We start from the raw sequence: 144179 nt of genomic DNA, 5'->3' as shown, positions 1-144179 counted from the left end.
CAAAACAATATCCATGTGCATTAGTGTGCTAGGACTGCTGTAACAAAGTGTCACAAACTGGGTGGCTAAAAGACCAGAAATTTATTGTCTCACGATTCTGGAAGCTAGAAGTCTAAGATCAAAGTGTTGGCTGGGTTTGTTCCTCCTGATGACTATGAGGGAGAATCTGGTCCATGCCTCTCCCCAGCTTCTGGTGGTGTTCTGGTCATTTTTGGCACTCCTTGCCTTGTAGATGAATCATTCCAATCCCTGCCTTCATGTTCCCATTACATTCTCTGGGTGCGTCAGTGTCCAAATCTCCCCTTTTTATCAGGACACCAATCAAAGTGGTTTCGAGACCAACCCCACTCTAGTTTGACTTCATCTTAACTAATTACATCTGCAACCACCCTATTTCCAAATAAGTTTACGTTTTGAGGTACCAAGGCTAAGGGCTTTAACATAGGAATTTGGGGGAATACAATTCAACCCATAACACAATGGTTCAATTCTTACATCAAAAACTACCACTTCATTTAAAAATGCTCCCCCTCAAAAAAACAAATCCTCAAGTTCCAAGGCAAGATGTAAGTTCCTCTCCTCTGAATTTACAAGGTTGATTCACACTGAATGACTTTCAAATGTCTTATGGTACATCATACACTTCTGTGTTTCCTAGTTGTTCACCATGTATGTTTTTCTCCTGAAGGTAAGATGGATGTCTTGTTGATCTTCATATTCTCTTCATGAATAATACCTCATCCGTGTTTGCAGTATAGAATTTTAATCTCCTCTTCATTCTTGTGTAGTCACTTTTTCATTCCTGTTTTTCTACCAAGAAGCCACACCCCAGGGGGGGTTCATTCCCTGGCAACATACATCACCACAGAGCTGAGCTGGTGACATACATGAAGTAACCACATTCCTTAACATTTTAGCTGATGTTTGAGAAGCCTTACCATAGCAGCACAGACATTTCTCACAAATAAAGCCACTTGGTCCAGAACACCAGGCTAGTGTCTTACACAGGTAATTATACACGTGTTTAAATTCTTGCTCTACTAGCAGAATGCCACTAGACTTATCATAAAGAATTTGACATATTTAACCTGCTAAACCTGCAGCTGAAGACAAGAGCCTCTTCAGATTCCAAGGAGCCTGTGTTGTGTGGCTTTTTCTAGTTGACACTAGTAGCATCTCAGACAACTAGGGGGTTTATAGGTAAGGATTGCAGAGGATTCCAGAGACTACTACTTCTAACGTTATTTCCGTTCCCTGAAAAAAATACACATTTAATCACAGCATGTACATAAATATTAATAAGTTTATGCTCATGCAAATGATGTAATACCTTAAAAGCAGCATTTAAATGCCTGCACCTAAAGCCAGTATATAAAAGACAAGAAAGACTGATCTATTTGAGATTCCTCACCTTATACTCTTTATTTCTTGCATATCTGTTGTCTTTTATCTTATCTAAGGTTGCCAGCCTGTTTTACTCTCTCCTCTCTACCCATTCCTTTCATAGATTTCCAAGAGCCAGCATGGAGAGGATGGGATGTCTTTCTGCTACCCCATCTGTCTCTGGCTTCACTCTTTGTACAAGAAGCTTGTTAATCAGGAGAATCTTCAATATAAGTCAGTGATTCTCATCCCTGACTGCATATTAGAATCACCTTGGGAGATTTAAATGATTCTGATCTCTCAACCCCAAATTTTCTGATTTAATTAGTCGTGAAAAGGGTCCATGCACAAGCATTGCTTGGATATTTCTGAAGAGCTTCCCAGTGATTCTACCATTCAGCCAGTTTAAGAATCGCTGAATTAACTTTAGCCTGTCTCTCAAAACCACTCTTTCTGAATGTGTGATCCACAGACTTCCTGCATCAGAGTCATCTGGGAAGATTATTAAAAAGGTAAATTTCTAGGTCTTATCCCAAACCTACTGAATCAGAATCCGTGGGACTGAGGCCCAGAAATCTGCTTTCAACAAGTTTTAAATGATTTGGAAAACTTGAAAATGACTGTTCTAAAACAGTAGTTTCCCAATTCCTTTTTCTGGGGCTTGTTTTTGGTCAATTTTTGTCACTCAAAGGTAAGACCTATGACATGCCATGATACACACTGCTGGCTGGCTGACCCAGTAGCCAATCCTAGCCTGGTTCTCCCACTTGCCTTCCAATGTAGATGCCAGAAAAGCTGAATATTCACTTTTGTAGGATCTCTCTCAGCTACTAGAAATATGATGTCACCATGACCCAGTATGGCAAATAACTCACAAGGGGAGACCTGCTAGCGTGACTGGGAAACTCTTGTTTCTTTATAAGAAGGACTTGTATAAGCTACATAGTCCTGGCTTCACCTCTTCCCTGTTCTTTCTGCACCTTTGAAACTGGATGTGACGCCATCTTCTGACCACGGAGGAGCAAGAGAAAAGACAAAAGACCAGCACACTATGGCTGAAGAAGTAAAACAATGGAATGACGCTGGCTTGTTGATATCATTAAGAAGTCCACAAATGATTCCAGCATTCCTAACTGATAAAGGACTTTCCTCCATAATCCATTCCACAGAAGAACCACATTCAAAGAAGCATGATGCATTAGAAGTCTCAATTTTTATTCCTTTTCAAGCATTTAATATTGTCCAAGAATTAGTCTACAAAACCTAATATATAAACCCTTGTACCACAGTCTCCACCTCCACTTCCACCCTGTCTAATCTTGGAGGTCTTTCATTCTACTGCCCCCCATCTCAAAAACAGAACTATCTTACCCAAGTCATCTTGCTTCACCTTGAGGTCCCTTGAGTCCTTCTTTCCTCCTCATAATGCTCTGTCCTCTCTCGGAGGACAGAGTACATTCACTGGTTATTTTCTTACTCCCCTAAGAGAATGGGAGGAGCAAGAAGAATTCAAGAAGGGTACAGAGGGCTTCCCTGGTGGCGCAGTGGTTGAGAGTCCGCCTGCCGATGCAGGGGACGCAGGTTCGTGCACCGGTCCGGGAAGATCCCACATGCCACGGAGCGGCTGGGCCCGTGAGCCATGGCCGCTGAGCCTGCGCGTCCAGAGCCTGTGCTCCGCAACGGGAGAGGCCACAACAGTGAGAGGCCCGTGTACCGCAGGAAAAAAAAAAAAAAGAAGGATGAAGGATACAGAGAGTGGAGAAGCTATGGACACTTCATTTTAATGATTTTTAACCCCTCACACAAAGAAACCTAAAATGTAAAAACGGCATAGGCGTAGAATTTTTAAGACTGAAGACACACACCAGTCAGAATGGCCATCATCAAAAACTCTACAAACAATAAAGACCCAGCTCCACTCAATGACTAGCAAGCGACAGTGCTGGACACCCTATGCCAAACAACTACCAAGACAGGAACACAACCCCACCCATTAGCATAGAGGCTGCCTAAAATAATAATAGGGTCACAAACACCCCAAAACACACCACTGGACATGATCCTGTGCACCAGAAAGACAAGAGCCAGCCTCATCCACCAGAACACAGGCACCAGTCCCCTCCACCAGGAAGTCTACAAAACCCACTGAACCAACCTTACCGACTGGGAGCAGATACCAAAAACATTGGGAACTACAAACCTGCAGCCTACAAAAAGCAGACCCCAAACACAGTAAGTTAAGCAAAATGAGAAGACAGAGAAACACACAGTAGAGGAAGGAGCAAGGCAAAAACCCGCCAGACCTAACAAATGAAGAGTAAATAGGCAGTCTACCTGAAAAAGAATTCAGAGTAATGATAGTAAAGATGATCCAAAATCTTGGAAATAGAATGGAGAAAATACAAGAAATGTTTAACAAGGACCTAGAAGAACTAAAGAACAAACAAATAGAGATGAACAACACAATAAATGAAATTTAAAACTCTCTAGAAGGGGCTTCCCTGGTGGCGCAGTGGTTGAGAGTCCGCCTGCCAATGCAGGGGACACGGGTTCATGCCCTGGTCCAGGAAGACCCCACATGCCGTGGAGCGGCTGGGCCCGTGAGCCATGGCCGCTGAGCCTGCGCGTCCGGAGCCTGTGCTCCACAATGGGAGAGGCCACAACAGTGAGAGGCCCGTGAACCGCAAAAAAAAAAAAAAAAATTTTCTAGAAGGAATCAATAGCAGAATCACTGAGGCAGAAGAATGGATAAGTGACCTGGAAGATAAAATAGTGGAAACAACTACCACAGAGCACAATAAACAAAAAAGAATGAAAAGAATTGAGGACAATCTCAGAAACCTCTGGGACAACATTAAACACAACAACATTTGAATCATAGGGGTCCCAGAAGATGAAGAGGAAAAAAAACGGGCTGAGAAGATACTTGAAGAGATTATAGTTGAAAGCTTATGTAATATGGGTAAGGAAATAGTCAATCAAGTCCAGGAAGCACAGAAAGTCCCATAGAGGATAAATCCAAAGAGAAACACGTCAAGACATATATTAATCAAACTATCAAAACTTAAATATGAAGAAAAAATATTAAAAGCAGCCAGGGAAAACAACAAATAACATACAAGGGAATCCCCATAAAGTTAACAGCTGATCTTTCAGCAGAAATTCTGCAAGCCAGAAGGGAGTGGCAGGACATATTTAAAGTGATGAAAGGGAAAAAAATAAAACCAAGATTACTCTACCCAGCAAGGATCGCATTCAGATTCGACCGAGAAATTAAAAGCTTTACAGACAAGCAAAAGCTAAGAGAATTCAGCACCACCAAACCAGCTTTACAACAAATGCTAAAGGACCTTCTCTAGGCAGGAAACACGAGAGAAGGAAAAGAATTACAATAACAAACCCAAAACAATTCAGAAAATGGTAATAAAAACATACATATCGATAATTACCTTAAGTAAGAATGGATTAAATGATTCAACCAAAAGACATAGACTGGCTGAATGGATACAAAAACAAGACCTGTATATATGCTGTCTACAAGAGACCCACTTCAGACCTAGGGACACATACAGACTGAAAGTGAGGGGCTGGAAAAAGATATTCCATGCAAATGGAAGTCAAAGAAAAGCTGTAGTAGCAATTCTCATATCAGACAAAACAGACTTTAAAATAAAGACTGTTACAAGAGACAAAGAAAGACACTACATAATGATCAAGGGATCGATCCAAGAAGAAGATATAACAATTGTAAACATTTATGCACCCAACATAGGAGCACCTCAATAAATAAGGCAAATGCTAGCAGCCATAAAAGGGGAAACTGACAGTAACACAATCATAGTAGGGGACTTTAACACCCCACTTTCACCAATGGACAGATCATCCAAAATGAAAATAAATAAGAAAAAACAACCTTTAAATGATACATTAAACAAGAGGGACTTAATTGATATTTATAGGACATTCCATCCAAACACAATGGAATGCACTTTCTTCTCAAGTGCTCATAGAACATTCTCCAGGATAGATCATATCTTGGGTCACAAATCAAGCCTTGGTAAATTTAAGAAAATTGAAATCATATCAAGTATCTTTTCTGACCACAATGCTGTGAGACTAGGTATCAATTACAGGAAAAAATCTGTAAAAAATACAAATACGTGGAGGCTAAACAATACACTACTAAATAACAAAGAGATCACTGAAGAAATCAAAGAGGATATCAAAAAATTCCTAGAAACAAATAACAATGAAAACACAACAACCCAAAACCTATGGGATGCAACAAAAGCAGTTCTAAGAGGGAAGTTTATAGCAACAAAATTCTACCTAGAAACAAGAAACATCTCAAATAAACAACTTAATTTTACACCTAAAGCAATTACAGAAAGACGAACAAAAAACCCCAACGTTGGCAGAAGGAAAGAAATCATAAAGATAGGATAAGAAATAAATGAAAAAGAAATGAAGGAAATGATAGCAAAAATCAGGAAAACAAAAGCTGGTTCCTTGAGAAGTTAAACAAAATTGATAAACAATTAGTCAGACTCATCAAGAAAAAAAGGAAGAAGACTAAAATCAATAGAAATAGAAATGAAAAAGGAGAAGTAACAACTGACACTGCAGAACTACAAAGGATCATGAGAGATTACTACAAGAAACTATATGCCAATAAAATGGACAACCTGGAAGAAATGGACAAATTTTTAGAAAAACACAACCTTCCGATACTGAACCAGGAAGAAATAGAAAATACAAACAGACCAATCACAAGCACTAAAATTGAAACTGTGATTAAAAATCTTCCAACAGGGCTTCACTGGTGACTCAGTGGTTGAGAGTCCGACTGCTGATGCAGGGGACATGGGTCTGTGCCCCGGTCCGGGAGGATCCCACATGCCGCGAAGCGGCTGGGCCCGTGAGCCATGGCCACTGAGCCTGTGCGTCCGGAGCAAAACTTTCCAACAAACAAATATCCAGGACAAGATGGCTTCAAAGGAGAATTCTATCAAACATTTAGAGAAGAGCTAACACCTATACTTCTCAAATTCTTTCAAAATACAGCTGACGGAGGAACACTCCAAAACTCATTCTACAAGGCCACCATCACCCTGATACCAAAACCAGACAAAGATATCACAAAAGAAGAAAACTACAGACCAATATCACTGATGAACATAGATGTAAATATCCTCAACAAAATACTAGCAAACAGAATCCAACAGTCCATTCAAAGGATCATACACCATGATGAAGTGGGGTTTATCCCAGGAATGCAAAGATTCTTCAATATACACAAATGAATCAACATGATAAATCATATTAATGAATTGAAGGACAAAAACCATATGATCATATCAATAGATGCAGAAAAAGCTTTCGACAAATTTCAACACTGATTTATAATACAAACCCTCCAGAAAGTAGGCATAGATGGAACTTACCTCTACATAGTAAAGGTCATATATGACAAACCCACAGCCAACATCGTTCTCAACGGTGGAAAACTGAAACCATTTACACTAAGATCAGGAGCACGACAAGGTTGCCCACTCTCACTACTATTATTCAACATAGTTCTGGGAGTTTTAGCCACAACAATCAGAGAAGAAAATGAAATAAAAGGAATCCAAATTGGAAAAGAAGAAGTAAAGCTGTCACTGTTTGCAGATGACATGATACCATACGTAGAGAATCCTAAAGATGTTACCAGAAAACTACTAGAGCTAATCAATGAATTTGGTAAAGTAGCAGGATACAAAATTAATGTACAGAAATCTCTTGCATTCCTATACACTAATGATGAAAAATCTGAAAGAGAAATTAAGGAAACATTCTCATTTACCATTGCAATAAAAAAAATATGATACCTAGGAATAAACCAACCTTAGGAGACAAAAGACCTGTATGCAGAAAATTATAAGACACTGATGAAAGAAATTAAAGATGATACAAACAGATGGAGAGATATACCATGTTCTTGGATTGGAAAAATCAACATTGTGAAAATGACTCTACTACCCAAAGCAATCTACAGATTCAATGCAATCCCTATCAAACTACCACTGGCATTTTTCACAGAACAAGAACAAAAAAATTCACAATTTGTATGGAAACACAAAAGACCCTGAATAGCCAAAGCAATCTTGAGAACGAAAAATGGAGCTGGAGGAATCAGTCTCCCTGACTTCAGACTATACTACAAAGCTACAGTAATCAAGACAGTATGGTACTGGCACAAAAAAAGAAATATAGATCAATGGAACAGGATAGAAAGCCCAGAGATAAACCCACGCACATACAGTCACCTTATTTTTTGATAAAGGAGGCAAGAATATACAATGGAGAAAGGACAGCCTCTTCAATAAGTGGTGCTGGGAAAACTGGACAGCTACATGTAAAAGAATGAAATTAGAACACTCCCTAACACCGTACACAAAAATAAACTCAAAATGGATTAAAGACCTAAATGTAAGGCCAGACAGTATAAAAACTCTTAGAGGAAAACATAGGCAGAACACTCTATGACATAAATCACAGCAAGATCCTTTTTGACCCACTTACTAGAGAAATGGATATAAAAACAAAAATAAACAAATGGGACCTAATGAAACTTAAAATATTTTGCACAGCAAAGGAAACCATAAATAAGATGAAAAAACAACCCTCAGAATGGGAGAAAATATTTGCAAACAAAGCAACTGACAGAGGATTAATCTCCAAAATTTACAAGCAGCTCATGCAGCTTAACATCAAAAAAACAAACAACCCAATCCAAAAATGGGCAGAAGACCTAAATAGACATTTCTCCAAAGAAGACAGACTCATTTCCAAGAAACACATGAAAGGATGCTCAACATCACTAATCATTAGAGAAATGCAAATCAAAACTACAATGAGGTATCACCTCACACAAGTCGGAATGGCCATCATCAAAACAATCTACAAAAGATAAATGCTGGAGAGGGTGTGGAGAAAAGGGAACCCTCTTGCACTGTTGGTGGGAATGTAAATTGATACAGCCACTATGGAGAACAGTATGAAGGCTCCTTAAAAAACTAAAAATAGAACTACCATACGACCCAGCAATCCCATTACTGGGCATATACCCTGAGAAAACCATAATTCAAAAAGGCTCATGTACCACAATGTTCATTGCAGCTCTCTTTATAATAGCCAGCACATGGAAACAACCTAAGTGTCCAACAATAAATGAATGGATAAAGAAGATGTGGCACATATATAAAATGGAATATTACTCAGCCATGAAACGAAATGAAATTGAGTTATTTGTAGTGAGGTGGATGGACCTAGAGACTGTCATACAGAGTGAAGTAAGTCATAAAGAGAAAAACAAATACCGTATGCTAACAAATATATATGGAATGTAAAAAAAAAAAATTTGTTCTGAAGAACCTAGGGGCAGGACAGGACTACAGACGCAGATATCGAGAATGGACTTGAGGACATGGGGAGGGGGAAGGGTAAACTGGGACGAAGTGAGAGAATGGCATGGACATATATACTACCAAATGTAAAGTAGATAGCTAGTGGGAAGTAGCTGCATAGCACACGGAGATCAGCTCGGTGCTTTGTGTCCACCTAGAGTGGTGGAATAGGGAGGGTGGGAGGAAGACGCAAGAGGGAGGAGATATGGGGATATATGTATACGTATAGCTGATTTACTTGGTTATACAGCAGAAACTAACACACCATTTTAAAGCAATTATACTCCAATAAAGATGTTAAAAATAAATAAAGAAAAATTAAAAGTACTAAATGCAGAGCATAATTTCCATAGCTAAAAAATGTCATTAGTACCAGTTATTAGTTCATCTATTTTAGTAAAATGATTCTCCTTAGAAACTGATTTTCCTTCGTTAAACATGCTGAACCCAAATAAAATTGAGGGATTATAATTACCAGGAGAAGGAAAGATCAACTGCTTGATAGTGTTCCATAGGCTGTCCTTTTCATTTCTTCCTTGTGAATCATATGAACTTTAGTGAGATCTCACACCCATGTTTTTCATTAAGGAACAGGTAATACATTTAGCTTTCTTTTTATGACTCAGTCTAGAGAACACTATGATCTGGCCCCTGGGGTTTTGAAATAAATAAACTACTCCCTCATCAATATTGAGATAACCTCAGAGAAGCTGAGAGATATGTTTTACTCAGCATAGGAAAAAACCAGTACATTTCACAAATACATATATATATATACATACATACATACATATACAGCACGGTGACAGAAGTTGTCTGCCAAGGTGTGTGACACAACACCCACCTGGGCTTGCAGGTCAGGAGGGTAATTCTCTCTGACACAGCAGCTTCCAGGGTCAACTCTGAGAGGGAGGCTAAGGACTGATTTATCACCTGCATTGGGAGTACTGATTCCCACTGCTCTCCCGATTCAGGCAGTAAATCACCTATACGTTTTGTACCCACATTATCATCTGAGGCACAATTTGATTCTAACTACAAAGGGAGCAATACTTGGGACTCGGTGGGGGTGAGGGGCCGGGATCTGTCTCCTTCATTGGTGGGGCAACATATGTATAGTCCCCCATCCCCATAACCAACTATATACCTTCCTTTTATTTCACAGTCTTGCTTTTCCTAAAATATTCTCAGCATAGCCTTCCCTGTTGAGTTAACACATTACTCTTTTTTTTAATAGCTTTACTGAGGTACAATTGATATACAAAAAAACTGCATATATTTAATGTATACAACTTGATGCGTTTAAACATATGCATATACCTGTGAGACCATCACTACGATTAAGGTAATAAACATATCCCTCAACTTCAAAAGACTCCTCCTGCCCCTCTGTGGTTTTTTTCTTTGTTATTTTGTGTGTATGTGGTAAATACACTTAACATGAGATCTACCCTCTTAACAAAAGTTTTAAGTGCACAATACAGTGTTGTTAACTTTAGGCAACATACTATTCTAAAAATATTGTTGAAAAGGAGCTACATTTGCAGAGTGTGCTCAAGGAGAAAGACTGTTTATCCTGCTCTTCCCCTAGCAGTGCTTCTTCTTGTCATTAACAGATTTTAAATGGTCACTAAATACTGTCATCACTGTCCTAAAGAAGGAGAAACTATAGGATGTATTCTTTAAAATGACTTTGTATGGACTCTTGGAACAAACTGAGATCTAAGCTATATGGACCCAAAGTCTTATCCTTTCCCAGATGTTATTTCTTACCTCCAAATGACATTCATTCAGATGAAGAAGGCAGGGTTTTTTGTTCATTACAAACAAGTACAAATACTGTTAGAAAACGTCCCAATCTATTCTTAGCACCTTTTGAAGTCTCTCAATTTCATAAAATCGAGCACACATTGTTTCTACTCTTTCCTGGTCATTCAACCAAATTTTCTCTAAGGTCTCTTCCTCTCCAGCACAGGAAATGGAGATTGACTCAGTCTGCACATACATACAAAGCTAATGTCTTTATCATCCTGACTACAATACAAGAACCAATTTAAGTTATCTACGTCTCAGACTCCTGTCTCTGTGTTTTGAATCCAGCCACCTTGTCCTCTTAGGAATGGCTTTATTATCCCACCTCAGCAACTAGCCCTTCTCCCTGGTAGAGGGGCATTAAGATGTGACAGAGGAGGAAATTACTGTTTTGGTGCAGAAGCTAAATCCAGGAAAGAGTGGGGTAATTGTCAGGTAACTTGAGGTGGGTAACAATTGAAAGGGAGTGGATTTTTGACTCAGTTGTAAAACTTGACCTCAATTATGGGAAAATTTCAAATCAATTCCAAGCACAAAGTTAGTTTACTTGGATTGTGTTAGAGGCAGAAAAGGGCATGTGAAAGTTAGAGAAAGTTTAAAGGAGGACAAGTATGTAAGAAAGGAAAATGAGGAGAAAGAGGCTGAACCATCCAATTAATGTTTAATGATAACTCATGGTGCTGCCCATGAGTCACTTAATATATTGTTGACAGAAAATGAAGATGTATTTAGATACCTCCCTACCTATTTAAAAAGAACATAAGGTACTTTGGAGCTCATCATAAGACGTTTTGCGTGGATATGATGAACAAAGATGAGTTATGACTCAGTGACTAACTAGAGGAAATGAGTCATAGGATGGAGTATGTAGCTGTTTGAGCTTCTGCACCAAAATCAGCCAATATGACATTCAGTTTGTAAACTTACTGAACACTATTACTATGGTTAATATATTCATTTATCAACATAACATGCATTTCTTGATCCTGTAACTTGAGATCCAACTTTATAATTGTTTTCTCTCAAGAGTCAAGAGATTTTTACTTTCTTTTGTTCTTTTTTTTCCAAGTAAACATCTGCATTGATCATGGAATTTATTCAAATTACAGGAAACTCATAAATACAATGAAATAATCTATGCTCTCTTCCTGTGGGGCATAACAATTCATATGTATTAAAAAGAAGCCCATCATGGCAGCTATGTCACAACCGCATCATAAAATATACAACCTCAGGGGCTAGAAAATGATTCATAATTTATCCAATGAAATACAAAATACCAAATTTTTCATGTTAAAGGAAAAGATGGTCTTAAATTTCTGTTGCATTTGGTTCTCTTATATTCATCCAAACACTTGGATTCATATTCATAATGAATAAACATCTCTTTTTAAAGCAAAGTGAGACCCTGAAGATAGAACATATTTTCTTTTTTTCTAGCATTACTGAAGTATAATTGACAAATAGAATTGTACATAAAGTGTACAACTTGAGGAATTGATAAATGTGTATTATGTATCGATAGTCATAATCAAGTTAACATAACCACCCCTGCACAAAGCTATGCTGTGTGTGCGTGTGTGTGTGTGTATGTGTATGGTGAGAATGTTTAAGATCTACTCTCTTAGCAAATTTCAGTACAGTATTATTAACAACAGTAACTGTGCTGTACATTAGATCTCCAGAACTTATTCATAACTGGAAGTCTGTACCCTTTGACCAACATCTCCCCACTTCCCCTCCCCCACCTCTGACAACCACCATTCTACTCTGATTTATGAGCTTGACCTTTTTTTAAGATTCCATATATGAATATGATCATATAGTATTTTTCTTTCTCCGTCTGGTTGATTTCACTTATAATGTCCTCCAGGTTTATACATGTTGTCACAAATGGCAGATTTGCTTTTTTTCTGGCTAAATAATATTTCATTGTATATAATCATACCACATTTTCTTTATCCATTCATCTGTCAAGACAATGAGGTTACTTCCATATCTTGGCTATGTGAATAATGCTGCAACAAGCACAGAAGTGCATGTTTTCTTCAGATATAAACTCAGAAGTGAGTTTGCTGGATCTTATGGTTGTTAAATTTTTTATATTTTGAGGAACCTCTGTACTGTTTTCCATTATTGTTGCACCAGTTTACATTCCCACCAACAGTGCACAAGGGTTCCCTTGTCTCTACATCCTCGACAACACTTGCTTATTTCTTGGTTTTTTGATAACAGCCATCCTAGCAGGTGTGAGGTGATGTCTCATTGTGGTTTTGATTTGTACTTCCCTAACGATTAGTGATGTTGAGCACATTGTTATGTATGTGTTGGCCATTTTTATGTCTTCTTTTGAGCAATGTCTATTCAGGTTATTTGCTAATTTGGATTACTTGGGGGTTTTGTTTGTTTGTTTTGCTATTGAGTTTGAGTGCCTTATACATTTTGGATATTAACCCCTTAACAGATGTATGGTTTGCAAATATTTTCTGCTATTCTATAGGTTGTCTTTGAATTTTGTTGATTGTTTCCTTTGCTGTGCGGAAGATTTTAAGTTTGATATAGCCTCACTTTATTTTTGCTTTTGCTGCATATGTCAAGGAGATTTATCCCTATGTTTTCTTCTGGGATTTTTATGGTTTTAGCCTTACATTTAAGTCTTTAATTCATTATGAGTTAATTTTTGTGAGTGGTGTAAGATAGGGGTCCAGTTTCATTCTTCAGCATATGGCTGTCCAGTTTTCCTAACACCATTTATTGCAGAGACTGTCCTTTTCCCATTGTGTGTTCTTGGAGCTCTTGTCAAAGATTAGTTGACCATGTATGGGGTTTTATTTCCGGGCTCTCTATTCTGTTCCATTGACCTATGTGTCTGTTTTTAATCCTGGTACCATACTATTTTAATTACTATAGCTTTGTAATATAGTTTGAAATCAGGAAGTGTGATGCCTCCAGCTTTGTTCCTCTTTCTCAAGATTGCTTTGGCTATCCAGGGTCTTTGTGGTTCCATATGAGTTTTAGAACTATTTTTTCTATTTCTGTGAAACATGCCATTGGGATTTTGATAGGGATTTCATGAAATCTCTAGATTGCTTTGGGTAGTATGGATATTTTAACAATATTAATTCTTCCAACCATGAACGCAGGAAATTTTTCCCCTTATTTTTGTCTTTTCCAATTTCTTTTATCCATGTTATACTTTCCAGTGTACAGGTTTTTCACTTCCTTTGTTAAATTTATTCCTAAGTATTTCATTCTTTTTGGTGATATTAAGGAGGTTGTTTTCTTAATTTCTCTTTCAGATAACTCATTGTTAGTATATAGAAACACAACTGGTTTTATATATTTACTTTGTACCCTGCAACTTTACTGAATTTGTTTATTAGTTCTAACAGTTTTTTGGTGGACTCTTTGGGGTTTTCTATATATAAGATCATGTCATCTGCAAACAGAGACAGTTTCACTTCTTCCTTTCCTATTTGGAAGCTTTTTATTTCTTTGCCTTGCCTAATTGCTCTAGCTAGGACTTACAACACTGTGTGAGTAAATGTGGTGAGAGTGGGCACCTTTGTCTTGTTCCTGATCTTAGAGGAAATGTTTCCAACTTTTCACTGTTGAGTGAGCTTTTCATATGTGGACTTTATTATGTTGAGGTACATTTCTTCTATACCTAATTTGTTGAATTTCTATCATGAAAGGATGTTGAATTTTGTCAAATGCTTTTTCTGCATCTATTGAAATGATCATATGATTTTTGCCTTTTATACTGTTAATATGATATATTATCAAATTTATTGATTTGTTTATATAGAATCATCCCTGTATCCCAAGCCCAAATCCCACTTGAATCCTTTCAACATGCTATTGAATCTGTTTTCTAATATTTTGTAAAGTGTTTTGAATGTATGTTCATCAAAGATATTGCCTGTAATTTTCTCTGCTTGTAACGTCCTTATCTGGCTTTGTTATGATGTTAATGCCAGCCTCATAAAATGAGTTAGGAAGTTTTCCCTCCCCTTCAGTTTTGGGAAGTTCAAGAAGGATTGGTGTTACTTCTTTAAATTTTTAGCAAAATTCACCCAGGAAGCCATCTGATCCTGGGCTTTTCTTTGTTTGGAGACCTTTAATTACTGATTCAATCTTACTAGTGATTGGTCTTTTCAGATTTTCTATTTCTTATGGTTCACTCTTGGTAGGTTGTATGTTTCTAGGAATTTTTCCATTTCTTCTAGGTTATCCAATTTGTTGGTGTGTAATTGTTCATAGCAGTCTCTTATGATCCTTTGTATTTCTGTGATATCAGTTGTAATATCTCCTCTTTCACTTCTAATTTTATTTGAGTCATCTCTCCTTTTTTCTTAGTCAGTTTAGCTACAGGTTCGTCAACTTTATTTTCTTAAAAAAACAGCACTTAGGGCTTCCCTGGTGGCGCAGTGGTTGAGAGTCCGCCTGCCAATGCAGGGGACACTGGTTCACGCCCCAGTCCGGGAAGATCCCACATGCCGCAAAGCGGCTGGGCCTGTGAGCCATGGCCGCTGAGCCTGCGCGTCCGGAGCCTGTGCTCCGCAACGGGAGAGGCCACAACAGTGAGAGGCCGCGTACCACAGAAAAAAAATAAATAAATAAATAAAATAAAATAAAATAAAATAAAAACAGCACTTAGTTTCACTGATCTTTTCTGCTGTTTTTCTAGTCTGTATTTCATTTATTTCTGCTCTGATCTTTATTATTTCCTTCCTTCTGTTAATTTTGGGCTTAGTGTATTCTTCTTTTTCTAGTTCCTCAAGATGTAAATGTAGGTTGTTTATCTGAGATCTTTATTTTCTCTTAATGTAAGCCTTTTTCACTATAAACTTCCCTCTTATAACTGCTTTTGCTGTGTTTCATAAGTTTTGGTATGTTGTGTTTCCATTTTTCTTTTTTTTAAGATACTTTTTGATTTTCCTTTTGATTTCTTCTTGACTCTTTGTTCAGAAGGGTGCTATTTTATTCCACATATCTGTGAATTTTCCAGTTTTCCTCCTGATTTCTAGTTTTATGCAATTGTGATCAGAAAACATACTTGATATTTCAATCTTCTTAAATTTGTTAAGTCTTGTTTTGTGACCTAAAATATGGTCTATCCTGGAGAATGTTCTCTGTGTGTTCAAGAAGAATGTATATCAATGTTACTGTTGAATGGAATGTTCTTTAATGTCTGCTAGGTCCATTTGGTCTAAGTGTCATTTAAGACCAGTGTTTCCTTACTAAATGTCTGTCTAGATGATCTATCCATTGTTGACAGTAGGGTATTTAAGTTCCCTACTATTACTGCATCACCGTCTATTTTTATCTTCAGATTTGTTAGCATTTGTTTAATACATTTGGGTACTCTAATGTTTGGTGCATATGTATTTACAATTTTTATATCCTGTTGTGGAATTGACGCCTCTGTCATTATGTAATAACCTGTTTTCTCTTTTGTTACAACTTTTTATTTAAAGGCTATTTTTCCAATGTAAGTATAGCTACCCCTACTCTCTTTTAGTTTCCATTTACATGGAATATATTTTTCCATCCCTTCACTTTCACCCAATGTCTGTTCTTAAAGGTGAAGTGAGTCTTGTAGGAAACATATAGTTGGGTCCTTTTTAAATCCATTCAGCCATTCTCTGTGTTTTGACTGGATAAATAATTTATTTACATTTAAAGTAATTATTGATAGGTAAGGACTTACTATAGTCATCTTATTATTATCCTTGTCTTGTTATTTGTCTTCTTGGCTTCAATATGCAACATCATATATTGAATATATACACATTTATTTAAAATATTTGATCAATCATCATTACCTAAAGGTGTTGGCAGGATGTACAAATTACTTTTGATAGGTAGAAAATCAAATAGCTGCTCAAGATTTTTATTTTCCATTCCTGATCTCCATGGCTTGACATCTCCTGAGAAATGTAACCTCATCTGGTGTAGAAAAAAAAATGATAATGACCCAAAGATTCACTAATTTAAATCAGGAATTGGCAAATTGGCATTTTCTATAAGTGATCAGATAGTAAATATCTTAAGTTTAGTGGGTTTTACAGCCTCTGTCACAGCCTCTGTCACAACTTCTCTGCTGTTGTAACACAAAAGTAGCTATAGACTGTATTTAAAAGAATGGACCTTGCTGTGTTCCAATAAAACTTTATCTACAAAAACATGTGGTAAGTCAAATATGGCCATAGACGTAGTTTTTCTGACCCTTATCTAAATTATCACAGGTGATTTTACATGTCCTACTCTTCCTTAATCAGGTAGTAATGAGAAAATGAAAAATATAAAACAGTAAAATTTAGTCATGAGAATAATCCATAGGACTTTAGTTCTCAGAGAATAACATGACAAACATCGTTTCCTCCATATTTAACTGATAGTAACGTCTTGAACTAGTGGATGGGTTCAAAGTATACTTTGGCAAGATAACCAACAGCAAATAGGACTCGCTAATGTAAGAGAGGAATCAATGATGACTCCAAACTTCTCAGCATAAGTAAATGGTGATGCCATTTATTAAAATAAGAAAGACTAGGTAGGAATATACTTGTGGCTGGGGTTAGAATTAAAATTCTAGATTGGAATGTTGATTTTGAAATGTCTATAAAACATCAAAGTAGAACTGCCAGGTAGGCTGTTGAATGTACTCAGAAAAGAGGTTTTTGACTAAAAAGATAAATTTGGGAGTCATCAACTCATAGATGGCATTTAAAGCCATAGAAATGGATGAAATTAGGCAGAGGATGTAAAAAGAGAAAGTAAGACAAGGAAAGATCTTGATGTACTTTCTGAATCATCCAAGAAAGAACTAATCACATTCAGCATAGTTAACTAGTGCTAAGAGGATTTTATTGTACTCCCAATCTTGGTGAATCTATAATATGTGAGTGGCAAAAAACCCACTTTTCTATTCCCCAAATAATTTTTTTTCAAATGTATTGGATCACATAACCTTTCTCCAAGAACTGTCTTGGCGTACATGCTCATCTAAACAAAATTTGAGAAATGCTTATAATTGTGATTAGTGTAATATATTTAATATAGCTTTTTTTTGTTTTTTAGTCACACAGTGTGGTATGCAGGATCTTAGTTCCCCGACCAGGGATTGAACCCATGCCCCTGCAGTATAAATGCAGAGCCCTAACCACTGGATCACCAGGGAATTCCCATAATATAACATTTTTTAATAAATTGATTTTCTTATACACATCACCTATTTTTTTCTAGTCAAAGGGATAATACTAGCCTTCACAGCATGAAGAAAAGCTGCTGATTTCAAATAATCTCTGCAATTCAGACTTGCACTGCATTTTTATTTCTATCTATATAACATACTAAATGCACTCCCTCTTGTGGTGTTACCTGCCCAGAGAGATAGGTAAATTCCCTGCAGTTTAATAATGTGAAGAGAACAAAAAAGAGTGGATACTTTCTGTCATCTGCTCAAACATTTTATCCTTCACACGTACAAGACCACTCCCAATTTTTAGGAAGGTAATAGGAAAAGGAAAAGGGAATAATAGGTGAGAGAAGAACAAGAGTGCTCAAGACAATGAATTTATTGCAAACAGCCATTCCATTTTCTGGAGAATGGGGAAAGAGGTGGAGTAGTTCTACTTTCAGTATGGTTGAGTGGCTCCTATCAGACGAACCCTCCAGTAAATAACAACTACAAACTCTGGACAAGGTATAAAACAATTAACTGAAGGTACTGAAGGGTGAACAGAAGCAGGCAGAAAATGGAGTCAATATTTGTAAAAAGAGAATGGCACTAGGTAAAATTTTAGTTTTATAACTTTCTGATGGATGGGAGTCTTTTTTTTTTTTTTTTTTTTTTGATGGATGGGAGTCTTAAGGATAAAAGAACTGAATTGAAGTTTGAGCTGCCACCTACTGCAGGAGAGACAAAAATTTTCTATTTCAGTACAGCCAAGTGACCAGCCTGATTTTTTTTTAAAAAAATCAATATTCTTCAAAGGAACATAATAGAATCAAGAGTTTCTACAACACATTCTTCACAATGTCCAGGATATAATACAAAATTTCTCAACATATAAATAAATAGAAAAACATGGCCCATTCTCAAGAGAAAAGACAATATAATATAGACCAGTCCTGAGATGACTCTGATGTTGACATTAGCAGATTAGGATTTTAAAGCAGCTACTATAATTATGCCCAAGGATGTAAAGGAAAATATTCTCATAGTGTGTGAAAATTAGGACATCTCAGCAGAAAAATAAAAACTATAAAGGAATCAAATATAATTTCTTCACCTAGAACATGCTATATATGAAATTAAAGTGTTACCAGATGGACTTAACATCAGAGTGGAGACGATAGAGGAAAGATCAGCCAACTGGAAACTAGATCAGTGGACGTGATCCCATCTAAAGACAAGTAGAGGGACTTCCCTGATGGTCCAGTGGTAAGGAATCTGCCTTCCAATGCAGGAGATGCGGGTTCAATCCCTGGTCAGGGAACTAAGATCCCACATGCTGTGGGGCAACTACTGAGTTCGCACACCTCAATGAGAGAGCCCACTTGCCACAAACTACAGAGCCCACTCACATTGTAGCCTGCGTGCCACAACAAAGAGACCATGTGCCACAACTAAGACCCAACACAGCCAAAAAAATAAATTAAATAATAAAATAAATATTTTTAAAAAATAAAGACAAGTAGAAAAGAAGATTGAAAATATGAAAGGAACAGAGCCTCAGGGACTTGTGGGACAATATCAAAAGGCCTACTATATGTGTAATTGGAGTCCCAGAATGAGTGAAGAGAAAGTATGGGGTAGAAAAAATTTTTGAAAAAATTTTCAATTTCAATAGGTGAATTGTTTTCAAATTTGGTTAAAGTAATAAATTTACAGTGAACACCAAGCAGAATTAATGCAAAAAGAACTACTCCTATACCCATCATAATCAATCTGGTGAAAACCAAAGAGAAAATCTTAACAGTAGACAAAGAAAAATAACACATTACACACAAAGGAAAAAGAATCACTGACTTCTCATCAGAAACAATGATTTTTAAAGTGCTGAAATGTTTTTTTAAATAGTGAATGCAAAATTGTATCTCCAGCAAAATTATCCCTCAAAAATCAAGATCAAATACGGACATTTTCAAATAAGAGAAAACTAAGATTTCATGGCCTGCAGACCTACACTGCCAAAAATGGTAAAGTTCTTCAGGCTGAAGGGAATGGAAACCTAAATCTTCAGGAAGAAATGAAGAGTATTAAAATTGAAAAATATATGCAAATATGTAAGAGATTATTTTTCTCTTAAATTTAAAAATACATATTGACTATTTAAAGAACCACATTGATCCAAATATTTGAAGATAGACAGGATTTTTCACTTTTCATCTAAATGTTATCGAGCTTAGATCTTACAAGGTCATCAAATTTGTCCTGGCATGAAACTGACATTTGAACATAATAGTTATTATTTTCTGAAATTAAATATATGTTTTCTATCAACATTTACTTGTCACATTCATTCTATTTGCATTTTTTTCTCCCCTTTATAGAGAAATGTGTCTGGAGTTAATAAGCTTAGCAAGCTTCTAGCCTAATAGGATTATTCTCAGAACATCTCTTTTGAAAGGGAGACATTTCCTAATGGACTTTCTTTTAAAGAGATTTCTGAGTTGTGAATCAATGATAAATAATGAACACACTCCTGTGTAGTTAGAACTCCTAGGTCCCAGAATATGTACTTTATACATTGACTCTGCTGACATTAAAGTTAAAATAAAGATCGAAACATGTTCAGATAAGAGTAAAATTCTTAGAGGAAAACAATAAAATTTATACCCCCTGGAAAAGAATTATAATGTACAATTCCTCCAAAAAACAAAGTGTAATTAAAAAATTAAGTTAAAAATGCATTCAAATGCTGGTGGACAGAAGAAGGAAATTATGTACTATTTAAAATCTTGAGCAAAACTATCCAAAATAAAGTCATCAAAATCATATTATATTCAGAATCTTTTCCTAGTTTCTAGAGGTAAACAAAAAAAATATATTTTCCCAGTTCTTGCATTTGCCTGCTGGACATTTGTTCTCAGTGCGCTGACAATGCCTCAGTATCTATGTATCAGCAGTTAAAGTCATCTTCTGTCTTGAAACGTTTTCTCTCCTAACTTCTCACTCCCTAGTATCACCATTGTCATTGTCTCTGAAGTTCCAAACTTAAAAAGGAGGCTGGTTTCCTCTTACCTCTCATAAAAGGATTGACCATGTCCTGACTATTTTTTAATTGCAAAGTATCTCTAAACTAACCTTTTATTTCCCTTGCCCCTGCCTCCAATCTAATTCAGGATACAGAATATGTCACTTTTCACCAAGAAACCTGGATTTGGGGATAAAGAATACAGAGGTGAAAAAGATATTGTCCAGGCCTTAAATTAACTGGTATGTATTGAGCATTTAAATTAATTCATCTAATCTTACTACAACTCTATGAGGGAAACATTATTATTACCCTAACTTTAGAGAAGACTAATATAGAGAGAAATTAAGTAACTTGTCCAGGTAACGCATCTATGTACAGTAGGCCTAGACTGAAGCCAAGTCAAAGTATAAGTCTTAACCAATACAAGTGTTGCCTTCCAGGGTCAGGTACTCAGGTCATAAGGTAACCTGACGGCATCACCATGCCTTTACTCCAGGACAAGTCCTCTCCAATCAATTAAGTTCAACGTGCCAAAACACGTTAGTCATAGAAATTTGTTCCATGGATCAATACCTGTTTTCTTCTGTTATATTCACCCTCAGCTTTAGAGGAAAGATAAAGATGGAATCTATCTAGCTAATTGGCAATATTTTCTTGTGTTAGGGGACCAATCTATCCTATATCCCAGTGGGTTCAGCTTCTGCTGGGTTGGCCCTAATTATTTATCGCTTCCCTGCTCTCAGTCGCTAAGGTCACTCCTATCCAGAAGAAGAAGCATAAGATACAAACAAATTTTTTTAACTTTTTATGTTATATTGGAATATAGTTGATTAACAATGTTGTGATAGTTTCAGGTGTACAGCAAAGTGATTCAGTTATACGTATACATGTATCTATTCTTTTTCCATTTAGGTTGTTACATAATATTGAGCAGAGTACAGTATAGGTCCTTGTTGGTTATCCATTTTAAATAAGATGCAAAAATTTTAAAGCAGCTGGAGTTTAAAAGTGTCCCTGCCAGACCTGGAAGAAGATAAAAGAACCGTTGCTGCTGAAAACGCCAGTACCGCCAATAGAAAGCTATTCTTCCATGATCCTGAAGATACAGAAAGAGAAGAGCTGGAGAGGGAGAGGAGAATTTATGGGGCTGCCAAGGCTGCCAACATAACTGGAAATTTTTCCATTGCATTTTGGGATGCACTTTCTGAGTATGAAATCCATCTTCAATTGTGCAGGAGGCCTGTGGTGGAGGAACTCTCTTCCCCTCTAAATCTGTTTATCCTATTAGCACAGATTAGGAAGAGGGTCCCAGAGACTGGGCTAGGATAGGCTGGAGGTCAAGGGGGACTTGCTCCATATGGGATCCCAGGAGCAGAACATTTCGTCCAACCATCTATTCATCAGCTCCACAACCAGTGTCTGCAAGCAGCTTTCGGCCAGAGCCACGGCTTAAGGGGCCATACTCTTGGGAGAAACTGGCAGGATCTGAGCTTTTAGCCTGTCAAAATCCATACTGGCTGGCACAAGAACAGAGATTCCTTTTAAAATTGAACATGTCAGCCAAATTAATCCTATTAAACTCTAAATGACCCTCCATTGAGGAAAGCACCTTAAGAAGATTGTTGCTATGTTACAATTCCTTCTCTACCGTAGAAATCTTCTTAGGAAAAGAGAATTTTTTGAAATGTCATAGAATGTCAGAGGTAGAGGTAATCTTGAAAGACTATAGACTGCCTTAGTAATCATCCCATACAACCATTTTATTTTACAAATGCTTGGCATAAGGAGAAAGAAAATTCATCAAAGTATGTGAATCACCTAAGGTTTTTTCCTTAATTGAAACATAAAATACATATAATATATTATATCTATAATTTGGTGTATGAAATAAAATAATAAATTCTGATGATTTTTAGTCCCTTAAAATAAATCTCAGTATAATCTAATCCAAAGCCTCTTCTAAGGATAACTTGAAATACCACTCGTTGATGCAAATGTCTACTCTGGCCAGACTGATCTTCTCTCCACCATTAGAATAAGCCTTACAAAGCATTTCTTTCTGAGCTCTAACCCACTCTTGATATATTTTCACAGATTGAGTCCACTGTCTTTGCCCCTGTATTACTATACATATCTTGACTTCCTTCTTCCCTGTGGACTTAATTCTAGGTTGAACTTTTAACATGGTAGAAAGTTCTCAAACTGCAGGTTTGGGGCTTCCAGTGTCAATCAGACTTTAGGAAAAACAAGCAAAGTCCAGCATGAGATAGACTATTGCCAACCATCACTAATAGTAACATTACGGCTAATAGGTAGAGAGTGCTTAGTAAGTGTGAGACAACTTAGTAAGAGAATTACCTCATTATCATGGCACCTGATTTTATCTGGAGGTTGGTGATATTAAACTCTCCATATTTCCTACAAAGAAAGAGGCTCAGGGACTTCCCTGGTGGCACAGTGGTTAAGAATCTGCCTGCCAATGCAGGGGACAAGGGTTCGAGCCCTGGTCCAGGAAGATCCCACACGCCGTGGAGCAACTTAGTGCATGTGCCACAACTACTGAGCCTGTGCTCTAGAGCCCACGAGCCACAACTACTGAGCCCACACGCCACAACTACTGAAGCCCGCACACCTAGAGCCTTTGCTCCGCAGTAAGAGAAGTCACCGCAATGAGAAGCCTGGGCACCGCAATGAAGAGTAGCCCCTGCTCGTCTCAACTAGAGAAAGCCTACGTGCAGCAACAAAGACCCAACACAGTCAAAAATTACTAATTAATTATTAATTAATTAATTTTTTAAAAAGAAAGAGACTCAGAATTAGGAAATTCTCCCAAGGTCACATAATTAGAAATAGTAGAACCAGAATTTTAATCCTAGCAGTCTGATATCAGAGTCCTCTCTCTTAACCACTATGCAAACCTGCCTATAAACCTATGATGGACCATAGTGAGAGACAAAGCTGGGAATTAATTTGTGATTAGATTTATTGGGAGGTTTCAAATTTTGTGCTACAGGGCTGAATATAAGAGGGACACCTAACCCAGCTTGGGGGGAGTTCCAGGAAAATTTCATAAATGAGTTTCCTTCAGAGCTGAGTTTTGAACAAAAAGTAGGAGTCACACACTATGGCAGAGGTGTTCTCTAATCAGTGGGAAGACCATTGAGGAAAGAATGGAGGTATAAAAGGGTGGGGGGCACTTTTTTTAAACAATTTTTTATGATTTACGTGTCATTTTAAAAATATCAGTCCATTAAACTATGTAGAAATAAGTATGCAAAAAGTTGACAAGACAAAGTATAATTTAGATATGTTTAAGTAGATAGATTGTCTGAAATTCTGGATTTTTCAGTCACTTTATTATTATGCTAGGGCAGCTAAGTAATCCTTAACTTCAGCTGGAGTAAGACTTGTAAACCTGGCTTCACTGAAGATTCCAACTTCTATGTAATCTTCTGTCCTTTGCCCTTCCAAACTTTCCTTTAGGATTAATTTGACTGTATGAGTGGCATCTTCAAGTTCCAGATCTTGGTTATGTCTTTTCTCAAGGAAAGATTTCCTATTCACATAGTTCTTTCCCATTGATGTGACTTTCCAGGCAAAGTAAGGTCCAGATGGATCTGACTGAAATAAATATGGTCATCCCTCATTCCAACCACAAATAGTTAAAAAAAAAAAAACCTCCAAGTGGAGGCACACCACCTGACTGGGTGTATTCTTGCATCACAGAAGTTAAGCTCTGTACTAGCAGAGTTGTGAGAATGGGTTCTCGGTAAACAAGATAGATTGCTGAAGTAGTTTTCCAGCTCTGTGCACCGGCACTCTGAGATCTGGACTTATGCCACCGTACACCAAACCTCTACGCTTGGTCATCACTTCCACTTTGTGCACGCTTCACTCATCTTACAGAATGGATTTCTGTTTCTTCTCAGTTGCTGATACCACACCATTTGCATCTATAATTCCCACTGAAGCGGCTCCTCCAGCTACAGCAGACAAAGCATATTCAATCTGGACAAGTTTTAGATACAGGCTGAATGCGGTCAGCGAAAAGCTATAAATGTGCCCCACCATCTTTACCTGGAGATCCCTTTTTTGTCGTTTATAGCAGCTTTATTCATAATTGCCAAAAACTAGAAACAACTCACATGCCCACTCATCAGTGAGGAAAGCAGAGTGAGTTCACTGATTGTTGAGTAGGCAGTTGGTGGGTATCAAAGGATAACATTAAAAACTCCCAAACCAGATAGTGAAGATTAAATAATAAAACAGAGGAATGGAGGCCTTTCAAAAAGATAACAGTGCAAAAGTAACTACTAGAAAAGTAAAACCTTCCTAAATATCAAAAGGAAAATAAAATTAAAGAAAAAAAACACATCACATAAAGAAACATGGAAAACAGTACAGTATATAGAAAATAATTTGAAAAAGTTAAGACCAAACACAAAAACCCATCAATAAGTGGACTTAACTCACCTATTAAAAGAAATAAATCTCAATTATATTCACAGAGCAAGATCTAACTTTATGCTGTATTCAAGGGACACATGTAAAACAAAGCGATTCAGAGGTTTAAATGAAATGAGCAAAAATATACTAGGAAAATATAAATAATAAGAAAGCAAGTTTTCAGATTCTGATGTCTCAAATAAATAGAATTCAAGCCAAAATTCATTAAAGATAACTAAGGTCCATATAAATACTGTTTTAAAATTCACAAAAAAGATCAAACATCTCTGAGCATCAAAGCACTAAGTAAGGTCGAAGCTAGTTTTATTAAGCAAAACCACAGGAGATGCAAAGAGAAAAGGAAACATACTAATAATAGATTTCCACTCTCAGTACAAGATAAATCAATAGACAATAAATAAATATATAGAAGACCTAAATAACATATTTAATAAGATAGCTCTTACAGACCTCTACTGAACTGTAACCCTGGTAATAGAAAGCATATTTTCTTCTCAGGAACACATAGTCTATTTACAAAAGTGATCAAATATTAGGTCACAGGGGAAACAATAGTAAGTTGCATAAGACAGAAAAATAACTCTCTGATGACAATGCAATAAAACCAGTAATTATTAATAAAGTATTTTTTAAAAAGCTGAAAGACCCTTCCTCCTGGAAATTTGAAAGCTGCTATTTAACTGGCACAGGCCAGAGGAGACTAAGGAGATATGACAACTAAATGTAATGTGATCCCCTGGATTGGATCTTGGAACAGAAAGAACATTAATGGAAAATTGAAAAATCCAAATACAGTCTGGAGTATAGTTCACAGTACAGTGTACCAATATTGGTTCTCAGTTTTGACAGATGTACCATGATAACCTAAGATATTAACAACAGAGGAAATTGGTTGAAGACTATGTGGGAACTCTGTATTATCTTTGCAACAGTTCTGTAAATATGAAATCATTCCAAAACAAAAAGTTTGTTTTAAAATTTTTCAATTGAAAAACACTGCTATCAAATAGCTATTAAGTACAAAGAGCTTTATAACCGAAATAACAGAACTTCTAAAAATTATTATATTATTTTTGACTCAGATATTTATTATTCTCTAAGACATGACCAATGAGCCTACTTATCATTCATAAAACCTCCAAAAATCTATTAAACTTTCTAATGTCTGTACACTGAAATCAGTATTACAAGCCATATTATTAAAGAATTATGATAGCAAAACTGAGTGCTTGAGAGATTTTGACATAGAGCCTAATATATAGGTAAGAGAAGCCAAAGACTCACCATTCCTCATTAATCTTTATAATTGGTTGAAACACTAGAATTCAGAATCTGTGGGATAAATTTAAATCTGTTAAGAGAGGAAAATTCGAAGCCTTAAATACTTTATCAATACAAGAAAATATTTTTTTAAAGCTAAACTCCCAACTCATAAAAGCCAAAAAAACCCACCACCACTACAACAAAAAATAAACCATGGGCTTCCCTGGTGGTGCAGTGGTTAAGAATCCGCCTGCCAATGCAGGGAATACAGGTTCAAGCCCTGCTCTGGGAAGATCCCACATGCCACAGAGTGACTAAGCCCATGCACCACAACTACTGAGCCCGTGAGCCACAACTACTGAAGCCTGCACATCTAGAGTCTGTGCTCTGCAACAAGAGAAGCCACTGCAATGAGAAGCCTGCGCACCGCAACAAAGAGTAGCCCTTGCTCGCCACAACTAGAGAGAACCTACGCACTGCAACAAAGTTCCAACACAGCCAAAAATAAATTAAATAAAATAAATAAATTTTTTAAAAGCTTTAAAATAAATAAATAAACCAAAATATAAGATAAGGAAATAAATAATAACTATAAAAACAGAAATAATGAGGGAGATGACAGAAAAGCAGCATATCTAATTAGTAAGACAAAATATTAATTTTTAAACAGTAACAAAATGAATAGAACACTAACTTAATTGTAGGAGAAAGCACAAATACACAAAATTAATGCATTGGGGGAAATAATCACTGAAATAGAAGACTTTTAAAATAAGATTAATTTGCAGACCTCTATACAAATACATTTGAAAAATTAGAGGAAATGGATAATTATGTAGGAAAATAGTTTTCCAAAACTGACTCATTAGATAGAGAGTTCAAAGAGATATATTGCTGTAGAAGAAATATAGAAAGTTTATAAATTGCTTGTATAAATTAAAATAAAAAGAACAAAAAAAAAACTTTTGAAAAATTAAAAAGGTGAATTCTAGACTCCCCACCTATTCTGAAGTTCTTCATTTTGATTCATTTTATTTTTTTCCTGGTACTCTCTTCTGCCATTTCCCTCCATATTTTTCAGCTTGGACACTGGTTCAGAAAGAATTTTCTCATCTAAATTTCTCTTTTTTGGCTTCAATTCATATTAGAAGATCTTCCAGTAACTTCATCAATAATGTAATTTCAGTTTATTGGTCTTACATCTAATCCCAAATGGCAAATATAACTTTCATATGCCCTTCTGAAAATCTTATTGTTGCTTAAAATATTAATTTGTTAAAGGCTAGAAAAAATTCAAATTCCAAACAAGAGACTTGGCTTTACATTTGAAATAGGTCTCTTCCCAATTGGACTTGATCAATGTCTTACGAACTGTCTTTGAATTCAAACCTGTCATGTTTCCCTCTGAACTCCTCCTAGAGGTACCATCTGATCTCTCCCCTCAGAAGCATTTCTCCTTCTCATAAACTGTCACTTGAGTGAGTAAACAAGTTTCTTTTTGGCATTTCCTCACTTTTGCCATCATTGTGATATTGGGTGTTTTTCTCTGAATTCCATCAGCCCTAGTGGAAATCACTGGCATGAACGATCAAAACCATTTATGTGGTACACAATGAATTAAAGTAATTCTTATTTTAATGGGAATAATAAAGTACTGAATGACCTTTGTTATCAAATGATAAAAAATATTGTTATTGATTATTCTTTGATTATTTGATTATTCTTTCTTTTGAGTTTGAGTATTTTTTTGTTGAGCCAGACTCTTAAGAAATAATGTTGGGGCTTCCCTGGTGACGCAGTGGTTGAGAGTCCGCCTGCCGATGTAGGGGACACAGGTTCGTGCCCCGGTCCGGGAAGATCCCACATGCCGCGGAGCGGCTGGGCCCGTGAGCCATGGCCGCTAAGCCTGCGCATCCGGAGCCTGTGCTCCGCAACGGGAGAGGCCACAACAGTGAGAGGCCCGCGTACCGTAAACAAAAAACAAAATAAAACAAAACAAAACAAGAAATAATGTTAATTGGACCGGTGCTATTTTTTCATTTATATGTTTCATGCTGTCAGCAGAACTTAAAATTTTAAAGAAAATCAAGCTTTTCTTCTAGAGGAGTTATAATGAATGCACAGGTAACTCTGTATAAGATTCAGTTGAGACTGTGTCTTTTTAGCTGCAAAGAGGAAAATACAATTATTTATCATTTTTTCTTAAATATTCTCAATAGAATAAAAAATTAAAGATGCTAGAAAGTGTCCTGGTTTCATCTTTCACTCCCCTCTGCTATCTCTCTTCAATTTCCTTCTTTCTGTGACTTCTCTTTTCTTTTAGAGCTTAAGACAAATTTTGTTTTTCATCATTATCTTGGGTTAAGTTCTGTTGGGAAAGAAATGAGAAGCATAGGAGTTGATAAGCATAAAAATTCAATTCAAATAAAACTGGCTTTTGCATTTTTCAGTCTTCAAATAAGGGTCACAGTTAGGTTTGAGAGGGGCGTTCATTCTGCTGCAGTACTGATACCCACTTCTTATTCAGTAAGTATATCCTGTGTGCCAACCACTGGGAAGGGGTGTTGCTGGACTCTGGGGATAAAATGGTGAGAAAAACAAGACAGAAACCTGACCTCACAAAGTATAGAATCAAGTCAGAAGGTTAATTAAATAATCATGTAAATTAATGTAAGTTTGGAGTATGCTAGAAAGGAAAGGTAGGTGTCGTGATGAGCACATATTACAGGGAGATCTGGAGCATTCCATCAAGGTCAGATGAGGCTTCCCTGAGGAAATGGCATTGTGCTTGAGAGTTGAAGATGGCTGGTAACTAGGCATGGGGTAGAGGATGAGCAGAGTATTTGGGTAGGGGAATGGACTGTATGAACCTTCTGCAGAAGGTTGGTGTAATAGGAGCCGTAAGAAGTGCTTCATAATATAACGTCACAGTGATGCATCCGTCATTTTGAGGGAAAAAATAGAAAAATGGGTCACAGTACTTAGCACAGAATAAGTACTAAATAAACTTGGGCTTCTATTATTATCATTTTCCATTTCAACATGCCAACTCCCACCTCTCTCCACAGCTGCAGCTCTCCCAGCCTGCTTCCAAACAGCTTCCGAGGATGACAGAACTGTACTCTCAGCCCCCAGGCGAGAACCCCTTGCGATGCGTATTTTAAATTCTGTGACATAGCAGAAGTCTTCCTTGAATACATAAAGTTAATGTATTGTTCATTTAGCAAATACGTGTTAAGCAAGTATGTGATTAACAATAAAGACAGCTAACATTTGCTGAGGATGTACTCTTGGACCAGGGATATCTTATGAGTTGTGAGCTCTTCAGAACAATTTTATGAGGCAGGAACTTTTGTGGCCACCATTTAGCAATGGAGGACAGAGAGGTTAAATAATTTCTCCAGGGCCACATACCTAGAAAGTGGCAAGGCTGGACTTGGAATGCAAGAAATCTGTCTCCAGGATGTGAGAGCTCCATACTGCCTCTTTGAAGACAGACAAGTCATCTGCTCACCTAGAGCTTACAACCTACTTGGAAAGAGGCAGGGAGGTGGTGGAAATTCAATAAACAAGTAAATGAATAAGCTGGATAATTGCCATTTGTGATTAGTTTTACAAAGCAATTAAACTGAGTGATGTGATGAATAGGGATTAAGGGTGGGCAGGGGAACACTGATTTAGAAAGAGTATTCAGAGATGACTTCTTGAGGAAGGGGCCTTAGAACTGATACTTAAAACATGGAAAAGAGACAGCTCTGTGAAAAGGGGAAAGATTCCCAGCAGAGGAAATAGCAGGTGCAAAGATCTTAAGGTAGGTCAAGATTGGTGCATGGGAGGACTAAAGGAAGCCAGAGCAAGAAGACGAAAGAGGAGGGAGATAAACCAGATCATGTAAGACCCTGCTGCCATGATGGGAGGTTTGAATGTCACCTGAAAAACAATGGGAAGCCAGTGGACATTTTAAAACAAGAACCGGGGTAAAAAGATCTGGTTAATATTTTTAGAGTTTCACATTAACTTTCGCAGTGGAGAATAGATTATAGGAGTCAAGAATGAAAGAAGAGGGCTTCCCTGGTGGTGCAGTTGTTAAGAATCTGCCTGCCAATGCAGGGGACATGGGTTTGAGCCCTGGTCCGGGAAGATCCCACATGCCTCGGAGCAACTAAGCCCGTGCACCACAACTACTAAGCTTGAGCTCTAGAGCCCATGAGCCACAACTACTGAGCCCACGTGACACAACTACTGAAGCCCGCGTGCCTAGAGCCCGTGCTCTGCAACAAGAGAAGACACCACAATGAAAAGCCCGTGCACTGCAATGAAGAGTGGCCCCCGCTCATGGCAAGTAGAGAAGGCTGCACGCAGCAATGAAGACCCAACGTAGCCAAAAATAAATAATAAATAAATTTTTTTTAAAAAATGAAAGAAGAGAGACCAATTCAGAGCTACTGCTGTCAATCCATTGAGAAGTGGCGATGGTTTACATTAGAGTATTGACATTGGACATGGAGAGATGGAAATAAAGATATAAATTTAAAGTCTTACTCATGAATTGGATGTAGAGAATGAGGCCAGGGAAACCAAAGATGACTCTTAGACATTGGCTTAAATAACTACAAATGGTGGTCCCTCCTAAGGGAGACAAGCAAAGAGCAATTTGGGAACAAAAGTCATGAGCTCCACTTTGAATATGAAGACTCAAATACCAATCAGATCTTCAAGTAAAGGTGTAAAGCACAAAGTTGTATATGCAGTTGGACCCTAGGGCTAGAGAAAGAAATGTAAGAGTCATCGACATGTATGGTCTACAAAGCCATAGAGATCCCCCAAGAGGGTAAAGAAGAGAAGAAGGCTTAGACCATAGTTCCTCGGTACACTGGCTAGTTCACCATCCCTTTCTGGGTCTCAGATTCCCCACCAGTTCAATGGAAGCAAAGCAATAATGATACATTCTGTCTCAGGCTGAAGGAATTCCTTTTATTCATTCTTGATCATTCCTCTACATTGCTGGCGAGTAAGGAGATATTTTTATTCTTTTCCCTAACAGGTTCTCAAATAGGTTGAAAGATTGATGAGGGCTTTGGAGCAAAACAAAGAATGATTCTTAGAACACAGTTCAATTTTCCTTCCACTGAATGTGGCCTGCAGATAAAGCTCCAGAAAAGTCCTTATTCATTTTCCTTTCAGAATGTTTATGATAATGGAGCCAGGGATGTTATTAACTTCTTTATATAAACCTGATGAACCTGAATGACATTCCATGGCTCTAAGGAGTAAAGAGGCACAAACCTCTGTATTTAAACCACATAATCATACCTGAAAACTCAGTTTCAGCACCAAGATTTACAAGGACCAAGCAGATGCTTTTGTCAGTCAATCAACAAGTATTTACTGTGTGCCCTTAGGGTGCCTGGTAGTGGGTGAGACTGTTTTTGTGAGCGAGCAAGTGGGTTCTCTGCTTTGAAAACAGAAATTTAATCTCTTTTTCATCCAAGCATTTCCCTTCAGCTTTTCCAATATGCCCTTTTTTGTGAATGACTAACAGAATAGCTCCTGCAAAGGCAGCCTGCAAATCCCAGGCAGAGGCCCCGAGTGGAAAGATGACTCATCTGCACCTGACATCAAAGCCTCTGCTCCTTTCAGAGGAGTAGGAAGAGAATGGTAATGGCCTGGGTAAAATGACCCAGATGCCCTCATGAGTCTGTGTGGGTCGTGACGGCTTACTCCTCCCCCGCCTGATGATGATTTCAACCCAAAGAAAGTTTAAGCTGTGAAAGCACCAACTTCATTGTCAAGTTGACTGGAAAATTAAAAACAGGAGTTTTTCTTCCTGTCGAGTAAGAGCCAATCTTTGTTGTTAGTTTTTTTCTCTTTGGAAAATGCTGAAGGAATGCAGTCCCTTTTCATAGTGTGTTTTGTATTGATTTGTGTCTTAGCTCAGGCTACTATATCAAATACCACCAACTGGATGGCTTAAACAACAGACGTTTATTTCTGGGATATCCAAGGTCAAAGTGCCAGGAGATTCGCTGTCTGACCAAGACCGCCTTTCTGGTTTGCAGATGGCTGCCTTCTTGCTATATCCTCATGTGATGGAAAGAGAGAGAGCTCTGGTCTCTTCCTCGTTTTATAAGGACACTAATCCCACCTGGGGTTTCACCATCATGACTTCATCTAAGCCTGATGAAGGTCCAAAGGCCTCACCTCCGAACACCATCACACTGGGGGTTAGGGCATCAACGTATGAATTTGGGAGGGACACAAACATGCAGTAAATAATAATTTACTTACAACATATTAAAAGTGATCATTTCCAGTTTGCCTTTTACTTCCTGATTTCCAAGGACTTTACCAGGTTATGCACAGAGCCATTCCACTATTTAATCACACTTATTCAAACAGAGGTTCAAGTGCACCAAGTAACCCCTGGGTCACAGTTCAACAAAGCTCTGACAGTCGTCAAAAAAGTCAAACAAATGTGCCCCTGGAAACTTTCTGGCCATGTCACAGTTCAGCCCCCTTTGATATTGGTCCTGGGGGCTCCCACCCAGGCTCTGTCATTGTTTAGTCCCCTGGGTCATCTGATCTATTCTAAATCCTTCTCTTCTTTCCAGGGAAACTAGATATCTAATTAACAGATCAAGCCTAAATTGATGATTGTTAATGGGTTACTTGGTCTTCCTCTGAAATCTCCATTCAAGTAACCGTCCACTCCAGCACCCACAGATCACTTGATTCTCTGAATTTCTATTTCATAAAGGTCTTTGCCACGCCTTTCAGCCTTTTTTGATACACTACTAAGTTTTCATTGTACCTTATAGTTTGTTTTGTGGCTCTTGAGAGAGGTAAACTTACTTTATCGTCATCCTAATTTTTCTTTTGTTCTTTTACTCAGAGCACCCATCACAATGCTTTGCACTAAAAGTTCACCCAATAAGAGTTTTTGAGGTTAAATATAATTTACATGATGGTGGCCTCTGGAACTACAGTCTAATGGCATAAATCTAACAGCAGCATTTCAGATATTATAGTAAGTGGGTAAGAAAGATAATTCAGGGTAAGAAGGACTTTTGGGACCTCTTAACATATCCACATATACACTATGGATGTGGGAAACTAATTAATTTGATGCTAGTCCTGCCCCAGTTTAGGCCTCAGTGTAACATCGTCACCCAAATTCACACAGGACTGATTAGTAACGGAAAACCAGTTGTTAACATCATGAGAGAAGGACCTAGCCTATGCACGACAACACTAGCAGAGGACATTTCCTAGAGTACAAGTTTGCTAAGGAAAGCAAATTACAACAAAAAGTAGATGCCTGATGAATATCGGAAAAGAGTTAAACAGATATTCTCAACAAGCTTTGGAAAGCTGATGAAGTGCCCTGTCCTTCTTTAGATGGATAAAATTTTGGTCTCTTGAAATTGGAACCCCAATCTCTGGGAAATGCCTAGAGTCACCAAGACCAATTCTTGTTCTCTGACTCCTTTTTCTAAAGTTTATGTAAATCTGTATCTTCTGAACTCTATATCTGCATTTTATTTCAAAACTCTCTTCCTTTCCCCCTGTCTTTAGGGGGGTCATTGCTGTGCTGGTTGTTACTATTATCACTCTCATGGAGACCCTGACTAATAGACCCCTGAGGAACATCTGCCTGGTAGCCTCTAACCCTTTGTATTCAATGTTCAATCTGGAATGTCCCAAGTTTGGGTGTGTGTCTAGAAAGTGAATCAGTTATAGGAGTTCATCCTAAAGAGATCCAAACTCTTGGCATCTACTGGGGAAAAAAGGAAGAATCATAAATAATTACTAGAGTATATACATAACTGATTCACTTTGCTGTACAGTAGAAACTAACAACATTGTAAAGCAACTACACTCTAACAAAAATTTTTAAAAATAATAATAATAAATAAAACCACATATCATAATATCATTAAAAATACTGCAATTTTTCAATTCACATTCAAAAAACAATAGTATTCTAGCTATATTCATATATCATCCACGTAAGTATCTTCATCATAAAAAAAATATTATTAGAGATCAGAAAAAGACAGGTGGTTCATGGTTATTATACGGGAAATCTTTAGGGAAAGAGCAGGCTCAGAATGAAGCATGCGATAAGTGCAGGAGGAATAAAGGCACTTATATTTTAACTCTATAAAATCAATGTGTGATGGTGTAATAATAATCTCAAGGTTTAATAATGTGAGTAATGTCACAGCTTGTGATAAAGCTGAGATTTGAACTAAGTTCTTGTCTGGCTCAGATGCTTCTCTATATTTCCCACCATGTGCTGGGCCCGTGGGTTGCTGCCTCTCACCTCCAGGAATCAGTCACTATATTTCTATTGACTTTCTACTTGTTTTCTGTAGGCATTTCATCTCTGCCAACATCGATGCTAAAGTGGAATAAAAATGAGCTATATCTGCATGAAATATATCCTACATTTTCTTGAATATTACCTCATCTTATATATTTATTTCTTCATCCCATTCCTGAAATACATCAAGTCGAATAAATTTCCCAATATGGTAAGTATAAACTGATGTTCCAACAGCCTTGAATGAACCTTCATTTTCTGTCCAACAATAGTTCCTACTGTTATTTCTCTCGTTCTTCCATTGGTGGAAGATTTGAATGTCAGTAACTCCGCAGGGCCACCACTTCCCCAACCCCCAAGTTCTGAAACTCATCAGAGGCCCAGGCCCAGCTCTGGAATATTCCTCGTCCAAGATTCTAGGTTCCAATAACTCCAACCTCTTTCCTCTTTTCCGTAAGACTGTGAACTACCTCTGTGACACATGATGATTCCCTTTTAGCCTTTTCAACCTTCCATCCTGTCCAACAAATTCTTTATATTAAATTCTTTCTGCTAAAATGATGGATATCTGTTTTCATGACTGAATCCTAACGGATACAATTATTGATACCAGAAATTGAAGTTCTTTCCCACTCACTGACTCACATTTGCTTTAGTAAGGTACCTAAAGTAACTGGTATTTCCTGTTCACCTAAGTCCAATGGGCACAATGTCATTGATGTTGTAGACTAGTGTATTATTTTTTGGACTATCAAGATGATCAACATCTCTACATACTACATTGTGGCAGACAGTAAGAGAGTGAACACAACCCTGAGCCTATACTAAGAAGATATACTTTTGGGCCTGTCAGGTAAAAGCAAACTACGTCTGGTAGTCCTTGCAAATTGGCATAGGGACAAAAGCAGTTGTGAGGTCAGTCACTGCATACCAAGCACCAGGGGCTTTCTGATTTGCTTCAGTAAAGATACTACATCTGGAACAGAGGCTACAATTGGAGTCACCATCTGATTAAGTTTATAATAATCCACAGGCATTCTCTCACACCTCTCTTCCTTCTGCATAAGCCAAATAGGCAAGAAAAATGTGGATATAATAGACTTTACCACCCCTGTGTTTACAAGTCTTTGAGGTCATTTTGTGAAAGGCTTAGGGAAAGACTTAGAGTATATAGCTGTGATTCTGTGTGTGTGTGTGTGTGTGTGAGTGTGTGTGTGTGTTTAAACCAATCAGTAATGATATTTTCTCAGCACTACTATGTATCAGGCACTGAGCAAAGGATGAAAAGATAATGAGACAAGAGGGCTGCCCTCAAGGAGTGTTTTTTTCTGGAAGAGGCAGTCCAGTAGAAGTACATGTACACAGATAAACTGTAATACAATCATTAAGAGGGTATGATGATGTACAAAATTAAGTGATGCGGGACTACTTTATATAAGAAGAAAGCTACCATTTATAGAAAAGATCCTTGAGAAGGCTGTAGATACATTATTTTGGAATTGTCTTGAAGCCAGTGTTAGTAGTATAATCCAGGTCTTCTTGATACAGTAGGATAGTGAGCAGGATTCATTTTCTTTTTTTAAATTAAAAATTTTTTAATTTTCTGAACTCTGTCTAATGAACTTACACTTGTTTTATAATTTGAATAAATCTTGTTTAAAAATCCTCTCAGGGAATTCCCTGGTGGTCCAGTGGTTAGGACTCCACACTTCCATTGCAGGGGGCATGGGTTTTGATCCCAGGTCAGGGAGCTAAGATCCCACAAACCATGCAGCATGGCCAAAAAATAAAATAAAATAAAGTAAGATTTAAAAAATAAAGAAATAAGATCCTCTCAAAAGAAAGCCCTATCCTATTTAATAGCTACACAATAATCCTCCTTCATATGTAGTCCCCAAAGCCAGACATAAGTAATGGTGGTAATAATGTGATGATGATAATCCAGTTTCACTACTTACTTACCAGCTGTGTGATCTTGTACTCTCTGATTGTTTCCTCACATGTTAAATGGAAATGATAAGAATATCTACTTAATAAGACTGTTGTAAGAATTAAATGCACAAAGAAATACAAAGCCCCTAGAAAAGTGTGTTCCACATAGTAAGAGCTCAGTAAATAGTAGCAATAATAACAACAGCAACAAAATAATTGCAACTAGCATCTACTGATCACTCACTGTATACCAGGCACTGTGCTAACCATCTCAGTGGATAATGTCATTTGCTCTCCCAGCCAGATGTAACTAATGAAGATGAGATTTTAATTTCAACTGCCTTAGTGACCCACATTCACAGTCTTGAATTAGAAAATTGTGCACAGGTATGAATAATTCATTACTCCATTAGCTACTCATGTCTATAATTCTTTTCAGTCTTTCTACTTAGAAAACAATAGGACAGATCACATCGTCACACCATGACCTTGGACGTTTTCCCAAAACTGAACAAAAGCTTTGGACTCTTTCAAGGCAACACAGACTTGCTTTTACAACTTGCCCTTTGGAATAGGGACTGACTTCAGCATGGCCCTTGGTTAGCAATCTCACTGCCAAGTGATCTAATTACTGTTGTGGTTGTATTTACACTCGTTTAATGAGGCTTCAGTGACCCAAGAAGGAGGAGGAGGGGGAAAGGGGGGAAAGGGAGGAAAGAGAGAAAAGAGAGGGAGGAAGGAAGGAAGGAAGGAAGGAAAGAAAGAAGGAAGGGAGGGAGGGAGGGAAAAAAAGAAGGAAGGAGGGAAGAAGGAAGGGAGAAAGGAAGAATGAAAGAAAGAAAGAGAAAGAAGAGAGAGAGAGAAGGAAGGGAGAAAGGAAGAAAAGGAGGGAGAAAAATGACAAAAACAAACAAACGAAATCAGCTTTGAATATGTTCTGCACTGCAAGTCACAGGTGGAGGTATTTTTTAACCTTAAATAAGGATATCTTTAATAAAATGCTTCTTGCTCCCAGTTTATCCAGATAAAACCAGATTAAAAGAGACAGGCTCAAATGGGAGCTAGATGGAAACCCTGAGATAAACTTTTGGCAATCTCTCTTAAAAAATTGCCTGGGGCTTTTGAAGCTATATTTAGTCTTCTGAATTCAAGTCCACATCATAAATACAGTAACTAAGAGGAGCCTGATGTACCTGATACGCAGGCTGCTGAGTGTCTTTGAGGGGTATAATTCTCACATCAACACCAGTTATTCTTATTTTTCTTATTTTTCTGTGTCATTCCCTCTTCAGGGACAATTTTAAGTCATCTGTGGGTAGACAGTTCAGCCAACTAAAAGTAACTTTTTCAATTTTTATAAAATAGATCCTATACAATAAAACAAATGAACATAAGGGCACCTTATTCTCCTTTTGGGGGGTATTTTTCTCTCTATTTGCATCCTCCCTTAGCATAATAGACAAACTCACTCATCCCGGAAAAGACTGTGTGCTGAGTACATACTCATCCCTTCAGAAAATATTTAGCATCCATTGCCATATACGAAGCCTTGGTGCTAAACTCTAGGGGTAAAAGGACAACCAACACAGAGCCCATGGTCTCCAGGAACTTATTGTCTAGAGATGAATACAGATAAACAGACAAGCAGCATGAAAGTGCTAAGCCAGGGATGTACTAGAGAGTAAAGAAGTACCAAGCCTGAGTATATGAGTGCATTACTACTGAGTAGGGGGAATCAGAGGAGGCCTCCTGAGGGTAACATACAGGCTGAGGTAGAAGGAATTTAGTATCAGTCCTTTATTCAACAAATATTTATTGAGCCACTTATCTGCACAACCTTAGGGATACAGTAATGAATAAGACAGAACCCCTGCCCTCAGGCAGTTTATTGAGAGAGACTGACAATAAATAAGTAGATAATAAATATATACTATCACTTTAGGTACTGATAACTGCTAAAAGAAACTAAAGCAAGGTAAGGAAATAGAAAGAATTTCTGAAGAGATATAAGTAAGGTAATAATATAAATAAATAAATTTATTTTATTAAAAAATAATAATTAAAATAATAAAGAAATAGAAAATGATGAAACAGTCAGGAACAACCACTTTGAGTAGGAGACATTCAAATATAAATGAGTAAAGTGAGGAAGTCAGACAGTTGGCGCTTTTTTTTAACATTCTTTTTTTTGTGTTTTTTTTTTGCGTTACTCGGGCCTCTCACTGCTGTGGCCTCTCCCGTTGCGGAGCACAGGCTGCGGACGCACAGGCTCAGCGGCCATGGCTCACGGGCCCAGCCGCTCCGCAGCATGTGCGATCCTCCCGGACCGGGGCACAAACCCGTGTCCCCTGCATCGGCAGGCAGAGTCTCAACCACTGTGCCACCAGGGAAGCCCCTTTTTTTTTAATTGAAGTACAGATGATGTACAATATTATATAAGTTACAGGTAAACAATATAGTGATTCACAATTTTTAAAAGTTATACTCCATTTATAGTTCTTATAAAATGTTGGCTATATTCCCTGTGTTGTACAATAACAGATAATTGGCTCTTTATTGACAAATGGTGCCTATAACAAACAAGCATGGAACCTCTGTGGAATATGGCACTGAGCTTGTGTTGCCCACATGTCCAGGGGGCTTAGCGGGGTGTCTGCTGATCTTGGCTGGGCTCCATCACAAATCAGGGGTGAAAGCCAATATGGTCACAGTAAACCAAAGGGGAGAGCAACCTGAAGGTAGAGATGTTGGGTTGAGCCAGGTTCATGCAGATGATGATAAAGAATTTGAACTTGATATATGTGTGATGGGAAGCTTCTGGAGGCTTTTGAAAAAAGAAGTGCCATGATGTGATTATTATTTCAGAAAGCTCACTTATTGTTACAGGATGAACTGTAGTAAAGCAAGAATGGAAATGGCCAGCTTAAGGACCTTTATGATCTCCAGGCAATAAATTTTGGTGGCTTGACAGACTCAGATATAGAGAACAAACTAGTGGTTACCAGTGGGGAACGGAGGGAAGGGCTATATAGGGGTGGGGGAGGGGGGTACAAAATATTGGGTGTAAGATGGGCTCAAGGATGTATTGTACAACCCAGGGAATATAGCCAATATTTTGTAATAATTTGTAAATGGAAAGTAACCTTTAAAAGTTGTATAAAATTTTTTTAAAAATTTGGTGGCTTGAGCTAGGGTAATAAAGGCAGAGGTGACAAAAATAGTCTGAATTTTTAAAAGCTTCTGAAGAGACAATTGACAGGTCTCAGAGGTAAGCTGGAGGTGAGGGAGAGGGATAAGCAAAGTCTAGAAGCAGATTCTGCAGGCTGGACTCACCAGTCAGCCCCACAGCAACATAGATTGGGTTCCCTTCTTAGCCCCTCTGACAGTTGTCCAGAGAGGTGACATTGCCCCTCTCCTCCACTCTGACAGGGGGCATCAGCAGATTAGACATAAAGCAGAGTGGCCCTCACCCCTGATTGCCAGTGGGAACACTGAATCCACACCCAGCAGGCTCAGGGTCAGCAGTCTTGGGATTAAACCCTGTCTCTACAGTCTCTGCAAAACTACTTCACTTCTTGAGTCTCAACTTCCTCTTTACAACGGAAGTAATGACTGACAGCAGCAAGTGCTGGCAAAGATGTGGAGCAACAGGAACTCTCATTCATTGCTGGTGGGAACGCAAAATGGTGCAGACAGTTTGGAAGACAATCTGGCAGTTTCATAAAAAGCTAACATACTCTTACTATACAATCTAGCAATCACACTCCTTGGCGTTTACCCAAAGGAGATGAAAATATAAGTCCACATAAAAACCTGCACATGGATATTTATAGCAGCTTTACTCATAATTGCCAGAACTTGGAAGCAACCAAAATGTCCTTCAGTCAATAAATGGATAAATAAATTCCAGACAATGGAATATCATTCAGCATTAAAAAGAAATGAGCTATCAAGCCATGAAGTCATGGAGGAAACTTAAATACAAATTACTAAGTGAAAGGAGCCAATCTGAAAAAGCTATATACTGTATGAGTATGTAGACAAAACTACAGAGAAAGTAAAAAGATCGGTGGTTGCCAGGACTGGGGTAGAAGCAGAGCACAGAGGACCTTCACGGCAATGAAAATATTCTGCATGGTATTCTAATGATGGATGGATGTCTTTATAAATTTGTCCAGGACCACAGAATGTATAACACCAAGAGTGAAGCCTTAAGTAAATCATGGACTTTGAGTAATTATGATGTGTTGATGTAGGTTCATCCTTGGTTAAAAAAAGAAAAAGGTACCATTCTGGTGAGTGATGTTGATAATGGGGGAGGCCATGCATGTGCTGGGGTAGGGAGTATATGGAAAACATCTATACCTCCTTTGATATTTTATTGTAAACCTAAAAATGCCTAAAACGTAAGAAAATTAAATGGGGGTAATAATGTCCACTTTGTAGTGTTCTTGAACACTAAGAGGGAAGACTGTGTGGACAAGCACCTACCATGGTGTGACCCTCTCCCCATTGGAGCATCAACTTTACATGAAGCAAAGGCAGCGTCCTCCATGAAGCATTAGTTCTCTGGGTTGTGAATAAGTACTTTCTGGAAAAAATGTTTCTATCACTCAAATACAATTAGGAAACACCAAATTAAAAGGTCTCTTTGCAGTAGGAGTTTCCCAAGCCTCCAATGGGCTCAGATGTACTGTGACTCTCCATGAGGGAGGAGAGACTGCAAAATTTCTGAATGTTTCTAAAGCATTTTTCATCACAGGACCTTATTTTCTTGAGTATCTCCTGCAGAGACTTGGATGTTTCACACCTAGGGGAGGAGCGGGGTAAAAGCAGAGTAGTCCAAGGACCCCCTAGTAAATACTCAGGAGAAAAAACCATTAACCCACTCACCTTCTCTGCAGGGAAGTGGGTATGATGAGGTCCAGTCTCAGACTTCAAGCTGCTGGGAAGGGTGGTTCGGAGGAGTGGACTCTGAGGCCAATTCCAAGAGGTCAAATACCAGGGAAGGTTCTGGAGCCATACGGAACTGGGAAGAGAATGCAAGCAAGGAACCTGTGGTCAGAGGTCAGAGATCAGAGTTGGAAAACCCCACCTCTACGGGCCCCAAAGCTGGGGGTAACAAAAGAAAAGAGGGAATACGGAGCCAGGGATGAGCACAGGTCGACAGAGAGGGAGCGATGTTCTGTCTTGGCTCAAGGCAAACCTTGTGACTATGGAATTGTGACCCTGTGATCCCCTGATCTCTGGCTTAGCCTGTTCTATTTGAGCTGCGGCAGGGCCTCTCAGAGGCAAGGGCTGCTTAGATGATTGGGATGTTTGCATGGATTTGCCAACGGGACAGAAATGGGTCACTTTGCACCAAGGTGGGGTACCTCTGCTGGAGCAGCAAACATGGAGAGGCCCCTTGGAGAAGGTTGCAGGCAGGGAGGGACTCCAAGCAGGAGTCTGCAGAGAAGAGCCAGGGATGGGCCGCATGGTGAATGGCTTCTCAGTGTTGCACAGGCTTAGCTTGAGTCCACAGCGATTTCTCTCACTCTAGGTCAGAAGTCCACGGAGGACCCTGTGCAGGATCCTGTGTATCTCCAAGGACATCCAGAACTTGGAAGCACCCGAAAGACACAACCACATTCCTCTCTTGCCCTCCTCCTTCTGGTCAAACTCCCATTCTTCCATTTTGAGCACATTCTTGGCCAATCTAGGAAAAGGCAGGAGTCCATTTTTAAAAACACTGCGAGCCAGGAATCTGACCTTTCACTCAGCTGTTTCTTTGGCGAAGTTCCTCAACACATTTATCATCTACCCACTCACCAGCATCCTGGACCAATTTACTTTCTGACTGCAGTGTGGCTGTCTCAGAAGAATGTCTGTCACTGCAACAGCTGAATTCCACTCATTCAAGTACCCATAACTGGGTTTAGCTGACATTTATTGAGGACTTTCTGATTGTTAGGCATTGAACCAAGATCTTACAAGCTTTACTTCATTTAATTCCCACAACAACCTTCAACAAAAAGGGGATTTTTTTTCCCCTCAGTTTCACTGATGAAAAAATTGAGAAGTTAGGCAAAACACAAGGTCCCACAGAGAATAAGTGGCAGAGCTGGGATTCAAACCCAGCTCCAGCTTGAATATTAAATATGTTAACTATGACATCGAATAAGGAATTCTAGTCTAAACATGGCACTGAATAAGGAATTCTGGTCTAACTTCAGCACTAAACAAAATATCTGGAGATGTGGGTTCCAGCTCCAACTCTGCAATTCGCTATCCAATAGGAAAGTCACTTGCTGAAAATAAATTTATTTTAAACTTATTCAAAAGCTTTTCAGTTATAATAAAGACATGGGGTATGGGAAAGTGTTATGGGTGAGAGAGCTAGATTGCAACTTAACTGGAGTGATCAACAAAGAACTCTCTGAGGAGGTGACATGTAGGTAGTAAGTTCCAAACATGCAACATTTCAGAAGAAAGCAAGAGCTTATCACAGGTTGGAGGTGCAGTTACATGGGGCGTACTGTGATCACTGAGGTAGAGAGACTGGGACAAGACCTCGTTCCACTCCAAGGAGTTTGGACATTATCTTACTGGCACCAGGGGACCACGGCAGGGTTTAGAGTAACAAAGGGAAAAGTATCTTAGCTGTGCTTTGCTCAGTCCCAAAGAAATCACTGGCACAGGACCTGAGTTAGAAAATTCCTCTCAAATTCTTCATTGGAAAGACTAAAACAATCAATGTCTCTTTCCCTGAAAAACGGCAAACATTGGGAACTATATCTGATGTTTTTCAACAGAACAAAAATGTGACCATGATTATATTCCTGGTCAAGGCTGTGAAGACAGACTTTTACAGAAATAACCACAAAAGCCACAGGAAATGAGATACATGTAACAAACCTTACAGTATCTGGTTTCAGAAAGACATACATCAATTAAAGAGCATAAGAATCCCACGCACCCACAGCATACTCTGTGGAAACGTGGAGGAAGGGGTCCTGAGAGATGCTGGGAAAAGGAGAAGCTTCTTTAAGAGAAAATGAAGAATAGAGTGTCCTGAGCTTGAACACCTCTCCAAGTAAACTGTGCAACCCTGGTCACCTCCTTGTTACAAGGGTCCTAAAAGCCAGAGCACAGGTATCAGGAGCTGTCAGGTCTATTCCTTAAGTTCAAGGCAGAACATCCTCAAATTTTTAAATGTGCAGTTTATCCGACATCTGCGTTGAGCACTTAGGAGTGAGAAGACGCGGGTGAGCCATGGCAATCCATCGAGCCTTCCTGAGACAGACAAAATTCACAATCCCAGACCCGTGGCCCTCACTAGCCATCACTTAATTGGTGGTAAAACACCCTCACGTGAATTACTTAATCGTCACATAACTATCCCTCTATCCTAGGACCAAAAGATCTAAATCTATCCATTTAGATTGGTCCTAATCTTTTCAACTATTGCAAAACTATTGCACAGATCATCCTTGTTCAAGTACATGCTCCGTATTTTGGATGATTCCTTAAGTAAGATCTGGAATAGGCAAATTTACGGTGGAAAGGGCCAGACAGCAAAAATGTTAGGCTTTGTGGGGCATGCAGTCTTCCTCCTCCTTTTTTTTCTCTTTCCTCTTTTAATATTTCTTTAAAACTGCACATCCCTCCTTACCTGGCTGGTCATACAAAAAGAGTCCTTGGGTTGGATTTGGCCCATGGACCAGTTTGCCAACCCCTGCATTACATTCTCAAAATTCCTGGGTTAAAAGATATGATCAGGGCTTCCCTGGTGGCACAGTGGTTGAGAGTCCGCCTGCCGATGCAGGGGACACGGGTTCGTGCCCCGGTCCGGGAAGATCCCACATGCCGCGGAGCGGTTGGGCCCGTGAGCCATGGCCGCTGAGCCTGCGCGTCCAGAGCCTGTGCTCCGCAACGGGAGAGGCCACAACAGTGAGAGGCCCACGTACCACAAAAAAAAAAAAAAAAGATATGATCATTAAAATGTTATTTACATGCATTAACATTGCTTCTTCAGCAACGTATGCTGTTCACCTGCGGCATCCAACGTTGGGTGTCATGTTTAATTTTCATTCTTTTTTTGCTAAATATCACTTGAATTTTCATTAAAGAAATTTTGCCAGAAATTCTTATCATTTCAATTTTACTAAAACTTTTTTAAGAGTTTGGAAATGGAGCCCACGGCCCCAGAAAAATAAAATGCCTCCTTATACCTTTCTTTTAACTGTACCGTGGGGAGGCAGCCTAACCATATCATAGAAGGTACCGTTTCACATCAGGCCCTCAACACACTGAGGATATTATGCTCCAAGGCTAGCCTGTGGCCTTTCCAAGCTATGTAAAAATTAGCTTTTCATTTGGGAATTATCCTGAATATGTCAAAGGAAGAGACTATTTTAAACCTAGAGTTTGCCTATGATTAAAGCTCGTCTTGTGTCAAATTTGTCCTCTTGGCCTCAGGGGTGATATTAGTCTCACACTTGCTTTGTCCAGTGAAACAAGAAATTCGTCCTGGCCCCCATCACAGCTGCAGACAGGAGCCCAGGAAGGACCCCACGGGGAGAGGGGGAGAAGGAAGACCACCATGTTTGCCTTAAAGGAATCCTCTTCTTTGAATTCAATATGTAAGAACTGGTATTCAAGTGCAATTTCTGTAATCTCTAATTTCTGTAAACTCACAGGATGCTCTAGTTTTCTTCCATGAAGCTATTTTAGGCAAAACAAACCATCTCCCCAACATCAGAGTTGGGATAGCTCTTCTGCCGCTTATCAGATTGATCTCAGATGGCCTGGACTGGCAGTAGCTTGAAGCAGCATCTCAGTTCCCTGACCAGAGATTGAAGCCAGGCCACAGCAGTGAGAGCACTGAATCCTAACCACTAGACCATGAGGGCCAGTGGCTAGTGACAAGGCCCTGGCTTGTCTGCTTTGTAGAAATGAATTTCAACAGAGATGGGAAGTAGTGAAGCAAGTAATGTGCTTCATAGGAGGAAAAAGAGTATAGTACTTGTGGATAGACACACAGGCGGGTTCAGAGAGAGAGTCACACCTCCATAGTAGTTTGTATCACTTCCGGGTTTCCTCTGGCCAATTATCTTGCTTTGCCTGGCTCTGAGTCCGCATTTGGTTTATCTCAAGGTCCTCCCCGTGTGCGTGTGCATCTCTTAGCCAAGATGGATTCCAGCCCAGAGAGAGGCCTGTGGGAAGGTTGACCCCACCTATTATAGGGTGGTTCCCCCTCCCTTTTTGGCCCCCCGAGGAACCTTTCTGCACAAGTATAGTCAGGAAGTTCTCCTTGACCTCAAGAATGAGAAATATATGCTCTGTTTATCTCTTATCCGGGCAGGACTCAGCTCCTCCTTCCCCCCACCCCACCATTGTCTTTATCTTGGAGTGTCTGTCTACAGAGGACAGACTTCACTACTCAGCCTGGGGCCTATCTATCTCCTGCCTCGAGATGATCCAGAAGAGAAACCAACACCAGCATTGACTAAGCACTTTCGAAGTCACACAGCTGGTGTGTGCCTGAATCCTGAAGTTCTAGGTCCAAAACCCACCTTACTAATCAATTCAGAGGTTCTAGGTACTGATTTCAAGAGTTTATGAAATGCAATACGTAAAGAGATTCCCCGGTCTTAGAAGCTGAGACAGACCCACCTCTCCCCTTGCTCCCATGCAGGTCTGCCTTTCCTGATCCTCAGAAGGACCAGTCCCAGCAAGGCTGATGGACAACCTTCCCCGGGCAGAGTTAGAACCCCAAGTCTGCAAAATTGTCAGTTCTACATATTACCTTTTCTTCACCTCATCTTTTTCCCTTGGCAACATGGAGATGCATCCAATGTCAGAAGAAATAGAGCTAAGAGTCTTTCCCCAGCCAGTTCAACTCTGGCTCTAACTATGTAATCCCGGTAAAGAGGAGAGACCCAAACTCCTCACGGGACCCACTACACTCTGCCCCCAAAACACCTTCCCTGGCTTTCCCCTTATTGGTCTCCATAATTATTTGTTTTCAATACCATACTTCTAAGTAATAGCATCTGACTAAGGTTGTTGTCGGGGGTCCGCAAGACCAACCTCAGGCTCGATAATTCGCTAGGACTCACGAGTCTCACAAGCTATGAGGCACAGTTACAGTTTATGGCAGTAAAATTATAGAAAATAGAATCAGCAAAGGGAAAAGGGATGTGGGGCAAAGTCCAAGAGAAACCAGGCACAAGCTTCCATGTGTCCCCTCTTGGTGGTGTTGAAACAGGAGGGAAAGGGGCAGGGCACAACTTTTAAAAGAATGACTTGGCCCAAGGACACGACATAAACTGATTAGAACAAAACAGGTCCAAGATGGCAGACGAGTCGATTTCCACTAGACCTTGAACCTCAGTATATGCTCACTGTAACACATCAAGAAGCTAAATGACACACCCACCCACTCCATGACAGTTCCAAGGCTGGCCATAAAGGTCAAAAAGTGGGCAGTGGGGCTTCCGGGAAGATGGCGGAAGAGTAAGATGCTGAGATCAACTTCCTCCCCACAGATACACCAGAAATACATCTACACGTGGAACAACTCCTACAGAACACCTACTGAACGCTGGCAAAAGACCTCAGACCTCCCAAAAGGCAAGAAACTCCCCACGTACCTGGGTAGGGCAAAAGAAAAAAGAATAAACAGAGACAAAAGGATAGGGACGGGACCTGCACCAGGGGCATGGAGCCGTGAAGGGGGAAAAGTTTCCACACACTAGAAGCCCTTTCGCGGGCGGAGACTGGGGTGGCGGAGGGGGAAAGCTTCGGAGCCGCGGAGGAGAGCGCAGCCACACGGGTGCGGAGGGCAAAACGGAGAGATTCCCGCACAGAGGATCAGGGCCACCGGCACTCACCAGGCCGAGAGGCTTGTCTGCTCACCCGCCGGGGCGGGCGGGGCTGGGAGCTGAGGCTCGGGCTTCGGTAGGAGCGCCGGGAGAGGACTGGGGTTGGCGGCGTGAACACAGCCTGCAGGGGGTTAGTGCGCCACGGCTAGCCGGGAGGGAGTCCGGGGAAAAGTCTGGAACGGCCTACGAGGCAAGAGACTTTTTCTTCCCTCTTTGTTTCCCGGTGCGCGAGGAGAGGGGATTAAGAGCGCTGCTTAAAGGAGCTCCAGAGACGGGCGCGAGCCGCGGCTAAAAGCGCGGACCCCAGGGACGGGCGGGAGACGCTAAGGCTGCTGCTGCCGCCACCAAGAAGCCTGTGTGCGAGCACAGGTCACTCTCCACACCCCCCTTCCGGGGAGCCTGTGCAGCCCGCCACTGCCAGGGTCCTGGGATCCAGGAACAACTTCCCCGGAAGAACGCACGGCGCGCCTCAGGCTGGTGCAGCGTCACGCCGGCCTCTGCCGCCCCAGGCCCGCCCCGCACTCCGTGCCCCTCCTCCCCCGGCCTGAGTGAGCCAGAGCCCCCGAATCAGCGGCTCCTTTAACCCCATCCTGTCTGAGCGAAGAACAGACGCTCTCCGGCAACCTACACGCAGAGGCGGGGCCAAATCCAAAGCTGAGCCCCGGGAGCGGTGAGAACAAAGAAGAGAAAGGGAAATCTCTCCCAGCAGCCTCAGAAGCAGCGGATTAAAGATCCACAATCAACTTGATGTACCTGCATCTGTGGAATACATGAATAGAAAACGAGTCATCCCAAATTAAGGAGGTGGGCTTTGAGAGCAAGATTTATGATTTTTTCCCCTTTTCCTCTTTTTGTGAGTGTGTATGTGTATGCTTCTGTGTGAGATTTTGTCTGCATAGCGTTGCTTCCACCATTTGTCCTAAGGGTCTATCCGTCCGTTTTTTTGTTTTTAATTTTTTTCTCTTAATATTTTTTTAATTTTATTAACTTTATTACATCTTATCTTACTTTAATTTATTTTACTTTATCTTCTTTCTTTCTTTCTTTTTTTCCTTCCTTCCCTCCTTCCTTCCTTCCTTCCTCCCTCCCTCCCTCCCTCTCTCCTTTCTTTCTTACTTTCTACTTCTACTAAATCTTTCTTTCTACTTTTTCTCCCTTTTATTCTGAGCCGTGTGGATGAAAGGCTCTTGGTGCTGCAGCCAGGAGTCAGTGATGTGCCTCTGAGGTGGGAGAGCCAACGTCAGGACACTGGTCCACAAGAGACCTCCCAGCTCCACTTAATATCAAATGGTGAAAATCTCCCAGAGATCTCCATCTCAACACTAACACCCAGCTTCATGCAACGACCAGCAAGCTATAGTGCTGGACATCCTATGCCAAACAACTAGCAAGACAGGAACACAACCCCACGCATTAGCAGAGAGGCTGCCTAAAATCATAATAAGTCCACAGGCACCCCAAAACACACCACCAGAAGTGGACCTACCCACCAGAAAGACAAGATCCAGCCTCATCCACCAGAACACAGGCACTAGTCCCCTCCACCAGGAAGCCTACACAACCCACTGAACCAACCTTAGCCACTGGGGACAGACACCAAAAACAACGGGAACTGCGGACCTGCAGCCTGAAAAAAGGAGACCCCAAACACAGTAAGATAAGCAAAATGAGAAGACAGAAAAACACACAGCAGATGAAGGAGCAAGATAACAACCCACCAGACCTAACAAATGAAGAGGAAATAGGCAGTCTACCTGAAAAAGAATTCAGAATAATGATAGTAAAGTTGATCCAAAATCTTGGAAATAGAATAGACAAAATGCAAGAAACATTTAACATGGACCTAGAAGAACTAAAGATGAAACCAACAATGATGAACAACACAATAAATAAAATGAAAAATACTCTAGATGGGATCAATAGCAGAATAACTGAGGCAGAAGAACGGATAAGTGACCTGAAAGATAAAATAGTGGAAATAAATACTGCAGAGCAGAATAAAGAAAAAAGAATGAAAAGAACTGAGGACAGTCTCAGAGACCTCTGGGATAACATTGAATGCACCAACATTCGAATTATAGGGGTTCCAGAAGAAGAAGAGAAAAAGAAAGGGACTGAGAAAATATTTGAAGAGATTATAGTTGAAAACTTCCCTAATATGGGAAAGGAAAGAGTTAAGTCCAGGAAGCACAGAGTCCCATACAGGATAAATACAAGGAGAAATACGCCAAGACACATATTAATCAAACTGTCAAAAATTAAATACAAAGAAAACATATTAAAAGCAGCAAGGGAAAAATAACACACAAGGGAATCCCCATAAGGTTAACAGCTGATCTTTCAGCAGAAACTCTGCAAGCCAGAAGGGAGTGACAGGACATATTTAAAGTGATGAAGGGGAAAAACCTGCAACCAAGATTGCTCTACCCAGCAAGGATCTCATTCAGATTTGATGGAGAAATTAAAAGCTTTACAGACAAGGAGAAGCTGAAAGAGTTCAGCACCACCAAACCAGCATTACAACAACTGCTAAAGGAACTTCTCTAGGCAAGAAACACCAGAGAAGGAAAAGACCTACAATAATGAACCCAAAACAATTAAGAAAATGGGAATAGGAACATACATATCGATAATTACCTTAAATGTAAATGGACTAAATGCTCCCACCAAAAGACACAGATTGGCTGAATGGATACAAAAACAAGACCCATATATTTGCTGTCTACAAGAGACCCACTTCAGACCTAGAGACACATACAGACTGAAAGTAAGGGGATGAAAAAAGATATTCCATGCAAATGGAAACCAAAAGAAAGCTGGAGTAGCAATTCTCATATCAGACAAAATAGACTTTAAAATAAAGACTACTAGAAGAGACAAAGAAGGACACTACATAATGATCAAGGGATCAATCCAAGAAGAAGATATAAAAATTGTAAATGTTTATGCAGCCAACATAGGAACACCTCAATACATAAGGCAAATACTAACAGCCATAAAAGGGGAAATCGACAGTAACACATTCATAGTAAGGGATTTTAACACCCCACTTTCACCAATGGACAGATCATCCAAAACGAAAATAAATAAGGAAACACAAGCTTTAAATGATACATTAAACAAGATGGACTTAATTGATATTTATAGGACATTCCATCCAAAAACAACAGAATACACATTTTTCTCAAGTGCCCATGGAACATTCTCCAGGATAGATCATACCTTGGGTCACAAATCAAGCCTTGGTAAATTTAAGAAAATTGAAATTGTATCAAGTATCTTTTCCGGCCACAACGCTATGAGACTAGATATCAATTACAGGAAAAGATCTGTAAAAAATACAAACACATGGAGGCTAAACAATACACTGCTTAATAACGAAGTGATCACTGAAGAAATCAAAGAGGAAATTAAAAAATACCTAGAAACAAATGACAATGGAGACACGACAACCCAAAACCTATGGGATGCAGCAAGAGCAGTTCTAAGAGGGAAGTTTATAGCAATACAATCCTACCTTAAGAAACAGGAGACATCTCGAATAAACAACCTAACCTTGCACCTAAAGCAATTAGAGAAAGAAGAACAAAAAAACCCCAAAGTTAGCAGAAGGAACGAAGTCATAAAAATCAGATCAGAAATAAATGAAAAAGAAATGAAGGAAACGATAGCAAATCAATAAAACTAAAAGCTGGTTCTTTGAGAAGATAAACAAAATTGATAAACCATTAGCCAGACTCATCAAGAGAAAAAGGGAGAAGACTCAAATCAATAGAATTAGAAATGAAAAAGGAGAAATAACAAATGACACTGCAGAAATACAAAAGATCATCAGAGATTACTACAAGCAACTCTATGCCAATAAAATGGACAACCTGGAAGAAATGGACAAATTCTTATAAATGCACAACCTGCCAAGCCCGAATCAGGGAGTAATAGAAAATATGAACAGACCAATCACAAGCACTGAAATTGAAACTGTGATTAAAAATCTTCCAATAAAAAAAGCCCAGGACCAGATGACTTCACAGGTGAATTCTATCAAACATTTAGAGAAGAGCTAACACCTATACTTCTCAAACTCTTCCAAAATATAGCACAGGGAGGAACATTCTCAAACTCATTCTATGAGGCCACCATCACCCTGATACCAAAACCAGACAAGGATGTCACAAAGAAAGAAAACTACAGGCCAATATCACTGATGAACATAGATGCAAAAATCCTCAACAAAATACTAGCAAACAGAATCCAATAGCACATTAAACAGATCATACACCATGATCAAGTGGGGTTTATTCCAAGAATGCAAGGTTTCTTCAATATATGCAAATCAATCAATGTGATACACCATATTAACAAATTGAAGGAGAAAAACCGTATGATCATCTCAATAGATGCAGAGAAAGCTTTCGACAAAATTCAACATCCATTTATGATAAAAACCCTGCAAAACATAGGCATAGAGGGAACTTTCTCCAACATAATAAAGGCCATATATGACAAACCCACAGCCAACATCGTCCTCAATGGTGAAAAACTGAAAGCATTTCCACTAAGATCAGGAACAAGACAAGGTTGCCCACTCTCACCACTCTTATTCAAAATAGTTTTGGAAGTTTTAGCCACAGCAATCAGAGAAGAAAAGGAAATAAAAGGAATCCAAATTGGAAAAGAAGAAGTAAAGCTGTCACTGTTTGCAGATGACATGATACTATACGTAGAGAATCCTAAAGATGCTACCAGAAAACTACTAGAGCTAATCAATGAATTTGGTAAAGTAGCAGGATACAAAATTAATGCACAGAAATCTCTTGCATTCCTATACACTAATGATGAAAAATCTGAAAGTGAAATCAAGAAAACACTCCCATTTACCATTGCAACAAAAAGAATAAAATATCTAGGAATAAACCTACCTAAGGAGACAAAAGACCTGTATGCAGAAAATTATAAGACACTGATGAAAGAAATTAAAGATGATACAAATAGATGGAGAGATATACCATGTTCTTGGATTGGAAGAATCAACATTGTGAAAATGACTCTACTACCCAAAGCAATCTTCAGATTCAAGGCAATCCCTATCAAGCTACCAATGGCATTTTTCACAGAACTAGAACAAAAATTTTCACAATTTGTATGGAAACACAAAAGACCCCGAATAGCCAAAGCAATCTTGAGAACGAAAAATGGAGCTGGAGGAATCAGGCTCCCTGACTTCAGACTATACTACAAAGCTACAGTAATCAAGACAGTATGGTACTGGCACAAAAACAGAAAGATCAATGGAACAGGATAGAAAGCCCAGAGATAAACCCATGCACATATGGTCACCTTATCTTTGATAAAGGATGCAGGAATGTACAGTGGAGAAAAGACAGCCTCTTCAATAATTGGTGCTGGGAAAACTGGACAGGTACATGTATAAGTATGAGATTACATCACTCCCTAACACCACACACAAAAATAAGCTCAAAATGGATTAAAGACCTAAATGTAAGGCCAGAAACTATCAAACTCTTAGAGGAAAACATAGGCAGAACACTCTATGACATAAATCACAGCAAGATCCTTTCTGACCCACCTCCAAGAGAAATGGAAATAAAAGCAAAAATAAACAAATGGGACCTAATGAAACTTCAAAGCTTTTGCACAGCAAAGGAAACCATAAACAAGACCAAAAGACAACCCTCAGAATGGGAGAAAATATTTGCAAATGAAGCAACTGACAAAGGATTAATCTCCAAAATTTATAAGCAGCTCATGCAGCTCAATAACAAAAAAACAAACAACCCAATCCAAAAATGGGCAGAAGATGTGAATAGACATTTCTCCAAAGAAGATATACAGACTGCTAACAAACACATGAAAGAATGCTCAACATCATTAATCATTAGAGAAATGCAAATCAAAACTACAATGAGATATCATCTCACACTATTCAGAATGGCCATCATCAAAAAGTCTGGAAACAATAAATGCTGGAGAGGGTGTGGAGAAAAGGGAACACTCTTGCAGTGCTGGTGGGAATGTAAATTGATACAGCCACTGTGGAGAACAGTATGGAGGTTCATTAAAATATTACAAATAGAACTACCATATGACCCCGCAATCCCACTATTGGGCATATACCCTGAGAAAACCATAATTCAAAAAGAGTCATGTACCAAAATGTTCATTGCAGCTCTATTTACAATAGCCCGGAGATGGAAACAACCTAAGTGTCCATCATCGGATGAATGGATAAAGAAGATGTGGGACATATATACAATGGAATATTACTCAGCCATAAAAAGAAATGAAATTGAGCTATTTGTAATGAGGTGGATAGACCTAGAGTCTGTCATACAGAGTGAAGTAAGTCAGAAATAGAAAGACAAATACCATATTCTAACACATATATATGGAATTTAAGAAAAAAAATGTCATGAAGAACCTAGGGGTTAGACAGGAATAAAGACACAGACCTACTAGAGAATGGACTTGAGGATATGGGGAGGGGGAAGGGTAAGCTGTGACAAAGTGAGAGAGAGGCATGGACATATATACACTACCAAATGTAAGGTAGATAGCTAGTGGGAAGCAGCCCCATAGCACAGGGAGATCAGCTCGGTGCTTTGTAACCACCTAGAGGGGCGGGATAGGGAGGGTGAGAGAGAGGGAGATGCAAGAGGGAAGAGACATGGGAACATATGTATGTGTATAACTGATTCACTTTGTTATAAAGCAGAAACTAACACACCATTTTAAAGCAATTATACTCCAATAAAGATGTAAAAAAAAAAAAAAGTGGGCAGTGGCCCAATTCCTGGAAATCCCCACCCCTTCCCCAAAATAGCTGGAATACTCCTCCCACTCATTAGCCTATGAAATGACCCACCCCTATAAAATCTGACTACCCCATACCCTGGTGCCACTCTCACCTTCTGAGATGGCCCACACTCTGTCTGCGGAGTGTGTTTCTCTCTAAATAAATCCACTTCTTACCTATCACTTTGTCTCTCACTGAATTCTTTTTCTTCAATATGTAGTGTAATATTTTATTGAGGTATAATTGATATATAACATTATATTAGTTTTGGATACAACATATTGATTCAATATTTGTATGTATTGCACAATGATTATCACGATAACTCTAGTTAATATCCCTCTCACTGAATTCTTTCCGTGATGAGACATCAAGAACTTGAGCTTCATTAAGTCCTGTTACCAGGTGTGTGATCTCAGTTAGAGAACCATGGGTTCAAGACCCAATCTGAGTTGCACAGTTACAGTGTCACATGGGAATATGCTTAATTCTCCCAGCAGCCATGTGCACAAAACATGCTAAGTGCTGCCAACTGGGGATGCTCACCGGGCCTTGGTATCCAGGAGTTCTACCGCGGATCAGTCCTGAAGGTGGGTAGAGCCCATGTGACTGATCTCAGGTACTCAGACTTCAGCCCCAACCCAGAGTTAAAAAAAAAAAAAATAGGTGTTTACCATCAATCACATTGTCAGGATAAACTGTCACACTGCAGTAGCATGGCCCATCCCTCAGGCATAAAAAACACTCTTATCAGGCAGAATATTCCAAGGGCTCAGAGGTTACCTCCCTAGAGCCAGCCAGCTGGAGGCAGGTTTTTATTTAGAATGTGCCGGGTCTGAGCAACGCAGACCTGCTGAATTAACCCTTTCCTGTACTAGTTGTGATCTGAGAAAAAGATGGATCCCCTCAAATGCTTTTTTTGGAATAAAACAGGACAATGGAACCAATCCAATCCTCATGGATTCAGTGGAAACCCCATGACCAAGGTTTTAACTTTAACTTCCACCTGAAGTTCAAAAGTATTTATTTATGTAACAAACATTAAGTAGATATCTTGATAGCAATATGAAGCTCACAGCTTCTGCCCTGAAGACACTCGCAATCTTGAGGGAGAGGCACCCTGTTGTCAACATATTATCATGTATCTCTGAGCCACAATGTTCTCTGCTCCTGTAGCATCTGATGTCATCCATTAATGCTGGGGAAGAGGCAATGGGGGAAGTTTCACAGGAGCTGACACCTGAACTGAGGCCCAGGTGGTGGCCAAGAATTGCCAGGTCAACAGTGAGCAGGGTACCCTCAAGGCAGGAAAGGAAAAGGTAGGATTTCCAAACCAAGGGTACAGCACTTGTATTAGAGACAGAGAGCTCAGTGTATTGGGGGTTTCTGGACTATCATATAAATAATGAGGACTTTTCTAAGTCCTCTCTCTAAGGTCAACTTTGTAAGGCTAGTTTTTACTGGGTAGTTTATGGCAGTTTGCCAACATTTTTTACATCATAGCACTCATAAAAAATAATCCAACTTGGCTCTCAGGCCTCCTTGACAATTTTTGCTCATTCTAAATTCTTATGCTACTATTTTTCATCTATTAACAGGAGCATGAGATGAGAGAATCAATACATGGAGAACCTTTACATTTACCAACACAAAATAACTTATTCTCTTTTATGCTGCCTGTCCTTCCTTACCTGCTCATCTGTTCTAAATTTTTAAAAGAAACTACCTTTCTTGTCCCTTATAAGTAATATCTTAGCTAGGTCTAGTGTGAATTGTAATTTATTGGTGGTTCCCATTCCCATGGCAAATACCACCTTCTGCTATAGTAAGCTTCTTTGAAAGCTGTTTTTCCATTTCTGTTTACCAATGTGCCTTCATACCTTTGTTTTCACATCACTTGCATCTGTACAGATCTCACATGGTATCTAAAAAGCAATTCAACTCATTTTTGGAGCAGAGGGCAAAGGAAGGCTGAAGAGACAGAGAGGAATTAGCACATCACTACTTTCTACTCCATGAGTTAGAAAAAAAATAATCAGAAAGGGAAGTTGCATTCTAACAAAAAGCCAACCCCTGTAATAATCACGTAGAAGAGTCATACAGTGTCCATGTGACACAGTTAAAAACACAAAAGAGTGTACACCTTTGGGTAGAAGCGAACCATATATGTGTATTTTTAGGAGGCTGTTCTTCTTTGTACAACCACATCAACAAAACCCTCGGGTTCTCTCACCTTGCTGGTAAGAGCTGATGATGGGTTTGCCACCCAGATGAATGGCTTCAACATAAAAGCTCAGTGTCACTCACATAAAAGATATTGAATTAAGGCTGACCTGGAAATGTGATAGCTTAACTGCTAGTCCCAACTCACTTGTGTTCTTTTCTTGTTTCTTCTTTCTCAAGAAAATAAATATATCTTTATGGTACCACCACTAAGTGCTCAGTTTTAAACTTGGTCACTTTACTATCACAGGAACAACTGCAGCCAATTAGGTGCCATATTGAATTTAGTTTTTTGTCATCCAGTTTCATGTAGCAAACATTTATTGATATTTTACTGAGTGTCAGGCACTGATACGATTTCTGGGGACCCAGCTGCAGACAGAAGTGCAGCAGTGTCACCTGAAGTTTTGGGAGCCTGTCGTGCTTAAGAAATACAAGATTTTTATGCTATTTCTTATTTATTTGTTTGTTTGTTTGTTTAGGCTGCGCTGGGTCTTAGTTGAGGCACGTGGGATCTTCGTTGTGGCATGTGGGCTCTTAGTTGCCGCAAGCACATGGGATCTAGTTCCCTGTTGGACCACCAGGGAAGTCCCTAATTTCTGAACTCAAGACAAGAGATAGTATATCTTGATCAAAAATAAACTATACTGGTGATCCTCTAGAAATGAGCAGACTGCTTGCTGGTCTAATGAATTTCTTTCTTTTTTTTTTTTTTTTAATGAATTTCTTAAAGTACTTCAAAAACATTCCAATCCGGGAGTGTTAAGGAAAATATACCTTTTTTATTTTTTTTTTTTTTTAGCCACACCATGCGGGTTGTGGGATCTTAGTTCCCCGACCAGGGTTTGAACCCAGGCCCACGGCAGTGAAAGCCCCGAGTCCTAACCACTGGACCACCAGGGAATCGCCAAAAAACATACCTTTTTTTGGGGGGGGGTGTTTCAGATTCTGGTTTGATATCTATAGGTTTCCTCCATTATCCGAAAGCAGGGTGTCCTATGAAACATTTCGTAAGCCAAAATGGTATGAAAGCAGATAAAGCACAGAGGCTTATAGACACAGTTCAAAGCTATGGCGGCTTGAGGCTGAGATGCTGACTGTAGCTCCTGGGGAAGGAGCTTGGTAGCGCCAGTCTCCTGTTCAGGGTGCCCGCTGCCTTTATAATGGCTCCCCGCAAAACACAAACTGAACCCTATTTCATTTTCTGCTTTTTTGTAAAATCAAAAATCCTCTTCAGATTTCTTTTGGTTATCGAAAACAGGTACTAATACAGGTCTTTTGTAAAAGCCAAGGGGCGTAAAGCGAACTTCCGAAAAGTAAGGAATAACTATAAGAGAAATTGTGTCAGTGAATATAAGACTTTAACAGGTCCTTTAGGAGATTCAGAAAAGCAATCTTTCTCTCTCTGTCTCTCACTCACACACATACACACATAAACACATACACACACACACACACACCTGGCTCTCAAGGATTGTTCATGTCAGCAAGAGATAGGGCATGTATATAAATATTTATAATACTAAAAATAATAAGTACCCTGGGAGGTACTAATGTAAAACAAAGGGGTTTTAGAGGGGGAAGGAAGGCTGGAATAAGAGAGGAGTCATGAAAGTGACACTTGAGCTGGGTATTAAAGAATCTGGACATAGGGAGGGGGTAAATAACATTTCAGGTAAAAGGAAAAAGTAGAACAAGCAACAGCCAAGAAGAGTAATACATCGACCTGTGAAAGGATGGGATATGTGACTTAGAATTCAGATGATGGAAGGTCTCAAAAGCCAGACTAAGAAGCTGCATCAGCAACCACAAAAGCAAGGTAAACATTTAGTACAGGGTAACAAGTGTGCAAATCTGTGAGGTGGGCAGGTATAGTGGTGGAGACTGCAGAAGTCAGCAGTGCACACCCTCCAGCTTCAGTTGATTATTGCATGCAGATGTGCAGGCCCTAAGTGGCCAATTCTTACAATTTTTCAAGAGAAGGGGGAAAAAATCTAAGTTTTATATAAAATCACAAAATTGATTCCATTTTTCATACAGTGAGGGCCAAACAAAATTTGTATGCAGGCTCAGGGTAGCTTGTGGTACCCAATTTGTACCTCTACAAAACTGACTTCTTGTGTGGATAGTAACATTATCTTTCTACTTCTCAGGAGCCTCAATTCTTTTTTTTTTTTAAATAAATTTATTTAGTTGTTTGTTTTTTTTTTTTTTTTGCGGTACGCGGGCCTCTCACCGTCGCGGCCTCTCCCGTTGCGGAGCACAGACTCCGGACGCGCAGGCTCAGCGGCCATGGCCCACGGGCCCAGCCGCTCCGCGGCACGTGGGATCTTCCCGGACCGGGGCACGAACCCGCATCCCCTGCATCGGCAGGCGGACTCTCAACCACTGCGCCACCAGGGAAGCCCGGTTGTTGTTTTTTTTTTAATTTTAATTTTTGGCTGTTTTGGGTCTTCGTTGCTGTGAATGGGCTTTCTCTAGTTGCAGCGACTGGGGTCTACTCTTCATTGCAGTGCACAAGCTTCTCATTGCGGTGGCTTCTCTTGCTGTGGAGAACGAGCTTTAGGCATGCGGGCTTCAGTAGTTGTGGCATGTGGGCTCAGTAGTTGTGGCATGTGGGCTCAGTAGTTGTGGCATGTGGGCTCAGTAGTTGTGGCTCGTGGGCCCTAGAGCACAGGCTCATTAATTGTGGCGCACGAGCTTAGTTGCTCTGCAGCATGTGGGATCTTCCCAGACCAGGACTTGAACCCGTGTCCCCTGCATTGGCAGGTGGATTCTTAACTGCTGTGCCACCAGGGAAGTCCCTCAGCATCCTCAATTCTCTCAATCAGATTTATTATCTGATTACCTCTTCTACATAATTAGTGTGTATTAACGCTAAAGGGTGCTATGTTTTTCCATTCTCTGAAGAAAATCTTGATTAAACATATCCTGATCCCACTGATGTTAGCCCATGATTGTTTCACGTGTCAGGGTAGGTTCACTGCTGTAACCAACAAATCCAGGAGTTCAGGGTCTTAACATCATAGTTTACTTCTGTCACACGTTTACTTCTGTCCAGTGTGACTATTCCTGCTTGGTTGGCTTTCCTGACAGCCGTTTTTAGGTTCCTTCCATCTCATGGCTCTCTGCCTTCTCTGGATCCTAGAGTATTTTCCTTTGGCTATAAACCAGGAAAGACAGAATGGAGGGTCACACGTGGGAGTGCTTTAAGAGTCAGACCTGCAGTTGGGCATATGTTACTTGGACCCACATGCCACTGGTTATGATTCCATTATGGATAAACCAAACTTCAAGAAGGGTGGGAAGTTAAGTCTAGCTGTAAACCCAGCAGGAAACAGGAAATGGCCTGGTAAGCAAACATCTGGTCTCTATCATATTTTCCAAGCAGTGCTCTGGTTTCATCCAGCACTGGCTCCTTGACTCAGAACTACATGTGAAGGTCTTACTTCATAGTTACGTATAAACAAGGTTGAAATGACAAGCTTTAGCTGAATGCAAGAAATGTCACATAATTCAATGACTTTTCTAGATCATTAGTCCCTTTTATTCACATTAGCCAAAAAATGTATTGCCCTTCTGTTCTCTCCTTTCACCTAAAACACGTAAGATATTCTACCTCCAAAAATCAACAATGCAACCTTGGTGATTCACTCTTTATCTGTATTCCAAGAGCAGCTCTTCTTTCTACTCCTATAATGGCACCTTTCATCTAAAGTGCACTCAATATACTTCACTTGTATCATTTAAAAGGGTGAAAAATATGCTTGAATGTCATTAGGCTTTTATTTCATACCAGGAAACAAGCTCATCAAATACTTTCATGAGGTAACACCTTTGATCAAGGCAAGATTTAATTAAGCAAATGATCAGCACTGGGACCTGATTAAAACATAAATGTCAATGTAATGATTATTCTTTCCTCTTCTGTATAATGAGTGGTTCAGGCTAGCTCACTTCCATGATCCCATCTGATTCTGACATTCCATCCATTCCAAAGAGCAAGTTCATGAACCTTGTCAGTGGTACATTCAGGACAAGCATGAAGGCTCCCAATCCCTAGTCCATTTTGATGCTCTAAACATCATCATGACACTTAGTCTTATGCCTCAGAACATCCCTACCAGAGAGAAAACCCACTTGCTTGCTCTGAGACTGATGGATGAAAATCATATACAGAAGTTTAAAAAATGATAAGCAATTATTTCTCATCGATTCAAAAGTTCACAAGAGTTGAACTTATATTTGAATAGCATTTGGATAGCTGCCTCAGAAAAATTCCTAAATTCAGTAATTATGCTCATACGATTTTGAATAAAGAAAGCACAGAGAACTGATAGGACGTAAATAAAATATACACACATGTAACACTTCCAGATGAGTTAGTCTGATTTTTACTTTATGATTTATCATTCTTGAACTTCTTTGTGTGTAGGTAAAAAATTTTAATTTTCTTCCAACTTAATTTGTTCTCTGCTCTTACATTTTTAACGAAGTGTTCAACTAATAGCGGAAGTATGTACACATCATTTTCTTTACAACTATTACTATCATAACATTAGACATTTTAAGTAGAACATAATTGATTTTGTCCATTTTTCTTATTATGTGCCTTGGTTTATTCACTCATCCATCCATCGTTTCAGTTTTAGCTTTTAATATAATTAGCCAAATTCTGACCCAATAAAAGGGCATTAAAATTTGGCTTCAAGAAATAAAAAGGCTTATTTCTAAAAACAGGAAAATATAATCAATCCTTTAAATACAGATTCTCCAAAATTATTTAATCCTACATAAATGAAAGTAATGTTTATAATTTAAGACATTTTTAGACGTTTATTAAAGGGAAATTAATATTTTAATACTTCCAACACTGACTGCATTCATTTTCAAAATTATATTTTTATAATTTAAAAATTTTTTTGTACCATTCTTAAAAACAAATTATTTTTTAAACAATTTTCGACCATAAACCCCTTACAAGTCCGTTAGTTTTTTTTCTTCACATTTATATAGTCTCAAATTTTAGATATTTTTCCACTGTAGAGGAAAAATTTTATTAAAACTGGAGCCTTCACAAATTCAACAGATTTCTCTCCCTACAAAAATCAGTATAAAAGAGAGTTTGAAATCACTATTAAAGCAGTATGAGGATTATCTCACATTTGGAACCAAGTGTTCTCATAATTTTTCCTCTTCTTCAGTCTAAATGTCTTATTTACTTCAAAATATTATCAAGTAAACTATGCTGGCGTCTTTCTACTAAACAACCACTTTACACAAGATTAACATTTTAAACATGCACAAGTGTAAAATAAGAAGCAGAGTTCTCTTATAAATTATAGCAATATCAGGTGTAGCTCAGTTATAAGATCATGCTAACAACGGCAAAAGCCCACATTAACTCACACAATTGCATAAATGCTCTCTTTACCACCCTCCATGGAAACACTCACTATTTTCCAAAGGAATGAGTAAAAATTACCACTTTGGAATAATACTATTAGTTAAACAAAGGACATGTCAACCACATGAAAACAACTCTATCTAATCTAGAAGACGGTTAAGTCTACCCTTGTTAGGAACTATGCTGTTAAGCCCTGAAGGGAAATGCTTAGAACATTCAATAAGGATTAAAAAAAAAAAAATTTAATGACCCTCCCTTCACAAATTATTGAAAGAGTCATTGGCTTGCTTACTCACATTCCAGAGCATCTACTGAACTTAATTTAAAATTGCAGGAACCATGTGAAAAAAATATATTAACACTTACCAATAAAGTTTATTGATTAAAACTTAGAAAAGTAAAGTTAAAGACAGTTCTGAGTGATATTGCATGGGTATTATAATACAAATCCTAAAGAAGAATTACTAGCTGTAGAAGAACATCTGTTGTATGTTTGATGAAAATACTTTATACTATTTCAGAAGACTTGATATGGGAAAAAGTTTGAATTAACAATTCACTTGGGCTTCGCTGGTAGTGCAGTGGTTAAGAATCCTCCCGCCAGTGCAGGAGACACAGGTTCGAGCCCTGGTCCGGGAAGATCCCACATGCCGCGGAGCAACTAAGCCCGTGTGCCACAATTAATGAGCCTGCACTCTACAGCCTGCAAACCACAATTATTGAGCCTGCATGCCACAGCTACTTAAGCCCACACGCCTAGAGCCTGTGCTCAGAAACAAGAGCAGCCACCGCAATGAGAAGCCCACACACCGCAACAAAGAGTAGCCCCCACTCTCCACAACTAGAGAAAGCCTGAGCGCAGCAACGAAGATCCAATGCAGCCAAAAATAAATAAAATAAATAAATTTTTAAAAAATTCACTTGAGTTATCATAAGAAATGTCAACTTTACATTTGTTAATGAACGAAAAGGAGTTAGTAGATTTAAAGGGTGGTTGAGTCATTAACTACATGTAAAGAGATCAGATTATCAAAATGTGGGTGAATGGTGAGAAAAAAGCCAATAGGAGCAGAACAATAAATTCTCTTCTCTCATTTGCTGTCACCTGCTTATGAAGTTCCACCTTGATAGGTAATTGTCTAGAAAATGAACAGGTTATATTAGAAGGACTTCACCAAGAATTATGGGTAGCAATTTCAAGCATAAAATCTGATTTAAAAAATATATATATATATTCATAAAAACATGCTCAAGTTCCTCAATAAAAAACTAAAAAAATGAAGAGGTTATATTAGAAGGACGTCAACAAGAATTATGGATAGCAATTTCAAGCATAAAATCTGATTTAAAAAAATTATATTCATAAAAACACGCTGAAGTTCCTCAATAAAAAACTTTAAAAAATTTTATTTGCAAGTTTTTATACAAGTTTAATATTTATTATCTTTCCTTTCCCTTGGTGGTTTTATTACAATTATATGATATAAAGAAAACATAATGACAATTACATGACATAAAGAAAACATAATGATTATTTTCACCAAAGTCCATGTAAGATGTCCCCCAAATCCCTCAAATTTACCCCAGAGTGCCATATCATTATGTTCACACCATGTGTGCTGCTGACATAAAGTCTGAGGAGCCCCCGCTATAACTAGACAGTGTCTAATATGGAATTCCCCAGAATATGTGGAGTACATTTGAATGAGATTCAATCAATACCTTCATCCAAAAATGGTGGAGAGCTTCAAAAGAACCAGAAAAACTTACATCAATTTACATAAAGTTTATACAATGGTTTTTAAAATAAAGAGTTCTGCCATATTAAAAAAAAAAAAGGCTAAAGCACAAAATCAAAGATCTAAAGTAAACAAAGTGATAAAAGTGACAAACTTCAACCTGATGCCCTAACTGTAAATACATGATTAATCTGAGGAAATATTAGATATTAAAAGCCCCATAATTACTTCATATACTAACCTGAAGTTTTTCCTTTTAATAATGGTTATATTTTGGAGTTGGTCAATTTTTCCTCATGTTCTTCCACTCTTGTCTTGCCATCTTTCCCTAAATATGTCCGGCACGATGAATCAAAGAGGACATTTTCCCCTCATGTTGGATTCCCCAACAGCAAGCACACTCTTCTCTTAGGAAGAAGACTAGAAGGTCCCTAACCACTGCAACATGATGACATTTGACCTCAAAACTAACATTGAAAATGCACAGGTAAGACATCAAAAGCAGGGCGCCAGACAGAACAGTACAAGCTATTTCCCTAGAATGTCTGATCACTTCTACCACCTGGTTATATAGAACTTTCCAGGAAGCATGAATGCGACATAGTCACCATAGTAACAGTCAGCAGCAAATATTTTCTTTGGGAGATGAGGAAAGAAAAAGGAGGCAAGGCACCTACTATATAGGTTGCAATAATATTAAATGCTCCAAGTAAGCCTAATAGACAATGTCTTCAAATATATTAGATATACATGAAAACATACTGGAAACAAAAATCTCTCAAGCAACTAAGGGTGCTTGTAACATAGAAGATTATTAAAATAGTAGTATTAATAAGTATTATTGCTACTGTTATTCATCTTTATTATACTATTTTTATAGTAAGGGAAGTTATAGACACTTTTTCAGATGTCTCAAAACCTTAATAAATACATAGAGTTTGTACAAAACACAACCTTATTGGAATGCCCCTTATATTCAATTAAAAGGTAAAATTAAAACCTCAGCCTAGATAGCAGCTTCCAAGGCATCAAAAACACTTAAGGCCTATACTATCTTTGGTTGTTGTCCTTAATTCCAGCCCTGAAAAATTAATGAATTCAGGACATTAAAATCAGATACACTGTATCTGGACTGAAATTACAGTATTAAGTGTATTTAAAATGTCTAACATCATGTATGAACGCTGAACTATTAACATAATTTTGAATCATTATACAATTTAAAAAGCTAAACATTTAGAAAAAGTATTATTGATATAAGATATACTTTACATTCAAAATCATGGATTATGACAATATAGTTTACACCCTGTCAGTAGAGGACCAAATGCAACAAAACACATTGCAATAAATTTATTTAAATTAGCTCAAAAATATGACATGGAGTTAAAACACTGCAAACAAACATTCAGCCTATTGAGCAATGAAGCAGTTGTTTTAACATCCAAGTAGTCATATACAGTATAATACAGACATGAATAATGATAAATATATTATGTTAAACAATAATTTTTGCTAATTAACAGAAAAATCCCTTTTAAGTTATTTTTGGCATGGTGCCAGAGGCTCTGTCAAATAACTGGATGCAAGGCACTGCTTATTTACAGGTTCACAACATGCAGCACTTGGAGTCTTCAAGTAGATGCATGGTTAAAACGTAGGCTTGTTCATGTATTCTTCCATTGTCTGAAAGAGAACCATATATAAGAGCAATTTTCCCTTAAACCACATCCTTTAGCAGACTGTGAAAATTCTTCATTCTCTTACTCATTTATTTTGCCATTAGAAGAAAGAAGTTTTTGTTTTTGTTTTTGTTTTGGCTGCACCACACAGCTTGTGGGATCTTAGTTCTCTGACCAGGGATTGAACCCAGGCCCACAGCAGTAAAAGTCCAGAGTCCTAACCACTGAACCACCAGGGAATTCCCGAAAAGAAGTTTTTGAAGTGTACATGGTCATAAATCTTTGCATTCTAATCAAGAAAGGTGGTTCAAAGTTTGAGTATAATTTGTATACACATCCATATGGCTGGAATTAAATAACTTTCAACAGAGAAATGGCTAAACTTGACCATAAAAGGAATGTCTGATAAGAGAAATGCTAAAGCAACAGCTGCGAAGCTATCACTGTTGACTTCAGAAAAATGTGCCTGCTAAAATAACCATGAGGACTACCTCCAGACACAGGTATTAGAGAAATTTGTATAACGTACGTATCGTTACATACATACATAACATGTGTATCGTTACAGATACAGAACATCTTATTGCCAAGACATAAGGGATAAACAGACCGTAATTCTTAAGAATTTCTTTCATGTAGTTTGAAAAGGCTTTCCTCCAAAGTACATAAATTATGTTTCTTCATCCTCCTCATAACTTACCAAGTTTGCTAACATGCCACAAGGCCCTAATTTTTTCCCAGTACTTTAAAAAAATGTTTAAATGGATTCACAACCACAGGCAGAGTTCAAAGTTACAGTCATGATGCAAGCCCTTTATTATGCATGATGGATGGACTTCCTCTTCTACTCTCTCCTGTTATAAACATATGTTTGTGTAACAAGGTCCCTGGGTTGAATCAATCAGGGAGCTCAAGGGGCCAGCCTTTGGTAACACCCCTACCTCTTACATGGAAGTCACAGCGCAACCAGCAATGCTTAACCTGTTCTTAAGCTTGAACCTCAGGAGATGTGATTCACGTGCACCTGCCAGGGAAGACATGGACCAGCGTTGCCCAAAGAGACCGAGATCATGGCTAAGCAAGACTGCTCAGAAGATACTAGGGTTAGAAATCAGGTTTTCTGACTGTGTTCACCAGCTCTACTTCAAACTCCAGTCTTCCTCTGCTGAAAATACTTGTGGTCCATTATCCACACTTTCTTATAAAGCTCTTACACCTCCTGGATGAGCACTGGCCAAGAGAAGCCCACACCGTAAGACCTCTGCCCTGTCTCTCCTCTTACAGATACTGCCCATGTCTGTCAACTTGGCAGGGGTATCACATTGGCCAGGGGCCCATGACTATTTCTTGGCACCTAGACTTTAGCCCATTTAAAAGAGTATACAAAATTACAAATATAAAATTGGGTATGAATTTACTTAGAATGAGAAAAAAATGAGAGTAGATTACAAATTTTTTTTAATTACAAATATCGGGGCTTCCCTGGTGGTGCAGTGGTTGAGAGTCCACCTGCTGATGCAGGGGACACGGGTTCGTGCCCCCCGGTCCGGGAAGATCCCACATGCCGCGGAGCGGCTGGGCCCGTGAGCCATGGCCGCTGAGCCTGTGCGTCTGGAGCCTGTGCTCTGCAACGGGAGAGGCCACAGCAGTGAGAGGCCCACGTACCGCAAAAAAAAAAAAAAAATTACAAATATCACAAAATCCAGAACAATAGCAGAATGGTTTCATTCACTAAGTGCCTGACACACTTCTATAACATCTTACATATTCATTAGATGGCCACAAATTCTTTGCAGCTGAGCTATCTTACCTTTGCAAATTTGACCATATGAGCCTGCAGCCTTAGACGGGATCTGGGCCAGGAAAGGTCCTGGAGTTGTCACTTCACTGGCTTCACAGTTCATTGGTCTCTAGCTATTGGCACTGCTTCACACCACCGGATAAGTCAACCTGCCTGAGACTGCACGGGCTGCCCTTTCTGAGCTGTGCTGTTACGTAGAGTTACATGAGCCAATGACATATGAGGTTGGTACTTTCTTGGGCTTGCCCCTTTAAAGGTTGGAACAGACATTTAAGGCTGGCACAAACTTAAAGATGTCTGCCCTAGCCTTTCACAAGAGGACTAGGGTATCTTGGGACCCCAGTTATCTATCCAGCACAGCAGTGTTTCTTGTGCATTCAACACTATGCATGCTACGAGTTTTTATTGCATTTTAACCTGGTTAAACCACAATGCAATAGCTGTTTAACATGGTTTGTGCTTTTAAGGGTGACAGTATTGGGGTGCACCTAGCCGGTTCTCAGGAATCCGCACATACACATATGAGGTATCCTATTGCTTGATCTAATGAGGTACCATTTGACCCTCCCTTCTTAACTTGCTTTCTTATTCTGTGGTCGGAACATCTTCTGTTTGTCGCCCCCACTGGTGATCCCAAGAATTGCAACCTCTGTATTTAAGGATCACTACCTTATTTCAGAGTTTCTTTTTCCTTCTAATCATTTTTGCACCATTGTCCACAGGTACCTTCAAAATAAGGTACCTCTTAAAGTCATCCCCAACCAATTAAACTGTTCCTTTCTTTCCATATTATCAACGTCTAGCCCCGGTACACTCAGAATAAGCTCTGAGCATTTAGGGCTTTAAGACTACGTATCTGCTTACTAAAAATGTAGAGACAGTTTTTTTATTCTAAAAAAGTTTTATTGGGTAGAGGTCAGGGAAGAGTTCAGGGCCTACTCTGAGATTTTCAGTTGTGCTAAAAGTAAAAGCAATATTACAAAGGCCTCCCTTAAACTTAAGCAACTGAGTTTGTATTCAATACAAATACATGCTCAGGTCCAAAGGACAGGGAAAAAAGAAAGCAATCATTTTTTCTCTTTATGCAATTATATTACTTGTGCCTATTCATATGCTCAACTGCTCTGACCAGATACACAAAGCAAACCATATATACAAAGTCAATTTTTCAACCAGCTCCCCAGATGTTCATTGACTTAGCTGAAGTACCAGATCCCAAGAGAACACTGGTAACACTGTTTCTATTTGGCAGGTGTTGTGAATTCAGTGAAAGATTAGAGGGCAGTCATGATACTGCCTGCTCACTATGGGGACACGGCAGCTAAATGGAGGGTCCCCGAGACCCACCTGTCAAGACCTTCCACTCAATCACCAGCGACACCAGGGAATGACCAATTAATGTTTAATTGTGAAAGGCCTCTCTCTTGAAATAGCAGGCAATACCTGTTTCCCAGATTTAAATGGAACTAGAAGCACCAGATAACCCGCAAGCCCTTTAAAATTCTACTTCCTACAGAGGGGAAATTCAAAATAACCCAGGTGTATCTTGGCCCTAATTCAAGGAGCTTTAATTACTGAAGTGCCCAAGACCCTGTTCAATCCTGTTTCTCCTATAACGTGATTCCACAGTAAGGACCCTGAGGATAGAATTATAAATAACCCGCTGGCATATTTTAAGAAAGGTAATGGAGAATTTCCAAACCACTGATTTCTCAAGTACCTTGTAAAATTCCCTTCCTGTGTCATTTGGAGACAGCCAAGTGAACATCAGAAAGTTTAAATGCATTTTTTTGAGGTGATAACACATCTAGAAATAAATGCATCAGCTTCCTAACAGGCAAGCACAGAGGCTCAGGGGTACCCTGTATCTTTCTCGGTATCCATTCACCTGAGGACTGGTTCCCTAGATGGGCAGGAGCTAGTAATCAGCTCAAAGATGTGCCAAAACTGTTGCTCGCAAGTCATGTCTAATGTTTTAGTCACTGAAGCAGGCTCTTATTTCCAAACAGCAGCAAGAATGGCTTTAATGCCAATTTTTAAAAGACACTTGATAATGCTCTGGAATCTTCTGACCAGCTATCATGAAAATAGAAAGATAGATTCAATGATGCTGTGAGAAGAAGAACCTAGAGGTGGCAGAGCTGGGGTAGAAACCAGGTCGGCAAAGGCATGCTTGAGCAGGGGCTGATCAGATCATCTCATTTGTGAGGGCAAAGTTCAGTTGGGTGAAGCACCCTTTCTCACAGTGCCCACGGGAGGACTGAAGGGGTTAATGTAGGTACGTTCCGATATTAGGGACAATGCAAATCTGGACTGTTATCTACAAGAAAAGCCCCAGTGTATTTTATATAAGTATCACAGAGTCAGGAACATGACCAAATGGCTGCTGCAGGGCCCATTTATCCCTTGACAAGCAAGCCACAGAATTCCCAATTTATTTATGCAAATAAGAGCACACGTACAGCCTCCCAGGAAGGTAGGAAATTTTAATTAATATGATGATCGCCATCTTCAATAATAAAGCTCTAGTATCCCTGGCAAGTAAAATAATGATGTATTACTATTCTCCTCCTTTCCCAGGGCAGCACAGATATTTTAATGAAAGGCTTTTTATACCTCCCATAAAATTATTCTTGAAAAGAATAGCACCAAGTATGTAATCCCTTTTCGATAGTGTGGTATCCTCACTGAAAAGCTCAGACATGAAGAGCAAAGACTCTGGAGCCCAATTACCTGGGTTCAAATCTCTATTCCATGCTTACTAGCTGTGTGACGTTGAGCAGTCATTAAACCTCTCTGTGTCTTAGTTTACTCATCTTTAAAATGAGGGTAACAATATACCTACCTCTTAGAGTTGCTGTGATAATTAAATAAGTTAATACACGTAACTTACTTAGAAACTGCACCCTGGGACTTCCCCGGTGGTCCAGTGGTAAAGAATCCTTCCAATGCAGGGGACTCGGGTTCGATCCCTGGTCGAGGAACTAAGATCCCACACGCCATGCGGCAACTAAGCCTGTGCGCCACAACTACCGAGGCTGCGCGTCTCAACTAGAGCCCGCGTGCTGCAAACTACAGAGCCCATGCGCTCTGGAGCGCACATGCCACAACAAAAGATCCCGCATGCTGCAACTAAGATCCAATGCAGCCGAAAATTTTAAAAATAAAATAAAAATTAAAAAATAAAGAATTTACCTTAAAAATAAAAACTGTATCCAGCACAGAGTAAACACCCAGTAAGTGTCAGTCAGTCTATCACCACTACCACCATCGCCATCACAGCACCACCATCATCTTTTCCCAGGGCATGAGAAACTGTGTACTAACCTCCTGTAACATATCAGAATCCTCAATGGCTTTAACAGCAGATTTCTTGGATGTTTCCTGAATTTCTCCACCGATTATAAACTCATCCAGGATAAAATAAGCCTTTTCAAAATTAAAGATAATATCTAGCTCGCAGACCTGGTAAGACAAAAATGAATATTTTGATAAACTTGCAGTAGTATCAGGGGAAACATGGGCCAGTGATTCAAGCTTTTCAACAGTGACACCCATGTGGCACACCAAAGATAAAAATATCAGATGGTATTTTAAAGCCAGAAAAGTAGAACTATGGAAATCCAGGCACTGAATAAAAGTAAAACCACATTCTATTAAAGCTGAGCATGTCCTTAGATAATACTGTTTAATGTCACAACGGGAAATTTGAGACTCAGTCCAGGAGTGAAGCTGCCCAGCTCACCTCTCCGTCCGCACAGATAAAAGCTGAGCCGCCACTGCATTTCAGACACGAGGGCAGTGCTTCGTTGCTCCGGCCCTCTGGTCTGTAAATTTGGCTCCTAGCTTTAAAACTCTCAGAAGCTCATTCTTCAGAGGCAAATTAGCTCAATTGTGTTATTTTTTCTCAAAATTATGTCCCAGGCCGGTGCTTCTCAAACTACAGAGTATATCCCAATCACCCAGAAAGCTCATTGAAACATACACTACTGGGCCCTACCCTGGAGTTTCCGATTCAGTAGGTCTGGGTAAAGCCCGACAGTTTGAACTTCTCATGGGTTCCCAGGTGATGCTAATGATGTTGGTGTGGGGACCACACGTCGAGAACCGCTACCACTGTCACAGACCAAAGCAGAGTCTGATAGATTTGGTTAAATGTAGCAAGTAGCAAGACCACTCCCCATAATGCAAATAAGGCTCAATTCCAATCTTTCAACCAGACAGCCACTCAGGCACCATCCCGGCTGTTTCCCTTCTCACATATTCCTCAACTCTCGCTTTCCATACCTTACGGAAGGTCTGCTCACTGAAAGTTTTCAGTCCTCTCCCACCTTGATGGCTCAGCGGCATCTGATACACTTCACCCAACCCTTGCTTGAAAATCTGCTCTTGCTTACGCCCTGATGTTGGCAATACCACTCAGTGCCCGTTTTCCTCCTCCATCTCTGATGGTCCTTCTCAGGTTCCTTGGATGATTTATCTCCCCCCCCAGAAACTTGCATTCATTTAAGAAGTATTTACAAAATGCTTGGGACACATCAATCGGCAAAACAAACATCTCTGCAGCAGGTTGCTTACATTCTAGGGACCCACCTTCTTCCTAAAGACTGGTGCTTCCCAAGAGAGCCTCTTCTCTTTGCAACACATACATTCTCCTAGATAATCTCATTGACGCTCTACAGCTGGGTCTTCCATGCAGGTGGCTTAACGAAGTGAGATCTTTATCTAGGGCTGATCTCTCTCTGCAGCGCTAATCCAATATTTTCATCCACTGACCAGAAATTTCTGCCTGGATATTCCTCAGTCTACATCCCCGTATTCCAAACTGAATCAAGCATATTCTTTTCCCTTTAGTCCCTGTTTTGCTTAGTAGCTACAAGCTCTATCTCGTGGCTCAATCTAATTCATTCTACAGTTCAGCTTAAGTTCCCCTCCCTCTCATTCCTCTCTCCCCCTTGATCTCATGCCTCTCAAATTTGATCACCAATTTCTATGGATTCCATCTTGTAAATAAACCCCTAACCTCTTGTCCATTTTCGCCGCTACTCAGGCCTGCAACGTCTCTCGCTTGGGGTGCTGCAGTGACTTTCTAGGTGGTGTCTACCCACGTGAGGCCAATGACCACTAGCACTTTGCTAAAATGCTGATCTGGGTCCTTTCCTGGGTGAGGTCTTCTGTTCAGGACAGTTTTGATTCCTCAGCATGGCATGTAGGAATCTTCACAGCCCAGCTCTCTGGCTTCCTGTGCTGGTACCCACACCATGCTAAAGCTACACATTCCACAAACGCACCCCTTTCTTTCATGCCTTTACCCTTCGCACATTCCAGAAATTCCTGGAATGTTCCAAATGTCTTTTCCTTTATTCTGCTGGCAAAATCAGACTCATTTTTCAAGGCCAAATTCAAAAGGTATGAGCACAATGATTCCCCCAAATCCTCTTTTCTCACATAGAGATTCTGCATCACTTCCTTCGTGTTCTCTTACATCTTGTGTGCCCAAGTATACGCTTACTTATCAATCACTTCCCCTTGTAGTGTGAGCTCAGGTACAGAAATTGTCTTAGTCATCCATATACCTCTGGAACCTGGCACATAGCAGGATGCAATAAATGTTCTCAGGATAAATGAGTGAGTCGGCCACCATACAGGCCTTATTTTTATGATGCTGGGGACGAATCACTTCCCAGATCGACAATCCTATGACTTGACATACAATGGATGTCAATATTTTAACAAATTGCCCCATATACTTAGGATTTAGGTCAATAGACTTGCAGACTCTCCAAGGAAAATGGTTTATATTGACAGATCCAACTGAATCTAGAAGCATAAGAACAAATAAGTACAAAACCACTGTGATAAATGGCCGCCTAAGAAGAACTAATCTAATGAATCTGCAAAGGGCATGGTCTCTTCATTCATTAGAAAACAGCATCAAATCAACAAGTGTGTGTGTGTGTGTGTGTGTGTGTGTGTGTGTGTGTGTGTGTACACACACACACAGCTAATTTCCCCCTCCCTACAGGGTCTGTCTCTTTCTCTCTCTCTCTCCACACATACACATACACACACATATATGTGTAAAACCAGTTGAAAATAAGAGTCTATTCACTGGGACATGATACTATAATCCAGGACTTCCCCAGAACTTTAGGGTTCCCTCTGGAGAACAACCATCAGAAAAAGGATGGCATCATAAAAGGAAATATTCTCAGCTTATAAACCCTTTTATTTCTAGAACACTCACTCCAGAAATTTGAATGAGACTAGAAGTGAGCTTCCCAGGCAAAAAGGTAGAGATCAGAGTACAGGTTAAAAGTACAACAATGGATTGGGAATAATATTTGCAACATATATAACAGAAAGGAAAGCATAGTCTCCGTGATATAGAAAGGATTCTCACGAATCCCTGAGACAAACACCACAACATAAAAAATCAAAGAAAGGCTGTCAAGAAGCAATTAATAGACAAGGCAAGAAATGCAAAAGGCCAACGCACACCTAATAATATATACAGCCTCACTAGTAATCAGAAAAATGCAAATTGAATTAATGACCATCTGACTATTAAGAAGAGATAATATCCATTCCTGGTTAAGCGTATGGATACATAGGTACTCGCACTCACTGTTGGTGGAATTTGTAAATTTTACAAGCATTTTGAAGGCTCAAACTGTAGTGTCCATCAGTTTTAAATGAACAAATCCTTTGAGCCAATAATTCCGCAAGGAATTTATTCCTATGCTATACCCAAACCAGGGCATAATAATATATATTAATAATAAGGATGACGCCAGCATCATTTATAGTAAAAATTGGAAACAACTCAAAAATCCAGCCATAATGGAATTGCTTAAATAAAGTATGGTCTACCCCTATTGTGTATCGTATTATATACCATGGGAATTCCATGCATAAAGTTGGAAAGAATGAAGTAGATTTCCATGGATAGACATGGAAATAGCTCTAAGATAGACTGGTAAGGGGAACAAAAGAAAGTTGCAGAATAATATATATAATACAATATCATTTTTTTATTTAAAAAACTGTATATGTCTAGAAGGATATGTAAAAATATGTATTATTTTGCAATTTTAAACAATATAGATAAACAGAAAGAAAGCACAGTAGATTAGACATTCATGCACATTAAAGAAGGTACAAGAAGTAAGCAGTTACCAGAGATCAGAAGAGGTGGGAAGTCAGGATTTATAGTAGCAAGAGCTGGGGAACCCCAGAGTTCAAGGAAGGTGTAGACCAGGAATCCAGGACAGACAGGAACCTCATGAGAAGAAACGAGCAACCAGAATCCTGCAAAATGAACTTGACAGATACTAATGCAAGTTCTCTGGGAACTTCTCATACCCCACTCTCCACTCTCCTAGCAGCAAGCCATCCCCAAGGCTGTAGGGCTCGCCAACGGCCACGGGGCAATTAATTTACTGCACCTAGTTTCAAGGGGTAGGGATAAGGGATAAGGTTAGGTAATATGCAAAGCCAGACACACACACACACACACACACACACCCCTTGATTATACAGTTACTATCTCCAGATCATAAGGGAAATGGCTACACAAGTTCTACTGGCCGAATAGAGAATGTTACAAACAAGCAAGTCATTCATATACAGCAACTTCAAAATACTATTCTATTTGCTATTGAGTCTAACCCCGAGGGGTTATTGTACCTGAGAGTAAGAAGAGAAAACACCTCAGAACCTGAGACATAATGTAGATTTCTTCAGCTACTGTCTAATTACTCAAATAACACTTCTAATTCTACCTTCAGGGCGCTGCCCCAGTATATCAGAAATGTACCCTTGATGCTCAGATGACTGCACTCCATCTAATTACGCAAAAGCACATGGCTTCTGTGTTAATAAACACATGAGCCTCTTTCCTTATTTTTTCTCATTTTCTCATGTCTCTCTATTCTGGAAGAAAGCTTATAAAAGGAAAAACACAGTGGTAATTTAATGTTACTTTTGATCTCCTAGCCTTGTGTTTACTACAATTTTACTATAATTTGGCTTGAGGGACTTCTGTTATAGCATAATACATGGTGTAGTGAGATTATTTCTGGCATTTAAATAACTAAATCTTTTTGGATAGAATTTAAGAAGGACCTTCCCTTACTGAATTCTGTTCTAAAGTAAGTACAAAAAGTTCAAGTTACGTACAGCAAATGCATAAAAGGATGTATAAAATAATAATGCAAAGTACAGTTTCATAGCGATTGACAGTTTATAAGTATTGTTAATTATACTGTCTTTGATCCTCATAATAGCCCCCATGACATTAGCAGAGTAAATATTTCTATTCAACTTTTTGAATATCATTTTTCTTATCTGTGAAATAGAGATCTATGATGAGTCAAATCATGGGTTTGTTGAGAAAGCCAGCTGACACCAGGATCCAGCAGGACATAGAGCACCCCTCCCCTGACAACAAGAAAACTCCCTGAATCAAGACAGAACCTCTCAGGCTTCCCTGGTGGTGCAGTGGCTGACAGTCTGCCTGCCAATGCAGGGGACACGGGTTCGTGCCCCGGTCCAGGAGCCCACATGCCGCAGAGCGGCTGGGCCCCGTGAGCCATGGCCGCTGAGCCTGCGCATCTGGAGCCTGTGCTCCGCAATGGGAGAGGCCACAGCAGTGAGAGGCCCGCATACTGCAAAAACACAAACAAAAAAAAAAGACAGAACCTCTCCAGCACAGCGACCTCTGCACCGTCCGGGTGCATCAGTAAAACCTCACGTAACAGCCTGTAATGGGAAAATATGGCAGGTGTCGAAGTCCTCAAACTGACCCTTATCTACTCTGAGACTCTGAGGCATTGCCTCTTAGCCTCTATAAACTGGGCTTCATGCTACCTCCTGAAGACCGAAAGATTAACTAGTTAATCCTTGTAAATCTCCTGGGAATTGAAAAGTGCTAAAAATAAATAAATAAATAAATTAGTAGCCAGGGATTTGGATTTATCTGTCGTAGGAAGGTAATATTTTCTAGTCTTACGAGAAACTCAGTACAGAGTTTTTTCCTGGGATAACATAAGGGCAAAATTCAAGGAAACCTTCAGGATTAACACAAGAGCAAAAGAAAACCAAAGAGAAAGATATCATTCCTGAGACAATAAGAATTGTCATAAGAATGTCATAAGAATCAGTATTGCTGGGCTTACTCATCACAGTTAATTAATAAGAACTGAACATGTACTGGGCACAGAGGCTTGAACTGCTCTTAGCTGCTCTTAGCTTAATGAAAGATTCACTGAACTTTTCTAGTGAATTAAATTTTGGTCCGTGACAAAGACAGAGCTTCTAAAGGTATGCCAAAACAGGATGAAAAATTAATAATATTAGAGAAATAGGAATGCATCCTGATTCTGCTGACACTTTAACTGGGCTTAGAATTAGGGAAGTTGATTCAGATTCTCTTGAGAAAGCAGTGTGTTCTGAAATATCTGATATTTGGTCAGATAAGATTGAGATAAAATTCAATCCCAATTCACATGACCACAGTTGGATAAATCTAAGAAAACACAACAGGTCAAACCGGAGTGCGGAAATGAGGGGGGAAAGGCAGGCTATGGGAATCTCTGGGCCTCAGGAGAACTCTTACAGGGCTTTGCTAAAGGCCAAGTCTGCAGTTTATTTCAAAAGAATGTACTGCAATGTCAGAATTCCTCTGAAAAACTGAAAGCATAAAATTAAATAATCTCAGGTTTGAAAACTTGCCACTATATATTTGCAAATCTCTCTTTAAAAAAAGGAAAATAAACTTGGTGAACCAGGAGAGAGCAAAAGAAAAATGGTCTTTTTTTTGGCGGTACGCGGGCCTCTCACTGCTGTGGCCTCTCCCGTTGCGGAGCACAGGCTCCAGATGCGCAGGCTCAGCGGCCATGGCTCACGGGCTCAGCCGCTCCGGGGCATGTGGGATCCTCCCGGACCGGGGCACAAACTCGTGTCCCCTGCATCCGCAGGCGGACTCTCAACCACTGCGCCACCAGGGAAGCCCTGTCTTATTATTTCTATACGCTGACCAACAAACTGAAATCTCTGAAGCAATATTTAGGTCTTACAACATAACTTACAAAGACAAAAAAAAAAAAAAAGAAGAAGAATCAAAGAGAGGGAGGGAAAATTATTTCAGAAACCTTTCAGGTACTCATCCTTGTGAAAACTGTTGCAACAAACCTGACAAAACCTTAACCAATACTTCAACTGCTGTTCAATCCATTATACAGAATACAGTACAGAAAACTCTTCGGAAAGCAAATTCTCTTAACAGCATTTAATAAAAAACTTCAGAGGGCTTCCCTGGTGGTTCAGTGATTGAGAGTCCACCTGCCGATGCAGGGGACGCGGGTTCGTGCCCTGGTCCAGGAAGATCCCACATGCCGCGGAGTGGCTGGGCCCGTGAGCCATGGCCACTGAGCCTGCGCATCCGGAGCCTGTGCTCCGCAATGGGAGAAGCCACAACAGTGAGAGCCCCGCGTACCGCAAAAAAGAAAAAAAAAAAAAAATCGTTAGTGAGCCAGGAAATAGAGAAGAGAGTATTACTGAAAAGAAAACATTTTCCTAATCCACTGATTCATTTCTTGAGACTGTGAACTAGATAAAATATTTCTGGAACATTCTCTAAAATCTGGCCCAGAGCTGGTTCCAAGGGCTGAAAAAACGAACAAATAAGTCCCAGGTCATGATCTCGAGATACTCGCAATTTGGTGGTCAGGCAAATCCTGTACAAGTTGAGGATAATACAAGGCTGCTCCACGTTGCTGGAGCACTGGATATGTCAGGGATAAAAAGACAGAGAAGTGAGAAGGCTGGAGCAGTGGTCTGGGACCAACGTTTACAATGAGTAAATGCCAAGCTAAGAAATTTGAATTGTATTCATTAAAGATGGAGGAGAGTGACCGAATGTCACCAGAGATCTGTGCATTGGAAGGACAATGCTAACAAACAGGCCAGGAAAGGCAAGCAGAGATGAGCCCAGAGGCAGAAAGGGGGAGAGATGAGGTTTAAAGGAAAAGCAAAACTGTAATCCCAAGTAAAACTATACTAGTGAGAGTGAAAGGAGATGAATTTTCATCCGATTTGAATAGACAGAGGCAGACTTAAGTAAAGGGTGGAGAAATATGTAAGGAACACCGTCCTTCTGCGTTGAGAGATCCTAGGATGTCATAATTTCAAGCCCACGACTGAACAGGTTTTCAGAAGCTAATTTTCAGTTCGTGTCACGTTAAGACTGAGGTGAGCGTGAGAAGCCCAGTGAACAGCGTCATCAGCAAAGTGAAGAAGAGTCATCTGGTGATGGATTTCCAGGAGACAGAGTCTAGTAGACACACAGGAGAGGAGAAAGAAGGAGCAGGAGGGCATATAGAGGGCAGGGGGAGGGAGGGAGCTGGGGAAGAGACCAAGTTGGGGCCTTCAAAAACACAGGATGGGGCTTCCCCGGTGGCGCAGTGGTTGAGAGTCCGCCTGCCGATGCAGAGGACACGGGTTCGTGCCCCAGTCCGGGAAGATCCCACATGCCGCGGAGCGGCTGGGCCCGTGAGCCATGGCCGCTGAGCCTGCGCGTCCGGAGCCTGTGCTCCGCAACGGGAGAGGCCACAGCAGTGAGAGGCCCGCGTACCGCAAAAAAAAAAACCACAAAAAAACAAAACAACAGGATGAGAATTAGCAGAACTCAGTGTCAGGGCAAAATAAAGAGGAGCGGATTTAAAGAAAGCATTGCACTGAGCAAGGGTCCAGTGCTGCAGAGAGGTTAAGGCAGGTGAAGATTAAAGCAGCATCGCTGGTGTTGACCATTATGATTTCCCTGGAGGAGTAAAGGTGAAGCCAAGCCGTAAGCTGCCGCAGAGTGAATGTGTTCTGGGGATCAGGGCACCTCGTAGAGTGTATTGCTTGGCAGTAAATGCATGGAGATTGAATAGCAATGTGAAGGAAAAGGATTTTGGTTTTGTTTGTCTGGTGTTGTTTTTTTTTTCTTATGTATAAATAATATTAAAGAACCCTTGGAGCTTAGTAAAAGAAGCCAGAGAGAGGACAAAAAGGCACAACAGAAAAGAGAAGACAGTCAGTGGGGAGTAAAGGACAAAATATCAAGGAATCCTTCACAATTAAATTCTAGTGTCTAGTGTGGCTGTGGTCTGGACATACACACACCACCTTCCTCTGGAAAGCTCTGGGTCTTCCATTTACTAAGAATTACAGGAAAGGGGGAAAGCGTTGCATTCTGATTCTCGGCGCAAATGCAGTTCATATTTTAGACTTGAGAGAGAGAAGGAATATGAAAACAGACAGAACTGAAGTCGGAGCTGGGGTGGAGACGGACTCATTCTACAGACCAGGACACCACTTACATTTCCAAAGTATTTGTCCAGCAACTCCACATAACGATGCACAGTCTCTAGTGTCAAGAGCTCATTGTCCTGATTTTCTACTGCACAGCAAAAATATAAACTAGCATACCTTGAAAAGAAAAGAAGATAACATAAAATATAATGACACATTACACAACCTGAAGATGGTTTTTTCCATGAATATGCAGTTACCGCTTCCTCTCCAGGGATTCTTCCTGTCCACATCCAAGAGGGAAATCATTATTCATCATATCCAATAGCCTCCCCAAATGTAAAATAGAATATGTAAAAAATATGGTGGGGATTGGGTTATTTCTGTTAATTATGTGAAAGGTCCTCAAAACTTTACCTTAAGGAGCTGTGATCAGGGGACACAGAGTCCTTTGACCCATGGGAATCAGGGTGCCTGTTCATGCCCCTCCCTGGATTGTGAATTGTCCTTTCTAAACTCCAGAGCCCCGACCAAGGGGCCCATGGGCCCACGTGCCCACCCTCTTACTTCATACTGTAGTGTGTCTCTTCATACTGTACTGATAGTGTGTCTTACTTCATACTGTACTGTAGTGTGCCTCCCATCCTCAGCTTATCAAGTCCTCCCCCCGTCATGTGTGTTTCTTCTGCCTAATACCCTCCTCACCCCATACACGTGGCTCACTCCTCCTTCTCCTGTAGCTCGGAGCTCGGATGTCCTTTCCTCCAGGAAATCTCTGTCCTCTCTGATTGCACTGGAGGCCCCTGGTATGCATTCCTGTGCCTCCTTCACAGAGCATCCAGAGCTCTTCATTCCGTATTTCATGGCCTGTCTCTCCCCCACTAAATCAATGGCTTCCCAAAGGCAGGTACTGAGTCTGCGTTGTTGACCCAGTAGTTATAGATAGCTGTTGAGAGAACTGCTGAAGCCTATTCTTCAGGTAATGGTTTAAATCACAATTGAACCCCAAGTTGTAGAAACCAGGCAGAGAGTAGGGACAAGCCTTTTGTCAGCAAGGATTTCCTGGGACTCTGTCTTTCTATCCCTGGGATGCTTATTGCTATAAGGGCCTTTGCTGACGTCTCCCACGATGCTAGTACGAAAAGTTTTGACCTTGGGCCCAGCAAGAGAAGCTTGGTCCAGGCACTTCCTGGTAATTTACTCCATTGAATACAGCCTTTGATGTTACCTCTGTCTTTCCCCTTCCAGTTTTATAAACACACCTTGTGAGAGCCTTTCTAATGTGTGTTTTCCCTCTGAAAGTTGCAGTATGATGTTGGATGCAGGGCCAGATCGGCTGTGTTCTGGTCCTGGTTTAGGCATCAGTTATCTGGGTCTTTATGAGCAAAATGACTTTACCTCTCAGGGCCTTAGTTTCCTCACCTAGAAATTGAGGTCCCTTTCTAGTATGGTCTTGCCATGGCAAGTAGGTACAGTAAAGAGAGGATATACAGTCTTTAAAGTCAGAAAAATCTGGATTTGAATCCTGGCTCTGCTGATTACCACTCAATTACTGTGACTGGGGACTAATTACTTAAACTCTCTGCAGCTTCAGTTTCCTCATCTGCAAACGTGAATAATAAAGAGCTGCCCATCTCTCTATCATGTTAACCTTTTTTCTATAGCATTTGTTACTAACTGAAACTGTTTTGTTTGCTTAACAGATGAATAAGTTCCAAGAGAGCAGGAATGCTCTGTGTCTTGTTTGCTACCGTACGCACAGTCATTAGAACAGCGCTGGAAATACAATAGATGCTCATAATTTCCTGAATGCATGTGTACATTATCAACACATAAATTAAGTATCTAGAATCCGTCCTGGCATATGGAAAGCCTTTCAATAAATGAGAGTTCTCTTCTATTTAGTCTACTGGTACAAACGTTTGGCCTCCAGCCTTCAAAGATTTCAGTAAATGATAGAATTGGTGTTGCAATCTAAAATGCTCAGGACTCAACAAACCAAAGAGTAATAAGAAATTCAGTTCTCATGAAGTTACTCACACCTTTTATAAACAAGTTTTAGCTCCTTCCAGTCAACAAAACTGCTTGTCCTCTGACCACGAGAGAGAATAATCTGAACAATTTCCCGGGTGATCTTTTTCCTTTCCTTGTCAGGGAGAGTAGTGTACCATTTCTGCAGCCGTAATTTCCCTTGTCGACTGAAGAGCAATATGAAATGAATCTAGAACAAATAAAGGGAGAGAAAAAAAACAGAATTTGGTCAGCCAAATCATTCTACCATAGATATTAAAATACAGCAGCAGGGTTTACAAAGGATTATTCTGAACCGAGGAAAAAAATAATTACCAGCATGAAAACTATCCCCTCTGACAATTACATTTAACCCCAAAAGAACAAAGAAATGCACACACCACAAACATAGCTTATTTATACTATAGGAGAGAGATAAGTTTTCTTTTACGAGTCACAAACTCATAGTGAGAAAAAATATATCAAGGCAGAATAGAACTCTTTTGAGAAAATATTAAATTCTTCCTTCACAAGCCAAAAAAAAGTTAAAAACAGTAGAAAGATTTACTTTAAAAATTATACTCTTGCTTCATATCACAAGTATAGAAACCAAATGATAATATAGACATAAAGAAGAGAAGTAAGGGAAGGAAATAAGGAAGAAGCAAGGGGGAAAAGTGAGAAAACTAGAAGGGGACCATATTCTAATTTTTTAATAAAAATTATATATATATTTCAGGTGTACAACATGATGGCTTGGTATACACATACATGGTGAAGTGATTACTATAGTCAAGCTAATTAACATGTTATCTCCTCACACAGTTCTCAGTTTTTGTGTATGATGACAGCACCTGAAATATACTCTCTTAGCAAATTTCCTGCATTCAATATAGTATCATAAACTATAGTCAGCATGCTGTACACCAGATCTCTAGATTCAGTCATCTTACATAACTGCAACTTTGTTCCCATTGACCAACATCTCCCCATTTCTCCCACCTCCCCATCCCTTGTAACCACTGTTCTACTCTCTGCTTCTGTGAGTTTGATGTTTTTAGATTCCACATATAAGTAAGATCATGTAGTATCTGTCTTTCTGTGCCTGTCTTATTTCATTTAGCATGATGTCTTCTAGGTTCATCCACATTGTTACAAATTACAGGATTTCCTTCTTTCTAAGGCTGAATAATATTCCATTGTATGTGCATGTACGTATGTATACACATACACACAGCATACTTTCTTTATCCATTCATCTGTCAATGGACACTCAGGTTGATTACATGTCTTAGCTATTGTGAATAACACTGCAATGAACATGGGAGTGCAGATATCTCTTTGAGAAACTGATTTCATTTCCTTTGGAAATATACCCAGAAGTAAGATTTCCCTTGGAAATATACCCAAAAGTACTATCATATGGTATTGCTATTTTTTTTTTTTTTTTTTTTTTTGCGGTATGTGGGCCTCTCACTGTTGTGGCCTCTCCTGTTGCGGAGCACAGCCTCCGGACGCGCAGGCTCAGTGGCCATGGCTCACGGGCCCAGCCGCTGCGCGGCATGTGGGATCTTCCCGGACCAGGGCACGAACCCATGTCCCCTGCATCGGCAGGCGGACTCTCAACCACTGCGCCACCAGGGAAGCCCGGTTTTGCTATTTTTTAATTGTGTGAGGGACCTCCATACTATTTTCCATAATGGCTGTCCCAATTTACATTCCCACAAACAGTGTGCAAGGGTTCCCTTTTCTTCACACCTTCACCAACACTTATCTCCTATCTTTTTGATAACAGCCATTCTAACAGGTATAAGATGATGTTTCATTGTGGTTTTGATTGGCATTTCCCTGATGATTAGTGATATTGAGCATATTTTCATATACCTGTTGGTCATTGGTATGTCTTCTTTGGAGATATGTCTATCCAGGTCTTTTGCCCATTTTTTTTTAAATTGGATAATTTGTTTTCTTGCTATTGACTTGTTTGAATTCCTTATACATTTTGGGTATTAACCCCTTAACAGATGTATGGTTTGCAAAAATTTTCTTCTATTCCATAAGTTGTCTCTTTACTTTGTTGTCTCCTTTGCTGTGCAGAGGCTTTTTAGTTTGATGCAATCCCATTTGTCTAGTTTTGCTTTTGTTGCTTGTGCTTCTAGAGTCGTATCCAAAATATCATTGCCCAGATCAACGTCAATGTCAATATCAATGTCAAGAAGTGTTTTCCGTAGGTTTTCTTCTAATAGTTTTACAGTTTCAGGCCTTACATTTACGTCTTTAATCATTCTAAGTTGATTTTTGTACGTGAAGTGAGATAATGGCCCAATTTCATTCTTCTGTGTGTGGATGTTAGTTTTCCCAACATCATTTATTAAAGAGACGGTCCTTGTCCCACTGGGCATTCTTGGCACCTTTCTCAAAGTTCAAACTAAGTCTCAAATGTAAGCTCTTTACTCCACCTTGTGGGATACCTGGCTGAGAGTTTTAGAGTCAACCATCTCAAGATACAGTTGGGCATCACAATAAATGTTTACAATTTAAATAGTGTGATTTAGGACCACATTAGGAAGAAACCTGATTTTATTTTCAATTAAGTTTCAAAGTGTGTATTTGAAATGCACATTCCTATTTCAATGAATTTTGAAAGCTTTACATGAATAGAAGACGCTGTAGAAATTTACTGTGGAGCCTGGGAGGTACGGAAGATTTGTTTTTCAGAAATTGTCAGATGGTCTGATCTTTATTTTACGAGATTAAGTTTTCTCAATCCACAGTATGAGAAGATCAAGTTTAGAATCATAATTTATTCTGTCACGTGTTTGTTTTGTTTTAAAAAAAATAAAATTCATTATTGAGGTTAATTGTATCATGGAGGGAACAATATATACTAGGAGCCAAAATAATTACAATTTTAAAACTTTCTACAAATAAAATATTCAACTCTTTTTATTAAAGAGAGTAGGCTCTTAATGTCACAGCACAAATCATACAAACTCATCCAAAGACCAACAGAAACCAGGCTCTTTCCTCAGAGCATCCCCTACCCCAAAATATAGAATTTGAGGTCTTCTTAATAAACTACATTCTTTCTTAGAAAGGAAACATCTGTTAATAAGGACTTGAAAACCAAGACATGGCAAGTGAAAAGAAAGCAAGTTAAAAAGCCCTGCTCAACTAGCAGCTTTAAGAAAAATCACCCTCAGTCCAGAATTGTAAGCATCTGCTTAGAACAGAGCATTTTCTTAAATACACATTTCACTATCAGCACAGGTATAGATAATTCAATAATGAAACACAGCTACCGCTTTCTAAGAATCATATTGAGAAAGGTATTTTTTGCTTCCAAGAAGAGATCATCATAAAAGTGACATTCTATGGACTTGAGGATGTGGGGAGGGGGAAGGGTGAGCTGTGACAGGGCGAGAGAGAGGCATGGACATATATACACTACCAAACGTAAGGTAGATAGCTAATGGGAAGCAGCCGCATAGCACAGGGATATCGGCTTGGTGCTTTGTGACCGCCTGGAGGGGTGGGATAGGGAGGGTGGGAGGGAGGGAGACGCAAGAGGGAAGAGATATGGGAACATATGTATATGTGTAACTGATTCACTTTGTTATAAAGCGGAAACTAACACACCATTGTAAAGCAATTATACCCCAATAAAGATGTTTTTAAAAAAAAGTGACATTCTCAAAGTACACAATTGAATGGGAATAGAATAATAATAATAAAACCTCAGGATCTTGAGAACAAGGTTCAGCTTTGGATTATCACCAGTGGCTAAGACTATTCGATCCCATTTCTAGTGACTGGTCAGACCTTTGCTAGAGAAATGAAATCCACACATTTTCTTGGTGTTTACTTTGCACTTCCTGTCAGAAAATTTTCTTCTTCACATCTAACCTAAATCTTTTCTGTTACAATTTAAACTGATTTTCCCTGATTTTATCCACAGAGCAGATTAAAAGACAATATATCACTACCCTCGAAATAATAAGAAACTCTTCAAATACTTGAAGACAGACTTTAAAGTGTATCTGGAGTCCTTTCTTTCCAGAAGAAATTACCCTGGTTTCATGTCTTCTTATTGGTTCTATTATCAGATTTCAAAACCATCATTGTTACAATTCCTCCAGGATTACTTCATAGATAAACGTCACTTTTAATTTATGGAGCTCAGATCAAGGAGCTCCAGTGAGTGGCTGGAACTATTGCTGCGTTTAATTATGGATTACTTTCTATTCCTTCTACTGCAACTTTCCCTCAAGATCAAGTGCCTGCCTTCTTAAACGGCTCAACAAGGTAGAAAATAAACAAATAACCCTTTTTCATTCTAACAATGAATTCAAAGAGAAAAGATGATCAGGAACATAATACACACATCCATGAAGCGATTTAAAATACAAAAATGTGTTTCAAATTCAAAAGAAGTAACAAACAGGTTCAAGTTTATCCAGTAATTGCATTGCATAAGACAGTGTTGACAGACTTTATTCTCTCAAGTTCTGCTCTGGGGGGGAAGTGTAGCTCGCTCCTGTGTGTCTGGTGTCTGTTGCCTCTCCAGAGTTAACAGTGTAGCGTGAGAAAACTGGCGGAATGAACTGTAGTGATTCACAGGAGTTCATCACCTCGAGCAATTAATTGTATCCAATTTATCAGTTTAGTCATTCAAGGCATATTTGGATAATATGTTTCAAGAGGTTAATCAAATACCATTTTTGATTAGCATTAGCTTGAGAGTATGAGAAACAGGCAATTGGGAGGGTTTGGATTTTTTTCCCAATATTTACAAAGAGCCAACTTCAACTCAAGTTGATGTCATAAACAAACTTCAACTGACTTCAGAACACCCAGGCATTTTGTTTCAATAATAGTGCTGGCAAGAAAGGAATAATGGAGAGGCTGATTGGTAATCCTCTTCTGGGAAATGCCAACTCCAGAAACAACCATAACATCCAACGAACTGTGATGGGCAAGCCTGAATTCTTACATTTGGCCCAAATGCTCTGGCCTTAGGTAGGCATCTGATTTCACCGAGCTCTCCCCTCCCTCATTCAAGGTTAACCTGAGACAAGAGCAGAGGAAATAATCACATTGGCAGCTGAATTAATTGTATTTTAGAGACCTTAGAGCACAGATCATTTATTCACGCAACGCCTATTTACCGAGTGCCTACTCTGTGCACTATGAACCTACAACGTAAAACTTGGTTCTTTACCTTGAAGCGCTTTTAATCGTGATAAAGAATACAAAAACAAAAACCCAAAGTAAACATACTGAATTAAACCACAGGGCTTTATCTCCTCTACCTCCCAAAATGCCACTAAAATGACAATAGTAGAATTTTCTTAAATGCATTAACCCTCAAAGACTAGGAGAATGACAGGGGTTGTGATAGCAGCCAAGAGATTTCAACAAATCTTTGGAAGATGGAAGGAGACAGAAGAGTGATGACTAACCTAGCAAAATAAGGAAAATCGTAGCTTAAGAGGCAGATTACAAAGACAAACCAGCCACGCTCCCAGAGAAAGCCTGAGGGCAGCACTTGTGGGTACCATGGCTCCACAAAGCTCTAAAAACAGGGACACTGGCTAAAGGTCTACCTACAGAGTGGTTGGCATGGACCACCTGTGGCATTTCCAGGGGATTACAGCTAAGTGAGAACACTGACGCGTGTGTACACACATAGCACACACGCACATACACACACTCCTCAGTAAGTTCCCAGCTGCTTTACTCAAGGGCGCAGAAATGTAGTGGAGGTCATGCAGTTGAAGCACCTCTTAGCTTGGCTTCCTCTGGCCCCCAGTCAGTAATGGACAGCAAGCAGCTGTCAATGATGATCCAAACAAGGCGCGGTTTACTCAACCTGAGAAGCTCAAATTCGTGCAATGCCATATGTCTTCTCTACTTAAGGCTCTCAGAGATCTTACCGTAAGAAGAAATATTTAGAGACACCTGCAACCCTCCTGGATCTTAAACGTAATTCAGAGCCTGCAAAGCTATCTATGTATCTTCACTAAGAAAGAAACATGTTCCTGCACCTCTACCACCAAATTTGTTGTATAAAAAAACCCATCTCCTAATCCGGAAATGGAATGATTCCTCTCTGGAGACACTGAATGGCAGAGAAAAGACCTCTAGGTACTAACAACGGAGCTTTCCAGGCCACTGACGATGCCCTCAGAACTGCCTATTAGCATCTTAGAACCCACTTTTAAATATGAGCAGAGGCCAAGGATTACCAGACATTTGAGAATAGTCTCGAATGTCAAAGGAAGAGACTGAAAAAAACAAATAGAAAAAAAGTAAGCACTGGATACAGTAAGAAAGCATGTAGCAGGACAAACTGTTAACACACACACACATACACACGAACATGAATATGCTCAGAGTTCAAAGAAGATGGAGTTCCTATATCAATAAAACAAAAACATCATTCTACTGGGGGAAAAAGAGAGAAAACTCTTGCAAATTAAAAAGTATGGTAACCAAAATAAAGTCAGAGGATTCTCCAAGAGATCGGAACAAACAGAAAAACAGATGGAAAATTAGAGGAAAAAATAAAACTATTAAGGAGTCAACCCAGAAGGTGCAAAATCCAGAGAGTTACAACAGAGATAACGGAGAGGAAGAACTAAGGGTTTGCATGCCACAACTAAGGAGCCCACATGCCGCAACGAGGAGCCCATGTGCCACAACTAAGGAGCCCACCTGCCGCAACTAAGACCCAGCACAACCAAATAAATAAAGAAATAAAAATTTAAAAAAACAAAGCAAAACAAAAGAGCATTGGACTCCTCACCTGCATTTGTTGGAAGACTACACGCCTACACCCAAACAAATTATCAATCGCGTGAAAGAGGGGAAGTGACCTTTGAATTTTCATACTTGCAAAGACTAAAAATAAAGAGAGAAAGATAAAGAAATTTGCACTCAGTATATCTTTCTTAGGAAGCCGCTGTAAGACGTCTCTGAGCAAAGAGTAGAAAAGAGTTAGATATGGTTACCTAGGGCACAGGGAACCCAAAGCAAAATGATGCTGAAAGGAAAGGCCAGAGTGAGTATAAAAAATAAATTTATTTAAAAAAAAAACATATTCTGAGATATTTTCCCTTCTCCCTCCTAATATTAAACTCTGAAATTTAGAGGGAAAAATCCTTAAATACGTTAACTATTCTAAACTATCAGTTTTGAGCTCTCATTTGATTTTATCTGAGGCAGTTTTAGTTTTCAACCTGTACCAGTTCATGAATAAGAGTGCCATTAGTTTACTAGCTTCCAGGTGGAATAATACATTTTATGTCCTGATTTTACTTCAAGCACATAACATTTGACCAGAATTTTACTGTTCCTAATATAATTTTTAAAAAGAGAGGATGGATTAAACAGTTTTTGCAGATTCTGTACCTATCCTTCATGTACTAACAATTCACTATACATCCCCCTTAGCTATCACCTGTGCAGCTAAGACGTTCACCTCTGAAACTTCTTTTCATACCATGGGTTTCTCAATTCTCTTATCATTTTGCATGTTTCTTCCTGGATCATGTCTAACTCCACTTTTTGCTCATAACAGGGACTTAGTAAATATTGGTGGAAGTGTTGAATTTTGAGAAACGGCAACCAGCCCTGCATTAATATTCTGAGTAGAGAACTGGGTTTTCTATAAGGGTTAGAGAACACTGCGGTTTGGGGTTTTATTGGGATCATATGCTTGTAACTGGGATTACTTTTCTCCAGATGCAATAAACTCAACTCTCCCTTGTTGTATTTGCCAGACCTTCTGGCAGCTTATCCTGTCCGGCTTAACAGTTCTCTGGCCAGAAGAGCTTAATAGCATTTAAAAACCAAGAGCTCCAGCTGCCCTATTCTCTCTGCTAGATCAGTTGTAAAAAATGTTACCCACAACTGGTCTGGGCACTCATTCCTTCGGGGTCCCACAGTTTATACTTGCACGTAAGGAATGATCCCTTTAACAATGAGCCTGATTTCCTTCCTCTAAGCCTGCTCAGAAAGCGACAAGACCAACCCTCCAAGGTTGCTGCCTCTCGTGCATCTCCCTTTGGTCGGAACCCCAATCAGAGGGGTTTCCAGAATGTAGAGAGAAGGGATATCCACTGCTTCTTCACCAGCCTCATGTAGTCACCTTCGCATTGGGCTCCAGTTCCCTCTTCCACAGCCAAGTTTCCTTCTCTCTAAAAAGGTCATTTGCTTAAGCTTCTAGTGATCTACCTTTATTATAGATGTTACCAGCATGCCCCAGGTGGAAATAAGAAGATGATGTCAGACCACAAAGTTTCCCAGAAGTCATGTACTCGTGTTCTTAGGACAAAGGTTCATTGACGACTGGCTAGACCTCTAACTTAGTGACCCTTTGAAACAAACTAGTTGCGTGCTGGAAATTTTTTTTTTTTTTTGGCCATACCACACGGCTTACAGGATCTTAGTTCCCCAACCAGGGATTGAAACCAGGCCCCTGGCAGTGAAAGCACTGAATCCTAACCACTGGATCACCAGGGAGTTCCCTGGAAATTTAAATTTTAGTTTTTCCAAACTCGTTATATGCCACCCAGTCCAAATGGTGTACCTCCACCACTGTTTCAGATTTGATCCAGGACATGCTGTGCGTTTACCAGTAGGCCAACCCAAATTGGATTCAGGACATGAAGGGCATTTATCACTAGGCCAGGCCTTGGCCAGGGCTGGGGGGCAGTAGAGCAGGTTGGTTGTTATGTGGGAAGACTCTGGTGATAGGCAGCTTTTGAGAGTTTGCATTTGAATCCTGGTTCTGTCATTTGTGAGCTAAGTGGACTTGGAAAAGTTACCTGACCTCTCTGGTCCTCAGTCTCATCATCTATAAAATAGGGATGACAACAGTCATGACCTCAGTAATGTAGAGGATACGATGATATCACACGTCTACCTTTTAGTGAGGAGCCTAGCACAGAGTGAGCTCTCAATAAATACTTGCTATGGCTAATGACTCATCCAGGAGTCAGCCCAGCCCATTTACAATCCCATTTATCTTCACTGAGGCAAGCAAAAAATTCCCTGCTTCCACCTTTGGAATCACTCCATGTCTACCCCATCACTTTCCCACTAATTGGTCCCCACATTCTGATGGAAAGTGTCTGTGACAGCCATTTCATAGGTACCCAGAAAGGCATTCTGCTGTTTCTTTGGATAATAAACCATCCAATTTCTAGCTGATTTGCTACCTTGCCTTCTCAGTCACTCTGTCTCATCAACCACCTTCTCAATGCTTAAATAAGGAGTTCAGTCCAGAGATAGCCTAAACGTGCAGGTAGCCCTTTAGGGTTCCTTTCTTTCTTTGGACGGCTGACCAGTGGTATTCTGATCATGTATTTGTTAATTCTCTCCAAGTTCCCTGTAAGGTGTTTACTTGGGGGTTCCTCATCTTCTCACTGTGTGTCTGTGTATGGCTCTAGTTTCTTCTTCTATATTGAGTAACAACAGGTGTTCAGGTTTTTCACCTTCCCTCCTGACTCTTTGTTTAAACTGCATCACACTTCTGTGGTGGGTCACGCTCACCCTTTCCCCACCTGTTTCTCTTTCACGGGCCAACAGGGCTCAGTGGGAATTCCAGGGCAGGTGTGGCACTGAATCAGCTGTCAACTCCCCGCTCTGGGCCTCATCTCCTCCTCTAAGAAACAGGAGAGCAGGGTCACGTATTCAAATACCTTTCACAGGCTGGCAGCGGCAGGCAACATTTTCAATGGGGGTGAGGGTTCCGTATGCAAAGGGGGTGGAAGACACAAAGTCAAACTGTAAATCACAAGTTCCAACTGAAGGGACAGCCTCAACTCAGCCATAGGAAGGTACTGCCAAGAAAAACATTCAGCCAGTATTGCCAGGCCTTCAGATTTTTTTTTTTTCCCCAGAAGAAGCCTGAAACCTGGATGATTATGTGAAATACTGGGATTGTTTTAATATTCGCAATCAATAGGAATAATGATAACAAAACCCTGTGCAAGCCAAACAAGGCGCATTGTGAGTGGCTGTGGTCTGTGAGCTGCATGCGGGCGGCAGGCCTCATTTGAAACTGCTGAATTAAAGGACAGCTGAAGCGCCTTATTTCACGAATGCCTTTCTACAGCTTTATTGCCTTCAACAGATTTCCCCATTTTTTTGTGGTTTCTGAATCTACCTGTTTGAGGAAGTGGCCCTCAGACCCCAGAAGCTTGCTTCCACCTCTCAGCCTAATATTACTGTTGAAACTATTCTCAGATCAGGGTCTCCTGTTAACTCTTATTCATCAAAATTTTTAACTTTTTTTTTTTCTCCTCAAGATTTCCAGCTCAGGGTTCTGCTTGCACAGTACAGGAAGAGAAAATGTAGAGAGAGAAGTAAAAGCTACACGATCTCAGGATCTCATTTTGGGCTTATTATGTCAACTTTCTTCCTGAGATAAAATGTTGAAAAGCTGCCACATCGGCCAGTGTGTTTCCAATCCTTTCCCAGTCCTTGCACACCATCTGGTGGCAGAACTATCTATTTATAACAAGTGAAATGCTCAGTGAAGAAGGAAAAGTAGGTGAATTGGGTGAAGAAGAAAGAGTTAGGAAGAGTCCAGTAAGAGGGGCAGCAAGAGAAAAAAGAAAAAAAAAGGAAATGAGATGGAAAAAAAAGTCATGAGTAAGTCACAAATTAAAAAGTCAACTGCTGAGAATTAGCTCGAGGCCATTTATGTAAAGCTTTAAAGATGTTTCTAAAATTGTCTGTTATCAATCTGCTTGTATTGCACAGTAATGTTTATTGGAAGAAAGGAAGGAAGGTAAGAAAGAAGGATGGAGAGATGATAGCTATACAAAAAGGACAGAATAAGCAGCCTGTTAGGGGTTCAATTGCATCACCCAAAGATTCATATGTTGACATGCGTCCTAACTCCAGCACCTCAGAATGTGACCTTGGTCACTGCAGATGTAATAAGTTAAGATGAGCTCATACTACAGTAGGGTGGGCCCCTAATTCAATATGACGCATGTCATTATAAAAAACGGAAATTTGGACAAGACATGCACACAGAAAGAACACCACGTGAAGATAAAAGCAGATCGAAGTGATGCAGCAGAAGTCAAGGAACACCAAAGACTGGCCGCAAAGCACCAGAAGCTAGAAGAGAAGCATGGAACAGACTGTCTCTCAGAATCCTCAGAAGGAATCAGCCCTGCTGAAACCTTGATTTTGGACTTCCAGCCTCCACAACTGTGAAACTATACATTTCTATTGTTTAAGCCGCTCAGTGTGTGGTACTTTGTTACAACAGCCCTGATATACAGCTTGTCTCTGGCTTTTCATTTTGTCTTTTTTTTTTTTTAAATCTCAAAATCACCACCATTGTTTTCTGTCATTACAATTCAATATCATAAAACTAAATCATCGGGACTTCCCTGGTGGCGCAGTGGTTAAGAATCCACCTGCCAATGCCTGGGACACAGGTTCGAGCCCTGGCCTGGGAAGACCCCACATGCTGCGGAGTAACTAAGCCCGTGCGCCACAACTACTGAGCCTGTGCTCTAGAGCCCGCGAGCCACAACTACTGAAGCCCGCACGCCTAGAGCCCGTGCTCCGCAACAAGAGAAGCGACCGCAATGAGAAGTCCGCGCACCGCAACGAAGAGTAGCCCCCGCTCACCGCAACTAGAGAAAGCCTGCGCACAGCAACAACACCCAACGCAGCCAAAAATAAATAAATAAATTTATTAAAAAAAAAAAAAGATCATCTCAATAGATGCAGAAAAAGCTTTTTAAAAGAATCATCTACATTCCAGAGATAAAGTCAGCAGATTCCATTCAACTTAGCAAATATTTATTCAGTGTCTACCCTAGTGAGGTATTTGAAATGAAATAACCACTCATTCCTGGACTCACAAAAGGCTAATAACATTAGAAAGGACAGCAGAGCTGATTTGGTGTAAACCTCATCTTAAGACAGAGAGCTGGTGACTTGACCCTCGGTTGGGTACTTAGCAAGTGGCAGAGTTAAGACGATCTCCCCGCTCCCAGCCCAAGGCTCTTTGCACTTGGCACCTTAAATCAGTTTTTTCCGGCAAAGCTAATTAACTACTACTTTTTTTCCCATTTATGCAAATAATTACAATAGGCAAGTCTTATGCTAATCCCAGAGACCTATTTACAATGACTGGCATGTGTTGAACACGTGCCAACACCATGCTAAGCACATTACATGCAGTACCTCATTTAACCCTCATTAAAACTGTAAGATGTAGATACTATTATTACCCTCATTTGATTGGTAAGGAAACTGGGTCCCAGGAAAGTTAAGTACCTTGCTCTGAGTTAATCAGCAAGAAGGAGGTTCCAGAGGTGGGCTTTGGTTCTGGAGCCCACTTTTTAAATTGCTCTGCAACATCACCTCGTGGGGAGACAGCACAGATACAGACCGGCACCAATGAGGCTGGATTCACCCACTTCTAAAGTCAATATGATATTGACCATCTTTATAACCAGAAGGTAGTCCTTGAAGCTCTCCCTGCCTTATCCAATACCAAGAGCTTCTGTAACAATTTTAAAAATGAGCAGGAAGGGCCAAAAGGTCTGTACTTATAGAAATCAAAATAAGAGAAATAAATATTCAACTGAAGATAATAATGACATTAGGACTGAATCACTCTGAGTCACTACTATTAAACATACCGCAGCAGTGACATCAAGATGGGTAGAGGAAGTATTAAGCGAAGTTTATTGGACTGGAAACTTTTTTGCTAGCAGAGAAAGATCATCTAAAGCCATCTATGCAGTTTAGCTAGATCCAACATGGGCCTGTATCGCTTCTCATATAAATGGGAGCAATGAGGAACTTGAACTTGGGAAAAATTTGCATGGATAGCTCTACTCAGGGTCTGTAACATTATTGAGAGGGAAGGCCATTACTTCCTATGAGGTGATAACTAAAACAGGGCCTGCATTGGTAGGGAAGTCCCTGTACCTAACAGAAATGGGGTAGGAGGTAGGGAGGATGATGGCAAGAAAAGAGAGGAAGAAGGTACAGCTGCTGCCTGCTAGGCTTGCTTTCTTATTGCAAATTCACAGAATTTTACCTTTCTTCCTTTCTTTCCTTCTTTCACGTATTCATTCAGCAAGTATTTACTGAATATCTACTATATGCCAAGTACTGTGTCAAGAGATGAGGATACCACCAAGAGCAGAACAGAAAAGTTCCTACCCTCATGGGGCACACATTCTAACAGAGGGAGATGGACAACTAAACAGTATGAATTCTATCCGAGCCCGATGCGTTAAAGCACAAGTAGCACAAAGAACTATGGGAAAATAAAATAACCTTGTCTAACAGTCAGGGAACCCTTGGGGAAGTGATCTTCAAGATAGGATCTGAAAGATGAAGAGGATCAGGCAAATGGAAACAGGGAAAGGAAAGGGTAGAGCTAAGTAAGAATGACCAGACAGAGGGAACAGTGGACAGGAAAGCCACAGGAAGGAAAGGCGATGGCATCTTCTGCAAACTGAGGACAGCACAGGTGGCTGGTTGACTGGAGAGGAAGAGTGGGGAGAAATGGCACAGGAGAGATGGCAGAGGCAAACAGAAGGAGGGTCTTGTAAGCCAGGGTAAGGAACTTGGACTTTAGTCTAAGGGAAAGGGGAATAAAGAAGCCCAAGAATGGAGTAAGACATGCAATAGATGACAACAGTGGCCTCCATCACTGTAGCAGTGAGGATGGAGAGAAGTTAAAGGAGTCGAAGCTATTTAAGTAGTAGAACCAGTGGGACTTGGTTAGCTGTGGGTGTGAGAGGGAGAGAAGGGTCAAGGATAATTCCCAAGAGTGGCAGCAAATTTTCTGAGCCAGGGAACCCAGGAAGAGTAGGAGATAAACCACCAAGGAGGAGGGGGCAGTCATGGCGGTGGCAACAGGCTTGGAGACTCAACCAGGTCATGCTTCAAGATCCTCTGGAATGTAGAGACTGTTCTCCAGCAGAGGCTTAGAATAGAGTTAAGTTAAAATCACTGGCTCTAATCCCATGCTTTTAAATAAAGAAACTGAGGCACAGAGATGGGAAATGATTCACCAAGACCACAAAGGAAGTGAGTAAAATCAGATGTAGTAACCAGCCCATGTCCACCACCCTACAGTGCTTCTCGTGAAGTAAGAGTCAAACTTTTTACCCCTTCCCATGACCTCCCTAGAGCCAATCTGTACAACCTGGAGAGAAAGACAGCATTAGTTATATCCTGTGTTGCTTATCTATTTCTTTTTAAATTTTGGATTCACTAAAGAAGAACATTTCAAAATGTCTCAGGAAGAAAGAAATAATACTATGTCGATTGGGAGTGTCTCAGTACTTCACAATAATGAACCACTTTCCAATAATAAACCATGTAATCAGCAATGCTTCTATGCAGGGTCCCAATTAATGTTATTTTAACATGTAAAAAAAATTTATAGTGATTTTTGCTAGATTGTTATAGCCATTTCAAAGGTTTTCAAAATAAGGACAAATAAAAGTATTTTCTTATAAAACACAATGTAAAAATTACTTACGGTCTTTTGCCTTTTTGATTCCCAGTAATGAATCCCATTTTTAAAAAATAATTTCCAAAATCATAAATTACATTCTTAAGCAATAATGTGAACTATGTTAAAGAACAGTAGCTCTTACAGAATTTGAACCAAAAAACCACACAAATCCCAAATGCAGCAAAGACAAACTGTTTTCCTCTATTGAACCTCAGTGTCAAGTAAATTAAGAGTTTCATCAATGGTTTCAAAAAGGAGCATTTTTTTTTAAGTGTTTAGTCCTCTCCACCATCCACAGTTCTCAAAAGAAATATCTTTCTGCAATATAGATAATCCAGAAATATTTTGGAACAATTAAGCATTTTTTATAGATGAAACTGCAATAAATAAGCACCTACATCCTTGGCTATATAAACCAGTATATGCTAGAACCAAAGTAAGATGGTTTTCCAGTTATAGCAATCTACTTAATTGTGTTAAAGTCTGAACATTTCCATCAATCAAAATTTCTGTATTGGTTGACGGTTCAGACCAACCTTTTTCTATGACTACTTGAACCCTGTTTAGGGTAACTTTAAACTGCAATGATGTTATCAAATGCAAATAAACACATCAGCAGTCAAGTTTTTTCTTCGTGTAAATCACTGGTACTCACTGAAGACAAACCACCCCAACTCCAAGATCTATCCTCAAACAATTCACTTATCAGTCTTCCTCTTTTAGAAAGCTAAAGCTTTATTCAAAGTTGAATGCAACCAGTTAATTTTTAAAATTTATATCCAAAGTGATCAAGAGGCACCAAAATGGCATGCAAAAATGAGAGACTGTTAATAAGGTTTATAATGCCCCCATTTCATGGTGCAAGTTTAGTGTCACTAAATGTTACTGCTCGGCATTCCATACGTAAGTGCTTTCATTTCATGCAGTAATTAATTGGTTTTACCCTATTAGCATGGCACCTAGCATGAGGGTACAAGTGACAGGTCAGACTCAAAGAAAATTGTTCTTAAGAAGTCCCAGGATGGCAGGTCACTGATTATCTGGTTTGAAAATTAGGTATCCAAAAAATACTTAATAATGAGTACAATTTTCCTGACCTTTGAAAGGTGGAATGGATAGCACAAATGTGGAGTGTAAGGATGTCTATTCAAACTTAAGTAGAATGTTGATTTTGACACAACCTACCCTGCATCTCCCCTTTTCCATAGGCTGAATTATGGCCCTTTAACAAAAAAACAATGTGTGATGAGAGTCAGGTAAAGCTAGACGTGGAGAACCTCCCAATTGACGCCTAGGTTCATGCCCCTAAATTTAGGTCCCACCCATGACTCTAGCATGACACAGCAGCCAGTGGCTGAGCACACATCCCAAACCCAAATTAGTGGCTGCAAATCTACACTGCCAACACGGAGGTGGAACCACTAATTATCTCCACAATGTACTCTCAAGTAAGCATGCGTGCTTTGCCAATGCCATAATCACCTTTCTTCCAGTTTTCCCGGTCCCTGATTCCAAACTAGGGGAGGTTGGAAAAGACAAGACTCTTCTGGATCAAATGAAAGGAAGGGGAGTTTCTAAAGTAAGGATATTAATGGTAAAATTTACAAATTGCGTTTGTATGTACATCCATCTTGAATACTGAATCTTAGGTAAAGTCTTAATTTTGCAGCAGTGTTGTAGGGAATGGGCACTTTGTTTCTAGTTAGTTGAAAACCACCTTCAACTAACAGCTAAAATTACACAGGCATTAAGCTCATATGTGTACAAGTCAAGTAAAATGAACCTGTGAGAAAACATTCCTGGAGAAACAAGTGAAGTAAGAATCTGCCTCTGAATGGCCGGCAAAGAAAAAGCCAATGTTGAACAGAAGCCTTTAAATCCGTCAGTGGGCATAGGAAGTAGGAAATAGTGACCATTACAGCTTTAACATATGTTGATGTACAATTTTCCAAAATACTTCTGAAGATTGTGCCTTTATATTTACAATATATGGTGCTACACTTCTGGTGTCAAGACAAAATTATTTAGTCTCAGAGTTCATTCCGCTCGGATACTTTAGATGTGTATTTAATACCATTCCAAATTACTTTAACAAATATACGCTTAATACCTCGTTGTCATTCAGAGCCACATCTAACTTCCTATACTTCTAAAAAAAAGTATTTTGGTTTCTCACAGATTGCTCCTCGACCTATTTTGCTTTGAAGTCTCAGAGAGGGTTTTCTTTTCCCCTTTTGCTTTACTTGTTTCACCCAAGTAATACACATAATTGAGTTACAATTTTTTTCAGAACTTTTGCAAACGATGGCGAATCGGAGGTTAAATTTGAATACTTTCTGTGCCTTCACTAGTCTGAGTATACCAGAAACCTCCATTTCTAACACTGATCAAGTACAGAATCAAATGTTACAGGAGAGTTGGTGGTACTAAGTAAAGGTTTTAACAAATGAGAGACAGAGAAAGAATGTCAAACTTTTAACTTCTAGAAAAACAAAAATAAAGACAAACTTGAGTACAGACACTAGAAAAACTGCATAGCTCTCTAGCAGGTATGCTTGCCAAGTTAAAAAGAAACCAGACAGGTTCCAACTGAGTGGATGCTTTCACTTTTCAAAGTGCCAAACCCAAATAATCCCTCCTCGTAATCACGCCAGTAAATGCAAAATGCACGTCTTGTGAAATTCGTGGTCATATTTCAGTTTTTGGTATAAGGGAAGAATTATTTTTATATCATTTTAGCTGTATATATTTTCATATCATTTAGCTGATTGTTTTTATATAATTTTATGTCCTTTAGCTGTATTTTATATCATTTTAGCTGCATATCATTTTAGATTCCCCTTTTTTCTTTTCTTATTTTTGGAAGTAAACTTTATACTTTCACTATTCAGAATATATGTAAATACTTATATATAGATATATAATATATATATGCTGAGATATTGTTCATGTTTACTTTTTATAGTATTTGAAGAAAAAAGTAATAGTATAAACAACATTGCAGTGGTTCTCCCAAGGCATCATTTCAGGTGGTTTTTATTTTCTTCTTCACATTTCTGGTGTTTTCTCCAAGTTTTCTATAATAATTATGTATTAGTCACAATTTTTAAAAAATTTAAGTTACAATTCCTAGGGAAATATAGAATATAGTAGCTAATCCAACACAGGAAGGGAAGAACTGGGCTTTCCGGAATGCTGGATAGCTAGAGGCAGTGGTATTACTCAGGGACACCGGAGCAAGGACTCTGCCACACACCCCAGCCCAGGCCCCAACACACTCCAGCCAAGAAAATATGGCTTTGTGGATGTTTGGCTTACGTCAAGAAAGAGACTAATACTTGTAAGAATTTCCTTAATCAGAAATGAAGAAATCGGTAACATAAATTCTTCCCAATGGCAAGATAAGGCCTGAGAACACAAGAAGGTGACATAGGTAGCAAGGGCTTCAAGGATTTGGAGAAGCCCATCTTGTCACCCTGTCATCACCAGCAGCTGCTAACCAACATCATCCCTGAGGGCCCCGGGAAGCCAGGCTGAGGAGTACTGCTTCTTCTCCTCCCTGTGTAGCCCCATCCCTTTGGATGAGTTTTAAATTCTAGGTTAATTAATGGGGATTTACTGCTACATGGAAGGGGGATTTTTTTTTTTTTTTTTTGGTCATTCCATAGGCCGCTGGAAGCATTACAGAAGGAAGGACTCTTTCCAATCACTTTTCATTTGAAAGTTGTATGATGTATAAGTTCTCATTTTAAATGACATCTTTTCATTAATGCAGACCTAAATAGGCCCCTACATTTTGATTCTTTGATGGCAAATCAACTAGAATGCACTAGAATCATGAACTAGAAAACAATGCAGCTAAATTTCCTTGGAAATATTCAACATTTTCTTTTAAATAAATGTTGACAGGCTGCTGAAGTTTTAGGAGAGCTCATTAGGAAGAGCATAACCATTACTCCCACCATTGCTCCCTTACCATCTGTTCTTAATTCCGCAGCCAGATCGACTGTAGGTCAGAGCAGGTCATTCCCCTCCTCAAACCCTTCTCTCCAAGCAAGCGCCAAGTCCTTACCATGACCTGCACGAGGCCTTACTCCACATGCCCCTCTCTACCCCTGAGGTCATCATCTACTCCTGCCCTCTGCGCAATGCTCCCTTCCCCCAAATATCTGCTTGCCTCACTCCCCCACCTCCATCAAGTCTATTAAAAAATCTGCTTCTCAGTAAGGCCTACCCTGAACACTCTGTATAAAATGCGCCACTCTCACTACGCTACCTCAACACTCCTACTACTGAACGCCGCTCCATTACTTTTCACAGTATTTTTTTTTTTTTTTTTTTTTGCGGTACGCGGGCCTCTCACTGTTGTGGCCTCTCCCGGTGCGGAGCACAGGCTCCGGACGCGCAGGCTCAGCGGCCATGGCTCACGGGCCCAGCCGCTCCGCGGCATGTGGGCATGTGGGATCTTCCCGGCCCAGGGCATGAACCCGCGCCCCCTGCATCGGCAGGCGGACTCCCAACCACTGCGCCACCAGGGAAGCCCCACAGTATTTTTGACCTACTATTTTACTTATTATGTTGCTGCTACTCCACACCCTACAATATAAGCTCCAGAGCCAATGATTTTGCCTTTTGTTCATTGTTGTTTCCCACTCTTCCAGAACAGTGACCGGCACATAGTAGGTCCTCAAGAAATACCTTCTGAATGAATGGATGAAGTTCTATGGCAGATCAACTCTTGTGTGAAGATGATAAAGCAACAATTTACTTAATAGTAGTTCCATAATACAAAAAAAGAAAATATGTGTAACATGTAATTACTTAATTAACTTACAATAGAACTGTGAGAATTCAGAAGATTAATGTTTAGAATATTGATGGGTTTCATATTATGTCTAAATCCATTGCTGCCTCACATTTTAATGTCAGATTTTGCCTGTGGGAGAGGAGATAAATTAATTTTTTCTGGAAATTGTTGATGTACTATCAGCATACAAGTATATTTGGTGTCAATCTCTGATGGATAATTCTAGGACAACATACTAAAAGCAACATGAAAACACTATGAATTTTCCTTCCTGTAAATGTCATTGTAAAAAACAAAAGATGCAATGATCCATCATAGCAAAGTCAAAAAAAATCTCCCTTAGCCCATTTATTGGTAAGACTAACAATCAAAGTAACTGCCATGGGGACTGAACATTTACTTGAACTCAAAACGAAGAAATGAGCATTTAACTTTTCCAACTGGCTACCAAATATCTGTTTTTCCAATACATTCAACATTATCCCCTCCTAGAAAATGAGACAGAGACAATAAACAATCAGAAAACAAATAATGGCCAAAAGAAAAGTCTTGACAACACAAAAGTAGACTAGGCTGTGCATCTGGGATGCACCTAGTTATGAGAATTCCCACTGTACCAAAGCAGAAAACAAGTCTCTACCTAAGGACACTTGAAACTGTAGGTAAGTATGAACTGAAATTTAAGAGTTTTCTTAAAGACATTATTAGAGGTAGCCATTTTATTTTTGTTTTTCTGGAAAAACTTAAGTTTTAATTTCCAAGCCACCGAATTCAGAATGGGGATCCAAGCCTTTGTCATCATCCATCCCCTTCTCTTCTCCTTATGATTTTTCTAGGTGTCCTTCAAGTCACAGAACAGCAGCAATGTCCACAGCTGCAGAACGCTAGAATGAGTGAATAACTGATTCCATCAGCGCTAGCATCAAGGGCTTCATAACAGTTTTCCCAATAATGCTTCTATCAGTAATACTGAGAACAATGTAATAGAACACCTTCTAAAATCAAGAGGCCTTTACATCTTTGACCATGGCCCTTCTCAAGTCAGGACTATTGACTGAGTCCACTAGGCTTCCTATAGTTCATTCAAAATCAATGTTGGACTTTTTTTGGTTTAGAAATTAGAAAAGAGTTATATGGATCAAAAGCAGAGAGCAAAATTTGTGTGAGTGATTTTTCTATGACTTTCAAAGCCTGTCGTTTAGAATTGATACCTAGAGATGGAGTACAGCATCTCCATGCGGTATATTAATGGGCCTTCATCTCCTACCTGAGCCCAAGAGCAAGAGAACAAATAGATTAAAATCTTGGGGAGAAGAATAAATAGTCCAACAAATAACAGTAATTTATTACCATTATACATTATTTGAAATATCATTTGCTACCAGTCAGTTTCCATTTCTTAAGTTGGGGCAACTGAGGGACAGAGATGTTAAGTAACTTGTCCAAGGTCACACAGCTATAGTTGATAGAATTGGGCTTGGAAGCCAGGAAGGTTGGCAGCAGATCCCCAACTCTGAATAACTTTTACCAACTATAGCCCTGTTTGGAGGACACAGCCTGGCTAAGCCCACTCTGACACAGCCCCTGCATGCCTCTTGTAAGCCATTTTCCAAAATATGGACACTATGAGTGCTAATGTGTGGGACAGCAAAGACAGACAAATCAGCCTCGGAATCGGAGGTAACCCCACTGAATGAAATTTAGAATCATGCATTACTCAGACCGTCACGGAAAAAACCCAATGGGTCTGAAAGAGGCATTCTTTATGTGGCTATAAGCTTGTATCCCACTACCAGTTCAAGATCCTGGCATACACAGTGAATCAATAAAGTTTTATAAATCCTTAAAGTATTTTGCAAAAGGCAAAACGGAAGTGCACAGAATTTTATGAACACTGCATATATTATCTTGTTAGGCATAAGGTTTGAAAAGGTGCCACAATACTTACAGCCTTGTTTGGCCACTTCTTTGTTTTGTCACATGTTTAGACTATGGAAGTGGCCTGGGCTTTGTGCCCTCTCTGCCTCCCAGCCTCTAACCCCCTGTGGCTCTCATTGCCAGGAAGACTGCGCTGACCAAGTCAGAGAAAAATCACAGGGAAGAGACCGCAGTGGACACAGCTGGCATTATTGAGTATCCCACCCTCTGTTCTTTGTTTCGTCCGTTAACAATGGTAAGCAGCTGTTTTCTGCCTTTCATTTTCTGTTCTGCTCTGTTTAATTCACAGCCTAGGAGCAGAGACCATGCCCATCAGTACCGAGCTTAACAAAGAGGCAGAAACAACAAAGGGCTGGCCTTTCTGCTTCTCAGACATCACCTAATTCTGAAACTGAATACGCTTGGAAGCTAACATTTAAACCATCCCTGGCCGCCCTCTAGGCCACAATAATCAGGGGCATGTGGCCAAGACAGGTTTTCCAATGACCCTACCAAATAGCACAAATAAAATTCTCACTGATCATGTAAACAGCCACCATTTGCGAATATGTAGTGTCACGTTTCAAATATAGTTGTACTTCAATCAAAACGAGGCTTGTACGTTAAACAAAAAAATACTAAGACTGTATAGGAGATTTCAGGCTGACAATAATAACAAAGACCCAATCTTTATTTTTATTTTTTTTTATTATTTTTTTTTTTTTTGCGGTACGCGGGCCTCTCACCGCTATGGCCTCTCCCGCTGCGGAGCACAGGCTCCGGACGCGCAGGCCCAGCGGCCGTGGCTCACGGGCCCAGCTGCTCCGCAGCATGTGGGATCTTCCCGGACCGGGGCACGAACCCGTGTCCCCTGCATCGGCAGGCGGACTCTCAACCACTGCGCCACCAGGGAAGCCCAATCTTTATTTTAAATGAATGTGATTTCGTTTTTGATTTGGACTTTTGGACTTTTAATTAATTCTACCAATAGGATAGATAAAGTTAGGAAAACAATACCGTTGATTCTGAAAGTAAATATCAACGTTCTATAAACCACATTGGAAAACCTTTGAGAATCTTTTGCTATAAAACCAGGACATTCATTGGTTCTCCTTAGTTGGTAAATTTCAGTTGTGGCCTCCAGTGTAGGACACATTTTCTTTGAGAGGAAGAGTCTGAAGGAACTCATTCTGGAAGAAACCATCCAGGGTTGATTTTGGATGTAATTCAAGGAAAGCAGAGACTGGGTTAAATTCTAGACAGACCCAAGTAATGATTCTTCAGGGTCTGACTCAACTCTCAGATAACAATCACTTTCCCTCTTAAGTTTATGAACTAACTTCAAATTCCTAAGGACTGTGGTAGAAACAAGCCTAAAATGAATATTGCATAGATTTGTGAAACCAACCTAACATGTGAACCTTGTAAGAAAAACTAAGGCAATGGGTCCTAGTTGACTAAAATCTAAAATTTTTTACATTCCACAGCAAATAGTCCAAGCGCATAAACCATTCTTATTTATACATTATTCTGCATTCCATAGAACACAATACTACTAGAATGAACTTTGTCATCAGCTAGCTTAATTGGTTAAATTAGGAATGTAAGTAATATATTCAATGATAAATCTCCAGGACAAATAGTAGATGATTATTTTTTCCATCCTCATGCATTTGAAAAAACTACTTCAACTGGTCACTTGTCAAAAGCAAATCAACAGATCAGATGGCCCTTTTTGCACAAAGCCAGGGTTCCAGGCATGAACACGCAGCATTGCTAAAAGAAGCAGGAAATGTAAGTAGTCAAAAGCCATCACCATCAGGACAACCACCAGCAAGGAACAGATAGTGAGTGTTCATTTGAGGGCATGGATAGATGCACCATAATACCTACATTAATGACTGAGCTGTAAGGCTAGTAAACGGCAGAGAGGGATTCCAACACAGATCTGACTGTAAAGCCTGAGGTCTTCCCATTATCCACACATCAGTCCTTCCCACAATCAAAGGCAGTCTTCAGGGCTTCCCTGGTGGCGCAGTGGTTGAGAGTCCGCCTGCCGATGCAGGGGACACGGGTTCGTGCCCCGGTCCGGGAGGATCCCACGTGCCACGTAGCGGCTGGGCCCGTGAGCCATGACCGCTGGGCCTGCGCATCCGGAGCCTGTGCTCCACAACGGGAGAGGCCACAACAGTGAGAGGCCCGCGTACCACAAAAAAAAAAAAAAAAAAAAAACTACGCTGTTCATATGTGCACAGTGTAGACGGGACTGCTTTCCACTACATGAGTCTTTTGAGTCTGTGTTGCATAACACTAGGCTCAACAATACTGCAGACTGTTGACAAATGACTGCATGCAATCCCCAGAACTTGGCAATTAAAATAAAATAGTCCATAGGCAGCGTGATTAGCCCTCTGCAGAAGACATGTTCCAATCAACACAACCACGGTGTGGTCAGAGGATGACATGGCTGGAATGACAACCAGAAGGTGGCTCCAGGATCTGCTCCACAGGAGCCTGTCTGAAGAAAGGACAGCAGTGGTCTGCTTAGAGTCCTTGAAAAAGAAGACAGTTTGGAAGAATCTGTGAACACATCTCCAGGGGCAAAGGTGCCCTCGTCTGGCCTCTGTGATTATCTGCGGTTGACTTCTTTACCTCAAGTGGAGACAGATGCAACAGCTATAAGTTATATGACACTAGAGACATTGTCACCGGCCCACCAACTCTCACTACTCGGGTCCTAAGCCCCCCAAAACTCTTCTGGTCATCATCTAACTGCTCAGGGGGCCTTTCCTCCAGGAAGATGCAAATCTGCTGACCAACTAAAATGAACGCAGTGTTCCACACGACAATTATATTAATCAGTAGAAATGGCCCGCTGCATGGCAGGCACAATGTTGGTATGTTTATATGCATTATATTGTTTAAGCCACATATTGAGGCAATGTACCAACATGAAAGACAATAATAATAATAATAAATTAAGTTTCTGACACTTAAAAGACATTCCCGGAGTCATCAAGCTAGAGATGGCAGGGCTAAGTGTTGAATTCAGGTAGCGTTCTGTAGCTTTACAAGAAATGCCCAAGGTCTAAGGATAATCTGGAAGAGAAAGGTAGACTTGTTGGTCGACTTCCTAAAAGTATATTTTGGATTTATAAGCATTGCTCTAAGGACAAAGTGCAGAAATTTTAGCAGATTTCCAAAAGGATTCTTATCCCAGAAAACTTTAAGAATCACCAGCTGCTTTGAAGAGGACATTATTTAAGAGATATGGGAACATATGTATAACTGATTCACTTCGTTATAAAGCAGAAACTAACACACCATTGTAAAGCAATTATACTCCAATAAAGATGTAAAAAAAAAAAGATAAAGGATATTAAAAAAATAGTCACAGATTTAAGCTTCAGTCATGGAGAAATAGTTTAAATATATTTTAATTGCCAACAAAGTAATTTCAGGGCAGTTACATGATAGTGAGTCTGGCCTTCTGCTCAAATCTCATTATATAACCCCTTTCTGGGCTCTCTATTCTTATAGCGTGATGAGACTAAGGCTGGGCAGTAAATAAACGCGCACCGGCTAGAGTGCACCCGTTCTCTACCTGGCAGTCTCCGGCTCCCTACACAGCTCAGGGAACACCAGACAACACCCAGCACTGGCCTGGCCCATCTTGGGTTCATGGCAATCAGCCATGCGCAGGCTGAAGATGGTTGACATCTTCAAGTCTGAAAACTTGTTTCTTTTTCATTAGACCTGACAAATAGTATGACTTTTTTAAGGGGAGGATGTGACAGATATTTTGGCGTCACTTTTGTGGGAAATAATCATTCTTTACGTCATCCAGCAGAGAAAAAACAGGCAATGAAAGAAAAGCACACTCTATTTTTCTCAGTTCTTTCCCTTGCCTAACATCTTAAATGCTTATTTAAAATTCAGAAATCTAACCTAATTTTAGCAATGTATAACTACAATATAAACTGTAAAGTCATCAGCACCCATAAATAAATATGGCAGTTGGCAGTAAAACTGATGTTTATAAATCTTTCAAGGATATTACCAAAAAAATACCACTCCAAGATGCTTTGGTCTATTCTATCTCAATAAAACTGGGAAGAAAAAAGAAGCTTTGAAAAGAAAAGTTCTATTCTGGTTGTGATTATTTCACAGTTAATTAAAAAAGGATTTGTGCCTTTTTTTTTTTTTTTTGGTCACTTTTTCAAGGTCCAAAATTTTTAGCTTCCGTGTCTAAGACTGTAGTACAGAATATAATTCTAAATTGGAAGTGTATTATGGAAGCATTCATGTTGTAAATATTTGCTAAAAACATAATGATTATTGCAGTTAGTTATCTTAAATATTCTGTTCTTGAGCTGTTACTGATAAAACACAATTGTCCTCACTGGTTATAAAAAGGAGCTCAGAAAAATGAGATTTAAAAGCTGACTTTGTTTAAAAGTCTTGACATAATTCTTTTTAGAAAGATTTAGTGGGGTCTTTAAAGTATCAATGTTTTGATCCCAAAACTGACTTACGTGCAGCAGAGATGGCGCTAACGCAAATTTTATTGGCATAATGTTTGCTAAGCAGCTGCTCCAAAAACTACATCCTATCATGATTTAAAAGGCTTTTTTTTTTTTTTTTTTTTTTTCAGTACGCAGGCCTCTCACTGCTGTGGTCTCTCCCGTTGCGGAGCACAGGCTCCGGACGCGCAGGCCCAGCGGCCATGGCTCACGGGCCCAGCCGCTCCGCGGCATGTGGGATCTTCCCGGACCGGGGCACGAACCCGCATCCCCTGCATCGGCAGGCGGACTCTCAACCACTGCGCCACCAGGGAAGCCCTAAAAGGCATTTTTGATATTGATTTTAGTAATAAATATGGATCAACATCAGTTAATCAGACAAGCCCATTATTACAAAGCAAGTCACTTTAAAAAGGTTTTTTCTCAGACCAAAAGTTATTTGTCTTACAATTGACACAGGATAAGTCTTTTACCAAATGCTTTACACAGGAGCAAGAGTTGAAGTTTTCACATTGGTCCATTATGTTTTAAAATATTTTATTCTTCAATAAGTTTAATGGTTTGAATTTTAACAAGCAATGACATATAGCTGCTCAATAAATAAATATATTTGGCCTGAATTTCCTTAAAAAAATGACTATGGGTGTTAACTGGACTTATTGCAGTGATCATTTCACAATATATACATATACTGAATCGTTATATTAGTTACACCTGAAACTAATATAATGTTATATGTCAGTTATATCTCAAAAAAAACTTTTTTTATAGCAATTTGGCATTGCCCCAACACCCAAGCTCATGATCAGGAGGTTCGTCTCAATAAAGAGGAAATAAAAAAGAAAAAATTATGCAAGATAGATTCAAGTTTTTCTGAGATATGGGTGTGGTTGTTCAACTTACCTACTATAAAAGAAAATGAACATAAAACTTTAAAGTTCACTTTAAAATCTTTCTGAACAGAAAACAAAAAAGCCAGACCTTCCTGAACTGTCCTCCCAACAAATGACAGGGAGAAAATCTCCTCTGTCATTCAACAGCCTCCACCAACGACTCCACCTTTTCTCGGGAACTAGGTTTCTGCGTGTGTATGTTTCCCAAACTGATTCCCAGATGCAGCCACGCCAATCTGCTTGCAGGCCCTGAAACACGCCTTGTTAGAGCGCATCTCACACCCCATTCCTCATCCCTCTCCCATGCCCAAAATATACTCCTCACCCAACCAAGTCTATAACATCCTTTCAGAATCTCTCATAAAATGTACACGTCCCCATGTACCCTATCCCATCCCAGCTACATCTCTATTTTCGATATTCTTGAAAGAAACGTGCAAGTTGTACTGTTTCTGTTTTCCCTCCCCGTGGGATAAGAAGCATACTCATTTCTGTCTCCTTTATATCTCTTAATAATCTCCAATTCCGGGTACAGACCACACAGTGGGTATTCAGTAAATGTGTACCTATAGCAAAATAATAATGCTGTGCTTCTTTTATACCTGACTTGATTGAAGCCAAAAGTGCACTTAAACCTGTGCCTAAACACACACACAAATAGATGCGTGAGCAATGCAGCGATTCGACGTAAAGTTCCATGAGCTCTGTTGGTATGGCCTTCCTGGTACGTGACAACCCCACCTGCAAGCTGCACTTACGAGGAGCCCAGCTCCTGATCAACAGCAACACAAGGACATAGGGCTCAACAGTTCAGCGTCAGGCTTGCCCTGCTTCTGGATCTGACACGTGCAGAAAATAAGGTACATTGGGTTTGGAGAGGCATATGACTTTCTTGTAGCTGATTACAAACTGTGAGAGCCAGAAAGGATTTTTAAGGTTCTCTCTCACCTCAAGTGACAGCTGAGGACTGGCCCCGGGAAGTTAGGTAACATGGTAAATAAAGGTCATGGTTACTGGCATAGCTGGGTACAGGACCCGGATCCCCTTATCTTCCAGTCTAGCAATCCTTCCAAGCATCATGCTCCTCTTTCTAGTGATGTCTGTCTTCGGCTGCTATTAAAATAAGCTTTCCTTTTCAAAACATTCATTAGAGTGATGGAGGAAGGTAACAGCAATTGTTTCTTAGAGATACACAAGGAAACTAGCCCACTCAGAGACAAAACACACGCACACATCTCTAAACACACCTGCAACTTCAGTAACATTGTTTCTTGGCTGCTAAGAAGGCAGCCCATCTCCAAAACTATGCAGCTGAGTGAAGTGAGGCTCCTCCGGACTCTGGACAAGCCTCAAGCTACTTTTGACCCATTTCCCCAAATGCTTAAGTAAGATATTCATTTTTTTTAACTCTAAAATAAAAAGTTTGTCCTTTTTCGTTATCTGTAAAGTCAGTGAGAAATGTCATTCCTGATAATACTGGATAAAGAATTTCTTAGTGGGGTTGACTGGAGGGCAGAGTTAGAGATGGGGGAATCAATAAGAAACCAGTTTGGACTTCCCTGATGGCGCAGTGCTTAAGAATCCACCTTCCAATACAGGGGACACGGGTTTGATCCCCTGTCTGTGCGCCACACTACTGAGCCCACATGCCACAACTACTGAAGCCCGTGCACCTAGAGCCCGTGCTCTGCAACAAGAGAAGCCACCGCAATGAGAAGCCTGTGCACCGCAACGAAGAGTAGCCCCCGCACCTGCTCGCCGCAACTAGAGAAAGCCCGTGTGCAGCAGTGAAGACCCAACACAGCCAAAAATATAAATAAATAAATAAATGAAATAAAACTAATTAAGAAAAAAGGTACATCTTTAAAAAAAAAAAAGAAAGAAACCAGTTTGTCATGGTAGACCTTCAGCAGGCCCTCCTTCAGGACTTACATTTTCTTAATACCACCTTTCCGTATTGTCTACTTATTAACCCCTTCCCACTCACATACATACCAGACACACACACCCTTTTCTGAAAAGCTGGAGGCAGGGTCACCTGCTCTTCTGGGGCTCAGCCCCACGACTGTCTCTTCCATGAGCCCCTCCCATGTCCTCCTGCATGGAATTCCTGCAGCAATTATGTAATCTGAACGACATACTTCACAGCTTAATTATCTACTCCCATACTCATCTAGGTTTGCTATGCATGTGAGAAATTTCTTCCCAACAACACAAGTTTCTTGTAATCAAGAAACAGATCTCATACTTGTGGGGTTTTCTTTTCTAATAACCTCCTTGGTTAAGAACACAAGGATTAACAAATGAAGAAGAAAAAAAAAACCCTGAAAAGTGATTCATGTACTATTTCTCCATTTATCATTTCATCTGGACAAGGTAATCAACTTAGGGTATATCAACAATAGCTGTTGGTGGTTTAATTTTGTCTTATAGTCAAGATGTCCCTAATTAGGTTTTCTCCTGGAGTCTTTTGAGAGGCAGACTGGCCTTTGGTTCTGTTTCAAATCATTCGAGGAGGAAAAGGTCCTAGAAATAGGGAGCAGAAATTCCAAGCAATTTTCAATTCGCCTTTGAAGTCGAATGAAACCTTAATAACTTGGGACCCCATTCATATTTCATAGTGATGCTTATTTGATCTTTCTTAATGTGAATTTTTTTGTGGCCAGGAACAACTTGCTATGATTACTATGCTAAACTCAGCGCCCTGCATCGTAACGATCACTTAAACGTTTATTAAGAACCTTCCTTTTTCTTCCTATTGCAGCCTATACTCCACACTCATTAAAAATCTGTCCCTAGGGCCTTTATACCTTGACAACCATGCCAATGGTTGTGCACAAAATTTAAGAGGTGGGAGATTGCCCATCCATCACACTCTTTGAAAATTCAGGTTCAATCTGACAGACAGACCTGCCTTGTTATATAGTCAAGCCTCCTCTTTTCCCCGTAATTTTTTACAAAGATTGTCAACGTAGATTAGATTTTCTGAATTCTTAAAGTATCCAAATCGTGAGGCCAAACAGACTTAGAAAGGTAGGACTCATACACAGGACACTTTGAATTGAGAACCTGACTTCTCACAAAGAAACTGGAGGCAAGCAGTTGTTTCAGAAATAAAAGGAAAACGTCCTATACACACTCTGACTTTAGAATCACATTTTCTTAAATGTGATATTACAATAACCCTTATCTTCTCCCACCTCCCCAATATCTGCAGTCTGTGATATTTTGCTTCTTTGTTTCATCCGTTCAAATAAATTTCTCATTAAAAAAAGAAAAAAATTTAAGAACTATTTTTAAGTTTTTCATTAGCTTTTTCCTATCTCCCTTAAAAATGTCCTGGCTAACATTTATGGAATGTATGCCAGGTGCCAGCCCCCGAGCTAAGGGTTGAACTGGATTGGCTCATTCGATCTTCAGGGAAATTTAGGAAGTGGGCCTGGTTACGAGAGCAAAGAGCAGAGCCTCCCAGATCACAGAGCCTGCACCCAGGAGCCCAGGGCCCTCTGCCTCACCACCACGTCACACCTGTATCCCACATCTGCCTTTAGAAATGAGCACAGGCAGGCTTCCTGAAACGCTGTAGGCATGTCACCTCCACAGGCAACGTGTATCTCAACATTTACACAACAGAGATGTCTCCTCCAACAGCACTTCTGCCTCCCGAGGAAGTTTTGACACTTAAAAGAAACAGTCATCTTTTTCAGGCCTCTTGTAGCCTCACCTGCATAATGAAAAGTTGCTGCCCTGATTTTTTTTTTTCAGGGAAGCCAAGAGAAGCTGGAGGTGGGCAGCAGACACTGAAACTGGGGGCTGAACTATTCAGTCACAATCTGAATCTGGTACCGGGCTTGACTGGTCCTCCCTGACTCTTTCAGGGACAGAACTTCTCAATCTTGCTAGAATGTTCTGCTGTCTACTGAATACAGTGAGGCCAATTCTAGTTCATCTGACAAGCACCTCTGTGCTTTCATGGTTCCGTCCTGTGAAGTGACTAGCAATATTATTTTACCTTTTTACCAAAAGTTTTCAGAGTCGCTGAAGTGAGAAAGATGGATCACATTTTTTTCCCCCTCAGCTAGTCTCGATTCTCATTCAAAAGCAAGGTACAGGGCTTTCCTGGTGGCACAGTGGTTGAGAGCCCACCTGCCAATGCAGGGGACACGGGTTCGAGCCCTGGTCCGGGAAGATTCCACATGCCGCGGAGCGGCTGGGCCCGTGCGCCACAACTACTGAGCCTGCGCTCTGGAGCCTGCAAGCCGCAACTACTGAGCCCACGTGCTACAACTACTAAAGCCCGCACGCCTAGAGCCCGTGCTCCGCAACGAGAAGCCACCGCAATGAGAAGCCCGCGCACGGTAACGAAGAGTAGCCCCCACTCACCGCAACTAGAGAAAGCCCGTGCACAGCAATGAAGACCCAGTGCAGCCAAAAATAAATAAAATAAATAAATTTATTTTTTAAAAAAAGCAAGGTACAAACAGGAGTCCTGGAAGCCTGACCAAGAGCCCAAGTTAAAGAGAATAGAAGAGAGAAAGTGTCTGTGTGTGTACATGTATGTGCACATGTATGTATGTGTACATGCATGTGTGTGTGGACGTATTGTAAGGAAACTTCTGTTTCCATCCCAATTCCAGACACATCCAGGCTTAAGAAGTTACAAAACATAGGGAAAAACAAAGCAGAGTTTTGCTGGAGAAGTAATATAAATGGGAACATTTTTTAAGTCATTTTTCATATAATTTAAAAGGTGCTATGTTCAAATACAAAAAAAACCTGAGATGTCTAATAGAACACACAATAAAAAGTGACTCTTTTTACAACACCAGATGCTTAGAGCCCTTCCCAGAAACAATCACTGTCTCTAGCATACCCTTCTACAAGTTTTCTGTTTATTTGCAGGTTTATCTGTGTCATCATTTTACACAAATTTGTCTAAGCTGACAAATTATACCACACCTGACAATCAGGGCAGACCCAGGAAGAGCTGGGGAAGCCATGCCATCCCGTGCCCAGGGCTCCATTGGGACGTGGACAGAGGCAATGAGAGCAGCGGAAGCACTGACCTAAGGATCTAACCTACAGCAAATGCGGGGAGCGGATACGGCTGAGAACTCCCCATCCAGTCAGAACTGGTTCAGGAAATGACCAAGTACAGTCCAAGCCAGCCGGACGAACGGCCCACGACCTCAGGACAAGAAGGGAAGGGGTGGCAGGGCCTGACGTAGCCACCAGGATCGGCACTGCTTGGGTCCCCATGCCACCTGCCTGGGAACCATCTACAACTTCCATGAAGCAAGAATGAGATGATGACTAACCACTACTTTATAGTATAATCCTCTTCTGTATGCTTGATACAAAATACATATTAAGAAAGTTTAGAGAACTTCCCGCCAAGAACGTGGGCTCCAGGAGAGCAGGAGAGCTTCTGGCTTCTTCAGTACAACCTCTGGGGCCTAGATCCAGGGCTGGCTTTTGTGGACACCAGAGCCCTGGGTTCACAGAGGGAGCACCCCTGATTTAACGCTCTGCTGCCATTGGCTTGAAATTCCCAATAAATTCTGAACGAGGGATCCTACATTTTCATTTTGCACTGGGCACCACAAATGATACAGCCAGTCCTGCCTGGAACACTGCTTGTCATAGGGCAGGTGTCCAATTTATTTGTCAAATGTACACATGAGTGAATTAATGGAAGTTGCCTGAAAACATGGGTCTACAGAACAAACTCAGCCTCCAGGCCAATTCTGGCCCTCCACCTGTTTTGGTAAATAAAGTTTTATTAAAACACAGTCACAGCCATTTGCATCTTGTCCATGGCTGCTTTCACTCTACAGCAGAGAGGTTGAGTAATAGTGACAGAGACTGTAAGGCCCAGAAAGCCTAAAATATTTAGTCCGGCCCTTTACAGAAAAATGTTTCGGACACCTGCCTTAGAACACTGTCTCAAATTTCTCTTCCCAAATAATTAGAACTGCAGAAAAGGCAGGTAGACTTGTGAGACCTGGAGGGTCAGCCTTAAGCAACTAGCCATAAACGAACTATATCTTAGGTGTTTATCTTTAAAGTTTCTGGGAGGTTTGCCTCTTGGACCCAAATACATTGACGTTTTAATGCAAAAAAAAAAAATTTTTTTTTTTTAGTCTATAATGAGCTGGATGAGTCGTTTTTACCCCTGAAGGTCCCCCTTCGACAAGGGCGAGTATACAAAGGGCAGAAGCACCACAGTTTGTACTGTGGCCTTAGTTCCTCCTCTTAATAGACCCAGTGTAGAAGGAAGGCTAGCATTTAAGTGGCCACTGAACCTTGCCACACACCCATCGTTTCTTACCGGCCCAGAAGCCCTGCTACAGAAGGTCCAACAAGGACATTAAAACTGGAATCCTGCACGCCTATGTTCTTGACTGAGTGTAATATAGGTCTACGCCCCATCGCACTGAGGGACTCACAAGTGGTTATATTATTTTTCCCCAGGCAGTTTTCAGAAACTATTTAGAGAGCTATTTCAGAACCCAGCTCTACCTGTTGGGAAGTGTTCAGACTTGGGACTTCGTGGGAGATTTTTTGAAGGCCAGCTTCCTCATAATGGTCAGTGGCATTTCATTTCTAAATGAAACAGTGTGCAGTACCCCCTTACCACTGTAAAAATTCTTAATTTATCCCACGTTAGCAGCCATGCAAGAAGTACATTTTCTCTTGCTAGTCAGAGTGCTGGAGAGACAGTTTAGTACACCCCTGAGAGGATTTCAGGGGTGTTTGCCTCTGATCTCTGCATACATTCTTTTACATCACAGGATCTGGAAAGGGAGCTTCTTCTGGGTAAAGAGCTAGAAAACAATGAATTCCATCAGAGAAAAACAAGATACGTGAGAAAGGGAGGCTGTAAGAGAGGCAAGGGGACTTTCCCTGGTGGCGCAGTGGATAAGACTCCATGCTCCCGGTGCAGAGGGCCCAGGTTCAATCCCTGGCCAGGGAACTAGATCCCACATGCACGCCACAACTAAGAGTTCGCATACCACAACCAAGGAACCCACATGCTGCAACTAAGGAGCCCGTGAGCTGCAACTAAGGAGCCCACGTGCCGCAACTAAGACCCGGTGCAAATAAATAAATAAATAAATATTAAATAAATAAATAATTTAAATACAATGGTGTAGCTGCTGTGGAAAACATTAAAAAAAAAGAGAGAGAGAGAGGCAAGGACAGGCCCCAGGAAAGAAGGAACACCAGTGAAATCTCAGCTCACTCGGAGAATCTCTGTACAGTAACAAGAAAATAAAATTGAAAGAATGATTCATAGAGATGTCAAGGAATGCTAATCTTTGGGGACTCATACAGGAACTTTCTTTATTTGTGTTAGGGGAAGGGGTGACTTTATCCATTATGTCTTCATCCGTAATAAAATAATTCATGGGACCCAAAAGGACAGACATTGGAAACAGTGGGGCAAATACACAATCTGCTGACCACTTCCTGCCAGCTGTTGTCAATAAAATACCACACAAAAATTGTAAGCTGCTGACAGTATTTGTCACAGAAACCAGTAATGGGAACTCAGAAGTAACAACCCTGGGGAGGGGTAAACACAAGTCTCACTGGTGCTGTTGGGAGGCCTGTGGGAAAGGTCTGTTGTGGGTGAACCCTCTTGGGAGAACTGAACACCGCACAGGGTCTCTTCCCAACCCCTCAACCCCACAGTAAGTGCTGGCCAGCAGCCCAGACCACGTCTCAGTGGAGGACGGCGCTCGCTACTGCTGCCATAATAGGCTTCCTCACTCAAGCTGGAATTTAAACCACCAAAATAACAATACACACTAATCACAACTTACTTAAGCGTCAGACAATAAAACTGATATACTGGGTGCTGGAGAGGGGTTCCCAGCAGGATCTCCAGGTTCAGAGTTAGATATCTCCACCCTCACCCTCTCGGCTTCTCACTGTTCCTACTTCTCTGTAATACAGTGAGATTATGATGAACATGGGAAACTTGGAATTACCCTATTTAGGAAAAGGAAGCATTCATGCTGTTTCTAACATAAATTCAGATAAAGAAATAACTTCACAGTTCAGCTTGGGAAGGTGAATTTACTGTATGGTATTGTAAATTTAAATAGAGAAACATTTCAGATACTTGCTGATTCACTTAAAAATTATAATCAACCTATTACACATTACCAGAAACAACTCTTTGATGAACAGTAACAATATTTTCCAAAGCAAAAAAAAAAATATTAGTGAGAAGAGTGGCACTGTTTTACTTTTTGGCAAATTTCCTTAATGTCTGGCTCAATAGAAGACAGCTGGACTCTGCTACCACTTTTGCATTCACTCTGTTGCACTCTCGCAGGTCACGTTAGCCTTGAGAAAACTTCATGTACAGTCATGTAGGAATGAACGTGTAAAGGGCAAATAATATCTCTACGCTGTTATGAAAATCGTTTTGGCCTTGTGGACCTCTAAAAAGTCTTGGGGGGCTTCCCTGGTGGCGCAGTGGTTGAGAGTCTGCCTGCCGATGCAGGGGACACGGGTTCGTGCCCCAGTCCGGGAGGATCCCACATGCCGCGGAGCGGCTGGGCCCGTGAGCCATGGCCGCTGAGCCTGCGTGTCCAGAGTCTGTGCTCCGCAAAAGGAGAGGCCACAGCAGTGAGAGGCCCGCATACCAAAAAAAAAGTCTTGGGGACTCCTAAGTGTACCCAGCCCACACTTTGAGAACCACTGCCTCATGAGTTGGGAACAGTTATTATCTCCATTTTACAAATGAGCAAACTGGCATAGAGAGGTCAAGTCATGGTCCAAGGACACATTGTTGGGACAGGTCAGAGCAGATAAAATACAAAGAGCATGATACCCTCATTTGGTTGTTTGTTGCAAGAACTGACTGAGATCATGAAGGTAAAGCGCTGAGCATCCTCCTATCACAGGCACTCAATAATATCAATATTTCCCATTGGGCTAGATCTAGTAGAAAAGCCAGGGAAACCACATTTCTGATCAACTCATCACTTGCCACCAGCAAGAAAACATAGAATTCCACTGCAGGTGTTGTCCAGAGCGTGGACCCTACACAAGCTCTCGGGTTGGAAGATTTTTGCTACTCAGAAACTCCAGGGCCTTACTCCACCTTCCATCAGGCAAAAAATGTGGCGGGCTGCACACATGTCACCTTCTCCCTTGGGAAACCTGAGCAAGCCAGGAGAGCTGCTCCATTATTTACAGCCTCCTTTTTTCATCACGCTATATTTACAAGGAACCCTCAACACACAACAATGGCGCCTCCAGTCTGTGCAGCCAAACCTCTCCTTGGAAAGCGTCTGTGGTCTTCCCATCCAGGGGCTCGGACTCCACTTCTCTCCTTGTCCATCAACTTTCGTAACCCACAAGGCCCTCCTCCTCCTGCCTGTGGAGGGTACTCAAGCCCAGAGTGCAGGTCACTTCTGTTCCTCCTCCGATTGGGAAGTGAGCTCAGCTGGGAAAGTGAAACTCGTGCAGTTCAGGCCACCGCACTTTCAAAACACTACCCTAAGCAGAAGGCAAGAACAAGAGGTGCCTGAAGCTATTGCTTCCATCCAAGTGCAGGCAACCAGGATCTCTCACCTGGAGCACTGCAAACTGGTCTCCCTGTCTCCACTTCCACACCTCCTCACACACGTATCCCAGGCTGCTCTCCACCAACAGCCAAAGAGATCTTTTAAAAGTGTAGAAGGGATAAAGTCAGTTCTCACGCTTAAACCGCTCCCAAGGCTCCCCCACTCAGTGGAAATAAAATCCAAACTCCTTAACTTGGTTTATTAGGACCTGCCTCGTCTGGCCCCTGCCTACCTTTCTCGCTACAAGCAAGGGTTCCTTCTCTCTGGCCTTTGCTCTCTCTGCTCCCACTACCTGCAGAGCTCCCCTAGGACTTCCAACAGCTCAGAGGTCACCTCCTCAAGGAGGCCTTCACTGCCTGCCAGCTCTGCAGCTGCCGCCTCTCCATCCCTCCATCCGGTTGTACTTGAGACTTCAGAGCACTTACTCTCGGAAGTTATCTTCATTTTACTGGTATATTACTCATCTCCCTCCTTCCACATCGTCCTCCTAGAAGGTAAGCCGCCAATAGCAAGGACTCCACCTGGTCCCCGCGACATCTCCAACCGCCTAGCACCGCGCCTGGCACAGACTAAGCGCTCAGCAAACGGTGTAATGAATGAAGCGGCAGTGCCCGAGAGTCCCAAGCTGGCGTCCCTAGCGCCCCGGGCGCATCCGCACCGTCCGGGCGCCGGGACTACAGGCGCGGGCGGGCCGGGGGGCTGGGGGACCGGCGGGGCAGGACGGGGCTGCTCGCCCACCCGGCCGCGCGCCCGGCTCGGCGCAGCAGGTGCCTCCCGGGAGCGCGCACACACACGTCCGCCCTGGTCCGCGCCGCCGCCCCGCTCTCCAGCACTAACCATGGTGGCCGGGCCGCCGCCGCCGTCCCCGCGGGCGAGAGACGAGCGCGGTGGACTCGAGGGCGAGAGGCGAGGGAAGGAGCCGGTGCGGCTGACAGGTGAGGTGCCCGCCTCAGACCATGGCTGCTTCCCACAATGCCCTCGAAGCGAAAGTTTGCAGACTCCTCCCCGCGCCTCTGCCCTCCCTCCCCTCCGGCTCCTACCAGCTCCCTCCCTGCCCCCTTCTCCCGCTCCTCCCTCCTCCTCCTCCTCCCTCCTCCTCCCGCCCCGCCCCGCCCCGCCCCGCCGCAGCTGGCCCCGCCCCGCGCCACGTGGGCTGCCCTAGGTGCGAATACACCTGGGCGCGCGCCTCCCCCTCCAGCCTCTTAGGCCCAGGCGCCGGGAACCAGAGCCCGCGGGATCCGCACTGAGCAGCCCCGCGCGGTGAGCGCCGAGGGGGCTGCTTTCCTGACTCTGCGAGTGTGTCATTCATTCATCCCACAAACGTTGATCAGACCCGGCTAAGAGATCTCCCGAGACACTTGCGGGAAGTGTCACTGGTTGTCTCATCCTAAACCGTGTAAGGCGGGGAGCGTGTGGCAGATCTGGAACTCTGCTGGCCAGAAGCGATTTCTTGCCTCGGATTTCTTTCTTTTCATATATATATACATATACACACATATTCATGCATTTTATATATATATATATATATATATATATATCTGCAATCCAAGGGCATAGGTCATTTTAAACTGGCCCGGTTTTAAGAGGTCTCTCCTAAGACTGGCGTGGAGCCTCTAATCTCTCTCCTTCTCCCCTTGGTTTTTCTTAAGTCTGGAGTTTCCACCTGGGCCGTTAGCGTTAGGAGTCTCCAAACCCCCAAGTTGTAAGCAGAGTTATGAGTGCATTTTTATGTTCGTTTGGGAGAGTCGTTTTTATCAAATACCTAAAGAGATCTGTGACCCTAAAAAGGTTAAGAACCTTTGCCTGAGTGGTTTCTGGAAGCCAAAATTGGTGAAAATCCTCAGATCCGCCATCTGCGGTGTGGTCCAGCCCAGGTGACCTGGAAATAAGGGAAGCTCCGTCCATCTGTGCATTGATGCCACATTGATCAGTGCTTTCTCTGTGCAGAGTCCTACAGAAGGAGGGTGGGAGATCCAGCTGGGAACAAACAAGCGCTTTCTTCTGAAGCTTATAATCTCTTGTGGCTCAACAAATAATAAACAAATAAATAGATCATTAGAAAGTAATGAGTGCTAAGTAGATGAGAAGATTTCCAAGATGAGTACAGGTTTCTGGGACAGGCACAAGGGAAGCTACATTTATTTAGCTGGGGTGTCAGGGAGAGCCTCCCTCTGAGAAGGTGACATGAGATGTGGAGGTGAGATACCAGTGCACTGAAGGAAAAAAAAAAAAAAAAGAGTTGTCCTTCTCAAAAGACCCCAAAGAGAGCCTCTGTGTCTGGAGTTAAGTGAGAGGAGGTCAGAGGGTGGGCAAGAGGGAATGGGTCTTCCCTACCTTAAGGCAACCCATGCACTAAAAGCCACCAAGACAACCCCAGTCTCCAACCTGGAAATTCTCAACTAGAAGAAGATTATTTAAGCAATAATTGAACCCCAGACTATGGGATGATCTGCAATTTACTGTAAATTTAGGAGAGCTGCTTTCTAAACTAATTCTACCCTCAGGGTACATTTTCTTCCTTTTTGGGCATTTTGGCTTCGGTCTAAACTTTGTGCCTCCTCCTTTCTGTCCGACTTCAGGGCAGGGCCCAGCCCTGTCCCACCCACCTTGCCCATTCTGTGAAGCTTCTTCTTTAAGGATTTTGTTGCTAGTGGAAAGAGATGGCAATGCTAAAGGTGAGACTTTAAGCTATAGAAATCTCAATGCTCTTGTCATGACAGTTAAGTAAAAGATAAAAGCAGAAGAAAGTTCCCTTACTGTATGGCCCAGGTTAGGAAAAGCTTGGTTCAAGAATAGGACCATCCTTTGCCTTCCCTCACGACCTTGCTGCGATGGGCAGAGGACACCCTCCTGAGCTTCTGCCCCCTAATGTTCTTCCCTCCAAATTCCCACATCACAGCCAAAATCACCCTCAGGGCAGGACACTTCACATAGGTGGTCTTATCTGGGCTTCAAACAACCTGTAAAAGAGGGGGTGCTGTGCCCACTGTACAGATGAGAGCCTGAGTCTCAGAGGCGGTGAGACCAAGGCAACCATAGACCAGGCTAATGAGGCTGAGCTGAGCCTACAATCAAGGCACCAAGGTGAAACAGGAGGAAAGGAGGCAGGGCACAACCTTTGAAAGAATGACATAGCCCGAGGACATGACATAAACTGATTGGAACCAAATGGGTCCAAGATGGGAGACAAGTCGACTTCCACTAGACCTTGAGCTTAAGTATACGCTCACGGTAACACATCAGCAAGCTAAATGACATGCTCACAGGCTCCATGACAGTTCCAAGACCAAACATAAGGATCAAAGAGTGGGCGGTGGCCCAATTCCTGGAAATCCCCACCCCTTCCTGAAATAGCTGGAATACTCCTCCCACTCATTAGCCTATGAAATTACCCACCCCTATAAAAACTGACAACCCCATACCCTGGTGCCTTTCTCACCTTCTGAAATGGCCCACACCTTGTCTGTGCAGTGTGTTTCTCTCTAAATAAATCCACTTCTTACCTGTCACTTTGTCTTTCACTGAATTCTTTCTGTGAGAACCTGAGCTTCATTAAGTCCTGAAACCAGGCGTGTGATCTCAGTTGGAAGACTGTGGGTTTTGGCTGGGTTCCAGTCCTAGCCACGTGGGTCTAGTCCCAGTCTGAGTTTTGGCTGGGTTTGAGTCCCGGCACATGGGTTCAAGTGCCAATCTGAGGTGCACGGTTTCAGCTGGCAACCACGAAGGGATAGTGATTAGGTAAGAAAATGTTGAGAGTTTGGTCTTGGTTCTAAAGAGGCCCATGGGACGCCACGAGCCAGGCACACTGGGGAGGACGCTCTGTCGATTGTCTGCTCGTCTTTGACTGGTAGGTCAACCCCATATACTTATGCACATCCAACAGCAGATCCACGACAGAACTGTCAATTCGTATACTCTTCTCCTTGACTCTGAGGTTTTTCTCCTACATTCTTGCATTCTTGTTCATTCCTGCTCTATTTCTTTCTTCTATTAACCCCAGAAGACCTGTGAGACCACCACGGTGTACTTTTACTCCCCTCCCTCTGACCCTTACAAGTGCTGACCCTTCATTCCCAACTTATAGCTAGACCAACTCCCACTCATCGTCAACACCACTGGGGACATCTTCTGTGCCATTTCTTTGCAACTTTTGGGGCCCTAACCTGGTTGGGAGACTACCTTGGAAAGGATAGCATCTAAAATCGTAAGTGCAAATCTTGACCAAGTTATGCAGTGGATTTTGACTTAAGAGTGGAATTTGGATAGCTCATGAGTTAGGCTCAGGCTTGTCTGAAATGGGCCAGGCTGCACCAATCTCAACCAATACCCCCTGGACCATATACTCCGGGACTGGGAAAGATTTGGACAACAGTAATTAAAAGGAAAAACTTAGTAGGTTATGTAATCAGGTTTGGCCACAATATGAGTCAGGAAATTTATAATGAAGTACCCTATGTTCAGATTTTCATGGCCTTGTATCTAGGCAAAGAAACCCAAAAGAAATCTAAGGCGTGTGTAGCTCAGAGGGGTAACTCTAGGAAGGACACAGGACTTTTTAACTGACCTACCCTACAGGGCCATGGATCCCGAACGAACGTGGATCCCTCCTCCCCTGAGGTACAGGCCCTTTTGGTTATGCATTTCATAGCCCAGTCTGCCCCAGACATCGGGTGCAAAATTCAGAAAGCACCTGCTGGTCCTCAGACTCCAATGAATGGTTTGTTCCAATTGGTTTATTTGGTTTTCAGTAATAGGCATGTGCCAAAAAGGCTGAACACACCCAGAGAAATATGCAAAAGGCCCAAGTGATGGCAGTAGCTTTGTCTGCTCAGAGACCACCAAAGGGGAAGCTGGCTTTTCTGGGCCAATCTGGCCCTGACAGACCCCAAGGCCCACGGGTACCCATACAAGGCCAGTGTTACCCTGTGTGGACAAAAGGCACTGGAGGGAGGATTGTGATTGATGTGCCCTTTGCAAACAGCCAAGGCACTGGAAGAGAGAATGCCCCAGACGCCAGAGAGTGACAGGGGCCCCCTCCTCTATTGATGGTTTTGCAATCAAAAGACTAAAGGGGCCCAAGGCCGAAAGTGGCTCTGCCTAGAGGTACCATCTACATAATTAATGTCAAGCCTTAGGTGGTCATTGATGTGGCGGGCCACTTGATAAATTTTTTTTTTTTTTGGTGGGGAGGGTACGCGGGCCTCTCACTGTTGTGGCCTCTTCCATTGCGGAACACAGGCTCCGGACGTGCAGGCTCAGTGGCCATGGCTCACAGGCCCAGCCGCTCCGCAGCATGTGGGATCTTCCCGGACCGGGGCACGAACCTGTGTCCCCTGAATCGGCAGGCGGACTCTCAACCACTGCGCCACCAGGGAAGCCCGATAAAAATTTTTTATAGACACTGGTGCAACCTTCTCGGTCTTAACCCAAAGGACTGGAAACCTTAGCAATCATAAGGAATACGTAATGGGGTTGTCAGGGAAGAGACAGGGACACACTTTCCTGGAACCCCTTTTGTGCAAGATCAATGGCCAACTGTTTTTACATTCCTTTCTGTTCAGGCCTGACTGTCCCATCCCTTTAATGGCAAGAGATTTATGAACTAAGAGGCCACTCTGTTTCTCGAGGGGCAAGGGAACCACCCTCATCACCAAATGGTTCTAACAAAAAGCAAAAAGGAACAGATAAAATCTGAAGCTAAAACAGAAGCCTTAGTAGACCCTGGAATGTGGAATATCGAGGTTCCGGGCTTGGCCAAAGATATCCAGCCAGTGATTATTAAGTAAAAAGTGTTATATAGTGTCTGAATATAAGGTACAAATTTCTTAAACCTAGGGAAGATCCTCAAAAATGTTTGTAAGTAGATTACCAAAATAGGAGGCCACTGGTCTGACTAAGCTGACCACAGCTGATACTCAGAGCCTGATGGGAATTTTGGAAGAGGCCTTCTCCCCTAAGCTAAATGAGGAAAAGTAAAACTTAGGTGAAGGGGTATGTCAGTCCTTCAGTATCATTGAGGCAACCACCCAATTCTTTGAAAAAGAACACAAAACTGTCCCTGTGTGACAAATTGTAGTCTTTATAGGACCAGAGGTGTGGCTCCAAAAATAATCCAACACCCACCCATCCTTTGGCCACTCCCCAGACCTTCCCTATCTATTTTAAGGGGCTTGTAAGTATTAAACAAAGGGGAAACAAAGTCATCCTAGGAGGAATTTGCCTGTACCTCTGAGATGCAAATGTCCTATCTGGTCTTCTCAGAAAGCCTTCTCTCTGCCATCTTTTTAAATGCAAATTTTAAAAAACAGCGTAAAGTAATTTAGAGCTTGACTTGTCAAGGATAAATAGAAGTCTTAAGTGTCTTTTCTGTAAACACTAGTAAATAGGGTTTAGCCATCTAGGTAGGTGACCTTGATTTTCCATCTGCTAGAAGCCCAGTTTGAATCCAACCCCTTGTTACTGATGGTTTTATGCTGTACCTGACTCAGGGCTGAAATTTTGGAGTGGGAACTACGAGGTCTCTGTGTTGGTGTGTTCACGTGTATCTATATGTGTGTTGTAGGTGTATGATATTGCCAAAAATGAATTCGTAAAAGAGCTCTACTTAATTGGCTTAAAAAAATAAGCAATTATATAAATACTCAGAAATAGAAAATAATCTGGCCAGAATGAATTTCAGGTTCATGTCATCTGGAAAATATTCAGTACTAAACTGATATCTGGTATTGAAGGTGGCTTAAGCTTGTTGGTTGGATTAATACAGGCAAGTTAGAGTCATCAGTGTTCAGTATAATACTTGTACCTAGGTTTATTAGAGGTCAAATACGACCTTATTCTGTTACAAATTTGTCAACAAGAAAAGTATCTCAATGTGAAAAAACTTCTAAGAAAAGTAAGATATGCGTTTTTAGTAAACGAAGGTGTGAAGAATGAAAAATACTGAAAAGAGTTATGCATGATCAGGATTTTCTAAGACTGGATTGAATTTAGTTGAGTAAATGGATTTTGTTAGGAATGGGCTGGAACAAGACTGGATTTGGCTTCTCCCTCCAAAGTATTCTTGAAATTCTGCTTTTTTTTTTTGGTACGCGGGCCTCTCACTGTTGTGGCCTCTCCCGTTGCGGAGCACAGGCTCTGGACGCGGAGGCTCAGCGGCCATGGCTCACGAGCCCAGCCACTCCGCGGCATGTGGGATCCTCCCGGACCGGGGCACGAACCCGTGTCCCCTGCATCAGCAGGCGGACTCTCCACCACTGCGCCACCAGGGAAGCCCGAAATTCTGCTTTTGACAACAGATTGTGTGAGTCTCTTTGCCTTTAAGTGACTTGAATTTGCTTTTGCGATCTTTTGTAACTTTGGTTAAGGAATAAGTATTGTCTCACAGTGACCTATGATCCTATTTGACCAAGTGTTTTAAAACCTTTTGACAAACTTCCCAAGTATCAAATTTTAATTGTTTCTTTTGATTTCCAGCTAACTTTGGGGTACTTTAGAGGTCCCCTAAGGTATCTTAAAGAGAAATATTTAACTAGGATTATTTGGTATGTTAAGTTAAATGCAATCAGTCAGAATTCTGGTTATTGTAACCAAGTTTCCTTATTGATTACACTATAATCAGGTGTTTAACCACGACTTTTAAGTCTTTTGTCATTTATAGGTATTCTTGTAGTCTGATGCTGTTACAAAAAGTGCCTCATCATCAAGGAGATTCATAGAAAAGCTATGGAAGCAGTTACAACAGTTCCACACCAAGATGATGGCTATGCGAGGATTACAGCCCATACTGACTTAAAACAAGGAGCTGCCCTGCCTCTGGGGCCCCTAGATCAGGCATCCAGAGATTTTTACTCCCTGACAGGCAGGGTCCACACCCCCACTCAGCCCTGAAGCTGTTACATAAGCCGGACCATGCCCTTCTGCTTCTCATAAGAATATGGGAGTAAAATCTCTGAGGGGGGAATGAAACAGGAGGGAAGGAGGCAGGGCACAACCTTTGAAAGAATGACAGCCCGAGGACATGACATAAACTGATTAGACCAAATGTGTCCAAGATGGGAGACAAGTCGACTTCCACTAGACCTTGAGCCTAAGTATACGCTCACTGGAACACATCAGCACGCTAAATGACATGCCCACAGGCTCCATGACAGTTCCAAGACCAACCATAAAGATCAAAGAGTGGGCGGTGGCCCAATTCCTGGAAATCCCCGCCCCTTCCTGAAATAGCTGGAATAGTCCTCCCACTCATTAGCCTAGGAAATTACCCACCCCTATAAAAACTGACAACCCCATACCCTGGTGCCTTTCTCACCTTCTGAAATGGCCCACGCTCTGTCTGTGGAGTGTGTTTCTCAATAAATCCGCTTCTTACCTATCACTCTGTGTCTCACTGAATTGTTTCTGCAATGAGACATCAAGAACCTGAGCTTCATTAAGTCCTGAGACCAGGCGTGTGATCTCAGTTGGAAGACCGTGGGTTTTGGCTGTGTTCAAGTCCCAATCTCAGGCGCACGGTTTCAAAGGCTCAAGTTGATTCCTGCTGAAGCCTCACACCTGGCAGAGCCACTCAGGACACTCAGTGCGGGATAAGCCGTGTTTATTCAGAATACTCATGGATCTTAGTGGAATTACTTGCATTTTTGAGTCTTGACTTCCCTATAGCATCTTTGCTCCCTTTTGGACTCCACAGCAGGTCCACCAATAATGAGGCCAACCCCGGGGAGGACCCAGAGGCCCTGTATATCACGATGCTCCACCGGGAAGATGGTCCAATCCTGAAGGTGCCTTTGATTCCAAATCTACTGCCATAAGCAGAAGCCAGGGAGCACAGTGGGGGATGTGGTTCAGATCAGGCGGATCTCTGAGCAGATTGGTGTGATTCTGTGCACAGAGCCCTGGTATGAGGTCAACTCGGATTTATGAGTTTCACTTCTCAGATCACTCTATAACTACATAGTAACAGAAAGTACAGAGAATTCAGTAAAAGCCACCGTGGAGTCCATAGAGGGGAAGTGGGGTGGGTGAGGTTACAAACCAGGGACATGGGAATAAAGCAAAATGACGACAGTCCATAAACCAGAATATCTAGAAACTGATATTCTAGAAATTGAGGAAAGTAAAGCTACAAGTTTAATAAAATAAAAGAAGCAAAGGCAAAGCCAACTTCAAAGCCAGCCTGTGCAATTCCTCCACGGCAGCACACGTTTGATTGAAGCCTGGCCCTGCTGTTCTTCAGTGCCTTCCTATTAGTGTCTTAAACAATCAACATCTCCAGTAATCCCCTCTGCAGTGTTCAGGAATTCACCTCGTCATGAGGAAACTTGTGGTTTGAGGACTTACGTTTTTAGAAAACTTCTTTTCTTTTCAAAACTGGACATTTTTATTCCAAATAAAAGAACCCTATCCAATGTTTCTAAAGAATATTTTTAGAAAATTTTCAGTTAAAAAATATTACAGGTTCACTGTAGAGTTGGAAAATACAGAAAAGTGTTGTTTTAAAGCCCCACTCTTAATCTTACCATGAAGAAATAACCAGTTACATTTGGTATATTTCCTTTCAGATTTTCATTCTACAGGAGAGGAGGAAGATTTAGTTTTTAAAACAAAAACTGGAATCCTACCATATGTACTGTTTTATATCCTACTGATTGTTTTTTTTTTTGGGAGGGGCTTTTTTTTTGGTAACTGAACAAATATTAATTGAGCTTCTGCTTTGTGCCAAGAACTGTGTTGGCTACTGGGCATAGAACAATGAGGAAAAAAAAAAAAAGCATGGTTGCTCTCAAGATGAGTATGCAGTGCTATAGGGAAGATAATGTTTTCTGTAACTAACATACATAAATGTGTAATTATCACAAAGGAGAAAGTGCTATGCAAACATGTAGTAAAAAAATTCCTAGCAAACATCTGTTGTTTGCCTCTCCAGGATCCAGTCTCCCTGCCTCCTGAAATCCCAGTTTAGGTTTGGGGACCCAACACACACATAACGCTTAGCCTTAGGAGTAGCACATGGCCTGACAGTGTCCTGGTGGATCAAAGCATTGCTTTCCCATGGTGACGATGACTGGTTCTAAAATAGGCATATGCTTGGAGTCAAGTAACCTAAGCCAACAAGACTAAATTCTGGGACACTTATTGGAATCTCCTTGGAGAAGTATATCCACTCTTCCTCCTAGGTTTGAAGGTGAAGAGGGAAGCTGGAGCCACTGCAGCCGTCTTAGCATGAAAGATGAGCTTCTCTTTGGAACCAGCACCAAAGAAATGTGGCCAAGAGACGAGAAGATAATCAGGTCCTGGTGACACTTTCTGAGTCCTGGATCAAGCCAGAAACTAACTCTGGATTTTGCAGTGACCTGAACTAATTTGGTTGTCACAGTTTGGGTGATTAAGATGATTTGAGGCATAAATGAGTCAGGTAAGGTTTCTCTGAGAAAGGGAGGTATAAGGTGAGATCTGAGCAATGAGTAGGAGTTAAGCAGGCCTGAAGCAGGAGGGAGGTGAGGAGACCAGTTGAAGGCAAGAAACAGCATGCTCGTGCTCAGGAGCCTGGAGCAGATGAAGCTGCAGAACATGGGTCCCAAAACGCTTGAGCTCAAGGACGGGGCAAATCACGCGGGGCCCTGGAGGTTGGATTAAGCATTCAGAATATGAAATCAAGAAGTGGGACACCATTTAAGGCTTACAAGTAAAGAAGTGTCAAATTTGTGTTTTAAAGGTGTTTATTAACAATTTGCTGTGGTGCGGAGAATAGAACTGGTGGCAGACAGGAGAGGATACAGGGCGTCTAAGTGGTCTTTGCAATATTTCAAGTGAAAGATGATACAGTGACTTTGACCAGGATTCTTGTAATGGATTTTTTAAAAATATGTTTATTTATTTATTTGGCTGCATCTGGTTTTAGTTGCGGGATCTTTGTTGCGGCATCTTTGTTGCGGCATGCGGGATCTTTCGTTGTGGCGCTCGGACTCCGCTCTAGTTGTGGTGCACAGGCTTAGTTGCCCCGTGGCATGTGGGATCTTAGTTCCCCTGACCAGTATTGAACCTGTGTCCCCTGCATTGGAAGGCAAATTCTTAACCACTGGTTCACCAGGGAAGTCCCTGGATTTTTTTACTTAATGCCATTTTGTGAGAATCTCTCAGTATCAATTTCTAGTTAAAAACAACAACAACAACAACAACAACAACACAGGGACTTCCCTGGTGGTGCAGTGGTTAAGAATCCGCCTGCCAAGGCAGGGGACACGGGTTCGAGCCCTGGTCTGGGAAGATCCCACGAGCCACGGAGCAACTAAGCCTATGCACCACAACTACTGAGCCTGCGCTCTAGAGATGTGGGAATCAATAAGAAACCAGTTTGAGCTTCCCTAGTGGCGTAGTGGTTGAGAGTCCACCTGCCAATGCAGGGGACACGGGTTCGTGCCCCGGTCTGGGAAGATCCCACGTGCCGCGGAGCGGCTGGGCCCGTGAGCCATGGCCGCTGAGCCTGCGCGTCCGCAGCCTGTGCTCTGCAGTGGGAGAGGCCACAATAGTGAGAGGCCCGCCTACCACAAAAATAAATAAATAAATAAGAAACCAGTTTGGACTTTCCTGGTGGCGCAGTGCTTAAGGATCCACCTGCCAATACAGGGGACACGGGTTCGATCCCTGGTCCGTGCGCCACAACTACTGAGCCCGTGTGCCACAACTACTGAAGCCCACGAGCCTAGAGCCTGTGCTCCGCAACAAGAGAAGCCACTGCTCGCCACAACTAGAGAAAGCCCGCGCACAGCAGCGAAGACCCAACGCAGCCAAAAACAACAACAACAACAACACAATACTTAAAGGACATATAAGTAGCCTATTCTTGGGCTATGCATATTCTACTTCCTTATAACTGACATATAATGAAATTCCAGGAATCTAAGTCCTTATGACTAAATACTAAGATTGTTTCCACTTGTTATTTTATGAATATCATTCAATACAATGGAAATCTTGTACATAAAATTTTTCTCCAAGCTTCTGGTTACATCAGGATAAATTCATAAAATTCAAATTACTAGTTGAAAGAATAAACCTTTTTGAAGCATCTCTCTCTATATATATCCAGTTCACACTGGTCTATATTCCCACCAGTAATAAACGACTCACGTAACTCTTGAATTAAGAATAAATTTCGGTATAAACAAAGTTCCAGCTGAATTCAGTTGGAGAAAACTCACAACTCTGCTGGCCTGTCTCAGTTTACATTCCTGCCCACACATTTAAATAGCCTTTAGGGCCAACTGGCAGTCTCACCACATCCCCCAGCCAACTTGCTCCCCTCTGCTGAAGGACTGTTGAAGACCTTCTCTTCGCTCCTCATACTTCATCACCTCCTCCCCTTTCCTCCCTCTCAGCTTTTTATTCCACTGAGAAAATCAAAAGCAAATCAAGAAGCAATCAAAAGACACACTGCTATAGTTAAAATAGATAACCAACAAGGACTTGCTGTATAACACAGGGAACTCTGCTCAATATAATAACCTAAATGGGAAAAGAATTTGAAAAAGAAGAGATATATGTATATCTATCACTGAATCAGTTTGCTGTACACCTGAAATTAACACAAAATTGTTAATCAACTATATTCCCATATAAAATAAAAATTTAAAAAACAAAAAAGATCACATCCCCAGCCTTAAAACACCAGTGTTCCAGCCTTCCCGAATTCGCTTATGTCTCCCCCTTGCTCGTCCCTCCATTACTACCACGGATGGCCTGTCTGGACCTGTCCACTTGGGCACGAAGTACCCCCTGCCCCTCACAGAGGCAAGGAGCCTGTTCTGGAACTGCCACACGTTTTTTCATCATCACTTCCTCCCATTCTACAAGCCCATCCCCATGCAACATTTAAACATGCGGTAATATCCTCCATCCTTTAAAAACAAGACAAAACTTCCTTTGGCCTCGTGTTCCCTTCTAGCTGCCACCCTATATCTCTTCTCTCCTTTATAATAATGTTAGGGGAACCACTGACTGAAACCGCGCACCCGGGCCAGGCACCATGGTAACCATTTGCATGAGTTATCTTGCGACAGGAGGTCCTGGTAAGGAACGCAGAAGTAACAAGCCACCACCAACCAGAAGAATTCGGAAAAGGTCAAAAAGAGAGAGGAGATCCCATCCAAAGGTCCTACCAACTTCCCAGAATCCTTCTCGCAGGAATCCATCTTGGCTGAGTGATGCGTACGCCACCAGGAAGGACCCAGAGTCAAAGCGATTGGTCAGAGACAACCCGGAAACTAACCCCATCACCATAAAACCTGAGACTGCGAGCCACACGGCAGAGCAGTTCTCCTGGGTTCCCTCACCCTCCTGCTCTCCGCCCTGGTGCCCCTTCCCAATAAAGTCTCTTCCTTTGTCAGCACGTGTGTCTCCTCGGACAATTCATTTCAGAGTGTTAAACAAGAGCCCACTCTCGGGCCCTGGAGGGGGTCCCCCTTCCTACAACAATAAAGACTCAGTTAGCTGTTACTCCCTGTCTTTGCATCCTCTGATCCCACATTCTTTTGAACCCACTCCCATTAGGCTTCTGCCTCCACCACGCTGCTTTTATCCAGATCGCCAATGAGCTCACGTTGCCCAACCCCGTGGGTAGCACTCAATCTTCATCTCAGTCCACCCATCAGCCGGGTCTGACCAAACTGCAGGCAACCTCCTCCGGGAAACACTGTCTCCTTGGCCTGCAGGACACCACTCTCTCGGTTCTCCTTCTGCTTCACTGGCCCCGTCCTTTTGCCTTTGCTAACCCCCCCTCATCTTCCAATCCTCTAAGCATTGGACCTCTGTCATCTTCACTCTCACTCCCTAGTTTAGCTGAGATGTGGCATGAGTTAAGATAGTGTTTCAAAGCCACTACTGTGTATTTGGACCTTTTTTTTTTGCGGTACGCGGGCCTCTCACTGCTGTGGCCTCTCCCTCCGCGGAGCACAGGCTCCGGACGCGCAGGCTCAGCGGCCATGGCCCACGGGCCCAGCTGCTCCGCGGCATGTGGGATCCTCCCGGACCGGGGCACGAACCCGCGTCCCCTGCATAAGCAGGCGGATTCTCAACCACTGCGCCACCCAGGAAGCCCTAAGTGTACTTTTTGAGATTTGAGAAGAAACTAGTAACCTGGCCAAGAAATTCAGTGTGTGTATGTGACTTAATTCACTGACATGCATGTATGCACATGCACACATGTGCGCGCACACACACACACACACACACACACACACACATCCCCAATAAAGGCAAAATTTCCACAAGAATTCAGTTCCTTTGTGTTATGGCTTTCATTGATTATTGAAACCAATCACCAGGGAAGGCAATCCACAAACCCTCAAGCTGTTTCCATTTCTATATAAGCTTGTTTCCAACATGATTTTCACACAGTAGGGATTCATGGAAAGAGGGGTGCAAGCCCTAGAGCCGGAGTTGGGGGGGGGGGCTGGGAAACATCCTTGAGGAAGGTGGGAAAGCCAGATGCTGCAGGTTTACTGTGAAACCAAGCGGGGCCCTGTGGGGTTCCCAGGCACAGAGGCACTTTTGTTCCCTCTTCCTTGTAGGCAAGACTCCAGCCTCCATGACCTTCCCTGAGTTCCAGAGTTGAACATTTGCTAATCAAGGGAGAAGCAGCTGAGAAACCACCTGAGGCAAGACTAAAGGGAACAGAGAAGCTCATCAAGATTAGGAGACCAACCACCTGAGATGAGATAAAGGGAGTGCAAGCCTGCTCACGTCCTAATCTTGCCGGAGACCCCACCTTTGAACCATTGTTATAAAAGCCCTCATCAAATCCTCCCGGGTTGCTACGCAGTTTTTCCGAGGCAGAAGTCCAGTGTGTCGCCCTTTGCCCAGCGAAGTAATAAAGCTATCCTTTTCTACTTCACCCAAAACTCTGTCTCTGAGATTTGATTCAGCCCCGGTGTTACCAAAACAGAGGCCAAGCTTTTGGTAACACTGTCACCCCTACAAGTTCTCAGTGGAGGATACTTTGAGTGGGCTCCTCCCTCTTAGGGGAAAGTCCTAGACTGCCAGGCCCCACTGGTGCCTCCACAAGTTAAGTATGCCCATTATCTCTAGAGACCACAAATTGGCTTTAAAAACATAGCTACATGCATATCACCAAGAGTGGGCTGGTCTAACGTCTCTTCCGGACATACTGAAGGATTCGTGCAGACATTGCAAATCCCTGAGAAGGTGAAATTATTAAAGCATGAGACAAATATCCCTGCAGTTACCTGCATTTCTGCCTTAGAGGTTTAATGGTATCTAACCAGATGTATGTACTAATTAATACTATTCAAATGTTAATTTATCACACTGTAAATGCCAGATTGTCTTTAGAAAAGAAAAAAGGTACAAAGTGTGCCTTTGTGTGTGTGGAGGGTGGGGGGGGAGTGATTATGCAAAACACTTCCTGATTGAATTCTTAACAGTAATCTCTGGAATCTGCAAATAAATGAGACTTACTGATGTCATCTAACAAGATTTGTACAAGGTCATTCTTTTTTCCTAATCATAATGGTAATCTGGTTAAAGGCTAACTAAAATAAAAATAAATGGAAGGGGAGGAGTAGTCCCTGGGTTTCTTATTTTGTTAATCTGGTCAAATACAAGATACTTCCACAAAGCAGGCGATTGTTATCACTGCCACACCAAAGGAGAAAAGAAAATGGAATGCAGATACACCTTGATATTGGCTGGCAGCTACAATTACCATTAACAATGCAGAATATGTCAGAATAATGGATGCCATGGAAACTGGAGAGCCTTAGAAACAGTTTATTGTGTGAGAGCTGGCCTTTGATTTGATCCTCAGTCATGTTCAGAGACTTGCCTTCCCCATTCTGGGTCTTGGTTTCAAAGGACTGGCATCAGTCCCACGTGCTGCGCTTTTGTCTGACTTCTGCCACCATTTTCTCACTACTTATATCCACCCCACTTTGAATTCTGAATGCCCAAACAATCACCATGGTCCGGGAAGTTCTTGTGGCCACTCACAGTACCCAGTGGGGACGCTGCTGAGTTACCCAAGACATAGATGTGATGTTTGGGGCCAGATTTATAGCTGGGTAGGAGGGGGCTTCCGTTTGTTCTAAAGCTTCATGCCACTTTGGTTTCATACATTGGCAGTCTCCTGTGAAATATACTGAACTCCATGGTTGATATTTAAATTTCACATCAACCAGAGAATCCTTTGCCTCGGTGTTCCTGATAAGCAACAACTTTTGGTTTTGTAGCATTTAGTCGAACTCCCCATGTAATCCTATGGTCATGTGTAGGCTAAGCACGTGTACAGAGTCACTAGATAAATGTATATGTTGGGCAAGAGACTGAACGTCAAAGCCAGTGATTTCAAAATCCAGGGCAGGGAGTGGGGAGGGCAATGGAAAACAACCAGAATCACCTAGTCCTCAAGTGAGTTGGGACAGGGAAAGAGTGGAGAGCTAACATCTCCCCAAGGTAATGTGTTGGGATTGTCTTATGGGAGGAGAGGAGCTTCTGCAATCAGATGCCCTGAGTGCAAGTCTGGTCTCTCTTCTTACCCGCCATATGAATTTGGGCACCATGTTTAACCTCACTGTGCCTCAATTTCCTTATCTCATTCTTATGCTTCCTAAAGATGTTAGCAGTATTAAAAAGTCCACACTCAATAATTATAGCTGTTACTACCACTAGTAGTAAATTTGATAAGTATTAACTTTATTTAAAAGCTGCCTCACTGGGCTTCCCTGGTGGCGCAGTGGTTGAGAGTCCGCCTGCCGATGCAGGGGACACGGGTTCGTGCCCTGGTCCAGGAAGATCCCACGTGCCGCGGAGCGGCTGGGCCCGTGAGCCATGGCCACTGAGCCTGCGCATCCGGAGCCTGTGCTCCGCAACGGGAGGGGCCACAACAGTGAGAGGCCCGCGTTCCTCAAAAAAAAAAAAAAAAAAAAAAAGCTGCCTCACTGACCAAAACACCTTTTCCAAAGCATGATGTGCCTTCTTAAAAGCATGTTTCAAAGCACTGGAGAGACCTAAGGGGGATGGCATGGTAGCTCCATGGGTCCAGCCAGCTCGTCCCCAGCAGTGCAAACCACACTTGACTTTCACATGAAACTCAGGTAATAAGCAGAATAATGATCTGCACACACAAGCAAGACTTGGGCCATCACATGGTCTCAAGGATCTTTAGGGTAAGTGATGTGAATGCCTAGGGGAGATGGCCACCTAAGAAAATGTCAGCTCACTGCCTCCTACATTCAGGAATTTATGAGAGAGTATTTTTCCTCCTTCTGTTGCAAGAGATCAGGTTCTCTGCCTTCTAATTTCCATCCTTATAATATTATGCCATCATAAATACCTGATTACATGTTAGCTCTTTTCTTTTTCTTTTTTTTAAATAATAATAATGAACATTTATTAACTGCTTACTGTGATTCCAGTATAGAGTTTTAAATGTATTACCTTATTTAATACAAGTATCCATTGATATAGGTTGTATGTACTATTTGCATTTTTTTAAATTGAAGTATAGTTGATTTACAATGTTGTGTTAGTTTCTGGTTTACAGAAAAGTGATTCAGTTGTATATATATCTACATAGATATATTCTTTTTCATATTCTTTTCCATTATGGTTTGTTACAGGATAGTGAGTATAGTTCCCTGTGCTCTACAGTAGGACCTTTTTGTTTATCTATTTTATATAGAGTAGTGTGTATCTGTTAATTCCAAACTCCTAATTTATCTCTCCCCCCCTTTCCCCTTTGGTAACTGTAAGTTTGTCTTCTGTGTCTGTGAGTCTATTTCTGTTCTATAAATAAGTTCATTTGCATCATATTTTACATTCCACATATAAGTGATATCGTGTGATACTTGTCTTTGTCTGACTTACTTCACTTAGTATGATAAGTGAAGTATGTCTGACTTACTTCACTTAGTATGATAATCCATGTTGCTGCAAATGGCATTATTTCATTCTATTTTAGGGCTGAGTAATATCCCATTGTATATATGTACCACATCTTCTTTATCCATTCATCTGTCAGTGGACATTTAGGTTGCTTCCATGTCTTGGCTATTGTAAAGAGTGCTTACAATAGGGGTGCATGTATCTTTTCGATTTAGAGTTTTCTCCAGATATATGCCCAGCTGTGGGATTGTAGGATCATATGGCAACCCTCTTTTTAGTTTTTTAAGGAACCTCCGTTCTCTTTTCCATAGTGGCTGCACCAATTTACATTCCCACCAACAATATAGGAGGGTTCCTTTTTCTCCACACCTTCTCCAACATTTATTATTTGTAGACTTTTTTTTTAAATAAATTTATTTATTTATTTGTTTTTGGCTGCGGTGGGTCTCCATTGCTGCACACGGGCTTTCCCTAGTTGCAGCGAGCAGGGGCTACTCTTCATTGCAGTGCACAGGCTTCTCACTGCAGTGGCTTCTCTTGTTATGGAGCACAGGCTCTGGGCACGTGGGCTCAGTAGTTGTGGCACACGGGCTTAGTTGCTCCACGGCATGTGGGATCTTCCCAGACCAGGGATCGAACCCGTGTCCCCTGCATTGGCAGGCAGATTCTTAACCACTGTGCCACCAAGGAAGTCCCTATTTGTAGACTTTTTAATGATCACCATTCTGACTGGTATGAGGTGATACCTCATTGTAGTTTCGATTTGCATTTCTCTAATAATTAGCAAAGTTGAGCATCTTTTCATGTGCCTATTGGCCAACTGTATATCTTCTTTGGAGAAGTGTCTATTTAGGTCTTTTGCCTATTTTTTGATTGGGAGGTTTTGCTGTTGTTATTATTGAGTTTTATGAGCTGTTTGTATATTTGTAAATTAAGCCTTTGTCATTTGCTTGGCTTTTTTCTAATATGGGTCAGTATTCTAAAAACAGTGTTAGGAGGTAAGAGATACTGGCTGTTAATTTTATCTTTATTTCAAATATTCTGCCCTTTTGATATAGTATTTTAAGACTTCGGTGAAGCAAATAATTAGCAGGAATTCATTCAACCGTGAGGTTTTCTATGCAGGCTCAGCCCCCTCTTTATCTATTTTCTTAAACCACAGACTTTTCCTCTCTGGCTACTCCTTTCCTCTCTTGTCACACTTTTTCCCCTTTTGTTTCCTCCCTAGTCACACATTTTGGAAAGTACTGAGATTGTTCCAGATATTCTGTGTAAGTTATTATCTCTCTTTTGTAGATAAGAAAACTGAGGCTCAGAATGGTGAAAAACTTGTTAAGATCACCTCACTAGTAAAGCGCAGAGCTGGGGTTCAGATTGGGCAACCTTGGCTCCAAAGTCTAGTATCTTTCCACTAAGTAATCTTTCAGCCCCCAGCCTGTGTTTTATCCAGACCTTGAGCTTTCCTTTATTCTTGTCCTCTTTATTCCCAACTCCAAAACTTCCAGCATTTTCGAGCACGATCCTGAAGAAGGTTTCCTGTTCTGCACGCACCGTTCACATCTCCTTCTCAAGCCTGATGTATGGGAGTCCCCACCCTGGACACAGGTCAGGGTCCCACGGATGGGAAAGGCGAACTCAAACACCCATGAGAAAATTCCCGCCATGGGAAGCCATGAGAACTCTGGCCCCGCTCACTGGAGCCAGTGGACCCCAAACGTTGGTGTGCACAGAAATACTGAGGAGGGAACGTGCTAAAGATATATATGCCAGCCCCTCCTGAGAAATGCAGACTCAGAAGATCCGTTCCAGGGCACAGAGTGAGGTAGTTATGGGCTCACATTCTACTACAAGGTTTTGATTTTAGTCCTGGCCTCACCACTTACTAGCTCTGCCACCTTGGACTGACTGCCTAGCTTCTCTGTGCCTCAGTTTCCTCATCTGTAAATGGAGATAACACCAGCATGCAATTCAGTTTTGTTGTGAGAATGAAGCACAATAATAATACCTGAAAAGGGTCTAGCGTGGTACCCGGTACCTAGTAAGTGCTTAATAAAAGTTAACTGTTCTTATTGGTACTAAATTTTTGTGAATTTTTTCTTAGGCCAAAACAAAGATCTCACTCGGACTGTGTGCCCCCAAGGCTAGTAGAGGAGCTGGAGTTCTGAGCTTGCCCTCCCTGCCCCTGACACCCACAAGCATTCTTCATCCCCACAGGCAGTTCTTTTTCAGTTCAGTTCTGTCTGGAACGCTCTGTCATAAGACATTCTCCCCGAGAGCTGCCTGGGTGGAGAAGCCGGAAGTCAAGGCAGAGACTAACCGCACTTTCCAGCATAAATGATTAGAGGACTCACAACTTGTGAAGACCCCATAGCCACTTTCCTTATTCACAAGCACTGCTCCATTCACCACCATTTCTTTCTTTTCTAAGCCCAATTCAGAAATTCTGTATTTTGTCCCTACTATGTGCTGGGCACTGAGCTAGGTGTATAAGCACCAGTGGATGCAACAGGCAGTACCCAGTGAACTATAATCTAGTGGAGGGATGGAAAGTAACCAGTACACCAACAAAAACACTGTAATTGGAAATTGTGGTGAATTCTATGATGGATGAAACCAGTGGCCAGGGTATAATGGGGAATCTACTTAGAAGGGGAATAAAGGGAGAGAATGTCTGATGAAGAGACATTTAACCTGAGGGCTGAAAGGGGACCAGCCAGGTAAAGGGGATGGGAGAAGACAGGTGAGGGCTTGGAGGAGCTGGAGGAGGGCAGGTGGGGCTGGAGCACAATGGGGGGCAGAGCGGTGGAAGAAGATCTTGGTCCCAGGTGAAGCAGGCCTCGAGGGCTCTGATAGAGCTAGAATTTTGTTCTTAAAACATCTCTTTCTTTTAGCTTTCTAAACAAAATGGCACCCTAATCTCATTAGTTCCCGTGATTAACAAATTCGCGAACAGAATGCTTACTTCCCACTCCTCTCTCCTCTCTCTGAATCCTTCTTTAAATGGCATCACCTATCTCAACCCTTGGCTATGGGGGTATTTGCTTACCTGAGCTCCCCTAAACAGCACAGGAAATCATTTTTCTTGGAATGTGGTGATTAGGAGTGATCCACATTTTTCACTGCTCCCAATTAGTAATCATTGAGCATTTGCCTAGATAGTTCTCTTGCATTAAACCTACACTCCCAGGCAAAAGGAGAGTGTGAATATTAGCTCAGAGTTTGACTTCTGGTAAAATGAAGTTCCCAGAGCAATAAATAACTTTTCCTGTTCCTGCTGGATTTAAAGACTAGATTCTAACAGTCTTATGAGAGTTAGGTGTTAGTACAGCTTTCAAGGAAGACCAGAAGAGTGAGCTAATTTCAAGCCAAGACATGGCAGTAGAGACCCCCTGTGTTCATTTTGAGTAATAGCTGCTACATGAACCTGTTTTTCTCCTGACTTAAGAAAATTAGAGGAGGGAGGGATAAATCAGGAACTTGGGATGAACACACACATACTACTATATATAAGGTAGATGAACGACGGGGACCTACTGTATAGCACAGGGAATTATTCCCAATATTCCGTGTTAAACTATATGAGAAAAGAATCTAAAAAAGAATGAATATATGTATATGTATAACTGAATCACTTTGCTGTACACCTGAAACTAACACAACATAAATAAAATTAAATTTTTTTAAAAAAGTGAATGGATTCCAATTGCATGCCTTACAGACAGTAAGAATGTAATCAATGTTTACTAAATTGAAATGAATTGATTTGAATACTTGGATAATAAAAAAAAAATCACAAAAAAACCCAAAGAGATTTCTCCCTAAATTGTATTAATAAAAATAAGTGACATTTCACATAAAAAAAGAGAAAATTAGAGGAGTTAAGTGGAAAAATGTCCTTTATGTACCAGGGCCATTCTTAGGAACTTTATTTTTTCTATAATTAGTTGCCACCTTTCCAAATAAACAAGTCAGCTCAGATTCAGTGGCACTAAGAAGTAGGGCCACTAATAAACTGTCTTTCAGCCATACTGAGCCTTAAGCGTTACCATCTGTGAAAATAGTAAGTTTGGTCCATGTACTGTGCAGCGGCCGTTTCAACTCCAAACTCCCGTACGTATATATTGTATGTGATGGGGATTGGAGATGTGGATTCTAGTCTTGCCTTTGCCTTGGGATGGTCAAGTCCCTGAGCCTCACCAGGTCTCAGGGTCATGGAGGAACTGGGGGATTGCATCAGTGCTCTCCTAGGCACTTCTCAGCTACTTTAAACTTGTAACCTTCAAAAGTTCCACGCAACTTCCAAGGCTTAAAAGAGTCACCATTGCAACTTGTCCAAATCTATGGCATTCCCCAAGCTTGACTCTCAGACTGGGCGGCTCCCATTACACTGTGGTCTCTGTCCCCAAACGAGAGGACATGATAACAAAAGGCCAGTCAGGAACCAGAGAAGAAAGACTCAGACGTGAAACCCTGGGATGCAACTTGGGCTTTTCAAACACACCCTCATCAAGCAGGGCTGGGAACTGGGTCTGGGATCTGCCCGACACTGTCTTCACCTTGATGATAGTACCCAGCCTCCATCTGCCAGGCAGGAGGGCCCTCTAAGTGCCTAGCAGGCCTCTGAGATGCATTAGTATTCTTTGAATTTCTAATCTTCTGGCCCACTCTGGTGCATCAAAGAAGTTCAAATTGGGCTTCCCTGGTGGCGCAGTGGTTGAGAGTCCACCTGCCGATGCAGGGGACGCGGGTTTGTGCCCTGGTCCGGGAGGATCCCACATGCCACGGAGCGGCTGGGCCCGTGAGCCATGGCCGCTGAGCCTGTGCATCCGGAGCCTGTGCTCTGCAGTGGGAGAGGACAGCGGTGAGGGGCCAGCATACCACCAAAAAAAAAAAAAAAAAGTTCAAATTTATATCTATAGAATGGAATACTACTCAGCAATAAAATAAGTAAACGAAAGGTTCACTCACTCAGCAGCATAGGTGAATCTCCAAGTCATTATGCTGAGTAAAAGAAGGCATACAGAAAACAGTACACATGGTACAATTCCATTCATATAAAATTCTAGAAAATGAAAACTAATGTATAGTGATGACAGAAAGCAGATCAGCGTTTGGAGACGGAGATGCAAGGGGGGATGGATAACAGAGGGACATGAGGAAGATTTGAGGGTGAGGGCAAGATCCATTACCTTGCCTGTGGTGATACTTTCATGGGTGTGTACACATGTCAAAACTCACCAAACTCTACACTTCAAAGATGGGCAATTTATTGTATGCCAGTCGTACATCAATTAAGTTGTAAAAAAAAATGCATTTATTATATAATTTAAAAGCTACTGAAAAATATAATAAAAAAACAAAAAAAGTTCAAGTTTACTGAGCACTGAATATGTGGCAGGCAGTGTGCAAAACACGTTGTATATATTGGCTAATTTAATCTTTGCTACTAGACTCTCTGCAGGTAATTACTCTCCCCCACCTTATAGATAAAGAAATCTTAAGCCAGAGGTTAAATAACTGGTCTGAGACCACACAGCTCCTAAGGGAACTTCCAGTCCAGGCATTCGACTCCACAGCCCATGGTCATGGCCACCCCCCTAACCAAACCCTAACAGCTTTGCAGAGTGGGTGCTCAATGAATACATGTTGAATAAATCAATTTTTTAATTTATAACTCCAAATTCTCTATATTTATTTATTTAAATATTTATTTATTTGGTTGCACTGGGGGCAGGCGGGCTCATTAGTTGAATGAATCAATGTTGAATGACTGTTTGAATGAATCAAAATGGAACTCACTTCAAGATTCAAGATCCCACTGAGGAGTGTTCCTGGACTCCAGATTCTCCTAGTGCCTTCCCTTCCTTTCTGGCCCCTAAGGGACTCTTGGCCAGCAGGTCTATTCTGGGCCCATGGAGAATGTTTCCCCTCCATGAGTACAGAGCACTCTTTGTTACCCTTGGAGAGGCGGCCTCACTCATATCTCTCAATCCTGCTCAATCAGATTTTATGGGTTTTTTTCTTTGATTGGTAATAAGCACCCCTGGGGCTGGGTCAGGGAACAGTCGTGTGCACTGCCCAGTATTGGCATTTTGTTAAAGCACGCTGTGTTCTTTTTAGGCCATGAACCAGGAACTCAGGATGCAATCAGACCACACACCTCAACTGTCCAACCCAAAGTAGGTTTTGCCTCAAGGGGCATATCCCATGCACCACTCTCCTCTTCTCCATCGACTTCCCCAAAATATATTCAATCTCCACTTCAACACCATCATTTCTAATGAAAGGGAGGGAGAGGAAAGAAACTAATATCTATTATGGATACTAAGCTAGCTACTTTAAACACCTTGTGCTTTACATACGCCATATTATTGTACTCATTCTACGGGTAATGAAAGCAATGAGTGGCCAGGATGTTTGCGTAACTTGTCAGTGTTAACATATCCAATGAGCAACAGCGCTGGAACTCAACCCCAGATAAATCTGGGAGCAAAGTCCATGCACTTTCTACCCCATGCTGTCTTGAAATTCTTTATTAGCACTTCCTGTAGGCTTCCTCTAGGAAGTCAGAATCAACGCTTGGGCAGAAAAACCAGAATTTGAGGAGCATTTCTTCATCTGTAAAATAGGAGTAAAAATAGTTCCTACCACAGAGGGTTTTAAAAAGGATTAAATCAAATAACCCAGATGAAGAATTTAGCACCACCACTGCACCTCCACCTCCACCTCCTCTGGACCGCAGGGAACCCACACTGGACCTCACACAGGAGAGGCAGTAATGCCAGGCCATTTGGAAGATGAAGCAGCAGCATGGTCGTAAAAAATAAGAGGGGGGCAGGGGTGGGGGGGAGTAGAGATGTAACTTTACATCCAGACAGGCTTGGCCTCAAATGAACACAATTTAAAATCATATGCTGGCAGCAGATATGTTTTGAATAGAGAAATTAGTTAAGCTCTAATTCAGATTTTTAAATGAACTGCCGAAAATCCAACAGAGAAAATGTACAAATGCAAAGAGAAAGCAACAAATAACAAGAACACAGCGTACTGAAGATGTTATGTGCTGTAGGAATTGGGCCTGACCCCGGTGCTAAAATGTAAGCATTGGATTCAAGAACAAAATGCGATACAATATATATTCTGTGCCTTTTTTTTCCAGCATGGAAGAGGCTATTCTTTGAAGGTGGACATTTTCAATTTTATTTATTTATTTTTTGCGGTACGCGGGCCTTTCACTGTTGTGGCCTCTTCTGTTGCGAAGCAACAGGCTCCGGACGCGCAGGCTCAGCGGCCATGGCTCACGGGCCCAGACGCTCTGCGGCATGTAGGATCTTCCTGGACCGGGGCACGAACCCGTGTCCCCTGAATCGGCAGGCAGATTCTCAACCACTGAGCCACCAGGGAAACCCTCAATTTTATTTTTATAAAAATATGGTAAATGGAAAGAAACAGGCTTATTAAAATTTTTTTAAGATTACAGTTAGGGACTTCCCTGGTGGTGCAGTGGTTAAGAATCCACTTGCCAATGCAGGGGACACGGGTTCTATCCCCGATCCGTGTGCCACAACTACTGAGCCCCTGCACCACAACTACTGAGCCTGTTCCCTAGAACCCGTGAGCCACAACTGTTGAAGCCTGCACGCCTAGAGCCCGCGCTCCACAACAACAGAAGCCATCACAATGAGAAGCCCGCGCACCGCAATGAAGAGTAGCCTCAGCTCGCCGCAACTAGAGAAAGCCCACGTGCAGCAACAAAGACCCAACGGAGCCAAAAATAAATAAATAAATAAATTTATAAGATTACAGTTAGAGGGAACCAGTGTGGGGAAAGCTGTAAATTAAAGCTAAAGAGGTGAGACTACATGGACCTATGCATGTTTTAAAAATCTTTAGTATGCAGTAGCTTCTGCATAACTTCCTACTCACAGTTTGCCCTCTTTTCCCCAGGGAAACACTTTAATAAAGTTGTATATCTAGATCTGTATCTATATGTCTATCCCCTAGGGATTCTTCACCAACCAATATAACTAGTCCTTCACTAACCATCTTCACGTCCTACTCAATGCTCCCCTCTCAACACAACTAAGGAGTCATCTCCAATTAATTGAAGCTTCCCAGGAAGATGGACTTTTCCTTCTTATTAAACTCTGTGTATCGCCAAAAAGACCCTGGAATTTTAATTAAGGTCCAGATAGATTATAAATAGTCCCTGGACACCAAAATTTCAGCTAACCCTTTCTGTTTTATTCCATCATCGTGTAATATAAAATCCAGCACTCAGAGATTCATGTGTTTTATTTATTGCTATATCCCTAGTGTTTTGCTTCAACTGGTGCCAGAAACCAAATAT

The 144179-nt window shown here is 41.0% G+C and overlaps 1 protein-coding gene and 1 pseudogene across 1 annotated transcript; both read right to left on the bottom strand.

Annotated features, from left to right (window-relative positions):
- Nucleotides 1-24214: 24214 nt before the first annotated feature.
- Nucleotides 24215-24925, bottom strand: LOC115864548 (proteasome subunit alpha type-2 pseudogene; annotated as a pseudogene).
- Nucleotides 24926-63572: 38647 nt separating this feature from the next.
- On the bottom strand, nucleotides 63573-118787 carry AP1S3 (adaptor related protein complex 1 subunit sigma 3). Its single transcript, XM_070045845.1, has 5 exons — nucleotides 118769-118787; nucleotides 81716-81894; nucleotides 79742-79850; nucleotides 70704-70841; nucleotides 63573-65579 (listed from the first exon to the last, which is right to left on the bottom strand). The coding sequence occupies exons 1-5, from the start codon at nucleotides 118769-118771 to the stop codon at nucleotides 65544-65546; spliced, it is 465 nt and encodes a 154-aa protein (XP_069901946.1). The 5' UTR covers nucleotides 118772-118787; the 3' UTR covers nucleotides 63573-65543.
- Nucleotides 118788-144179: the final 25392 nt, after the last annotated feature.

This window comes from Globicephala melas, chromosome 7 (assembly GCF_963455315.2).
Source record: "Globicephala melas chromosome 7, mGloMel1.2, whole genome shotgun sequence".
Lineage (NCBI taxonomy): Eukaryota > Metazoa > Chordata > Mammalia > Artiodactyla > Delphinidae > Globicephala > Globicephala melas.
The sequence above is the reverse complement of the archived record's forward strand: the minus strand, read 5'-3'. Positions and strand labels throughout refer to the sequence as shown.

Bases quoted from the DNA above. Each gene is read 5' to 3' on its own strand.
- AP1S3 (XM_070045845.1), bottom strand. The intron at 70,842-79,741 runs GTAAGTGGTGTC...TTGTCTTACCAG, and splicing joins TGGACAAATACTTTGGAAAT to GTCTGCGAGCTAGATATTAT. The intron at 65,580-70,703 runs GTTAGTACACAG...GTTCTCTTTCAG, and splicing joins ATTCTGATATGTTACAGGAG to ACAATGGAAGAATACATGAA.